This window comes from Crinia signifera, chromosome 2 (assembly GCF_055691185.1).
Source record: "Crinia signifera chromosome 2, ASM5569118v1, whole genome shotgun sequence".
In the NCBI taxonomy this organism is placed as follows: domain Eukaryota; kingdom Metazoa; phylum Chordata; class Amphibia; order Anura; family Myobatrachidae; genus Crinia; species Crinia signifera.
Window position 1 is genome coordinate 66,587,993 of NC_139218.1, and position 144,179 is coordinate 66,732,171.

The 144,179-nt window shown below is 45.2% G+C and overlaps 1 protein-coding gene across 1 annotated transcript; it reads left to right on the plus strand.

The window, feature by feature from the left end:
- Positions 1–27,279: 27,279 nt before the first annotated feature.
- On the plus strand, positions 27,280–109,233 carry LOC146059773 (solute carrier family 13 member 2-like). The gene is made up of 13 exons (XM_083172278.1): positions 27,280–27,381; positions 42,006–42,134; positions 49,796–49,932; positions 57,466–57,725; positions 76,076–76,265; positions 80,302–80,424; positions 82,998–83,219; positions 86,876–86,976; positions 87,335–87,349; positions 91,783–91,904; positions 93,135–93,296; positions 104,182–104,319; positions 107,679–109,233. Exons 1-13 carry the CDS (start codon positions 27,280–27,282, stop codon positions 107,805–107,807), a joined length of 1,830 nt encoding a protein of 609 aa, XP_083028404.1. The 3' UTR covers positions 107,808–109,233.
- Positions 109,234–144,179: the final 34,946 nt, after the last annotated feature.

Consider the following 144,179-nt stretch of genomic DNA (forward strand, 5'->3'; position numbering starts at 1 on the left):
ACTGAGGATCTTTTGAGATTTTGGTGGAACAATCATTGTGTAAAGAAACCCCTATATGAATATAGGGCATTTATTTAAGGTCAGTGATCAGTGTGCACATTTAACGGCTGAATTAGTGAAAAAAAGATTTGAGTGGATGAGATAAAACCCCACCCAAACCCCTTAAGTGGTGTAATCCTCCTAGCATTTTTTTTATATGTGGGTACAGCGCCAGTAAACACCTATTCCTTTCTTTGTTAAGGCACATATTGTTGTTGTTCAGAAGACCTATTTTCAAAGTTTAAATCACCCCCTTTTCTCTAGCTCTAGGTACCCTCACTGGTATACAGCTACTGGGACCACTAAAAAAGCTGGAGTAGCCCTTCTTATAGCTCAAAATTGTCTATTTGTAGTAACTTCAAAAGTTGAGGATCCAGATGGGATATACTTGATATTAATTGGCCACTTGACTACTTTGGTCTCCTGCTATGTACCAAATACCAAACAAATCTCTTTCTTTAGGAAATTTTGTAATATGAACATGTTAGAGGTGCTCTCTTGATTTTAGGAGACTTTAACCTGGTATTAGACCTAGGCATTGATATATCGCATCCAACGAAGGTTAATCACCCTCAACATACTGATCCCTCTGTTAAGTTCCACCAATTGTTAGCTGTATACGCATTATTTGATGAATGGCGGTCTAAACACCCCTTAGTGAGACATTACACTTTCTACTCTCATGTTCATAGATCATATTCTACAATAGATTTAGCGGTACTTGTTTCCTAGCACGGCGCCCATCGCATGGTATACCATAAGATTAAATATGGTATGCGATGCGATGCAACGCGATGTTGTACAATAAAAAATTGTATGGCATCGTATGCCATACAATGGCATACAATGCGATGGTATACGATTTTTTATTGTCCAACCACCCTGATGGGTCCTTACAATGTTAAATGCCCCCCCACTATCAACACCAACCCGAATCACGGCGAGCGTAGCATTACGCGTCCTCCGACCTTTTCATACCCCCACTATCCACGTCGGCGTGGAGTTGACTTTAGATAGTGTGGTGAGCGTAGCGAGCCACCGAGCCCGAAGCATGGCGAGGGGACGTTGAATACATGTTAAGTAATACGCGTCCCCTCGCGGGGCACGCTGCGCTTGCTGCGCTCGCCATGCTTCGGGCTCGGTGGCTCGCTGCGCTCGCCACACTATCTGAACTTATCTCCACGCCGATGTGGATAGTGAGGTATGAAAAGGTCGGAGGATGCGTACCGCTGCCCCTCACAGGCACGCTGCGCTCGCCACGGGGTTATATTATAAAACAGTTAATATTAGCTATTTTTCCCTGCTGCTGTGATGGTTACATAGTTACATAGTAGGTGAGGCTGAATAAAGACTTGCGTCCATCTAGTTCAACCTATGTTTATAGTAGCTTATCCCTTGTTGTATAGTATGTTCTGATATTTTAAAGACAGATTTTGTTACTTATTCGTACCCATGGATGTTTTTAACCAATAAATGTTTATCCAACCTTATTTTAAACATATTTATAGTGTCTGCCGACACCACTTCTCCAGGAAGAGAGTTCCAAAGTTTGACTGCTCTGACTGAAAAGAAATTTTTTCTTATAGATGAACAAAACCTTTTTTCTTCTATTCTAAACTCGTGGCCTTCGCGTTCTAGATTCCTTTCTAGTAGAAAAAAGGGTGTTTGACAGTTCCTTATATTGGCCCCTAATATATTTATACATGTTGAGCATATCCCCCCTTAAACGTCTTTTCTCTAGTGTAAATAGTCCCAAATTGTTTAATCTTTCCTCATAGTTTAAATTCTACATTCCCCTAATAAGCTTTGTTAATCTTCTTTGGATTTTTTTTAATTCTATGATGTCCTTTTTATAGTGCGGGGCCCAGAACTGCACTGTGTATTCGAGGTGTGGTCTAACCAATGATTTGTACAGAGGCATAATGACTTTTGAGTCCCTAGTTTCCATGCCCCTTTTAATACATGCAAAAATTTTGTTGGCCTTTTTTGTTGCTATATTACATTCAGCACTACACCCCAGTTTGTTGTCTATTTGGACTCCTAGATCCTTTTCGAGTACTGATTTACCCAATTCATCCCCACTTAGGTTATAACTAGCACACTGGTTATGTCTCCCAAGGTGCATGACCTTGCATTTGTTCACATTGAACCTCATCTTCCACTTTTTTGCCCACTCATCTAGATTGTCAAGATCATTTTGAAGTGTGGTGACATCTTCTGTTGATTTAATAACTATGCTCAGTTTTGTATCAACCGCAAAGATGGATACATTGCTGAGCAACCCCATCCCAATATCGTTAATAAAAATGTTATATCAAATGGGCCCGAGAACCGAACCCTGTGGCACTCCACTTAGTACTGATATCATATTAGATACGGCACTGTTCACGACCACTCTTTGTTCTCTATTACACAGCCAGTTCCCTACCCATCTACAGATATTTGCCCCTAATCCCATGTCCTCCATTTTATTTATCAACCTCTTGTGTGTCGAAGGCTTTAGCAAAATCTAGGAAAATCACATCTACAGCGTTTCCATTATCAAGGTTTTTGCTAACCTCTTCATAGAAACCAAGTTTGGCATGAACGATTGTTCACGAACCCATGCTGGTTATTACTGAGTAAACTATGAAGGTCTAAATATTCCTGGATACCATCTCTTAAAAATCCTTCAAATAGTTTACCCATTATTGATGTTAAACTAACAGGTCTGTAATTAGCGGGATCCTCCTTTTTTCCTTTTTTTGAATAATGGCACTACCTCTGCTATTCTCCAGTCTTGTGGTACCTTTCCTGATGATAGTGAATTATCAAAGATATAATGTAGAGGGGAAGCTAATTCCTCCCTTAACTCCATTAGTACCCTAGGATGAATCCCATCTGGCCCAGGTGATTTATTTGTTTTGATTTTGCTGAGCCTCAATATTATTTCCTTAGTAGAGAATTCAATATTGAGGTCCGGCTTGTTCATCCCATTTGTGGTATGTGTGCTCTCCCTTAGTAAACACTGATGAGAAGAACTCATTTAAAAGTTCTGCTTTTCCCTTGTCCTCCGTAAAACTTTTCCATTGATATCGGTTAGTGGGCCTATGTTGTCCTTATGTATTTATGTATTTGAAAAACTTCTTGGGGTTAGTTTTACTTTCAGTGGCTATGCGCTCTTCATTATCCCTTTTAGCTACTTTGATTGCCCCTTTGCAAATTTTGTTTGATTCTTTGTATTTGGTGAACGCCTCCTTATTTAAGTTATTTTTATAGAATTTAAATGCTCTTGTTTTATTGTTGATTGCTGACCTAACTTTTTGTCCAACCATGGTGGTTTTTTTTTATTGAATTTACCCTTATTTAATAGTTAATAATTCGAGTATATTTTTTAGAGTGTCCCACATTTCCTCAGCATTTATCCCCTCAAAAACTGTTTCCCACACAATTCTTTTTAGGGCTTCTCTGAATAATTCGAAGTTAGCTTTTCTGAAGTTTAGTATTTTTGTCGATCTTTTATGATGTAATTTACTGAAGTTGATTTCCAGTGAAACCATATTGTGGTCACTGTTCCCTAGGTGTTCAATTACTTTTGTGTTTGAAACTAAATCTATATTATTTGTTAAAACCAAATCCAATAATGCCTTATTACGAGTTGGAGCTTCTACCGTTTGTGTGATAAACTGTTCTTTGTGTAAACTTAGGAACCCACTGCTTCTTGCTGTTTTACATGTTTCTTTTTTACAATCAATATCAGGTAAATTAAAATCACCCATAATTAATACCTGACCCTGAACTGATGATTGTTTGGTTTGGTTTAAAAAAAGAGACTCGTCCCCTTCGTTTATGTCTGGTGGTCTATAGCATACCCCTATTAAAATTCTGTTATTAGGTTTTTTGTTATTGTCGGTTATCTCTGCCCACACGGCCTCCATGTAGTCTTCCTCTGTGCCTGTGCTCATTTCTTTCTCACACGATGTTAAGTTATTTTTTACATATAGGCACCCCCCCCCCCCCGCCCATTCTATTTTCCCTGTCTTTTCTGTAGAGTGTATATCCCTCTATGCATAATGCCCAATTGTGCGACTCGTTACACCATGTTTCTGTAATACCAATAATGTCATAATTTCCTCTGGACTTATTTGTATTCCTTCCTAACTTCCTCGTACCCACCTCCCTCTTAGTAGACTCCCTACAGGCCTCCGCATCATTCTCACTGTCCAACCTATTTACAGTTTTGAAACTTCTTCCTATGTCGTTAACTCCTTCCCATACCCTAAGGTCATCTGTACCTAAGAGCTGTAATAAGGTAAGATTACTGTTATTACATAATATTCCTAGAGCACCCCATGAATTACTCACAATATTACCCTTATTAGTACCCCGGACATTGCCTGTAACTATGTCCTCCCCCCTCCTCCCCACCCCTACATTGTCTAGTTTAAAATCTCCTCCAACCCTCTAACCATCCTTCCCCCCAGCACCGCAGCCCCCTCCTCGTTCAGGGGCTCTCAACCCCAAAACTTTTAAAAAGTAGAAAGGACAAGGTAAATCACTGTGCATGGAAACATATGCTCACATTCAAAATTATTATTTAATAACAAAACAATAAAAGAACAAAACATACAACACAGTTAATATAAAAAAAAGGTTAGTAACGAATAATAAATAAAGATGGTAATAAAAAAAATAGAGATATATATGTGGGCATCATAGAGAACAATAGGTGACAATAAAATGTAAAAAAATATAATCGAAAATAGTAATTAGAGTCAACTCTTGTTCAAATGAGTGTTAGACTTGCTGGTACACTTCATAATTGGAATGCTGCCATTGTTAGCATCATTTGTATGAGAACTTGGTAAATATAGTCAGTTATATTCACTGTCCAGGGTTAGGGCAGTATTCAATGTCCCTAATCGCGATGTGCAGCGAATCCTGTTTAGGCTTCGCTGCACATTCGCCGTGTTCCGGAGGGCTGGAGCCCTGGCTGACACAGTATTCAATGAGGCAAGGGCTCGCTGCCCCTGACCGTGAATGTGAACCCCTGCGGCAGACGCCGCAGGGAGCCTGAGGACGGCGACAGCTGCATGTGTAAAAAAACTATATATATTTTTTTTAATTAAAAATATATTCATGTGCTATAAGCACATGAATAAAAATAGCATGCCCCTTTACAGAATAAAATTCCTGATATTTTGACACCAAATGTAAAACAACAACAACTTTATTTTAAAAGTTCACATTCCACTTCACCATGAAAAGATGGATGATTTGCTACACGGTGACACACGGCGAAAATCACTTAGAAAGACGGCGAGAAGTGCACGTTGAATAGGGTGATTCACTTTCTGGCCCAAAAAAATCACCTTCCAACGTGAAAATAGCACAAATTCGCCGTGAATACTGCCCTTAGTGGTGTTAATGGCCAAATCAGTCTCTTATTGGTAATTGCTAATGCATCCAATAAAGCTAATTTCTAGTCTGTATTCACATAACCACCAGGCTTATCACCCTTTGTGGCTGTTGGTGCCATTTTCAAGCATCTGCAGCTTTTTCAGAAGTATAATATGGTCAACCTTTTTGTGGTTGCGCATCCACTAATATAAATACAGTCCAGGTTAATAAAAGTAACCTCCCTGGTGCTTTAGAGTCGACTTATGCATTTCTCAGCCTACATTTTAGCATCAGCAGCTTGCTCAGAGATAGTGTATCAATGACGCATTAGACAACTTTAAAGCACTCGGGAGGCCACTTATATAGACCTGGACTGTATTCTTATTAGTGGAGTATCAATGCCTGGTCTCAGAAGATCAGAGAGAGGCATTCCCTGTACAGGCAAAGTGACAAAAAGATTTACCAAATACATTTAATGAAGAGGTTTTGAAATGTATTTTCAAGTCTTGCTTTATCATTTTCAAATGTGTCAACCATTCAGAGATATTTCTACAAATTAATTAATAGTGCTTATTTTATGCCGGAGCGGCAACATAAAATCTGGACTGATTGTTGGAGAAAATGTGGGATGGTGGGTCATATTGTACATATTTTCTGGTCGTGCCCAGCACTGAAATCACTGTCATGAAGTGTTTTCCCTTATCTCATCTGTGCTGGGATTAATATACCAATTGATCCTTTCCTAGCGTTATTTTACCGTTTTCCTGGTAAACTATTGTGAGTTGATTAATATCTTTTGGGTCAATCCTTTATTCATACAGTAGTACTCCATCAAATTTTCTTTCTTAAGATCTCCAGGTCCCAAATCTAATTCTGACTCTTTTATTGCAAACAGGGACAAATGCAACAAGCCTTCATTTTTCTTTTGTAGCATTTTCAACCCTATATTTTTTTCATTCCTTTTGGTTTCTGATGTCTGTGTACTGTACTTAACTTTATTTTACTTTTGTAACCCCGCTCTTTTCTTTCTTTATTGTTTTCTTATATTATTCTTTATTTGTATAGGCAAACTTAAAACCTAAATAAAAATGTATTATTGTACAAAAAAAAAAACCTCACAAATTACCTATCATTAATGCTGAGCAATTTTCACCATTTTGTAAAAAATTATTCTCTGAAGTCTTATTTCCATTAATTACTTTAAAATACAATTATTAAACATAATGGGTTTCTGTGATATGTGAAAAAATTCATATATTTAAAGCAATAATATAATTAAAAAGTTATCAGTACATAAATTAAAACTGTAAAGAATATGTCTGTACATATAAGTCGTTTTTTTATAATATAAATCTAGGAACTGTTTATGATCTATGGAGATAAAGAAAAAACAATTGGATTTTTTTTGTCTGTGCATTCTGATGTCATGCAGAAACTACTGGATGAATTTGGATATTGCTTTCACGATTGTAAACAGTGGCATAACTATAAATTTTTCTCCCCCCCTGCCAAAATAGTTTCTGGTGCCCTTTACCATCCCACCCTCCCGTAATGCCCCTCACACATTATGCCTCACACCGCAATGTCCCTTACACTATACGCCCCAACGTAATGACACTTAAACTATACGCCACACATCGTAATGACACTTACACTATTCACCACACACTGTAATGCCACTTACACATTACGCCACACATTGTAATGCCTCTTACACTATACGCCACGCACTGTAGTGCACATTACACTATATGCCACACACTGTAATGCCCCTTACACTATATGCCACACACTATAATGCCACTTTTATATTACACCACACATCGTAATCCCCCTTACATTATATGCCACACACCAAAATGCCTCTTACACTATACACCACACAGCGTAATGCCCCTTACACTATTTACACCATAAACCATAATGCCCCTTACACTATATGATGGTGGGAAAAAGAGGGAAATGGGAAAATACCAGTGCACAAGTCACTTACACAAATAGAGAAAATTGTATATGTAACAATTCCACAATTTTTTATTATTAGGATGCCTATGTCTATATAATGGCTGTTGGAGGTGCTCCCCTGAGAGTATAAACAAATACGTAGGAGAAAAAGTACTCTTTTTGTGGGGGCACTTTTGTAGCTCCTTCCATTCCCCACAAAAATCCGTAACAAAATGTAACGTGGGTTGTTCAATTTCTGATTTTTTCTCTGGGAAGATGAGTTTATCTCCGTTGATTTGGAGTGCATGATATTTTGCCGATTTAATAAGCCTTTTGAAATACCCCACTCTCCTTAAGTCTTTGTTTTACTTTTCATTTCTAAAGTCTCCTTGGATGTACAGTTCCTACGTAGTCGCAGGAATTCTCCTTTGGGTAAATTCCTGATTGTGGGTGGAAAATGGGAGCTTTTACTGTAAAGTACTGTATACTATTCATTGAAGTTTATTTTCTGGATAGTTCTGTATGGAGACAACCATTGTGGGCATGATATATTTGCAGATCCAGGAATGTGGCCTTTTCCTTACTGATAGTGTGAGTCAGTTTCAAATTGATTGTATTTGTATTGAGGATTTTTATAAATTCCTTCAAGTCGGTTTCAGCTTATCCACGTGGTTATCTGATTTGTAAAATACTCATTACATTCATTGAAAACAGACTGTACCCCCACAAAAAGTGAGTACTTTTTCTTTTTCTCCCTTACACATTATGCCACACACTGTAATGCCATTATGGTTATTTTATGTTTATTTTACTAGTGTTAGGCTGTGAAGGGAGGTTGATAAAGCCCTCCCATGGCTGCAGTACCTTTGGTGTCTCCTGTTCAAAATTCCTCCCCCAGCTCTGCCTAGCATCTCACGTCAACAGGGTGGTTATGTGTGCCACACTGCCTGTCCCTGCAGCAGCGCCTGTTTATTCTAGGTGCTTCCTGCAGACCCTGCTGGTGTTGGCTCCCCAAACCAGTGCGGGTCTGCAGAATCATAGTTATGCCAGTGATTGTATAGCTTAGTGACCTTGTAAAAAGAAATTGGGGTATTATTATCTTGATGTAATTTCAGGGAGAGGAGCAATAAAGAACAAACCAGACACTTTACACTCGGCATGTGTTAAATCTGCTGAGGGATAAAAGACATCCATGCAAGCAAATCCACAGGCAAATGGCAATATTTGTGGGGAGGGGGCAGAGGAATGCCTGGTAAGGCAGAAAGCAGAGGTACATATGGAGAGGGGTGATGTGCAAATGGAGATGTAGGAGGCAGAGGCACTTATGGGGAGGGGGAGCAGAGATTATTTTATATTACTATATTTATGATAGGAGCAGTGCTTACCCGTCAATGGCCCTTATTCTGATCTATGCGGCCGGAGCCGCATACGTTGCTCCGGCCGCACAAACCAATCCCCGCCTACAAGACGGATCGCCACGGCCGTCCGTACGCGGACGGCTGGCGATCCGCATGAAAATGGTGGGGCGTACGCCTCCACCATGGTGGGAGCTGCCCCCTGCATTCGATGGTCGACGACCATCGAAGGCAGGGCCGCACGCTCCCCCCGCTCACGCAAGCTTAGACCACACGGACAATCGTCCGTGTGAAAGCTTGTATGGGGGCGGAGAGCTGACATCCGGCGATGTCAGCTTTCCGCCCCCATCACTGGCGTCATAGCCTCATTACCATGCATACGCCCCGCGTTTGCATGGGAACGCCCATGAAACGCGGGGCGTATGCATAGGGAAATGAGGGTATTAAGCCCCTCACGCCCCTATACGCCCCCTTTGCGGCGTATAAAATTTGTGTGCGGCGATTTCGCCTGCACATGCGCAGAGTGACCTCTGCGCATGTGCAGAGTGAAAACATCGGCGGTACGGCCGCACGCGGGCCGTACCGCCTAGATCAGAATAAGGGCATTTGCCATGTAATTTCCTATTTTATTCATGATGCTGAGTGATTTTAATTTTATTTAATGGTACTTTTTTTTCTTTTCCTTTACTCTTATGCCTTAGTTACCTGAGCGTATTGTACCCCACGACACTGACTGGGATCCCCATGCACCACTTCCCCCTGTACCTGCATGCACCTCTGCATACTGTGTTGTTGCACTTGATTAAAATAAAATTTACTTCCCCCTAAATGACAGGTAGCACCCCATTATTATGTGACTCATTAATACCCCTTTCACACTGTAAAGTGATCGCAAGCCAGGTACAAAGTCCTCGGTGCGACCTGGCATGCAAGCGCTTTCACATTAGCCACCCTACCAGGCATAAAGCCAGGTGGATGACGTAATTGGGAGGTGTTGGCAGCGCTGGGAGATGTCAGCATCTCCCAGCGGCACCTTTACTGCCCCTGGACCATACATCCCAATATGACCATCTCCACAAGTAAGTAAGTAAGTAAGTTTTATTTATATAGCGCACTTTCTCCAACAGGACTCAAGGCGCTTTACAGACAATAAAAATAACAATGCACATACTGCAATACAAAGGGTTATCAGTACAAGGAACAGGCAACAATGGCAGTACAAATGTACATCACACATACAGATATGCACAAGACGCATTCTAATAAGGGACACGGACATGGGGAACATATTTACCGAGCTGTGCAGTACCCAGGCAGCCATTCAGCGGCGCCACATGGTGATTGCACAGCCAGTAACAGTACTGATATATATAAACTAGATGTACTCTAATGAGGAGCACAGACATGGGGACCATATAATTACTGAGCTGTGCAGCACCCAGTCAGCCAATCAGCGGCGCCACATGGTGATTGCACAGCCAGCTAGGTAGCCAGTAACAGTACTGATATATATACTAGATGTACTCTAATGAGGGTCACAGACATGGGGAACATATCATTACTGTGCTGTGCAGCACCCAGGCAGCCAATCAGCGGCGCCACATGGTGATTGCACCAGCCAGTACTGTACATATAGAACACAAAAGAACAGTACAGGGTACACAGAACTAGTCATAACACAATTAAAGCACAATTCTTAGTACACAATACAGCTGAGATATAAGGAAGTGAATGAGAATAGATGCAGGTATAGATTGTAGATGAGTAAGAGAGCTGTAGTTGAAATACAAGAAGAGTGCAGTGTCCCTCTCCAGGAGGGACATAATGCTCTGCTTCTGGACTTCCCTCTTAATGTATGATTGCCATCACCGGTGTTTAAAATGCCTGTCTTTTCAATGAACCTGTTCCACACAGCTGAAAGCAATCATACATTAAGAGGAAAGTCCAGGAGCACAACATTGTGTCCCTCCTGGAGAGGGTCATGTTTGGAGGTATGCAGAACTCGTGACCGTTCCGGGTCTAACTCTGGTCAAGACCTGAGTTGAAATACCAGAACGCTGGTCCCAGGATAATCTTTTGGGACCCTTCCACACTGACCAGTTTCCCGGGTTGTTGAACATTCATGTGCAATAACCCCGGAAATATTTGTCAGTGTGAAAGGGGTATTGCCATGTGTGGCTCTGACACCCGTATTACCTGCTCTGTGTCACAATGACAGAAATGATTTGGAAGAGGTGAGGCAGACACAGAGCAGAAGAGAGGTAATGGAGGAGGCCGGAAGTGAAGCGCTGCGTGAGAGAGAAGCGCCACGTGGGAGAGACACGGCAAACCCCAGAGACCGAAAGGACGGAAGATCTCCTGGAGTGAAGCAGCAGCCCCAGCAACCGGTGCCAGTGGTCCAGCACCCGACAGCAGTGAAGCAGCAGCCCCAAAAACCAGTGGCAGCAAAGTGGCAGCGGTCTTACACCCGGCTGCAACCGGTAACCACTCCAGAACCCGGTAGAGTGGAGTAGCAGAGACCTGGCACCCAGCAGCAGCAGGCAAGGGGGAAAAGCAAACGGTGGCCAACAGAAGAGGTAGCGGTCTGTAAGGAGAGATGCAGAGCCTGGAGGTCCTTTGGCTACATGGAGGTAGAATACACCAGGCACCCACAAGGGAACATGAGTCGGCAAGTGTTGCCTTACATTAAGTGCACCCCACCAGAAAAACAGAACAGGGCAAATCCCTGCCCCCACTCCCCACCCATGTCACGGCCAGCAGAAAGAGAGAGGAACAGAGTACCCGCACCCATAGGGGGTCCTCATGTATCAGCCCACCCAGCTCCCCTACTATTAAAGCACTCAGGACTACCTCAGCCCCAGTTACATGGGCAGGAGAGGCGCAAGGCCTTGCCAGCCCCAAGGACAGTCTTTCCCCTATACTTATAGAGACTGCATGCAGTGCAACAGCGCCATCTTGTGGCTAAAATTGAGCATTCAAGCTGTGGAATCCCTAAAGACTCAACCTCATTCCATGTCGCCTATTTGCCCCCAGGATGAGTAAGGATTAGGCACCTGACCACCAGCAGAGGAAAAATTGTAAAGTCACCCCTGCCCTGCCAACAAGGACTAAATGTCCTAGTTGGACACCCCACCAAGGCCCTCTCAGGGACTTTTGTTTGCCCTGCCCCTGTACTTTTGTACCAATGCCCATTTGGGATCTCCTCCAAAGGCCCCTGTACTTTGTACCAACATCCATGTGGGATCTCCTCCAAAGGCCCCTTTTAAACCCTGTGCACAGGTTGGACTATAGGGTTTGTATGTTCCAGGACACTAAGTAGTAAATGTATAGTTAGGCCTACTTTATCTCAGTGGGGTTACCGGTAACCATTAGGTCTGTTTGTGTCTCAAATTACCTAGGTACATGCCTATGTGTTGATGTGTGGATTGCAGAGAATAGTTAACCATTAACCAAGTGTTTACTGTTTGAAATAACATTTATTGTGCCAGGGTACCCGATCTTGGTGGCCAGGCTGTGACAGCCCTAGTCACACCTTGCCAGAATACCTTAGAAGGCCCTCATGCTCGGATCGAGTAGCATTGCCACAAACTGTTGGGTCCACTCCTACAAGCTATGTTAAGTTATTTGGCACTGTGATTGAATTACTGTATGCATATCTGGTGGTGTTGAGGAATATTGTCGATACTGTTGTGTCTGCTTCTGATCTAAAGTTGAGTTCTGTTCACCCCTGAAAGAATAAACATAATTTGACTCAACTTAGTTGTTGACCTTCCATCAGGAGAACCTCTCCCTCACTGGGAAAAATAACCCTAGCGGCACTTTTCCCTTAGCCTATACAGAGGGAGTGAGGAGAGACCCCGGTCTGGGTACTACACATACACATACACACACAAAATGACCCTTGGCACATTAATCATGGTCTGAAAAATATATATGCGGCTAATTGTTTAAGAGCTGGTACAGTAGACAAACAATTCAGCAGCAAAGGCAATAAACAATCAATGTACAACAAGCTTTATCTATCCTGTAATGGGTTTAATTATATTATTAACAGAGTTTATTGCCTTATGGCACTAATGATTTAGAGTCTCCATTTCGGTCACCTAATATTTATATCACAATTGCAGTTTTCAGTTATGGTTTTATATTTATTTTATGCTCTTTACATTTGCTAAGATGTTAAGTGAGATGCACTGAGCACTTCATTGCTGTTCAATACTCACATAGTGATTTAAGAACTTTGCCATCATACACATTGGGGGAAATGTAGTAAAAAGACCCACAGCCATGGCACTACCTCTGGTCATCCATGAATATTTGGGCAAAATGCAATAGGGTAAGAGTTTCAGAAAGTGAGAACTTTTGGCAGTGTTCCCATTTTTTTTTAAAGCAGCAATCAATTATATGGCAACATCAACCTGGTTTAGCAGTGTAAATGATTGCTGCTTTAAAAAAAAAAATTAGAAAACTCTGCCCAAATCTCTCACTTTCTGAAACTCTTACCTTATTACATTTGGCCCGTTGTTTTTGTTTGGGGAGCAACAAGTCCCAGCAAGCCTCCCCCACATGCAGGGGCGTGGAGAACCACAAGTACCTTCATATGGGGCATTAAAGGTTCCGCTGTGTTGTAGCTCCAATGCATACAGATGGTGCTCCTGTCAGACAGTGCTGAGGCTCACCAGAATCACCCGCTGGCAATCGCCGATGGAGAGGCGCTCCATTTGACTTCGACACGCAAGCGTCTCATACACATGTGCGTCCCAGTTTTTGGGTTGTGTGTGATGGGAACCCTGCCGTCTCTGCTTTAGGGAGACGTGCAGGGTTAGGGGGGGTTCAGGGAGGAGGTGAGGACTGGTGGACAGTGACGGAGAGGCGACGGGGTCCGACAGTTAGCTCCATCAGAAGGGTATGAACGAGCGTCTCATGCATGCATGTCCCCTTCCGGCAGCTGGTGGGGCCTGGTGGTTGGTGATCCGACAGCAAGACCCTCGCTGAATGAGAATGGCTCAATCTGTACATACATATACTGACCTATCTTTGACACATAGGTTTGGTCACCTTGTCCTCTAAAATCCGGTACTTATGAGTTATCCGGGCGCCCGATTTCTAAATCGGGTCGGATCGGGCACATCGCATCGCATGCGACCATCGGATGCGATGCGATGCGATGACCCGATTTTTCCATAGGAATCAATGTTAAAATGGACAGAGTCCATTTTAACATGGAATTCAATGGGAAAAAGGGGTCCTTTTCATACCCCTACTATCCAAGTGGGCATGGAGTTGGATATAAACCTGTGGCGAGCGTAGCGAGCCACCGAGCCCGAAGCGTGGCGAGCGTAGCGAGCCCCGCGAGGGGACATAGAATACCGTCCCCTCGCGGGGCTCGCTTCGCTCACCACGCTTCGGGCTCGGTGGCTCGCTACGCTCGCCACAGGTTTATATCCAACTCCATGCCCACTTGGATAGTAGGGGTATGAAGAGGACCCCTTTTTCCCATTGAATTCCATGTTAAAATGGACTCTGTCCATTTTAACATTGATTCCTATGGAAAAATCGGGTCATCGCATCCGATGGTCGCATGCGATGCGATGCGATGCGATATCGCATCGCATCGCATCTGATTGTATGCCTTAACTTAAGGCATACAATCAAAAAATCGGGCGCCCAGATAACTCATAAGTACCTAAAATCCTATATGGCCCTGTGAAAAAAATCGTATTCACCTCCTCCAGTGTAGATTTGTCCTATTTGGTCCAAAATAGGCATCCAATTGGTTACAATAAATAAATGCAAGCACCCAGACCCAGCAGACCTGAGGAGCTGCATGTTTACACATGCAGCTCCTCCCCAAGACTGAGGGAAATCCTGCTAATGTCAGTCAATGGGACATCCTTCAGCCTATCAGGAGCGAGTTCAATAGGATTTCTACACCTGATACTGTGCGCCTTTCCACATTAACATGGGCGTCAATGGGCGGATCTCACCATAGGAGCCCATGTTAAGAGTTTAACATGGGTGACTATGATGGTAACCAGCAAATCACCCTGACTTCAATGTTAATTGGGGTCACCTTTGTGGTGTCCTCAGGTCTGTACAGTCAGTAATCACTACAGGGGACTGGTAAAAATACTTACCTTCAATGTGCCCCTGTTGTGTTAACTCTCCATCCCCGCAGCCTAACTCTAGATCTCCTCTCCCCGCAGCCAATACCTAACCCTCCCTTCTAGTGTCTTACCCTATCCTCCATGCCCTGTATCCTGAACCTAACCCTCCCTCTCCATGGCCTAAGTGTTAGGGACACGGGAGATCTCGCCAACCCTAACTCGGTTGTCACCTATTGGAGTTGGCGGATGCGTGCTAAGCTAACCTTCACCAATAATAGCCACGTTCGTGGGAGCCCGTTAGTCAGGCTCCCACCCCGATGCCACCTGGTCTTACTCGTGACAACGCAGCCGCCAAGGCCAGAGGTAAACAAGGGGAAAGCTAACTAATAAACAAGAGGCGAGAACTACCCTGCCCTACGGAGGAAGGTGCCAGTGGATAGCACTCTAAGCAGGAACCCCCTAGGCAGATGCTGTTGCCAACGGGTGTAACAATACACAATAGCTGATCCAACAAACCAAACTGACAGGTGTAACAATACACAAGATGGACCCAATAAGAAAATGCTGACAGGTGTAACAATACACAAGATGGACCCAATAAGTAATGCTGACAGGTGTAACAATACACAATATGCTGACACAATAATGAAATAATAAGTAAGGAGACAGAGAGTGGGAATCTCCCAACTTATCTGAAAAAACGGAGGGATCTGCACCAGAAGCAGACAAGGATCCTGGAGGCAGCTAGGAACAGGCCACTGGGGACAGGAACCAACGCTGTGCAGGAGCCTGGAACCGGGAACACTCAAGACACCAAAGCAAGAACTATAGCCGGCGTCTGAGTGCCCCGGCCAGGCAGTTTAAATAGCGCGCCAAGCGCTACCCTGACGCTGCGTGCGGCGTCATGTACACCCCTTCCTCCCTGCGGCCGCCAGGCGTCCCCCGTCGCCTTGGCAACCGCTGCGGCAGGGGAGGAAGGGGTTGCACCCAGGCTGCCTGACGCCCGTCACCGTCCGCCGGAAGCTCCCGGCCGGTGACGCGACGGCGTCGTGGTAACCCGGCAACCGCCGGGACGACATTAGAGGAGACTGCCGGGCGAGCGGAGGCGCTGCCCGTGCAGCTCCTAACAGTACCCCCCCCTTGAGGAGGGGTCACCGAACCCTTAGACCCAGGTTTGAACGGGAAGGTCTTAAAGAACTCTGCTTTGAGCCTGGGTGCATGTAAAAATCGCTCAGGTACCCAAGACCTCTCCTCTTCTCCGAACCCCTTCCAATGGACCAAAAATTTAAGTTGACCCCGAACGACCTTGGAATCTAATATCTGCTCTACTATGAATTCTTTGTGCCCTTGAACGAGGACTGATTTACGGTTCCGAGCAGGCCCTGATTGGGGAGCCATCGAGGCTGGTTTGAGAAGAGAACAATGAAAGACATTATTAATTCGCAGTGCTCTGGGAAGCTGCAACCTAAACGCCACCGGGTTGACCTGAGCCGTGATCAGAAATGGACCGATGAACCTGGGTCCTAGTTTTGGGCATCTCTGGCGAAGCTTGATGTGGCGAGTTGACAACCACACCTTTTGCCCCACTCGGAATAAACATGGTCTCCTATGCTTATCTTAGAACGTGCAGAAGACTGTCTCAGAGCTAAATGAACCTTCTGCCATGACTTCCTAAGGAGGGACACCGTGGAGACGGGCGACTGAGAGGAATCCCTAGGAACAAAAAAGGAGTTGCATTTGGGATGGAACCTGAAATTACACAGAAAAGGCGAGCTCTTGGAAGCCACATGATAGGAGTTGTTATAAGCAAACTCGGCCAAAGGTACCAGCTCAGCCCAATTGCTCTGACATTTGGAGACAAAGCAGCGTAAATTTTGTTCCAGGGCCTGATTGACCCTTTCGGTCTGTCCGTTGGACTGTGGGTGATACCCGGAAGAGAGACTGACCTGTATTCCTAACCCAGAACAAAAACTTCTCCAGAACCTGGCCACAAACTGAGACCCCCTGTCCGAAACTATATCCAAGGGAAGGCCATGGAGTCTGAAAATATGAGAGATAAAGAGCTGTGCCAATTCTTTGGCAGTGGGAAGTTTACGCAAGGGTGTAAAATGAGCCATCTTGCTAAAGCGGTCGACCGTGACCCAAATGGTGGTAAAACGAGTAGATGGAGGAAGGTCGACAATAAAGTCCATAGAAATATGGGACCATGGCCTTTCTGGAATGGACAATGGCAGGAGTGTTCCCACTGGTGATAATCTGGAAGACTTATGTCAAGCACAAACAGGACAAGAAGAGATAAAATGAGTAACATCTTGTTTTATGGTGGGCCACCAAACCGCTCTGGACAAGTGCTCAAGGGTCTTGGTAACGCCAGGATGTCCCGTGACCCTACTGGAATGGAACGCAAAAATGACAGAAGACGGGGGACAATGGGTGCATCCTCCAGTTCAGCACTCTGACAAGTCTGGAAACTACGAGATAACGCATCAACTTTGACATTTTTGGGGCCGGGTCTGAATGTAATGATAAACTGAAACCTTGTAAAGAACAATGCCCACCGGGCTTGTCGTGGGTTTAGCCGTTTGGCCGACTCGATGTAGGCTAAGTTTTTGTGGTCAGTGATCACGGTGATGACGTGTTTGGCCCCTTCAAGCCAATGACGCCACTCCTCGAAAGCCCACTTAATGGCCAACAATTCGCGATTCCCGACATCATAGTTCCTTTCGGCTGTGGAGAACTTGCGGGAGAAGAAGGCGCAAGGATGAATCTTCTGATCATGAATGTTCTTCTGGGAAAGGACAGCTCCAGCCCCTACATCCGAGGCGTCAACCTCCACAAGAAAAGGAATTCTGGGGTCCGGGTGATGTAAGACGGGAGCCGAACAAAAGGCTTTCTTTAACTTATGAAAGGATTCGATGGCCTGTGGGGACCAAACTTCTGGATTGGCTCCTTTGCGAGTCAACTCTACGATGGGGGCAACAATGTCAGAGAAAGAACGGATGAATCTCCGATAATAGTTAGAGAATCCTAAAAATCTTTGGATAGCCTTAAGGTTGGTAGGGCGAGCCCAGGACATGATGGCCTGAACCTTACTGGGGTCCATGGAAAAACCCTTGGGAGAGATGACATAGCCCAGAAATGAGACTTGAGAAATTTCGAATTCGCACTTTTCGAGTTTGGCGTATAGTTGATTCTCACGCAACTTCTGAAGGATCAGGCGGACGTGTTGCCGATGTTCAGGAAGAGACTTGGAAAAAATCAAAATGTCGTCTAAGTAAACCACAGCAAATACCCCTAGGTAAGGTCGGAGAACCTCATTGATAAAATCCTGAAAGACTGCAGGAGCATTGGCTAAGCCAAACGGCATTACAAGATACTCGTAGTGGCCTGAGTGCGTATTAAAGGCAGTCTTCCACTCATCTCCTTTTCTAATCCTGATGAGGTTATATGCTCCTCTGAGGTCGATCTTGGAAAAGACTATCGCCTCCCGGATTTGGTCGAATAAAACAGAGATGAGTGGTAACGGGTAGGAATTTTTTATGGTAATTTTGTTCAAGGCCCGATAGTCTATACAGGGACGTAAAGATCCATCTTTTTTTTCTACAAAAAAAAACCCTGCACCTACGGGAGACTTAGAGGGACGAATGAATCCTTTTTCAAGACTCTCACTTATGTATGAATCCATGGCCTGGGATTCAGGTGCTGAGAGGGCATATAGGCGACCTTTGGGCAATCTGGCATTGGGGACTAGGTCTATGGCACAGTCAAAGGGACGGTGAGGGGGCAACGTATCTGCTTCCTTCTTGGAAAACACATCGGCAAAGTCTCTGTAGGGTAAAGTATGGAAGAAAAAACGGGAAGAACAAGACGAAGAGGAAGAGAGAGACAATGGTCAGAACAGGAGGAGCCCCAACGTGTGATTTCTCCTGTGGTCCAATCAATACTGGGATTGTGCTTCCTAAGCCATGGTAACCCCAGGACGAGTGGCGTGAGAGGACAGTGAAACAAAAGGAAGGAAATCTCTTCCGAATGAAGAGCCCCCACCGAAAGCTGAAGAGAAGGAGTGCATGCGGTAACACTGCCGTTGGAGAGAGACTGACCATCAAGGCCACAAACCGACAAGGAATTGACCAAGGGAATGGGCTCGAGCCCCAACGAATGAACCAGACCCTTGTCAATAAAATTGCCGGCCGCGCCGCAATCAACAAAGGCAGTGGTATCGACAGTGCGGTTATTACAGGAGACAGAAACCTGAATAATTATCGAGTCTAGGGGAGAAAAACAAGATAGGCCCAAGTGAGTTCCCCCAAACAAACTTAGGCCCTGTCTTTTCCCGCCTTCAACGGGCAGACAACCGCACGGTGACCCTGACCTCCACAATACAGACAGAGACCCTTCAGTCTCCTGCGATTTTTTTCTGCGGCTGACAAACGCGTAGCCCCAATCTGCATGGGTTCGTCGTAAGCAACCTCCGAGGTTTCCCCCAGTGGAGATGAGGGAAATATCCCGGACTCCCTCTCCCTCTGGCGTTCCCGGAACCTCCGATCTACCTTGATGGCTAATTCCATAATTTCATCAAGGGAGGTCGGGGTAGGGTAGTGAACCAATGCATCTTTTAAAGTTTCAGATAGACCAATTCTAAACTGGCTGCGGAGTGCTGGGTCATTCCAGCCTGAATCAATGGCCCACCTCCTAAATTGGGTACAATAAGCCTCTGCATTACCCTGACCCTGCCATAGTGCCCTCAGGTTGGCTTCGGCTGAGGCAGCACGGTCCGGGTCGTCGTACAGCAACCCCAAGGCAGAGAAAAAAGCATTCACAGAGGTAAGGGCCTCGGACCCTGCGGGAAGGCCGAAAGCCCAGGTCTGTGGGTCCCCCTGTAACAGGGAGATAACCATTTCCACCCGCTGGGATTCCAAGCCGGAGGAGGCCGGGCGGAGTTTGAAGTAAAGCTTACATGACTCCCTAAAGTTAAAAAACTGGGAACGCTCCCCGGAAAACCGGTCTGGGAGACTCAACTTGGGTTCAGGGTTTCTGGATGAGGATAAGACCCCTTGTACCCGTTCCTCTTGTGAGTTCACCCGGAGGGTCAATTTCTGGAGCTCTTGTGTCAGGGTATGCATCTGTCCCGCCAACGCGTGATTAGCAGCCTGCTGGGCCGGATCCATGACAGCTGACTAAAAGTTAGGTGAAGTATCGGCCGGCTATAATGTTAGGGACACGGGAGATCTCGCCAACCCTAACTCCGTTGTCACCTATTGGAGTTGGCGGATGCGTGCTAAGCTAACCTTCACCAATAATAGCCGTGTTCGTGGGAGCCCGTTAGTCAGGCTCCCACCCCGATGCCACCTGGTCTTACTCATGACAACGCAGCCGCCAAGGCCAGAGGTAAACAAGGGGAAAGCTAACTAATAAACAAGAGGCGAGAACTACCCTGCCCTACGGAGGAAGGTGCCAGTGGATAGCACTCTAAGCAGGAACCCCCTAGGCAGATGCTGTTGCCAACAGGTGTAACAATACACAATAGCTGATCCAACAAACCAAACTGACAGGTGTAACAATACACAAGATGGACCCAATAAGAAAATGCTGACAGGTGTAACAATACACAAGATGGACCCAATAAGTAATGCTGACAGGTGTAACAATACACAATATGCTGACACAATAATGAAATAATAAGTAAGGAGACAGAGAGTGGGAATCTCCCAACTTATCTGAAAAAATGGAGGGATCTGCACCAGAAGCAGACAAGGATCCTGGAGGCAGCTAGGAACAGGCCACTGGAGACAGGAACCAATGCTGTGCAGGAGCCTGGAACCGGGAACACTCAAGACACCAAAGCAAGAACTATAGCCGGCGTCTGAGTGCCCCGGCCAGGCAGTTTAAATAGCGCGCCAAGCGCTACCCTGACGCTGCGTGCGGCATCATGTACACCCCTTCCTCCCTGTGGCCGCCAGGCGTCCCCCGTCGCCTTGGCAACCGCTGCGGCAGGGGAGGAAGGGGTTGCACCCAGGCTGCCTGACGCCCGTCACCGTCCGCCGGAAGCTCCCGGCCGGTGACGCGACGGCGTCGTGGTAACCCGGCAACCGCCGGGACGACATTAGAGGAGACTGCCGGGCGAGCGGAGGCGCTGCCCGTGCAGCTCCTAACAGTAAGCCTAACTGTCCCTCCATGGCCTAACCCTAGGATGCCAGCAGTCAGTATCCTTAGTCAGCATCTCTAGTGATGTCGGCATTCTGGTGCCAGTCTTCTGCTTGCCAGTGTCGATATCCTAACTGCAAGCATTTCATCCGCATGTTATGGTTTTGGGTGGGAACCCACAGCCGGGACCGCTGTTTAGAATGGCCATGGCGCACCCTACACTACCTCTGTTGACCTCCTCGGACAGATGGCTGAAACCTGCAGAAACTAGGCTTCACCTTTAGTCACCACATTTTGAGGGGCAAATTAAGTCTTCCCAACTCTGGTGCAACCAAGCCTTAAGAGGTGACAAGGTGACAGCGATCGTCAGAGGTAGTGTTGAGAGGAGATCTAACTACAGGGCCTGCCTGGGATAAACAACCTACCTAACAGTACCAGGCCAAGGACGGGGAAGGCGACCTAGTCACAGAGCCCTCAAACAATAGAACCGGGATACTTGCAGCAAAACCTGTGTCGGAATTACAACAACCAAATCTAGTACCCCAAAATGACTACAACCAAGGAGTATAATGCGCCTCGCTGGGGAGGACTGGACAGGAATGGAACAAATAAATGAAAAACCAACACAAGTAATTGGCAGCTTGCCAGATAACAGGGATTAATAAAGAAACAGAACCAGGCTCCAATGGAGCATTTAAATGACCATACACTGGCATAGGCAGACCAGGGATCAACCAGCAGCAATGGAGATTAAGAAGCAAGCTGGGATGGATAGACAGGATGCCGGAGCAGGGCTGAGGCAGACTTAACTGCAGATGAAAGAGGCAGGATGGGATAACCAGACACTGGCTGACCGGACAAGGAACAAGGAGGAACTAACCAAAGAACAGCAGATGGCTGGTGAGCTCAGAACAGAGCAGTAACCTGAAAGGTGACCAGCAGGAAACAGGAAACTGCAGCTACCTGCAAAATAAACTGTAAACTACTACCGGTGAGTTGCAGGGAGCAACTCACAGAAGATTGAGCTGCAAAGGCATAAACTCACCACCGGAGGCCACCAGAGAGTCCACTGCCAGAAACAGACTGAAAAGACCACAGAACTGACATGAAAGTAATCAGAATCACTTTATTGGCCATGTATACTCTTGTATACTAGGAATTTTTTGTGGATACAGTGCAGCTTCAAGCATGGTACAAGAGGGATAACAGGACATACATACATAGCATCAATTGCGCATACAAATGACAATTCACATGTTAGGATTTGCAAGGTTAGATAGAGCAGTTAGGTGTTTAGATTAGCAGTATCTTAGAGTACATTGTTCAATAGCTGAATAGCTATCGGGAAGAAGCTTTTTGCGGTTCTTGACGACTTGGCAGGAATGGACCTGAAGCGTCTACCTGATGGGAGAATATCAGACAAGCTATGGCCAGGGTGGAGTTTGTCCGCCACGATCTTCCCAGCTCGCTTCTTGACCCTACTTAAGTATTGTTCCCTTACAGGGGGGAGGTCCGTCCCAATAATCTTCTCTGCTGTCCTCACCAGTCTTCGTTTGTCAGATTCATTGGCCCCTCCATACCAGATTGTAATAAAGGAACATAGAACGGACTCCACGATAGCAGTGTAAAAGAGTTGCAGCAGCTCCTGCGGAATATTGAATTTTTTCAGTTGCCTCAGAAAGAACAGCCGCTGTTGGGCCTTTTTGACAATGGAAGTTATGTTGGGCTCCCATCTGAGGTTGCAAGAGATTTTTGTCCCAAGTAATTTGAAGGTCTCTACTCATGACACCACTCTGTTGGAAATTACCAGTGGGACATTGACATTTGGTTTTCTCCTGAAGTCTACTATCATCTCGATTGTTTTGATGGGGTTTAGGTCCAGGTTGTTTCTGCTTCACCACTGTGAAAGTCTGTCCACTTCCCGTCTGTATGCAGACTCATCTGCCTCCTTGATTAGGCCGATGATGGTGGTGTCATCAGCAAATTCTATGATTTTCCTGACTGGTCGCTCAAGATGCAGTCATTAATGTAGAGGGAGAAGAGCAGGGGGGATAGGACACATCCCTGGGGAGCACCAGTGCTGATCGTACAAATGGCGGATGTGAAGGCTCCGGCTTTCATCACCTGTTTCCGTGCTGTCATGAAGTCCATAATCCAGGAGCAGGTAGATTCTGGGACTCCTAGGGAGAGAAGTTTGGGCTTTAGGATAGTGGGGGCAATTGTGTTAAATGCAGAGCTGAAGGCAATGAATAGGACCCTTGCGTAGGTGCCTGGATGATCCAGGTGTTCCAGGATATAATGCAGCCCTAGGTTAACTGCATCCTCAACGCTTCTGTTTGCTCGGTAGGCGAATTGCAGGGGGTCGAGATAGGTGTTTGTCACCTCCCTCAGATCGTTCAATACCAGTCTTTCGAATGCCTTCATGACCACTGATGTTAGCACCATAATAATGGCCCATGACACCGCAGGGATCTTAACTGAATCCTCTCTCAGGAAACAAATTTTAGCCGGGTCAGTACACAAGCTGCAAATACACTTTTAATTCGACAAGAGCCATGCAGCTATCACAAGACAGACAACAAAATGTTACACCTATTGGTAGAGTGGATTGTTCACTTCTGAATGTGGTCCACCAGCTCCAGCATAACTGGAGAATGGTCCGATATTCCTCTATTTTTGTATTCTATTTTCACTACGCTGGGCATCAGTTTGGTGGATACCAGCATCAGGTCGATTCTTGAGAATGCCTGAAAGGTGGCTGAAAAGCAAGAAAACTGTACAGCGTTTGGTTTTCTCCATGAGTTAACCAAACCCAAATTTTTGACAAAGTCATCAAATCCTCTGTTGCTTCTGCTTCCCCCTGTTGGCGATCTACTCCATTTGTCACGTTGAATATCTAATATGTTATTGAAATCACCAGTGCATACTGCTGGAAGATCTGGCGCGGTTGCCATGAACTCCACTGCTTTTTTCAGGATTTCATAGGTGAATGGTGGTGGAATGTAGATCGCCAAAAGGAGCATTTGCTTTGCGTTTACAGTGCAGTCAAGAAAAATGTAATGCCCTAGTGGGTCTATCCTGTTCCGATTGCACACGAAGGGAAGGGACTTTTTAACCATTATTGATACACCCCCAGATGTTTTAGTGAATGGGGTATGGTATGTCCACCCCACCCACGGCCTTTTCAGGGACATTAATGTATTGCCTGTTAAATGGGTTTCCACCAGGCATGTTATGTCGGCGTTATATTGTTTAACTTGCTTCATAACCAGCGACCTCTTAATTTTGTTGTTCATGCCCCTGATGATCCATGATACAATTACCACCATTCTATATCTATTTCCTTAACCTTTACCTTCATGGTCTTTGTCCCCTTCCTCTTAGTGGACGATAAAACTCGGAACAGAACAGACCTTACACTCCCATAATTCTCATTCATCTAGATAGATTATCGATCACTTGACTGGCATGTAGATGCCTCCAAGGCCCCCAGAAGACAGAGAACCGGCTAGAGATCCAAAACGGGCTATTGAGCACACATAAAAAATAAAACCAGATATGGGAGAACAACACATCGCTGCGCTCGCCACACTTCGGGCTCGGTGGCTCGCTGCGCTCGCCACACTATTCTATTCTCAACTCCACGCCGACGTGGATAGTGGGGGTATGAAAAGGTCGGAGGACACGTACCGCCGCCCCTCGCGGGCTCGCTGCGCTCGCCACGCTTCGGGTTCACGTTGATCGTGGGGTGGCGTTAAAAATTGTGGGGGCCATTTAAGACTTCAGGGGGACTATTAGGGCTCTGTGGCCCATTTAACATTGTTTCCTATGTATAAATCGCGGGCATTGAGGCATTTAACACTAAAATCGCGTCCAATCTGACTTTTAACATTGATCCCTATGGGAAAATCACGGGCATCGCGGGCATCGCGTCGCACCCGTTTTTTATGTGCATGCGATGGCCGCGATGCCCACGATTTTTTACCCCCGACGCCCGCGATGCTAATCGCGGGCGCCGTTCTAGGTAAAGAGTACCGTGCATTTCCCTGCAACATTGAATTAAAGAGTTTCAGTAAGTGAGGCATCAAATGAGTGGCTAAAAATTGGTAGTACTCCGCTCCAACTGTGGGCCTATTTTCAATGGGAGGCCTGGAGCTGCAGCTTCAACAGCCCCATTGTTAATCTGGCCCTGTTTGCCTGCACCTGTGTGTGCTGGCATTACCTTTATAAATTCTTCCATGTTGCCCTGCTGATTCACTACAGGCACAAATCTGGGAGGTTTTAGCATGTTGGCCAGTGTTAAAACAGATACAACACAATTATAGCATTCCTGGCCCCCATACAACTTACACAATAAGGGGGTGATTCACACCTGGGGGCTGGTGGTGCAGCTCTGCGCATGAGTATCGACGAACTAAAGGTGCCCACACACTAGAAAGATCTGCGATCGTAAGATATGCGCATAAATTAGTCTTAAAATCTTTTTTCCGTCCTGGACAAAAGATTTCAGGCAAGCGCACATCTTTACCAAAGATTTTTCTTAAGATCCCGTGTGCGTTCCTATGGATCTTTTGTTAAATCTTCTGATCTTTTGTGCAGCACGTAAGATCAGAAGATTCAGCTAAAGATCCACGGAGCACGCATCGGACAAAAATCGACCGATTTGCGACCGATTATCGGTAAACATCGGACGATATATCGGCCGATTTATCGGAAATCGGACCAAAAATCATTCTAGTGTGTGGGCACCTATAGTCATGTGCAGAGCAGCTGTACGAAAGGCATTCGCAAACATCAGGGTGGACAAAGGGCTATTGTTGCCCAGAGTTTGGGTGTGCCCACAAAAACTATCAGTGTGCCTAGAAAAATGCTGGGCGTCCCCATGCAAATGCAGGAGGGTCGAAGCCTGCATGGAGCAACATCAGCTCTGGACCCGTTCTTGGACACTATTGACGCAAATATAAGAAAATCCAGACTTCAATGGTTGGCGACCATCTAATGATGTTGTGGCCATACCCTCTCATGCAAATGGGTCTATTTGCATAGCGGAGCTTAGTGTAGGGGAAGGGGGCGGCGTTTGGTCACCCATCAGGTGGGTTTAGCGATAGACTGCTGCTTAGTGTACCAACGTGAATCAAACTTTGCACATAAAAAAAAAAAAAACAATAACCCATATAGACCCCAAGCCTATTCACTAGTCACTAACCGGCATTGGGAAGATTAACCCTCTGCCCTAAACAGATATTTAAATGCAAACCACAGGTGTTTCTCCCAGGTAGGATTATGACTAGATATTAGGAAAAACCTGGGCTGGAACTAATAAATCCTGCTGCTGCTGCCCTAAACCTGAAATCCTGCATTTCCCCATTAAACCTATGTGGAACTTTACTGTCCCTGCAAATTCCTTGCTTTTCTTACAAACATGAATCATGCCATAAGTTAATATATATATATATATATCACAAAAGGATGACCCCACGTGCGCCCTTAGAATATTGTAAGCCGCTACTCTATGACCCCCCCTGTTAGTGGGAGGTGGTGTTAGAAAATAGGAGGAATAGAGATATAGAGAGCGCTTTCAACCACCGAATATGGATTCTAACAATAGTTAGTCAAAATACAAAACAGTACAAATATTTATAAAACCAGTGTGCTTTTTATTGATTGATTTCAGAGTCACATCTGGAAATGATGTCCTTTTCGGAAATGCAAGTAACCCCTATATATATATATATATATATATATTAACTGTTAACTTATGGCATGCTTGTTGGAACCAAGGGTGCCAGATTATCGGTGGTGTACCTGTGTTTATTTTAAAAACTTTAAAATAGTTGTAGTATTTACAGAGCACCTCACTGATTGTATTTACAAGAAAGCACAATTATCTGTAGGACAACTTGTAGATTGTTATATTACTGCACTATCCAATCTTGTGAGTGAAAATGTATTTTCTCAATAACAAATAACTTTAATATATATAACTTTAATATACACATACAGTGGGTTCAGAATAACTTAATTATAAATAATAATAATAATAATAATAATAATAATAATAATAATAATAATAAAAATGTGAAATTAGAATACTGCCAGCTATCGTGGAGAAACTGAGGCTGTTTTATGGTTGAGAAACACATGGATGCCTAGGACTATTATTTTGTCTTAGTTACAGTATGTCACCTCCTTCCTTCCTAGCAGGTGTACTGGGAAGAAAATAATAAACACCCACATTACCTCAGCACTTATATACGGTAGTTGCCTGTCAGGGACTAGTCTTTTCTCTACTACAACTATTTGCTGACACTATGGTATCCACCTGGAAATGGCTCTGGGCAAACAGAAATTATTTTATCATCTTTCTGGTCCCACTTTTCTTCCTCCCACTGCCTTTGGTAGTGCCGGGAACAGTAAGTACTTTTATTTCATTAAACACATTTCTTAATGGATGTGAGTTAAAGCTGTTGCTGGGTAGTCAAAGGTTGCTAACCTTGCAGAGATCTGACCAAATACTGTATGCAGTACTGTAGTTATTGTTTGCCTAATTCCATGTATATGCATTGCACATAAGCCTAGTACTTCCCAATTTATATAAAATCTTAATGCAAAAATACTGAAAACTACATTGTAAAATGTTGTAGTTTTTAAATAATATTAAATCAGATGCCAAATGTGGTTTATTAACAAATGATTTATTGTTTTGCTTGTATTAAAAGTCATGAGTCGAGCGATACCACTTTCACATCACAAAAGTGGATCAGAAGCGGGATCTTGATCCCGGGTTTCATCCTTTGACACTAAGGCTAACGTGGGCTGGCGCAATGCCTTCCAGGGGAGGGCGGCTGACATCACAGGACATCCAGAGGCGTAACAGCGCTGCCGCAGACCCCACGGTGGCTTGGGTGAGCCAGCGCCTGCGGGTCTGCTGGGAGTGCAGGAAGTAAAGCTCCCATGAGTACCGCCATCTGACTCCGAGCCTGCGCCCATTTTTCAGTCCTGCCACTGTGTTCTGTGTGTGTGTGCCCAGTCAGTGCTGCTGGGACAATCTCTGTTGCTCCTCCTCTCAGATGGCCTGCTGCACTAGTGAAGCCTCTGTCATCGCTCCAGCCCGCACCGTGCACTGACCTCTTTCCGTGGGGGCTTCCCAAAGAGATGGGAGAGCAGCAGTGGCGACTCTCCATCACCCATGTCTCTCCCGCAGATCACCACCACTGCCAAGGGGACAGTCAGCCTCCGCAACTATCACTGGAGATCACCGCTGCTGCCAAGTGCCTCTTCCCCCTCCGCATCTGCCAGAGACCTGCTGTCCACAGCTCAGATACATAGGATCACTGGCTCCAAACACACAACAGAGCCTGTCAGCACTGCTAGCCCTCACAGCAGGACTGCAGTCTCCTCTCAGCACTGCTCCACCTCACCCGACACTTCAGTTACAGCCTTAGGGCTGTTTCACACAGTACGGTTCCTGCCGCACGGTGAAATCCCGTACGGCCAGGGAGCCGTGCCGCACTCAGCAGTTGTGAATGGACACTATTGTGTCCATTCACACGGGACGGCCACGGCCCGGCCGCACGGCTGCAGCCGGATCCCCCCACTGGAAGGGACGGCTGCCGGGCTGTGGCCATCCCTGCCATTATAAAATTCTGAGTGCGGCGCGGCTCCCTGACCGTACGGGATTTCACCGTGCGGCAGGAACCGTACTGTGTGAAACAGCCCTAACTCCTAACGGCCCTTGAGTTCTCCTCAGTGGCGTAAGTTTGTCACAGTTGCCCGGAGGCAAGATGAATATTGTTGCCCCCACCCCCCACACACAACGATATTCAAAATATATATAGCCTGTTATGAAATAAATATTATATACTGTATATAGATAGATAGAGAGAGAGAGAGAGAGAGAGAGAGAGAGAGAGAGAGAGAACACATACATATATATTGCAGAACTCCAGAAGTGATTTTGATGGCTTTCAATTAATGGATTTAAACTGGCAGTGGTGGAGAGGGGCCCCCTTGAGAGCAGGAGCCCGGTGGCAGATGACTCCATTGCCTCCCAGAGTTCTGCCTCTGGTTCTCCTATTTTTCACCTCTCAAGGGATCCCCATATGTGACCCATCCAGCGCAGCACATATATCTGCTGAAGGGGGGAATGAAGATCTCACTCATAGAGGTATCACACTGTGTATGTGTGAGGGATATACAATGGGGGTGTTGTATACTGTGTGTGTGTGGGGGGGGTATATAATGTGGATGGTGTATACTGTGTGTGTGTGTGTGGGGGGGGTATATAATGTGGATGGTGTATACTGTGTGTGCGAGGGGTATACAGCATTACAATGTGTGGTGTATATTTTAAGTGGCATTATAGTGTGTGGTGTATAGTCTAAGTGGCATTATGGTGTGTGGCATACTGAGTAAGGGGCATTATGGTGTGGGGCATAATGCATATTTGGGGGGGCGCAATAAACTTTTTTGGCACGGGGGAGCAAAATTTATAGTTACACCACTGAGGACGTCAGCCACTTGCCCAGTTCTCGGACCCAGATGCCACAAGTCTTAATCAGCCCAGACCCCACCCATTATACACAGGGTGGCCTAGGTTTATCTCTTCTTTTAACCTGGGTCAATTTGCCGGGTTGGTTGGTCCAAATTATTAGGATTGATGCTTTCACACCGCACCTCAGCAATAACCCAGGTTATTTGTGTGATGTGAAAGGGGCGTTACAAAGGTTTTACTCTTTTCTTCAATCAGCAAAAACCACAACAGTACAACAACCTCACATAGGTCTCACCACAAAGTTGTGCAACATAACAGAATTCAAAATCACTATTTATCTAGTCTAGGATTAGGTAACATTGCACTAGGCACATATGTCAGTACAAATGATAAGAAATAAGCTGATATCATGGCTTAAAGACACAGGTCCCATTTACTCTACTCAGCAGTTAAAGTATTGCTACTATTAACTGAGACTGGACAAATTTTGTCATAACTCTTATACAACAAAATATATTTAATTACAATTTCAGATACAAGTAGTCAAAGGTCTTAACTACAAAACACCATCCTCCATTGCCTTCTTTACTCCTTTGTAGGCCACAGTCCTGACTTTTTTTCTTAACCCCTCCATAAGCGTTTTTCCATGAGAAGCTGCAACTTCAAAACTATTTTTTTTCCAAATTCTCTGGAATCCAATCAGAGGCGTAACTAGAACTTTGTGGGCCCCATAGCAAAAATTATAATGGGGCCCCCCCTAACTCAGGTCTCTACCAGTGCGCATCCCGCCGGGTGTGGCCACCATTAGTGTGAACAGAAAAAAATGTGCCCCTCCAATATATATTTTCTAAAATAAAGAATGGACAGATTCTATAAAAAAGTATGTGGCCTCGCTTCAAAGGGTAATGCCCCACCGCAAAGCCCATTGAACATTATGAGACACACCGCAAAGCCCATTACACATTATAAGACAAACCGCAAAGCCCATTGCACATTAGGAGACACACCGCAAAGCCCATTACACATTATGGGACACACCGCAAAGCCCATTACACATTATGGGACACACCGCAAAGCCCATTACACATTATGGGACACACCGCAAAGCCCATTACACATTAGGAGACACACCGCAAAGCCCATTACACATTATGGGACACACCGCAAAGCCCATTACACATTATGGGACACACCGCAAAGCCCATTACACATTATGAGACACACCGCAAAGCCCATAACACATTATGGGACACACCGCAAAGCCCATTACACATTATGGGACACACCGCAAAGCCCATTACACATTATGGGACACACCGCAAAGCCCATTACACATTATGGGACACACCGCAAAGCCCATTACACATTATGGGACACACCGCAAAGCCCATTACACATTATGGGACACACCGCAAAGCCCATTACACATTATGCGACACACCGCAAAGCCCATTACACATTATGCGACACACCGCAAAGCCCATTACACATTATGCGACACACCGCAAAGCCCATTACACATTATGGGACACACCGCAAAGCCCATTACACATTAGTAGAAACACAGCAAAGCCCATTGCACATTAAGTGACACACTGCAAAGCCCGTTACACATTATGGGACACACCGCAAAGCCCATTACACATTAGGAAAAACACACAAAGCCCATTACACATTAAGTGACACACCGCAAAGCCCATTACACATTAGGCAACAATTACAAACTTACCGCATTTCTGTCCCACGCTGCTTCTCAGTCACCGCGGCTCCTCTCTGCTTCACAGGTGTGGGAGTATGAGAGGCCTGTACACCAGCATGTGGGAGCATAGGGGTCCATTTAATTATGCAACAGTAGCAGGAGTGGGGGGCAGGTGTGCGTGCTGCTGCAGGGCCACCATCAGGAGATGGAAAATGGGACTGGTGTCTCAGGCCCAAAGACCCCCGGGCGGCATAGCAGGAGATTGGTGACCCAGATACAAAGCTCCTAAGCTTCAGGAGACCGGTGTTACTTTCGCCCCTAGGACTGTCTGTCTCTGCTCTGACTCAAGCAGATTGGGTACTGACTGAGTCTGGCTGGCAGCCAAACTTGTAGAGACAGCGCAGCAGCATTTTGAATGTGCTGCTCTCTTGAAGTAAATCACAGCTCACGTACAGGCAGCCAATCAGGATGACTGCCTATCTGTGAGCACTCACTGACAGCAGCAAAGTCAAAATGCCCCTGCGCTGTCTCCAGAAGTTTGGCTGTTAGTCCCCGATCTGCTTGTCAGAGCAGAGACAGCCAGTACTAGGGGAGAAAGTAGCAGCAGGCTCCTGGAGCTCAGTCCATGGTTTCCTAGTGAGGACTGGAGCACGAGGAGCCTGGAGGGGAGTGAGATTTTTAGGCGGCGGGGAGGGTAGGGTATAGGCGGCAGCCGGCGGGGAGCAGGAGGTGGCGACTACTGTGGTGAGTGGCTGTACCTCTCTGTGGACACAGCCACCACCGCACATTACTAAGAATCGGCTGCGCATCGCCGTCAGTAGCAATGAATGAGAATGTAGCACTCCACTGCCGTGCCTGCGCTAGTGCGCTAGGCAGACAGTCCCTCCTCCCTCGCAGTCTCTCTTCCGGACTAGCGCCCCCGCCCATCCCCCCGCCCGGCTCCTTACGTCTGCTTGCTGCTCAGCCTCTCTCCCCTCCAGCGAACAACAGAATACAGGCGGCCGCGGCTCCCTAAAAAAAAAAAAAAACTAAGCACGGTGCAGGGGAGTGCTTGCTGTCTATCGGGCCCCCCCAGCCGCCGGGCCCCATAGCAGCTGCATCCCCTGCACCCACGGTAGTTCCGCCACTGAATCCAATCAAACTTTAGTTTTTTTTCTGGGATGGTCTGAATATCTCTTTTTACATAGAGCCTAAAATCTTTCAATAGGTCTACATTGGGGCAAATTTGGAGCGTTTACTTCTCAACGTACAAATTTGAGCTGAATGTTCTGAAGATGGTTAACGAGAGGCATTTGCATAATGGCATGTTGCCATGTCTGGCCAGGAGAGTACCGATTCTAGAGAATGATGCTGGTGGATGAAGGGTACTAATACACTTTTAATGGAATTTTCAAGGTACACCCATTGGTCCATGGAGGTGTTACTAACAAAGGATTCTGAAACATTTCCATCAGAGTCAAGAGCTTGCCAAACAAGGAATTTCTTAGGAGATTTACATTTGGTCTTAAATTTGTGTTGATATTCAACTTCACCACCCTTCTGAATGATAAAAAGCCCTTTTTGGGAGCTTCGATGGGTCCACAGGGACGTATGTCTCATCATCAATGATGAGGATTTTTCGTTGCATTTTTTCGATAAAGTGTTTTGCATGCTGCTTGGATACGTGGTTCTTGACCTTGAGTGTATTTGGGAGAGGTTTTTATGTTATGGCCTTAATGCTCAACTTCTCGACTTTAATTCTTCCTACCCAAGATCTTTTCATTTTCATTTTCTTCCCTCCTGCAGCCACAGTACTGGAGGGGTTCTTCCTGTAAAGCTTCTTGATCTCTTCCATGTTTCTTTGGGTCGCTAGCTTCGGTGTACAACCAGGATTCTTTTTGAAACTTTTTTCATTGGAAAGCTGGATCTTTTTGATATACCTGTGGATACTGTAGTCACTTTTTTTAAATTCTCTTTTTTTAAATGCTTCCAGGTCACATTCGAGTCTTTGTTTGCCACAGTATTATAAAACTGTAAAGCACGTTCCGCAAGTCCTTCACTTTGACGTCGGTTCATTTGAGAACGCTGCATTCTAGGAATAAAATGTAAATAATAAATACTAAGTAGATATTGGAGAATTCAGTTAATGAAAACACATTTGTTTAAACATACACTGGAAACCCACACTGGAAACGTTATATATGACATTTTACACCAGTCCCAGTTAATATTTTGCATCTGACATGATATATATTCATTTCCATTTACTTTTGTGTGTACAATCCAAATATACCATCAGCAATTTAATATCACATCATTTTCTTTTAGATATTTTGTACATTTTCAAATAAAAGTATTTAACCACTAAACGTGCTTGGCAGGACTCCCTTCTGTCTGCACTATAATCTATGCATCCTGCCCAGACTCCTCATCCTCTGTCATCAGAATCCTCCTCATCTTTCTCATTTTCCTCCATGTGCTGGTCCTTTGGTAGAAACAGTGGCATATTTATAATGGGTGCAGTTGTACGGTTCACATGGGCCCCTGAGTCCTGGGGGTCCCCAACACACAAGCTGCACCTAATTTCCTTAATACTTACCCATCCAGTGTCCCATGATGATGGCAGCCCCTTCGGGCAGAAACTTTTAAGAAACTCTTAGCACTAGATGCTATGTTGCTTGCTAACTAATGTGCCATTATATCTCAAAGAAGTGACAAGAGGGTCAAGTACACTCCAATGTTTGAGCTGCATAAAATCATTTTACTTCCACTCCACATATTTTGGGCCTAATAATGAAGAACTTTGGGAAAGTTCTGGATAAAAAAAGATCAATATGTACTGTGGGGGTGATTCTGGTTGGTTTGCAAAAATCAAACTCCTTCTTTAATGGACAAAACCATGCTGCTCTGCAGGTGGGGCCGATGTAACATGTGCAGAGAGATTTGGGTGATTTTGTTTCTGTGCAGAGTAAATACTGGCTTCTTTATTCTTACACTGCAATTTAGATTTCCGTTTGAACACACTCACCCAAATCTAACTCTCTCTGCACATGTTACATCTGTCCCACCTGCAGTGCACATAGTTTTGTCCATTAAAGAAGGAGTTTGGTTTTGCAAACCAACCTGAATCACCCCCTGTATCTGAAGTAAAAGGTTCCTAAGTAATGTAAAGCAAAAAAAGGCATATTATTTTTTGTTTGTCCCCAAATAAGGAGGTTTCCGAATGGTAGGTCGACATTCAATGACTGCGGTGTCGCATCACATGGGCAGAACTTTCTCATAAGCTCTGTCCCTGCATACAAAAATGTATACATTAGTGCAATGTAATCAGAACTTGGATTGGGTGGATATTATTCCAGAACATCCGCATCTGCATCCGCATCGGATGGTAATAAATCAGCCCCTTAGACAATTCACAAGAGAACATTAGCAGTACCATCAGGTCACATGTTGCAAAGTAGTTCACAGCATGCAGAGAGTAAATTCTCCAGATCGTTCATCCAGGACCCCTACCAGTAACCACCCCACTGTGTTGATACGGTATATATTATATTATACAACATTGTCACAATATAAATGTAATGTAATATTATGAAAAATGAAATATAGATTATTTTATTATAAGAAGTGTGTGTTTTTTTGTTCTAACATACAAATGGAAAAGGGATTCACTAACGTCTAATTCAGACCTGAATACATTGATTGCATGACAAATTTGTTCTCAAAATGGGAAAAACCATGTGCACTGTAGGTGGGGCAGATGTAACATGTGCAGAGAGACGTACATTTGGGTGGGGTGTGTTGAAACTGAAATCTAAATTGCAGTGTAAAAAAAAAAGAAGCCAGTATTTACCCTGCACAGAAACAAAACACTCACCCAAATCTAACTCTTTCTGCACATGCAGTAACCATGGGGTCTGATTCAGACCTGTCCACTAGGCAGTGTATATTTGCTGCCTAGCAAACAGGTAAATGCTGCCCTGGTGATTCCAGATCTATATGTGGGTAATTGGGGATTCCTAAGAACACAGTCCCAGTTTTTACTGTTATTCTGCCTCATTTCTTTAGCTTGTCAAGAAAGGAATGCTAAAGGATTAAACTCTGTGGACCTTGAAGCTTCTTCCAAACTAACATTCTTTATGATTATATTGCATTTATTGCAGTAATATGCTTGGCTTTAGCACATAAAATAACAATTATAAACTGGAAAACAGTTACCATAAAATCCCAAACCCATGGCGCGCTAGGATATTTATCTTTGGAAATATAAGCACAAAGGGCCTGATTCAGACCTGATCGCAGGAAAAATTTGCTCTCAAAATGGGCAAAACCGTGGGTCCAATTCAGACCTGATCGCTGTGCTGCGAAATTAAGGAATCAGGTAATTCCCTGTGCACTGTGAACAGCATGTGCTGAGCTGGGGAGAGAGGCTGAACTGTGGCAGCGGCTTGTCATCTCTCTCCCCACTGCCTGGCTCCCTGCAACAGGGGAAAGGGACCCGGGACCCTCCAGCAAACTGGGGCCCAGGTGAAAAGTACTCACTACCCCCCTCTCGATGCCACTGTACGCACCAGTGGATTCCCTGGGGTAAATTTACGAAGATGGGCTGTTGCCATAGCAACCAGAGTCTCCTTATTATTTATTTAGCACCTTCTAGAAGATAATAGATAGAATCTGATGTTTCTGTGGGCAACATCCCATCCAAGAGTTAAAGCTAGATCCTTAACAGAATGTTCCAAATGTTTTTTCCATTTTCCATAGTTACATAGTAGTTAAGGCTACTAATAAAGATGTGAGTTCAAACTTTCATTAGAGTGTACCATCTATTTCACAAGTTCTCAAACAGTGGCGTAACAATAGCCCCGCAGACCCCACAGTGGCAGGGAGGCGCTGTGTAAGTGTGGGCGCCGGGGGTCTGTGGGGCTATTGTAATGCCGCTGCCACATCTGTGCTGTGGCCAGGACCGGCAGATTTAGTTGTCTGCGGTCCCGGCTCCCCTCCTGTTTTTGAGGATGCTAGAGGAGACAGCGGTCTTCTCTAGCATCCTCAAAAACTGTCTACTGTATGGGGGCAGACATTTTGTGATGGTCCGTTTTCATAGCAGCAGAAGCCAGGAGGGGAGCCGGGACCGCAGACAAGATCTGCGGGTCCCAGCTACAGAAGTTTGAAATCATGCCCACATGTCTTAGATTCCTTCCTGAATTACAAATTGTCTCACTTGTGGCTTATTATTTCCAGTTTCTTATATAGTGCAGCAAATTCTGTTGCGCTTTACAATAGGAAACAGTGATAAAACAAACCGGGTAGTAACAAACCAACGTAGAGGTAGGAGGACCCTACTTCACCAGACGAAGTCCCCACTTTACAGTTAAGTTTCTTATATGGCACAGCATATTCCGATGCGCTTTACAAATACAAACAACAGTGATAACACAAACTGGGTAATAACATCCTCTCCACTCCACTGAAACTGGGGCCCTGCTCTCAAGCTTACAATACAGTATATAGCCATAATAGGAGTGCAATACAAGGATAGGAATCTATAGCATGGCAGTCCCACCAGATTACAAGATAGTCCTGATGTGATGTAATTAGATATGAATGCTGCTCGAGTTTAGGGTATAGATCATTGGGTAGACAGCATGATGGTCGACAAGCATGAGGTCGACACCATTAGGTCAACATGCAGGAAGGTTGACATGCGGGAAGGTCGAAATGGGTTAGGTCGACAGGGTCATTAAGTCGACACAAGCATTAGGTTGACATGGGGAAGGTCGACAGTGAAAAAGTCGACGGGTTTTTCACATTTTTTTTGTCCCGAATTTCGACAGTCAACATGGACACTGAAACGCAGCATGCTCGCCACACTATTTTATTCTCCCACCATGCCCTAGTGGATGGTAGGGCATGAAATACCGCCTGTTGCACATGTCGGCTACAAAAAATGTGAAAAACCACATGTCGACCTTTTGATTATCGACCTTCCCCATGTCCACCTAATGACCCTGTCGACCTAACTCATTTGGACCTAAATGCATGTCGACCTTAATGCATGTTGACCTAATGCGTGTCGACCATCTGCTTGTAGACCTAGTGACCGTATCCCGCAGTTTATGTGGGGGTTCTGGAATATGATCAGCTTGCCTGAAGAGGTGAGTTTTCAGGGAACGCTTTACATTTTGGATGCTAGAGGAGAGTCTTATTGTGCGTGGGTACTGCCCAAAGAAAGTTTTGCAATTGTAAATGGGATCTAGAAAGGAGTGCGGATGAGAGACGAAGTTCTTGTACAGAGGGGTCTGGGACGGATATTAGACAGACCTTACATCGACAGCCATTACATAGACACCATTAGTTAGACAGCTCAATAGGTCGACATGGTTTTAGGTCGACATACCATTAGGTCGACATGTCGTTAGGTCGACAGGTCGTTAGGTCGACAGCTCATTATGTCGACAGCTCATTAGGTCGACATGTTTTTAGGTCGACACTGCCATTAGGTCGACAGTGTCTATGTCGACAGTCAAAAGGTCGACATGGGTTTTTTCACAGTTTTTTGGCCGAAATGTCGACACAGTCAACATGGACACAGTTTGAAGTGTACCGCAGCCCCTCGCATCGCTCGCTTCGCTCGCAATGCTTCGGGCACGGTGCCTCGCTGCGCTCGGCACACTATTTTATTCTCCCACCACGCCCTAGTGGATAGTAGGGCATGAAATACCACCTGTCGGCACATGTCGGCTCAAAAAACAGTGAAAAAACCCATGTCGACCTTTTGACTGTCGACATAGACACTGTCGACCTAATGGCAGTGTCGACCTAAAAACATGTCGACCTAATGAGCTGTCGACATAATGAGCTGTCGACCTAATGACATGTCGACCTAATGGTATGTCGACCTAAAACCATGTCGACCTATTGAGCTGTCTAACTAATGGTGTCTATGTAATGGCTGTCGATGTAAGGTCTGTCTAACAATAGTCCGGATACCGTACAGAGCAGAGAGGTCGGGGGGATATATTTTGAGATAATGGAAGAAATGTATGTTGTGTGTTTTTAGGGTAATGGCTTTGTTTGTGAGTAAAAGTATTATATATTGAATAAGGTAGAATATCAGGGCAGATTTTTTGCATCTGGCATGCGCAGACACATTTCTGCGCATGCTGCAGACGCTGGGTGCGTGCGGCCACGGCGAACAAACTGTTCCCTGGCTGCACACACCCAACCTTGCAGCCGGTGGGAACGTCCAGTGTTCCATGGGCATTTCCATGAAAATGCTGGGCATTCCCTTGGTAATCGCCCGGTGACGTGGGTGCCAGGGGCGGGCAGCTAACATCACTGGATGTCAGCTGCCCACCCATTTTACTTAGAATGTACACGCAAATAAAAGTGCCCTGAGAGTCACTTTATATATGCATGTGCGCAACACATATTTCGATGGTCGGCGACCATCGAAAGATGTGGGAGTTTCCCACTGGCATGGGATTGGATGTATATATAAATCATCCATTCACATGCCATGTGAACATACGCACCTTGTGAATTGTGGGCCGGCATACCACCATTCGCAGGGCTGGTTCTGGTTCACTTGAAAGTATTCGAATTTGTATCCAAACGAATCAACCAGAATAAACCCCATTGAACATACAGTATAGCCAGGATGATCGGCCTCAGAGTTGGACTCCAAATGGATTGTAGCAGTGAGAGACCAGTAAGGAGACTATTGCAATAATCAATGCCTGAGATAGTGAGTGCATGGATTAAAGTTTTTCCAGTGTCTTTTGTAAGATAAGGTTGAATTTTGGATGTTTTTTAGATGCATGTAACATGATTTAGACACAGATAAAATGTGTGGAATAAAAGACAGTTTAGAGTCACTCTTAAATTGGGATGATGAGTATTTTTTTAAGATTGTCAACTTTGATTGTAACCTTGTGTGTATACACAGACTTCTACCACTTGCTAAAATAATTTATTAAAACCCAGTCATCAATCATATTTCACAGTTCATCTTTGCTACCATGGCATCAACAATGATCATATATTTTACTAATATAAGATATATGTTCCTTCGTACCCTTTTGTGGGATCGTGGTTCATAGGTGCCGATTCTGTGGGTGCTCAAGGGCCTGAGCACCCACAGAAATTGTTGAGCACCCACGGACCCGAGTACCGCTGCTGGGCCGCCATATTAATTTGCTAATTTGTAGCTGCAGCACCCACATTGCCAGACCCGACACCTGGGAAACAGAATGCCGGGAAGAGTGTATTCTGTCCGCGGAGTACCTGCACTGTGGGAGAAATTTATGTACCTGCACTGTGGGGGCATTTATGTACCTGCACTGTGGAGGCATTTATGTACCTGCACTGTGGGGGCATTTATGTACTTGCACTGTGGAGGCATTTATGTACCTGCACTGTGGAGGCATTTATGTAACTGCACTGTGGGTGGAATTTATGTATGTGGAACTCTGTTGCTAAAATTTGAATATTGGAGACAACTGTGCTCCTTAATATAAATTGGTATTATTTTGTGGACACACCCCTTCCCCATGAAGCCACTCCTCTATATTTTTGGCTTAAGCACCCACCAGCAACAACATAAATCGGCACCTATGTCGTGGCTGTTTTGACAGATTTCCAATGTTTTTCGTCTTATGCAGACTTCTTCAGAGGTTTCTTTCATTGAGAAATACAAAATACAATAATTATACAATGTGTAATAATTACATGATAGGACCACCACTTATACAGCAATATTGTAAAACTTGATAACACATATAGAATGACTTTGCAAACTAAAACATGCATTAAATAATCTTATAATGGAATGAAAGAGCTGAAATGGGATAAAAGAGCTGGTTTTGATTGACAGACCAAAAGGGGCCGATTTACTGTATTGCCATGCTCTATTGCAGTTTGAGTATGTGGCGTAATAAGGATCAGGTCATTTATATTGATTCCACATTGTTTAACTCTATAAAGAGGTTTTAACCTTAATTCTGTCTTATTCTGTCTTAATCATGTCTCAATAAATAATATTGAGATGTGACCAGAGCCGGCCCTAGGCATAGGCAAACTAGGCAAATGCCTAGGGCGTTTTGAATGCCTAGGGGCACCAGCAGCTTCTACTTCTTTGTGTGAGTGATGCTGTATCTGCATATAAAATAGTGTATTCATGGAAATCACTGTAACATAGCATTCCGTATGCAGGTACAGGCACAGTCGCACACAGAATATAGACATGCCACATATAATTTTAATCACCAGAAGCTCCTTGTGTGTCCTAGTTGCAGAACAATGCAAATAAGATGAATTTTCAGCAGAAAAGGCACCCAACGTTAGCAGAACTGAACAGGAGCTGCATGGCCTATTGAGGCAAGATGTATGCGGAAACATCTGAAACATCTGTATCCAAGCAGAGGCAATGGTCACAGTGTTAGTGGCTGTGCGAGTGCTGTCTGTGGGTGGGTTGGTTGTGCAATAGTGTTCAGCATACAGTATGTGTAAGGGGCATGTGTAAGGGGCATTATGTGTGTCATGTATAAATGCATTAATAATGGGCTACATATGTGTAACAGGCATTATGTGTGTCATGTGTATAAGGGCATTAATAATGTGCAACATATGTGTAAGGGGCAATATGTGTGTCATTATGTTTTCTAAGGGTATAATGTGAATAATGTGAGGAGTAATGTACATAAGGTAAAGTGGTACTACTGTGTGATGTAATGTGAATAACGGACACCATCGCATGATATAATGTGAATAAAGTTGCACTACTGTGTGGCATAATTTGAATTGGGGGTACTATTGTGTGGCCATGCAACTTCCCAGAAAGAACACATCCCTGTTTGTGCTGTGCACCGAATGTGTGCACTGTTTCTATTTAAAATATAGGAGGTAGGAGCACCAAAATGATGACTGCTGTGATGAGGGTTGATGGTGCTGGGAAAGGGGAGCAGGGTCAGAGGCGGAACTAGTGGCGGTGCTAGGGGGCACCAGCCAAAATCTTGCCTAGGGCGTAATTTATGCTAGGGACGGCTCTGGACAGGATGGCCAGGTAATAGTAAGGGCCATGTACACTTAGTGTTAGGAGGACTACTGTAGGTAGGACAGACTGGGTTTCTGGTCCTGATCATTTGATTGGCTGTAAACTCTGGAAAAGCTGAAGATTCTGTATGACTGTTGCAAAAAATCATAACACACTCACCTTTCCACAGTTGCCGGTGTCTGTGTTTGTCTGTAGAACTCCAATATAAATATATATATATATATATATATTTATATTAAATAACACATCTGTATAGGCCTATAGATCTTTGTTCTATGCTATAATGGCTATAATGGCCAGGTAAGTGGTATAAATGGGTTGGGTTTGAAATCCCAGCAGTAGGATTGACCGTTGGTATTCTAACGGTTCTCTCCTGCAGCCTTATCCTAACTTCCCCTTCCTGCAGCGTAAACCAAACTGTGCCATCTTGCAGCCTAATCCTAATCATCTGCCTCTGCAGCTTAACCCTAACTATTATTATTATTTACAGTTTCTTATATAGCGCAGCATATTCCGTTGTGCTTTACAATTGGAAACAACAGTGATTAAACAAACAGGGTAGCTACAAACCGACATGTAGGTAGGAGGGCCCTGCTCGCAAGCTTACAATCTATAGGTTGTAAGTACTTGTAGTATCCCCTAGTACTTACCATCGGGATCTGTTGGGAATTTTGCATCGGGATTCCGTTGTTTACAGTTATTTCTTAATATTTAGATTAGACAAATACAACATTAAAAAATCACTTTAAATGAAGTAAATCAGTCATTGGCAGTACTAACTGTATAATTCACTTATTCTTCTGTGTCTTCACAGGAAGCGAGCTGTGCCTATGTGATCATTGTAATGGCTATATTCTGGTGTACTGAAGCTCTACCACTGGGTGTTACTTCCTTCTTCCCAGTGGTGCTCTTTCCTATGATGGGTATCATGGAATCCACAGCTGTAAGTATTTATATATTATTCAGGTAGTCTTCCATAACTCAGTAAGCATGATTTTTTTCAAGCACAGTTTCTCTATCCTGCTGAAATGTCAATCTTATTATTTACTGACAGAAAAAGTGACCAAGAATAGGCAATCCCATCCAAACCTGCCCAGCAAGGTCAAACTACTGACACTGCCGGCACCCCCTCATTGCCAATACCACCAGCACTGATGCACTGATGCCACTATTGGCACTCCTGCACTGATGACACTATTGGCACTCCTGCACTGATGACACTATTGGCACTCCTGCACTGATGACACTATTGGCACTCCTGCACTGATGACACTATTGGCACTCCTGCACTGATGACACTATTGGCACTCGTGCACTGATGACACTATTGGCACTCGTGCACTGATGACACTATTGGCACTCCTGCACTGATGACACTATTGGCACTCCTGCACTGATGACACTATTGGCACTCCTGCACTGATGACACTATAGGCACTCCTGCACTGATGACACTATTGGCACTCGTGCACTGATGACACTATTGGCACTCCTGCACTGATGACACTATTGGCACTCCTGCACTGATGACACTATTGGCACTCCTGCACTGATGACACTATTGGCACTCCTGCACTGATGACACTATTGGCACTCCTGCACTGATGACACTATAGGCACTCCTGCACTGATGACACTATTGGCACTCCTGCACTGATAACACTATTGGCACTCCTGCTCTGCTGGGATTCTTGCACTGCTGCCACTGCCGCTACCCCTGCTCTGTGGACGCCAATCCATAAATAATTGTTGATCTTTATTGCCATACTCTAACATTTGTGAAATTTAAATACAAGTCTGTGTGTGGAATCACCTCTCTGGTTTTGGTGGTGCAGTGATAGCAAAGACTCTGGCACAATGTTAATGTACGCATGTGACATCTTCACGAATTTCACTGGGAAGAGGGAGCAGCAGCAGAAGAGGGACCCACTTGCCATTACAAAGCAAGAAGCAAACCAGAGGGAGGGTGGTGGTGTCTTAGGTGTTAATATGCCCCATGCTGATCCAGTAATTTGGTCAAGGGAGCTATAATCCAACATCAAAGAAGGTGGACTGCCGGCCCCCTCCCTCTGTAAAAATCTATAACTGTTAGCATGATCAATGAGTCAATGCTTGTACAGGGCATGCACAGTAGGGAGCAGGAATAATTCCCAGACCCTGCTGTATGCAGATCAGCCCAGGAGGACTTGTCAGAATAGTGGCTTCCTATTGGAAACTCTGCCTTCTAGAGTCACACAGGGCTGGTTGTATCTGGGGGAAACTCCTCCACCTGTAGGACTGCCAGTATAAAGTAAAAATATCAGTAAGAGCTTCTAGCAGAAAGACAATGTTATGCTAAATTGATGGTCATAATGTGCTTCTTGGGGCCACAGAATATGGGTCTAATTCATATTTACATTCAATGCAGATGATTTCACAACAAAGCGGCAATTGCACTGTGCATGCGCCAAGGTACCTTTGTGATTGAGCCTGCAGTGAGGATTTGTGAAAAAAGCAGAGTTCCGGGAATTCTCTAGCGCTCCTTAATCCCTCTGCTGCAGTGGTTCTCAAATGGTGTTTCAATCTCAATAAACACCCAAAAAAGGTACAAATGTTAGCAAGTGGAATGGGAACCGGTCTGCAGCGCTGGACAATATGAATAAATTTACTGGAAATCCCAAAGAGAAGCAGTCCACTCCATAGTTTCAAGGTAAAAAAAGTACTGAATGCTTTATTAAATAAAAAGTCACATAAAAGGAAGAAAATTTCCTTAAAAAATCACACAAAAACAGTCTAAAAGTATATAAAAAATCAAGGTGCCTTGACAAAGACCATAATTGGTAGAAACTAGTTGGTGAGCAGCTGGAGGATATTGCTTGTGGAGAGGAGAAAAGACCAGACTCCAAACAGACCAGAGTCCCCTGTATTATCACACAGCATCCAGCTAAGAACTTTTGGACCTGTGTGCCCGCCAAACGCTGCAAGCGCAGGCAGCAGAGGCGGAGGAGTGTGCCGGCACTTTACATCAAAGCCGGACACTCTTTAAACGGGACCCGGGACGGGGAACCACGCAAGGGAAATAAACCGCAGTGGCAGTGCGGCCCTCCTTTCCGTGTTATACCAGACACCGGGGATTCCTTTTGGGGAAGAGTAAGGACTTAGGACCCAAGTGGCAGTACGGTTCCTTTGTCCTGAAAGTACCCATCCAGATACACTACACAGTAAAGATCTGCAGGTGAGCGCAGAAGGAGGAAGGAATAACCGTAGTGGCAGTGCGGCTTCCAGAACCCAAAGCGCAATACTGTGAGTCCGGGTGGAGCTGAGATCTGGGGAATCCATAAGGACTAGAGAGGTAGCCGTAGTGGCAGAACGGCCTCCCAGCCTTGAAACACCCCATACACCCAGATAGGTGTACCCACCATAAGGACCTATAGTGCAGTCTGGAGTATACAGGGATACTTGCGTCTCCAAGAATCTGGTGAGCTACCTTTAAATTGTTTTCTCTCCTATGCAAAGAAGAGAGTGAATCCTTTTTTATATACTTTTAGACTGTTTTTGTGTGATATTTTAAGGAAATTTTCTTCCTTTTATGTGACTTTTTATTTAATAAAGCATTCAGTACTTTTTTTACCTTGAAACTACGGAGTGGACTGCTTCTCTTTGGGATTTCCAGTAAATTTATTCATATTGTCCAGCGCTGCAGACCGGTTCCCATTCCACTTGCTAACATTTGCAGTGAGGATTTAATTGCAGAGTAATTAACAGAAAGGGGTAATGTTTGTGTGGATAACAGGAAATGTGGGCCATGTCATGGCAATTTTGGGGCGTGTATCTGCCTTCAGCATTATGAACATAGAGAAACACCAGCTAGAGCCAGCACTACCCACCCAGGATGTCCTGAAAGTACCCATCCAGATACACTACACAGTAAAGATCTGCAGGTGAGCGCAGAAGGAGGAAGGTCCAGGCAGGAAAGGTGCTGCTACTGTGCCTGCTAATGCTACTGGCTAGTACTACTACTGTGGGTGCAATGTGCGTAAGCTGCACTACTCCTGCAGGCACTATGGCCCTTATTTTGATTGAGTCAGACCGCTGCGTGTGCATTTGGACAGCCGATGTTTGGTGTTTGCGCATGTGCAGAGGCATTTCTGTGCATGTGTGAATGCCTCGCACGTCCGAACACAGCGTGAATTCCGTGCAGAAAATGATCGGTCGGATCTATCCGAGCAGGGGGAGGAGAGGGGTGTGAAGGGCTGTTTTGGCTCATTACCATATGCGTACGCCCTGCGTTTCATGGGCATTCCCATGAAAACGCTGGGTGTACGTATGGTAATGCGGCCGTGATGCACATGTGGGGGGCGGACAGATGCCCGCCCATATCCCTGCTTTCATACAGAAAAATGTCCGAGTGGTCTGGAGCACTCAGTGCTGACTGACCACTCGGTCAATCATTCGATGGTCAGCGACCATCGGAAGATGGAGGAGGTGCTCACATGAAACATCCACTCGCGGTCCGTTCGCTCGGCGTCTTACTGCATTCGGACTGTGTGAGCGATCCGTACGATAGGCGGGGTTAAGAACACTCGGTTCCTGTCCGAAATGCGCATCTGTCCGAATCAACTAGAATAAGGGGCTATGTGCATAAGCCGCGCTACTCCTGGAGGCATAGTGTGCGTAAGTGGCACTACTACTGTGGACATTACATGTGTAATACTGCTGTGGGCATTAGTGCAGAAGTGGCATTACTCATGTGGGTATTATGTGCATAAGCGGTGCTACTCCTGTGGGATTTGTGTGTGTATGCATAACTATTCCTGGGGGCATTGTGTGCGTAAGTGGCACTACTACTGTGGGCATTACGTGTGTAATACTACTGGGGACATTATTGCGAAAATGGTGCTACTACTGGGGCCATATGTGCAAAAGGTGTACTACTACTACTGTGGCATTATGTGTAGTATGTGTATAAGCTACTCCTGCGGACATTATGTGCGTAAGAAGTACTATTACTATGGGCATTTTGCGTGGAAGAGGTGCTACTACTGTGGGCATTCAGATTCCCATGGCCCGGTGTTACTATTGCCCTATCCCTCTCTCCCCGCTGCACTACTGCTGTAGGCATTATGTGTTAGAGGCACTACTGTGTAGCGTAACATGAATAAGGGACCCTATGAATGTGAATAAGATTGTGCTAAGGTGTGGCATAATTGAAAATAGGAGTACTATTATGTTGCCATGCCCAGGGCCGGATTTGTGCCTAGGCCCGTGAGGCACCGGCCTCAGGGCAGCACCAATTAAGGGCGGCAGGCAGGCTGACATTCTGTTAAATAGCAGCATGGCAGAGCGGGTGGGCAGCGGCGAGTGACGAGCGCCGCCGCAGACATGAATTATCATATGTCGGCGGCAGCACCGCTCGTCACCCACTCTGCCATGCACATGATATCACTGCTTAGTGGCTGGGTCCGACGGTCCCCCTGTGCGTCCGTAAATGGCTCATGCTCACTGCTGCCGGCTCCCACCCATTGGCTACTCTACACACACACACAGTCTATTGGCTGCTGTGTATCCAGCAGCTGACCTGAGCAGGGGGCGCAGACCCTCCCTGCGCTCAGTCACAGACAGTGTGTGAGCCGGAAAGAGACTGACAGAGACACTGTGCTAATCACTGTACTAATAAGTGCCTCCCTCCCTCCAGGTCCTCCATACAGTGGGGACCCAGAGTGCTTAAACAAATATTAAGGTGGGCTACAGTTAAATTTTAATTTAAATATATAAATAACAATGTATGTGTGTGTGTGTGTGTGTGTATATGTGTGTATGTATGTATGTATGTATGTATGTGTATATATGTATATATATATATATATATATATATATATATATATCTCCTATATATTTGGCTACATCTGTCACTCAAAGTGGGTGTCTGTGTCTATAACGCTCTGTTCCTGGACTTTCCTCTTAATGTGTGATTGCCTTCATCTGTGCTGAACACCTTTCTGAGAAATTAACCTGTTTAAAACAGGTGATGGCAATCATACATTAAGGGGAAGTCTAGAAACAGAGCATTGTGTCCCTCCTGGAGAGGGTCATGTTGGGAGGTATGTGACAGAGAACCAGCCCAGTGAGCCCACAGACAGTGCCAGACACCCACTGCCTTCCCATGTTGCCCAGCACTGCTACTCCACAGCCACCAGGTGAGCACCCCCCTCCCGTGATTTGCGGCAAAACCTCCCCCCCGCGCGCCACCCCCCCCTCCCGCGATTCGCGGCAAAAACACCCGCTCCCCCGCGACCCCCCTACCGCGTTTCGCAGCAAAAACACCCCCGCGACCCCCCCTCCCGCGATTCGCTGCAAAAAGAACCCCCCCATGACCCCTCCCGCAATTCGCGGCATAACCACCACCCCGCGACCCCCCCCTCCCGCGAATCGCGGCTAAACCCTCCCCCGTGACCCCTCCCCCCCCGATTCGTGGAAAAAACACCCCCCCCCGCGACCTCCCTCCCGCGATTCGCGGCAAAAAGAACCCCCCCGCAACCCCCCCTTGCACGATTGGCGGCACCCCCCCTGCGACCCCCCTCCTGCGATTCGCGGCACCCCCCCCCCGCAATTCGCAGCAGCCCCAGGATTAAATGGCACATGCAAAACACTGACATGGCTATGGTCGACAATGAAAAAGGTTGACATGAGTTTTTGAAGATTTATTTTTAATTTTTTTAATTTTTTCATATTCATTGTCATGTTTCGACATGGACACCAATGAAATGGCACACTTATGTCAACATTTACATGTGTTGACCTTTCTGTGTTGATTTTTTCTTGTGGCGATTCGCGTCACACCCCCCCGCAACCCCCCCTCCCGCGATTCGCGGCAACCCCCGTGACCCCCCACCTCCCGCAATTCGCGGCAACCCCCCACCGGAACCCCTGTGAACCCCGCCCTCCCGCGATTCGCGGCACCCACCCCCACGACCCCCCCCTCCCGCAATTCGCGGCACCCCCCCGTGATTCGCGGCAGCTCCAGAATTAAATTGCACATGGAAAACACTGACATGGCTATGGTCGACAATGAAAAAGGTTGACATGAGTTTTTGAAGTTTTTTTTTTCATTTTTTGAATATTTTCATATTCATTCTCATGTGTCGACATGGACACCAATGAAGTGCCACACTTATGTCAACATTTACATGTGTTGACCTTTCTGTGTTGATTTTTTCTTGTGGCGATTCGCGTCACACCCCCCCCCCCCCCACAACCCCCACTCCCGCGATTCACGGCACACACACACCCCCCCCGCGATTCTTGGCACCCCACCCCGTCACCCCCCCTCCCGTGATTCACGGCACACCCCCCGCGACCCCCCCTACCATGATTCGCTGCAACCCCCGCCCCCGTAACCCCCCTCCCGCGATTTGCGGCAACCCACCCCGCGACCCCCCTCCCGCGATTCTCTGCAATCCCTCCCCTCCCACGATTCGCAGCATCCACCCCCCCACAACCCCCCCTCCTGCAATTCGCGGCACCCCCCGCGACCCCCCCTCCTGCAATACGCGGCACCCTCCGCGACCCCCCCTCCCGCGATTCGCGGACACCTAAGTTGCAATACAGGGCATCTTTCATACAATTCTAACCATATTTCTCATATACAAACGTTCACAAATTAAGGGGGCGCAGCCCCTTACGACGGTGTGAAGAGCGCCCGTAGGGCGCGATGAATCACCTAGTATATATATATATATATATACATTAAAATGGGGGGGGGGGCACACAAAAATGTTGTGCCTAGGGGAGGCCTGACCCCTAAATTCGCCCCTGGCCATGCCCCTTTCTTATCCATATCTTACATAGATGGACCACATCTTACTTTGTAAAGTGATACATACTGTAAAAATACTTGTTCTTATATAAATGTGTTGCATATGCCAAAATGTACTTTGTAATGCAGATTTCAGCCAATAGTTTATTGACAGCATAACTGTGAAAGCAAATGTGCATGTCCTTGTTGTTCATTGTATTCATTGGGGGATAATTTATATGAACAAAAATATTAACAAGATACTGCATAGAGACAATGTTGGGCACTTCTAAAACGGTTATTTAATTAATATGTATTGATAGTCATATCTTTCCTTCATAAAGTACATTTAAAAAAAGTTAAATCAAAGAGTATTTTAACATTGCGAATAAAGGTACATAATCTTAAATCAGACCTCACAATCCTCCAAATGTATGACATTACCTAGGGCGGCCTATGTTTAGACACTGGAAATGTATAAATAGATGTACTAAGCCTTGCAAAATGAAATTGAGAGTGATAAACCACCAACCAATCAGCTCCTATCTGTCATTTTTCAAACCCAGCCTGTAGCATGGCAGGTAGGAACTGATTGGCTGGTAGTTTATCACTCTCCATTTGATCACTTTCCAAGCTTAGTACATCCGGCCCTTATTTTGATAAAATTGCTAATTGCTAATGTACCCACGAATGTCATCTCCCACCCTTTTTTCAGCAAAATGATGAATTATGTTTCCCTATTAGCTATGGTACAAATTACTACAAAACAAACTTGAATTATGTCCCTGAAGATAATTATTATCTGTAGACAATGCTCTTTATCATTTCAGGTATGCAGCCAATATCTGAAAGATACCAACATGCTCTTTGTTGGAGGACTACTGGTGGCAATATCAGTCGAGAAATGGAACTTACACAAGCGAATAGCCCTGAGGGTGCTGCTGATTGTTGGAGTCAAACCTGCCCTGTAAGCTTGTTCCCTATTTTGTGTGTGTGTGTGTGTGTGTGTGTGTGTGTGTGTGTGTGTGTGTGTGTGGCTTGTGGGTGACCACAGATGGATAGTGATACCAGTCAGTTATACTGTACAGTATGTATACATGCCCTGTGTCATTGATATTACAGTTGGAAATTATTGCTTTACATGAGAGGTTTATTCCCTTTTTTATCTCTTAATTAGTAAGCAATGGGACCAAAAATTTTAAGGCTCCTATTAATGATTAATGATTCTGGACATCCATGGAAACCATCCATGACCATCCGCGGTCCCACTTTCTCCCAATTCACCCACGCTGTCCTCTTCTTTGAGGGGTTTATCCTTTATGCACAATCCCACGACATCTGCCAAGCTGTTAGTTGCATTTTTACCTTTTTATCCTCCATCCCCATGTGCTTGCTTTAAGACTCATATACTGTTTAACACATTTCTTCTCCCTCCTCCTCTCAATTACCCCTTTCACATTAAAAATGCCAGGTCGCATCCGGGATTTGGACACGTGTCCATCCCTGGAGTGACCCGGCATTTGCAAGGAGAAGCTCCCACTGCGACCTGGCAATAAGCCATGTCACTGATGTCTCATGAGGAGGGCAGGGCGGAGTGGCGGCATGTCACTGGGGCGTGGTTGGAGGCATCACTTGGAGCAGACGCTGGCTTTTTCCGATAGTGTGTATGGGTTCCGGGTTGTTCGTTCACACTGCCCAGCAATCGGGTACTGACCTGGGTTAAAAGAAGGGTTTTAACTGGGTCGAACCCCGATTGCTGCCCAGCAATCGGGGTCCGACTTGGGTTAAAATAAAGGTTTTAACTGGCTCAGTCCCCAATTGCTGGGCAGTGTGAACCGATAAACTGGATTGCCGGGTTGCTGGACCTGGGATTTCACATTGCATAGTGAACTACTTGTGTTGGACCTGGGTTATTTGTACATTGTGAAAGGGGTATATACAGTATTGCAGTCTTGTACTATCACACCTCTGACCCTCCCACATCCCACAATAATTTTATTTCCTCAACCTACACACGCTCATCCAATTCTGATAACAAAACCTATGGTACTGCTGCCTCCAAACTTCCCTGTATCACTCCATCCATAGTCTCATCCCATGGACCACTTCTCTCACACACCATGTTGGGTGCTCTCATGATGGGTGATTCTGCCTCATCTCTTTCACATGCTGACTGCTCTTTGTCATTTACATATGATACTTAAAGCTCAAATTCTTGAAGCCAATGTTTTCCTCACCCAATCCTGAGGCCTCAGTTTTCCGGCAGCGTGGTATGGGAACCCTCACCCATCTCCACTTCAGGGAGTCGGGCAGGGTTAGGGGGGTGTGGGAGGCAGCGGGGACCACCAGACAGTGATGAGGAGGCGGCGGGGACTGACGGGGAGCTCTGTTGGAAGGGGATGCGGCGGCGTCTCATGTGCGCGCGTCCCCTTCTGGCAGTCGGCGGGGGCTGGCAGTTGGCGATCTGACCGCCAGACCCCCACTAAAAAAGAGGCGATTAATCTGTACCTGTTGACCCCATCCCTGTTTGCTCTTATTAGCAGAGCCCTACCTCCTGTCTACTTGTCTTTTCGAAAAGGATCCCTTTGTTTTAGTTGTACCTACCTTGTTATATAGTTACTTTATCTATTATATTATCTTGTAATAAGTTTAACAGATTGTATTCTTTTTCTGCCCCCTAATGTATTTGCTCTTTGTTATGATTATATTTTGTTTATTGTACAATGCTGCAGTATCTGACTTCCCTTATATATAGACTGTGATGATGATCATAAAACACAGTCACATAACAGATGATGTAATGAGCAGGGAAACTTTGGAATGTCCCTTATTCCCACTGCTCTGCTATCACTTGATCTACTGATAGCTGTAAGCCTGCACAGACTGACTGCTTGGCACAGGTGTCCAGCTACATTTATCTTTATCAGCTCAAAAGTGTTTTTCGAATAAGTAAATTGTATAACGATAGCTAAGAAAAATTCTGATAATGCAATGCGGTACACTGATACGGTGTCCAGGGGCGTAACTAACTATTTATTGCCCCCCCCCCCGCCGCACGTTTATTCGGCGCCCCCCACCTAACCTGCCCCCCCTACTTACCTGCGGTCTGCATCCGACTCTCGCCCGGCTCTCTGTCGGGACCTTCCTGACGTCACGGTCCCGGCCGGCTCCTGCTGCTACAATGAAAACGGACTCTTAGAAAATGGCTGCCCCCATACTGCAGACAGAAAACTGTCTGCAGTATGGGGGCAGCCATTTTCTAATTGTTAGTTTTCATTGCAGCAGGAGCCGGCCGGGACCGTGACGTCAGGAAGGTCCCGACAGAGAGACTGGGCGAGACGCAGACCGCGGGTAACTATTGCCCCACCGCCCCCCGGTGGCGCCCCCAATTTCTCTGCGCCCCCCCGCCACCGCGGGGGCTGCGGAGCTATAGTTACGCCACTGATGGTGTCCATGCCAACTTATGTCGACATAGACACAAAAAAAGTGAAAGAATCATATCAACCTTCTGACTATCGACCTTCCCATTATAATGCTTGTGTCGACCTTCCGACCCTGTTGACCTTAGACTCATTGGCCTATTTTGTGTGTCAAACTAAGCCCTGTTGACCTTTAGTGGTCAACCATATGTATGACCCAGAAAGAAGAACAATAGACTGCGCTAATAATTAATAGTGAAATAAAAAAATAATTAAATGCCAGTAACCTAAAATTTAAACATGATTTAATGTAGAAATAAACATATATATAGCAGCTTAAATTAAAAAGTGGATGTAATTACGTGTATTATGCACATAAAAAACGAACATAAGCAAATAGCATAAAAAAGATGTATGGGGGATAAAAAATTTTTTCGTGGTGACTGAAAAAATATGAATGTCCATACGGTACCGTATATTAAGGCAGTGAGTCCAGCTGACAGGGGGGCAAAGCGTGATGTGCCCACTTGGATCCGTTCCTATTTGTGCCTCCAATAGAGGGGACCTGGATGGCTGGGGGAGGGAATCGCAGCTTGGTGTTTGTGGAGTAAATGGAACTCCTGCTGTTCCTTGAATGCCAGGGAAATAGCCTGGTTTTGGGTCTTCTCCCCAGATTGTTGCCAAAACAGGGTCTGGAGGCTGGTCCGGTCTCTCAGGTAGTCAGAGCTGTAAATAGCTTATGCTGGAAGTCAGTCACTTGAATAGGAGCACCAACGCGTTTCGCTCTATGGTAGAGCTTTTTCAAGGTGTGTGGAGGGCTGCATCCAGGGGGTTTAAATACCCCTCTCTGTTATTAAGGGGGCGGTTACTTGGCAAAACAGTTTAATCAATTAACAATATCAAAAGATAAAAATACATACCTAATATTACCTATCGTGAGCAGGAGACAGGGGTATTTGTATCAAGTGTGTACCTATCAAAAACGAGTATTTAAAATAAGGTTTTGTCACTCTAAACGAGTTTTTGTTATTATGAATACACTGGTGCCGCTTCCGGATATCCGGGAGTGACGTGTTTCCGGTGTTTGGAACGCACGCCACTTCCGGTATCCATAGCGCTGGACCGCAAGCAAGCGGCTCCAGCGGGCGGCTGGACAGGAGTATCCGCATCATTAGTTTGTAGTGCGCTTCCGGAAATCCGGAGCGCATAACTAAGGTGCATGTTCACCATTTTTTCATTTATAGAGCATCGTCGCGGCGGCCATCTTTGGGGTGTTTCTTTTCCCCCTATAAATATATTAGAGCATAATATGTCGAGTCGGCCATTTTTTAGGTTTGAGAAAGTATTCACCTCCATTCATATATGAAACAGTTCTCCTTTGGGGATTTCAATGGCGGCGGCCATTTTATTGGTTAGACACAAAATATTTCTAGAACTCAATTGATACGGTGTAAAAAGTATACATTAGATGATAAATACGATAAAAAGCATAGTAGTAAATCGAGACAATAATAATGATATTAATGATATTGATAGCTGTAGTTTGTTTAGATGTTTTTTTTAAATAAACATCATGCATAATACAAAGTATATGAGATAATCAAGAAAAAATTGTTAGTGAAAAACATTATCTGATATTCCTCAGCAGGTTCGTTTACCACATTTTCTGTGGTTTTTGGTCATTATTGACCGAACCTATCCTGTATTGCCCTGTATTTATACCTGTGCTATAGAAGCCTAGGGGAAAAAATAAAGGGAGCAGAAAATACATATATATATATCTGTAGATAAGGATAATAGAGTAGTAATATTCTTGAAAAAAATGAATGAAGGAATATTTTTGCTGGATTGGTATAAATAGGTATCCAGATGGAAATGTGTAGATTAATTTATATAATATGACCTTTTCCATACGTTATGGAGGAATATAGATATGTGGCAAATGGTGAGGGGGGGGGGGGGAGAGGGGAAACGGGGAAGAAAAAAATATAAATAGGAGAGGGGAAAGGGAATAGGGATAATAAACAAGCAAAGTTCTATAGAACTGAGTTTAGTTCTACAGCCTCATTTAACCCATCGGGAAAGATGGTTTGTAGGCGGAACATCCAATAAATTTCCTGTTTGCAGAGTTGACCAAATCGGTCCCCTCCTCTTACAGTCTTTTTGATTTGTTCTAGGCCCATTAGTTTTAATCCCATTGGGTTTCCTGAGTGGACTTCGTGAAAGTGTCTGGAAATACTGTGAGTGAGAACATGTTTAAGAATGTTCCGTCGGTGCTCTAGAAAACGTATCTTAATTTTTCTAGTGGTGCGACCCACATATTTGAGGTTGCACGGGCAACTAAGTACGTATATAAGGTATTCAGAGTTGCAGTTTATAAACATATCTGCTGTAATTATATTCCCATCTTTATCCTTAATTAAGTGATCAGTTTTGGTTAACACATGAGCACAGGTTGTGCATCTGCTTGACCCACATTTGAAAAAACCTTTAGGTTTAGGGTTCAACCAGGTGGAAATTACAGATGGTTGGGGCTGTGTCTCGATGGGCTTTAGCATACTGGGTGCTAGGAGATTTTTGAGCGTTCTATTTTTTTTTTAAAACAAAGAGAGGTTTGTTGGGAATGACTTCGACTAAGAGGTTATCCTGTTTTAGGATGTTATAATTTTTCCCGACTATTTGTTTAATCTGGCTGGAATGGCTGTTATATTTAGAGATGAAGGTGACTTCTAGATTATTTTTCTCTTTAGATGTTCCTGTCTGGCTGATTTTTTTTATTATTAATGCTGAATGGTTGGTCTAATAGGGTTTCTCTGTCTAGAGTGACAGTCTCTTCATATGCTTTTTTCAAAAGGTATGGGGGATATCCTCTCTGCTCAAATGATTCAATCATTTCTGAAGCTTGTTTTTCGAACATCGAAACACCCCAAAGATGGCCGCCGCGACGATGCTCTATAAATGAAAAAATGGTGAACATGCACCTTAGTTATGCGCTCCGGATTTCCGGAAGCGCACTACAAACTAATGATGCGGATACTCCTGTCCAGCCGCCCGCTGGAGCCGCTTGCTTGCGGTCCAGCGCTATGGATACCGGAAGTGGCGTGCGTTCCAAACACCGGAAACACGTCACTCCCGGATATCCGGAAGCGGCACCAGTGTATTCATAATAACAAAAACTCGTTTAGAGTGACAAAACCTTATTTTAAATACTCGTTTTTGATAGGTACACACTTGATACAAATACCCCTGTCTCCTGCTCACGATAGGTAATATTAGGTATGTATTTTTATCTTTTGATATTGTTAATTGATTAAACTGTTTTGCCAAGTAACCGCCCCCTTAATAACAGAGAGGGGTATTTAAACCCCCTGGATGCAGCCCTCCACACACCTTGAAAAAGCTCTACCATAGAGCGAAACGCGTTGGTGCTCCTATTCAAGTGACTGACTTCCAGCATAAGCTATTTACAGCTCTGACTACCTGAGAGACCGGACCAGCCTCCAGACCCTGTTTTGGCAACAATCTGGGGAGAAGACCCAAAACCAGGCTATTTCCCTGGCATTCAAGGAACAGCAGGAGTTCCATTTACTCCACAAACACCAAGCTGCGATTCCCTCCCCCAGCCATCCAGGTCCCCTCTATTGGAGGCACAAATAGGAACGGATCCAAGTGGGCACATCACGCTTTGCCCCCCTGTCAGCTGGACTCACTGCCTTAATATACGGTACCGTATGGACATTCATATTTTTTCAGTCACCACGAAAAAATTTTTTATCCCCCATACATCTTTTTTATGCTATTTGCTTATGTTCGTTTTTTATGTGCATAATACAAGTAATTACATCCACTTTTTAATTTAAGCTGCTATATATATGTTTATTTCTACATTAAATCATGTTTAAATTTTTGGTTACTGGCATTTAATTATTTTTTTATTTCACTATTAATTATTAGCGCAGTCTATTGTTCTTCTTTCTGGTATCTTCTTGTAGGGGATTGACAAACCCCTTTTTTTGTACTGCTGCTTTTTTCTTTTGCTAAACAGGTCTAGGAATTGCGCCCCTATCTGATATCTTGTTATCAGCTCTCTCTACCATATGTATGACCCATACCAGTTACGCCCCTTTAAAGCTCAGTTATGACTACTCAACTGCAATTGGAGAGTCACCTGAATTACATATTATATTGTATCTGTGTCTGTTTACTCTTGGGGGTATATTTACTTTTATTTGGGTTTTAGCCATTTTGAATGCACATAGCTATATATATATATATTTTTTTTTACAAAAACTGATATTTTATTAAGCTCCCATTTATGCTGGATTCATGTTTTCTTATGTGTACAGCAGCCAAACAATGCGGAACATGAAGTCAGATCTGTGCAATGCTTCTTTGTGTAAAAGTTAATGAAAGGAAGGAATTAGAGATGTGCAGGTACCGATTTACTCTGATTTACTCTGATTTCAAAGCAGGATTTTATTGGCTATCCCAAATCACATGACAGTTTGTTGACAGTTGATAGCCAATAAGATCGTGCTTTGAAATCAGAGTAAATCAGAGCAAATCAGAGTAAATCAGAGCCTGCACATCTCTAGAAGGAATAAATAAATAAAAACACTGTATGGGCGCACCCATGGAAATGCTGGGCAGACATCTGCATACGCCAGCGTGTCCATGCCTGCTTGGGGCTGGCGGCTGACGTCACATGATGTCAGTGCCCACCACCAGTTTCGGCAGATAGTGGCCGTCTGAAAGTAAGTATAGACTTACCAGACCAAAGGGTGGATAAATCGTTTGATAGTGAGTGAGCATTAACCATCCACTTGTGTGCTAGTGTGGGGATTCGCTCGCCGGGGGCATGCATTCAGCGGCGCGGTGGTTTGCTAGGTCCAGAGCCACAAACACACTGTGACAGTACAACTTTAATAAACACCTAGGTTTCTATTGGCACCCTCCTGAGGTGAAAACAGAAAACCATAGAACAGTAAGTAGGTTTTTATGTCTTAACTGCAGCTACTGTGAGCTCACTAACCTATATCTCTGGACATTAATGTGGATTGACGTTTGCCTGTTACTTACAGGTTGTTTCTGGGGTTCATGATTGTTACAGCCTTCCTCTCCATGTGGATCAGTAATACAGCCACAACAGCCATGATGATACCAATAGCTCAGGCTGTTCTGCAGCAACTTCACAGCTCTGAAGATAAATTAGAAGAATTTTCATCTGAAACCAATAGCATGGGCAAGAGCGACGGACCCCTGAATGGGAATGTGAACAAGGCCCTTGAGATACAGGAAGAACATACCATAGATGCTAACTCACTCAAACAGGAGAATCCAAGTAGGTACTGTACATAAAACCTATATAATATATAAACACACACACACACACACACACACACACACACACACACACACACACACACACACACACACACACACACACACACACACACACACACACACACACACACACACACACACACACACATATATATACTGAGACAAGAGGCCAGCACTGCCCTGCTGCCAGTGATGTTTTTCTTCCCCATATCTATGTATATATATATATAGATCTAGATATATGGAAGGGGGAGAGACCGCACTCGCACAATAATGTCACAACGGTGGGGTGCCCTACAAAGGGAATATGTACCCACAGTATACTTCTTTTCCCCAGTCCGCAGATTGGGGATGTGGGGCACTCTCCACAACACAACACTGCTTATGGTGTGTTGTCAATCAAAAGTTTGTAATAATCCAAAGGTTCAAGTCAAGTCAGCAAAGGTAATAAATTTATTAATTATTTATAATCCTTTCACATGCCCAGACATTTCGGTTCGTATTAAAAAGGACCTTTTTCAAGGAGCCTAAAAAAATGGTAAATATGCATATAATGAAATCAATGCTGTCAAATATACATAGCAGCAGCATATACAAAAATGCACTTACTTAATGTGAAGTCAAAGAGAAGCATCAGGCAATACAGGGGAATAAGAACCTCTTCCTAGAGGGGACAGCCTGTGATAGGGATGGACATCGATGGTCGATGTTTCGGAAACATCGATGTTTTTCTTTCGATGTTAGTGTTTTTACCATTTAATGGTGACCTTCCGATGTTTGTCACCATCGAATGCTAATCATTCGATGGTATACCGATGGTGGCTTATTTTTTGTAATTCCCAAAAGCTATGCCTCCCCTGGCTGCTGTGTCTGTGTCAGGGAAACTTCCTAGGTTCGTTGGAGGCTGTCTGACTTTCTCTCTGCTTCCCTCCCTCTCCCTCTCTATGGTTGCTGTAGCTGCTAGGCAACAGGGCCCACTGCTAGTTCTGATTGGCTCTCCCTGACTCAGAGAGCCAATCAGAGCACAAACCTCACCCTGCAGCACCAGTCACTCAAACAGCAGCAAATTTCACAGACACACTGGTGAGCTCTGGAGGATTCAGAGAGGAGAAGTCACTGAATGTTATACCAGCTCAGGCAAGCTACAATAATAATAATAGGTACACAATACAACTAGCTACAGATATTTGTGAATGTCAGTCACATACAACACTCATTAATAAGCTGCATTAGTATTACCAGGCAGCAACCACTATATGATCATCAGTGAAGTGTTGGTCAGAGATTGTCTGTTTCTGTGAATATAGTGAGATAGTGAGGAACAATATACACAGTCCTGGGGTACCAGTGGAATGAACCAAGATAAAGGTGCCCATACACTGCTGTGACGTCTCGCAGCAGTGTACGGACACAGGACAGCCTGCAGGCTGCAGGGACCTTCCCGGCGGCAGGAACGCATGCGATCCGTTGTGATAGATTGCATGCATCCCTGCTTCCCACCCGCCTCACCGCCAGGAGGAACGGGTGGCTGCCTGCCGGTCTGAGCACCTGGTCGGGTCCGATGCGCATGGGACCCAACAGCATGTCAGGGAGAGGCGATTTGGTCCGATTTAAGGGGTTGATTGGTCGCAATTGGCCACAATCGGACCAAATCGCCTCAGTGTAGGGGCACCTTAACTGTTTTTATATATAGTGAACTATTTTTTATATTACGTGACCTTGTCGCTAGCGATTGGTCGCTCAGTGACCGAATTGCTGGTTATCAGTATTTTACTGGGGACCAGTGATTCTAGCAAGTTCCTGCGACCAGCGACCGTCGCTGGGCTGCGGCGGGAGAGCACACACGGCGAAGGTCGCTAGGTATCACCGGCAATATGGTCACTGAGCGACCATATAGCTGACGATGGAAGCTAGAATCGCCTAGTGTGTAGCATTATAGTGGTGCCCCCACAGATCCTGGCACCCTAGGCAGCTGCCTAATGGTAGAGCCAGCCCTGCTCATTGCAATATTTATCTCACCATATAAATGATGTGATGACCACTATACCGTCATCTCCCTTATTTGTGTGTGTGTGTAGTTACACTTGCCTTAATAAATAGACATTTTCCTATCTGGAAAAATAGTGAAACCTAAAACGAGTTAGTTTACAATTTATCTAATTTTATTACATTTTGATTACTTGCTGTTAAAGTGTTAATTATGTGTACACAATTATTATACTACTTCATCATTGGGCATTGTGTGAATATTATATATGTATATTATACACACAATGTCCAATGATAAAGTAATATGTTGCTCAGAGCCTGGGCCCTGCCACCAAACTCAATTACTACCTTACAAATGGCAATACAGGCTTTTGCGCATGCACTAGTCATATAACTAGTTTTCACCATCGAATAATTTTGATTCGATGGTTAGTTACCATCGCATCGAAAGTTTCAATGGTGGAAGCACTGCCATCATTTGATGGTTGGCTTCCGATGTCCATCCCTAGCCTGTGACTGAGCTCACCCAGAGCCGGCTTTTATACCTGACTGTCTTCTAGTAGCGTGTCCACGTTTGGCGCCATCTACGACGGCGTCAGCGTGTTCTCCCGCTACTTCCGGGGAGGCCGGAAGGCCGACCGCCGGAAGTGCCGGAGGTGGCACGCACTTTGGAACGCATGACAGCTGGAGCAGCGTTGAGCATTCCTTGCAGTCCACACAGGGGTACGGGGAGAGGGAGGGCTCAAACCAGGCGCATATGCGCTTCTGTAATACAGGGGAAAACGGGAAGAAAAGGTATAAAGCCGGATCTGGGCTGACGTGTCATATATCTCTATAGAGTGGGTATGACACCATTCTAATGTATATAACATACTGGGGTGAATCTTTTATGAATAACTTAGTGTATGTAATCTAAACAGAGATAAATCACGTCAGGAACCGTGGATATAGATGCTAAACTGTAGGAGGAACGGACTATATTGTATGATAATAAAAAGAGTGAAGACCAAACCTAAATCATGACATAGCTGTAATGGCATATAAGAAATGTATGAAAAAATAAATGTCATATAATGTAATCGACACTATGTGTGTTGGTCGTGCCAATACTATATCTATTCAAATATTCTAAATAATGTTTTTTAGTGTATTTATTATTTTATATATTTTTATATTTTAATTTTAATCTTTTATATATTTTTTTATATTTATTATAAACATTTTTATTTTTTATTTTTATTTACAATTGACTATATTATGTGGGATCCGTAAGGTATGTTAATGGTTTCTGATGTGGCTGGGCTTATATATGATGTCAATTCTAATGGTCCCTGGGATTAGGTTAGCAAAGAGGTGCAAACAAATGGTGACATTCCGTCATAAAAGTGACATACGTAATCAACTCCTAAGGAGCACAAGTAATGGTTGACATCAAAATAATCAATGCATTATCGTAGGAAGATGTTCATAGGATTGTTCTCATTGAGCCCGCGAGGGGCAAGAGTCCCCAGTTGATGAATCCAACGGCATTCAAGTTTTTTCAAGAGTAGTACTCTATCGCCACCTCTGGGTGGCGGGGGAACCAAATCTATCAGGCGACATCTCAGGCTGGCTATTTGGTGGCCTGCCGCAAGAAAATGGCGTGGAATTGGAAGATCGGCCTTGCCGGTCTGTGTGGCCGCTCTGATTGAATTTCTGTGGTTGGCCATCCTTTCTCTAAACTTACGGGTCGTCATCCCGACATATGCGAGGCCGCAAGGGCAGTGTAATAAATAGATAACATAATCTATTAAACAATGTAGCCTATGTCGGATGCGAATGGGTTTACCCGAGTGGGGATGGGGAAACGAAGTGCCGGGAGACAGACTATTGCACGTCGTGCACCCAGAGCATTTGAAACAACCTGGTCGTACAGAGTGAAGCCCAGTAGTGTTTTTATCAATATCAGGGCAGGCGGTCGGTCGCATAAGCAGTTGTTTCAGGTTTGGGCCTTTTTTGTATGCCATCATAGGTTTGTCATATTGTTGTAATTTTAGTGCGGGATCCGAGGCCACTATCTGCCAGTTTTTCTTGAGACATCGTTGGGTTTGAAATGATGTATGGTTGAATTTGTTTACGTAGATCATTCGGGGAGTCTTGTTCTCTGCCGTGCTGGGTATTGTCCTGTTATTCATATTTAGCCGGGCTTTACTCAGGCATCTCTTTAGTGTGACAGACGAATAACCCCTCTGCAGGAATCTCTCGGTAATTTCCGAGATTTGGGACTCGAGTGTCAGGCAGTCTGTGTTATTCCTTATTACCCTCATGTACTGTGATATCGGTAAATGTTCTTTTAAAGCTGGAGGGTGTTGGCTGGTTGTTAATAGCAAGGTATTGCAGTCTGTCTCTTTTCTGAAGAGACTCCTCTGCAGCACGTTGTTTTTTATAGAGATATTGATGTCAAGAAAACTAATTGTTTCTGTCGAGATGGAATGAGTCAGCCTGATCGGGCAATGCAATTGGTTTAATGTTGATGTCATCTCATTAAATGCTTTCAATGTGCCAGACCATAGAAGAAAGATATCGTCTATGAATCTCTTATAAAAGATGATATGGTCATGGTATTTAGAAAGTATGTTTTCTTGTTCGTATTCATACATGTAGAGTCCGGCATACGATGGGGCCAAATTAGACCCCATCGCAGTGCCGGATATCTGTATGTAGTACTTTCGATGGTACATGAAGTGGTTGCATGTTAGAATTAGACGTGCCATCTCGACCAGATATTCGGTTGGTGGGTCCTTAATGGTTCTGGTGTACAGTGTCTTATACAGTGCAGCTAGACCGTCTTCGTGCGGTATCACCGTATACAGTGAACTAACGTCCATCGTAGCTTAAAAAGTATTTGGTGGAATATTGATGTTCTTTAATTTATCGATGAAATCGGACGTGTCGCGAATGTATGTAGCACTGGTGGTGACCAAAGGTTGCAAGTGATGGTCGACATAAATGGCCAAGGGTTGTAAGAGGGAGAGTCGCGCCGAAATAATTGGGCGACCAGGTGGATTTTCAATTGATTTGTGAATCTTCGGGAGGGTGTACAGGATTGGGCATACCGGAAATTGGACAGATAAATAATCGAAGGTCTCTTGCGTAAGCCACTTGGCTGTGAGGCCTTTCAGCAGCATTGTGTCCACTGCTTTTTTGAAAACTGGAATTGGATTTTGTGCAACCAATTTGTAAGTGTTGGTGTCAGCCAATTGTCTGGTAATTTCTTGATGGTACTGTGCCCAATCCTGTATCACCACTGCTCCCCCCCCTTGTCCGCTGGACGTATGACTAATGCAGAATTGCTTTTGAGTTCTTTCAATGCAATCCGTTCCTCATGTGTCAAATTATCGTACTTTGGAGAGATTGTGGCTTGTTGTAGATCATGTTCCATTAACCTGCTAAATGTCTTGATGCTCGCTTTAGCAGAAGGTGGGTCATATGTGGATGGAGATTTAAATATGGATCTTTGCTCATTTGTGTGACTAGCATGGAACTGTTCATGTAGACGAATCTTCCGACTGAATTTATATAAGTCAATAGATGCCTCAAATGCATCATGGGTATGAGTTGGCACAAAGGATAGGCCTTTGGATAACAACGACATTGTAGCTGGAGACATCTTGGTAGATGATAAGTTATAGACTATGTCTGTACCTGCTTGCGGATTCTTTTTCCCAGGTTTTCCACGACGGGGGTGTGGTCGATGCCTCTTCCTCTCCGAGGTTTTGTTGTTTTGTGGTGACCACTGGGGCCTTCGCCTAGATCTAGATATATATATATATATTATATATATATTATGGAAATCCATATATATTTAATCTGATGGACAATAGGTACAGATGGAGCGCAGCTCATGCTTGCAGGGGCTGGCATTCTGATGGAGCTCCCCACAGCCAACCGCCACCTCCCCGGTCCCCATTGCTGGTCCCCACCATTGCCCCGAACCCCCCCTAACCCTGCCCGTCTCCCTGAAGTGGAGATGGGCAGAGTCACGCTGCCCAGCCGCCGAGTGACTGGGACCCACATGCGTGTGAGCCGCATACGTGTACCAGTCTGACGGAGTCCCTCTATGCCAGCGCTTCACAGCGGGGATATTCTGGCGAGTGCCAGCAATGAAAGAGCGGGGCTCCATCTATAAGTTTTGCAGTTTGCATAATCTGTCCGCAAACTGTTACCTTTTATTCCTAACTATGGGCATACCAATGCATAACGCTACGTAATGTACCTTATCAACATACCTCACGCTACAAGGATACCCTTATGGAGGTATCCTTATCAGTACAATGTACTTACACACAATCTCAATATACCAACGATCGCTTCTGTAAACACTTCCGCTTATTGCAAATAAATTGCACGAGACTTGGTATAAATTCAGAGTAAGGGTACAAAGTTCTTATCCATGCATTTAGTCAAGAGGTCAGGTTTTGCCTCTCTTTATTTTGTACAGTAAGGAAGCAAACTGGTTTCAACTGAATTCCTTCTGATACTCATTCCTCATGGCAATGTATAGATTATTATATGTAATGTCCATAACTTCTGAAAGATATATGCTGCGCTTTCTAAACAAACACCGGAGAATTGCGAGTGAGACACTGATTAAACAGACACTGAACATGACCAGGGAAAATCGTGTATTATACTCAATACTATGTGTTGTGATTTTCAACCATATAACTACAGATGTAGCCCATGCCATCCTTGGCCGGGGCTCGCCAGACCCTCCCCGCTGGCGAGCGCCGGCGGCAGGGGCTACACTGAACTGGGACGCGCGTGCATCTCACACGCACGCGCGTCCCAGTCTCTCGGCGGGGACGCTGCGTGTCCCTGCCCGTCTCCGCTTCAGGGAGACGGGCATGGTTAGGGGGGCGCTCGGGACGGCGAGGGGTACCTGCGGCGATGGGCGGCGATGGGACCGGAGGCAGGCTCCGTTGCCAGGGGGCGCGCGAGCCCCCTGGCGGGGCTGGCGGGGCTGGCGTTAGAAACGCCAGCCCTGCAAAGATGGGATGAGCTCCATCTGTATATTTTATTATTTATGAATGTGGAGTATGAATCTATGTGTATTAGAATGGCTGCCCCATGTCACACAATACTCCTACTCGCCTCTGTACACTCTTTACATAAATATGCGAATGTAATTGGCGGCCATAATATGCTAATGCAGTGTAGATGCAATTCTACTTTGACAGTCCATCCTTTGACAGTAAAATAAAACGCCCATTTCAAAATTTCTGTAAACTGAATTCATAACAGCATTTCTTTCTGAGAAGAAGGAAAAATAAAATTAGGGGTGATATGGGGGAAACAACCTTCATATGCATTATACTGATACCAAGGAAATTGGTAGTATGTAGAGACTTCATCTGACCTACAAAGGATGCTGGGGACATGGGATAACAAGGAATAGATTGGGTACCAAATACACAAAAGAACAGTACAGTTATATACATTTTTCTTCGTATGGTATTCCTTACTGGATGATGGTTTCGATCATACCTCATACTGAGTGGAGAGGGTGACACAATATCCTCCTGTCATGGCCATCAGCAGTGGCGTAGCTACCGTACGGCAGCCACCGTGGCTGCTTGGGTAAGCAAGCACCAGCGGGGCACTGCCGGTGCTTAGCACACTGCTCAGAGCCGCCCCTTTACCCCTCCGCATGCCGCCGCTGCATTCCTGCCTGGTCCGGCACCGCAGATATCCTCCTGTCATGTAATGAAAAATGATACGGCAAAATGGCTGCCCCATACAGCAGACAGTTTTTTAGGAATGTTAGAGGAGGCAGTGGCCTCCTCTAGCATCCTTAAAAACTGTCTGCTATTAGGGGGCAGTCATTTTGCAGTGTCATTTTTCATAACTGCGGGAGACGGAGCTAGGAGGATAACTGCGGTGTCGGACCAGGAATGCGGCGGCATGCAGAGGGGTAAGGGTAGGTCTTAACTTTACTTGGGCGGGGGCTATGGGGGGGCGGCGATGTCTATTTCGGTGGGGGGGCACAAAAATATTAGTTACGCCACTGGCCGTCTGGTAGTTTAATACCATCCAGTGCTGCACTAACTCTCTCTTATAAGCTTGCAACTCTTTTCCGATGTATCTGAAGGTGTCATCATATATTTCCGTTATGTTGTCTATCAGGCTTGCGAACGCTTGGATATCCTTGAAGTTTATGACTCCTCTTGCGGTATGGGTGATGTCTAATGTGATGAAGAGCTGAATTCCAAAGGACTTATGGATTAAATCTGAGGCTAAGGGTTCCTTTCTAACTACCAAATCCCTTTTATGGATTTGGGGCGGGATGTTGTGTTCGCCACCCCTTCACCGGGCATCGCATTATTAATAACGGCATATGTTCTAACATATGCGGTTATTAACGCAAGGGACAGCTCTTCCGATAAGAGCTGTCCCTTGCGATGCGGTGCCAGCACTGGACTTCTGGGTCTGTGACCCGGGAGTCCATCTGCGCATGTGCAGAGTGACATGCTGGCCGCAGGGCATGCTGGGAGGGAGCCGTGATGGATCCCTCAAACAGCGCTGCGGTAAGAAGCCCATAGGCTTCTGCAGGGAATTCCCTGCCACTGCAGAGGGGGGGTTAGAGCATACAGAAATGCGGTAAAAACCCAGTTAACGGGGTTTTTACCACAGTTCTGTCTTAGAGAATCGCCCCCTTGGTCATAATGGGTATGAGTGTAAGGAGGGGGTATACCTTGGTGAATAGTTACTCATCTCGTCATGGGTAAGGATCATCACTTCGGGCATCACTCTGCCCAAATAACATACTCCAACATGGTTCATGGAGAGCCATTTTTATGCCCGTCTACCACAAATATAATAAATGTCATCAGGGAGAAAATAGGGGACAGAATACTTCATGAACTTATCACATAACATCCACAAACAAAATCCTGTCCCCTCCTCCCTGACCTGTTCCGCACAAGTTTCTGGCTGCAGGGTCTTGGCACATGATAATGGATATGGGACTAGGCCTACATTACTCTGTTTCTGCAATACCTGTGAGCACACCCAACATTCAGTTTGGTTTAAGACCTTACCCACTTATGAGTGGAAATCACTCAAGGGATGTCGGCTTGTTTTGGTCTTACCTGTCGTTTGACATCTCTGGATGCATTCTTCCTCCATCTTTGGTTGACAATATCTACAGACACAGTGTTCACCAGATGATAACTCATCACATCGCCCTTGAACTACATATTTCTCATACCTCTTACCAACTCCGGTTATGGGTAACATGTCAGGCTTACTCAGGGATTCTATCTCAAGCTGACCTTGGTCAGTTAACCCAATTTCAGAGCCCCCCTCCGCTCTCTCCGTATCTTGGCAGCCACAAAATGTCCTTGAACAGAAAAAGAAAACCAAAAATTGAACCAAGAACCGGTTGCTTGTATTCCTTCCATCCTTTTACCAGGGGTCTTTGTTATACTGTCTCTTCTATAGATTGCACAGGTTGCTCGACCTCGGCTGTCTCTCAGTTCTCCTGGAAAAGTGCCTCTAGCGATATTTCTTCTCCTTTGCTCTCAACCCAAGGTACTACCGGATTACTGGCTTTCTTACAGTGGGGCGAATGTACCCAAGTCTCTCTCTCTGCGAATTTTATTGAAGTGGAGCTGGTCAACAAGACATGGTATGGTCCTTCCCAATGGTCTATCAAGCAGTTGAGCATAGAAAATTACAGATCATAACAAAAACTCCTGCTTCAAGATTATGACAGTTTTCAACAGGCATGTCAGGTTTTAACAAGTTATATTTCCATTGCTGCATTCTCAGCTGTCAGTTCATTTTCAATATATATTGCAGTTAATTATTAAATTTCAGATCATCCTGTGGAACTATCATGTGGCTCGAAGGAGGACAAGTTAAGTGGAGCTCTGGAAGGGGTGTTGTATAGGGTTCCGACAGTCAGGATCCTGACAGTCATTAGCCCGACGTCGAGATCTCGACTGGCCGGACTCAGACAGCATGGCGAGTGCAACAAAGCCCCTTGCGGGCTCGCTGCACTTGCCACGCTCACTACGCTCACCACCCCACAAGGGAGAATAGCCATTCCCCGTCGGGAACCCATCTGTCTGTGTTTTAACAGTCGGGATCCCGACATCGGGTAAATGACTGTCGGGATACCGACTGTCGAGACCCCGTCCAGCACCCCTTCGGGAGTGGTTCTTATACTATACAGCACAATAGGCAGTGCCTCTGGCCATAGTAACCCTGATTCAGTTATAACTTTACCCAGTTTGTTCTTAATAGTACCATTCAATCTCTCCACCTTTGCACTTGCTTGGGGTCGGTAGAGAGTATGAAGTTTACTATTAAGAAGATTGCACATGACTTGGAAGACTTCTCCAGTGAAATGAGTGCCTCTGTCACTCTCGATAACCTTTGGGCTACCATACCTACAAACAAATTCTAGACATATCTTTTTTGCTGTGAAGGTAGCAGTGTTGGAGGCAGCTGGGAATGCCTCCACCCAATTGGAAAACATGTTAACACAAATTAAAACATACTTTAAATTCCTACAGGATGGCAACTGTATGAAGTTGAATTGTGTTACCTGGAAAGGGCCTGCTATAGGATGCATGTGTGATGGCTCTGTTGGAATGGTTTTCCCAATGTTCTTCCTTTAATATTAATATTAATTTCCAGTCAATTTTGATAACCTAAAAGATCGGATTATTGTTAACGAACATAGCCCAAAGGATACCTGGCTAAACTATGCAACAGAGCAGCAGCAAAAAACACAGCAGCTATTTCTGTTTACAAATATTTTGCAATTTAGTAATGTACAAGTTACCAACCGGCCAAAATAATGGGACAACACTTGAGTTGCTTTGTTGGACATCATATAGTGCCCCCACCCCCCGCCAATTGAGGTGAAGAGCAGTGTTAGCCTTTTATCCCATGGGATTAGCAATAAACAATTGCAACAACGCAAAATAAATTTCAATATTAAAATATACAACACAAAAACTTACTAAAAATCATGTATAGAATAGCATTGCTCAAAACCAGTAGTAGTCAACAGCAAAAAAACAAACAAAAAAAAACGACACCATGCGGATAGAGTGCGGGTCGTATGCAGTGTAAGTTACAGTGCAGGTCAGATACACTGTGGGTTTGATACACCAATAGTGTACTTAGGCACCCAATGGTAAATGCCCCTGGTGGTGTCTGTGAGAAGGATGATGGTCCGAAGGCTGCAGTGTACACAGCGCTTTCTCAGTGCCTGCCATGCCTGCTTGTTTGTAGGCTGTGGATGCAGCAAGATGAGAATGCAAGGAACTATTGGCAAAAAGCCATGAAAATTACTTTTTCAATCAATCAGAGGTCAGCCTATTGTTTTTAATTTGGTATCTGCATCAAAAACCATAAAAAATATGATATATTTTGGGAAGTTGGTGAAAGCTCAGTTCTCAGAGAAGGGATGCGGTTGACTCACAATGTCTAGATGTACAGTCAAAAGGTCGACACCAGGGGCGTGGCTACGGCGGCAGGCGAGTAGGACGCGTTGAAGCGGAGCTCCCCGGCTAGAAATCCGTAACCCCATCCTGATCCTACTGCGGCACTCGTTTTCATCACCAGACGCTGCCCGGTGCTTCACCCGTGCCCCGCACCAGCCGCCCGCCCGATTGATCCTGATCCGGCGTGGCAGCCAGCCCGCCGGACCGAGGTGAAGACTGCGGCCTACCTCTCCCGCCGCACAGAGAGCAGCCGCCCAGACGCCGGGAGCCGGACACTGCCACACACTGCTGAGGTCGCGCCGTGGAGGTGACCCCCACGAGCGAAACACCCGCTGCTACCATCCGCTGGCTAGCGGAGCCTGCTGAGAGGGGGACATCCGACTCTAATATCTGGACACTCTTCCCCTGGTGAGTCCTGCGCTGCGGGCGCCATCTTGGGCTCCACGCAGCACACATATTACATACAAGCCTGCAGCAGCCCATCAGAAGTGCTGCCACACACCCTGCCAGCTATACCTGCTCAGGGTATTTTATAAGAGGACTGCCAGTGCCTATAAATTACCTGTGGTAGGGGTGGCCCACAGCAACCCACACCCCCATAATCCCCACTAACAGATCCAGCACTATAATCCTCACCAGCGGCGTCTGTTAATACTGAGGAGGGGGCATACATCAGCCCATCACCATACAGCATGGTGAAGCAGAATCAAAGTGCCTCGGCAGCAAAGCTGGCCAAGTTCGCGAGGGGGCAGGAGGCACAGGGCCCGTCGGCACCTCCCGGAGACTCCAGGCAGGGCTCTGGGGACCCGGCTGGTCCTGAGGCCCCCCCTGATGACACCTCACCTACACCCCCGTCCCTCCAACAAATCCTAGAAGCCATTGCTGGTACTGAGAAACGTCTGTCTGACAAAATGGAGAAAGTGCAGTGTGACCTATCCCTTCTCAGACAAGATGTGCAGCGCATTAGGGAACGTGTGGGGGAAGTGGAGACCCGGGTTTCAACGGTTGAAGATGCAATAGATCCTATGAAAACCACTGTTTCTACCCTGACGCAGCAGGTCACAAGCATTCAAAATAAGCTAATGGACATGGAGGGCTGTTTAAGGAGAAACAATGTCCGCTTCGTCGGCCTGCCGGAAAGGGAGGAGGGCACGGCGCCAGAGGCTTTCTTGGAGGCCTGGCTGATAGAGACATTTGGCAGAGAATCCTTCACCCCTCAATTCGCTGTTGAGAGAGCCCACAGAATCCCTACCCGTCCACTTCCTCCGGGGGCCCCACCCAGAACTTTTATAGCCAAACTCTTACATTATAAAGACCGTGACACGATCCTGCGACTGAACCGCACCAAAGGCCCTATGATTAGAAATGGTGTCACCATCTCCACGTTTCCCGATTTTGCCATCGAGGTGCAGAAGGAGAGGGCCTCTTTCTTCCCTGTTAAACGTAGGCTGCGAGACCTGGGCCTTCCCTATTCCATGCTCTTTCCGGCCCGGTTGCGGGTGGTGGCGGAGGGAGAGACTAAATTCTTCAGCAGCCCTCGTGAGGTGGCGGCCTGGCTAGATAGATTTGCGCCTGGTGCTCGCCAGCTGGCTCAGGCCTGACTCCTTACAAACAGCCAGGAAAAGGACTAAACCTACACCCAAAATGGACATATTATTCCACTCATCCATACGAACTTCAGGAATGCCTGGGACGCCAGAGTGGTTTCGATGATGTCCGGTCAACGTGAATATTATTAGTACATACTGCAATTGATCTGTTTTACTATGTCTTGGCGGGAGGGGGGGGGGGGGGGGCGGCGGGGGGGGAATGTTACTAATCGCTGTGTATTTTACTCTGTTTTGATTAGCATAGGTGTCGCTCTAGAAGTAAAGGTTAATAGATAGCCGGGGGGCCCCGATGCTTGCATTGGTAGCTATTAACTGATTGTCTCCCATAGTTCGTAGATATTGCTGACCTTTCTTGGTCTACATAGTTATTAGGTTAGGGATACAAGTATGCCTAGGTTGGGGGAGGTATACAGGGAGGGGGTGTATTTTGTTGGGATTGTTCTTTCTATGTCTTCTAGTTTTTTTTCTTTCTCTTCTTCTTTTAGTCATGCAAGGTATACTGATTTGATATGCATACAATTGGAGAGTAAATTGTGTTTTGTAGCAATGGTTGCGGCTTACTCAGGCTCACAAGGTGGCAGCACTGACATGACAGCCCTTTACGACCATGACGGATCTTAACATCTTAACCTGGAATGTCCGGGGGATAAACGACAGAGTTAAACGTTCCCTAGTCCTAAAAATGGTTAAGCAGTACGGCTCGGACATCACCTGTCTTGTTGAGACCCACCTGGAGGGAAATAGACTATTGTCCCTTCGCAGGCCCTGGGTGGGTTGGGCATACCACAGTTCCCATACCACCCACTCCAGAGGGGTTTCAATACTGATCAATAAATCAGTACAATTTGTGCTGCTAGATGTTAAAACAGACCCAATGGGTAGATACGTTTTTCTCCAGTGCAAACTATACTCCCAGCCCTTCTTTGTCCTGGCGGTCTATGTCCCCCCTCCTTTCAATTATGATGTATTAAAACAAGCAGCTGCTTACGTGGCCCAATCCCCTGACACACCGGTGGTGTGCCTCGGGGATTTTAATAAGTTAATGAACCAACAGCTAGACAGGTGGTTTCCCCCTGGCTCCGTCCCTGCTGTCGATCGCCCCACGGGCTTTGCAAGGTATGTGGAGTCAATCGGTTTGCGGGATGCCTGGCGGCTAAAACACCCCGTGGTCACCCAATACTCCTGCTTCTCTAAAACCCACAATTCCTTCTCGCGCATTGATCTGGCCCTAGTCACCCCCTCAGTATTGCCCAGACTAAAAAATATCTGCTACAAGGCGAGGGGTGTCTCGGACCACTCGCCTCTGATGCTGGCGATAGGGATGGATTGCCAGAGGGGACAGACCTTCTGGAAACTGCATCCCTCCTGGTTACTACAAATTGGAGAATCCGCAGACCTCCAGAATATGTGGGACGGGTACTTTGATATTAATACGGGTACAGCCCCTGCCCCGGTAGTGTGGGAAGCATTCAAGGCTTATATGAGGGGCACCCTCATATCTAAAATTGCTTCTATCAAACGAACACACAAAGCTAAAGGTATTGAATTGGAAGATGAATGTAGACACACCGAGATCACACACTTAGAGGAGGGCTCGGAGGAGTCCAGGGCAAGGTGGGAGTTGGCACAAAATACCTGGGTCTCCCATCTAGAGGAACGTAACGCACGCAGCCTGTTATTCAAATCCCATAAACTTTACATGAATGCGGACAAGACAGGCAGCCTTCTGGCTCACCTGGTACACTTGGATCGCCCTGCCAATACTGTGGCCCAAATCTTTGGCACCGACGGTATACTGAGGACATCCCCCCGGGAAATAGCTGACGTGTTTCTCACTTTTTATCAGGAGCTATATAGCTCACGCCTAAGATGTTCGCAGGGGGAACTTACCGACTATATAGATAGTATAGACCTGCCCACGCTGTCTGAGGAGGCGAAGTCCTCCCTTGAGGCTCCGCTTACAACTGTTGAAATAGAGGCTGCGATCCGATCCTTTCCTGGTGGGAAGGCTCCGGGCGTAGACGGGGTTCCAGTGGAATTATACAGGACACACTTGGACTTATTCGCCCCTAGGCTGTTGAAGCTATTTAACGATCTCCTTGAACTAAATGCCATACCGGACTCTATGTCTGAGGCTGTTATAGTCGTCATACCCAAGCCCGGGAAGGACCCTGAATATCCCGACTCATACAGACCAATCTCCCTGATTACTACTGACATCAAGGTGTTGGCAAAGGTCCTGGCCATTCGACTAAATAGTGTGATACTAACCATTATTCATCCGGACCAAACCGGCTTTATGCCGGGTATGTCCACCAGTATAAATTTGAGACGGCTGTATACACATATCCAGGCCACTCATGAGGAGGAAATGTACTCAGCTATTATCTCGTTCGATGCCAATAAGGCCTTCGACTCAGTCGAGTGGCCTTATCTATGGCAGGTAATGAGACGCATGGGCTTTGGCCCACAATACTTAAAATGGGTCCAGTTATTGTATCTTCACCCGATGGCCAGGATCTCTGTTAATAGTTATGTTTCGCCCCCCTTTGCGCTGGGAAGGGGTACTAGACAGGGGTGCCCCCTTTCTCCTGGTCTTTTTGCTTTAGCTATCGAACCACTCGCCTGCATCCTTAGGACGCACCAAGACATAATCGGGCTACAGCTGGGTCAGAGGACGGACACGGTGGCACTTTATGCCGATGACCTACTTCTTTTTTTAAAAGACTATAGACTTTCAGTACCAATTGCCCTGCAGCTGATGGAGGAGTTTGGCGGTTTCTCAGGCCTCACAGTGAATTGGTCTAAATCCTCCATGATGCCTCTAAGAGGCCCTCCACCGCTGGCACAGGGCACCCCTCTTCCACTCAGCTGGGTCCCCCAATTTAAATATTTGGGGATCAATATCACCAACAACAGCAATGATTTTATTCCTAGGAACCTACACCCACTGTTGTCCGTTGTTAAGGACAAACTGTCGGTGTGGACCAAGTTGCCCCTAAATGTCATTGGCAGGGTCAACTTGGTTAAAATGATATTGCAACCTAAGATAACATATGTCTTGAACCAATCCCCGGTTTACATACCTGCCTCCTTTTTCAGACACCTAAATAGCCTACTATCCTCATTGATATGGGCCAATAAGCGCCCCAGAATCAGCATCGGCACTCTCACTAGACCACGGACTGATGGAGGTTTGGCTCTACCACAATTCAGATTGTATTATTATGCTGGCCAGTTCTCGCATCTCAGGCACTGGACACAGGACACTGATCAGAGTTCACTCCCTACCACTTTTCTGCACCAAATTTGTCCCGACATCACACCTACGCAGCTATTGTTGGGTGGGATGATACCTAGGGGGGCCCCTCCATTAGTGGTCCAGGCCATCAAGGTGTGGCAGGAGGCCCAATCCTTGATGGGATACACGGCTATAGATCCGGGAGCTCCCCTCTGGCATTCCACCGGGTTGTCTGAACTCGCCTGCTTGTCAGGCAGGAGTCTGTGGTCATCTGGGGGGGTAGTAACGATTGGACAACTATATGAAGCATCTCTGCTAAAAACCTTTCAACAGCTAAGGGAGGAGTATGGGTTATCTCAGATATACTTCTTTAGATACTTGCAGTTGCGCCACGCCCTCAACACCCAGTTTAATAGCTGCCCTCCTGTGCTATTATCCTCCCCGGCAAAAATATTCCTGGCCAATCTCGGACAGGTTAAAACCATCTCTCTGACCTATTCATTCCTGCTATCCTTTTTACATAAAGATTCGCTGCCCTCCCTGAGGGCCAAGTGGGAGGTTGATGTGGGTGCCTTTGAAGAGGAGGAATGGGAGGAGGCTTTGGCATCACCTCGGTATGCCACGGTCTCAGCAAGATTCCAACAAGTCCAACTATTTATCATACACAGAACATACCTAACACCGTGCACTATGGCTAAATTTGGTGGACGGGCCTCACCGGCCTGCCCGAAGTGTGGTTTCACACAGGGGAACCTGTGGCATCTCCTCTGGGAGTGTCCCCTGGTTAGCTCTTTCTGGGGGATGGTTAAATCAGCTATTATATCAACTGGTATACCTGAGCAGGCTCTGACGCCCAAAATGTGCATCTTGGGAAGCAAAGAAAGTACGCCACTGAATAATGCAGAGGGACAGTACGTGACCAACCTGTGCTCTTTAGCTAAAGTTGTCATAGCCAGACATTGGATGGCTACTCTGGGACCTACGATGGCGGAGTGGAAGGCCCTGGTTAACACCACGGCACAACACGAAAAATATGTATATATGTCCCGGGGTACTCTGCCCAAATTCGACAAGATATGGGGTAGGTGGCTGGAGTCTCCATATTCAGCACACTCCTGATGATACATTGCTGGGCTGTGGTGGTTGACAGTGGGGGGGGTGAACTATATCGCTCATATACCTGGGTGAGCCGATCAACCCAAAACCATGCATAGTTATACTACTCTAATCGGGAATGAATCTCATAGTATGCGCATTAATTAATGACTACTAATCTCTCTCTCTCTTTCATCTCTTTTTACTCTTTACTGTTTCTATTAAATTCAAATAAATAAATAAAATATATGCTTAGATACTCAGTCAGAATAAGATGGCAATACCAATTCTCATCATAAACTGAAATCTTTTTATTATAATTTTTAACACATTGTAATAAGATGATAGTGTATGTGAAATGTCTGTACATTCTTTATATCTAATGCCGAATCTTGATTGACTGTTCCACATGCACAGTATCTGATTGCTGTTCTGTTCTGTAATATCGACCTGTGAAATAAAAAAACTCTATTTAAAAAAAAAAGGTCGACACCAAAAGGTTGATAGTCAAAACGGTTCAACATCGGCAAAAAGTCTACATTCAAAGGGTTGACTTTGATAAAAGGTGGACAGTGACAAAAGTTGAAACAAGCAAAAGGTTATTCAAGGGTATGTGCTACACTAGTTAGGGGACCACCTGCTGAGGTGAAAACATGAACACCAAAGAAAATATGAAAAACTCATGTTGACCTTTCCAAGTGTTGACCTTTTGTCACTGTCGATACTTTGGTGTCAAGCTAAACATTGTCTGTGAGTAATACCACATTTACCCAGCGAACCCAGCCCGCTCATCTCAAATTTTAAGTACACCTACTCTTTTTTTTAGAATGTTGATCTTTTTGGCTTATAGTATATTGTTATGGTAACATCCATTTAGAAATGGCATATTTGATTTTTCTGCTTTGATTTTTAGGTGTATCGGTATTTGTAATTGATCTAGAGGATGACAAACTGAAGAAAAAGAAACAAGCTCTAAGGCTACAGAAGCACCTCAAACTATGCAAGGGCATGAGCCTCAGTGTGTGCTATGCTGCCAGCATTGGGGGCATTGCGACATTGACTGGAACTGGACCCAACCTTGTCTTGAAAGGACAGATGGAGGAGTAGGTACTTTTATTTTTAATGACAGTAAATCAATATGCTCAGCAATATAATGCTAATCCAGAAATTCCTTTTTAGCTTCTCCCTTTGCATGAATATTTGATTCTATAGTTCTACAATAATGTAACAATGGAGCTTATTCAGATCTGATCGCTGCTCTGCAAAAATGCAGAGGCCTGCAATCAGATAGTCATTGCTTCCCAGAGTGAAATCCCACCATGTACAAGGCTACGAATGGCTTGCGAAAATCACGCAGATCGTCGGCTAGCTGCAAATCCATACACAATTCTCTCATCGTGTAACGATTTTCCTAGTCTGTGTAGTATGTGCGGAACCCAGAACTTACTCATATGGTACAATAGAAACAGGCTGATCAAGGGCCTTATTTTGGTTCATTCTTTCTGACAAAATCCTTCTTAGATGGACAAAACCATGTGCACTGCAGGGGGGGCAGATGTAACATGACTGGAGCTGATGTCACACAACCTCCCTAAAAAGGCCTGGACACACCTGCGTTTTCCCTGACACTCCCAGATAACGTGCGATTACCACACACAAATGCTGGCTTCCTGTCAGTCAAACAGCGGCTGGATTGTGATTCAAACAATTGCTGAATTTTGACGCTATTTGGTGTCACGCATGCATACTTTGATTCATGCGCATATGCAGTCATTTGATAATCACCGGTCCGTGCAAATTCACACAGCAGCGATCAGGACTGAATTACTCCAATGTTCTGATATAGAAATTATTATTTTACAGATGCGTTCTCTTAGTTTGAGAATCAGTGTGTGCTGGCGTTGCCTCCTGCTGCATGGTGCAGCTGCCGATGCCTCATTAAATAGTATATTGTACCCGTGAGCATGCATACGTTCCCGGCAAAATACTCTATTTATCCACATGCAGCAATGATCTAAGAGGACACATCTGTAGTTCCATTGCTTCTTTTACCTTGTGCCAATATATATATATATATATATAATGCTTAACAGGATAACTTCGTATTGGACTGGGTCATAAAAGGCCATTTTTATTTCTAGATAATATAATATGGCTGCAAAGGGGTGACTTGCTGGGGGCACAGAGAAAGGGAGCCATGCTCACCACTAGTGATAGTGTATCGTGCATCGCAGCGGGCGTATCGGCAATTGATCTTGCAGATCTGGCTGCAGAAATGCCCAGGTTGCTGACTGCGAGCTCCTTCATTGCTGTTGGGCTCCATATAGTGCAATGGCAGCACAGCCACTAATTCCAATAGCATGGTTGCATGCGGTAATTGCGGGTGGCGGGTGCTATACAGCAACAACTTCTTCATGAGAGCCACCAGAGCCGCCTGTATTACCAGCCTGCAGGTGCTGGCGGGGACTGAGAGAGTGGCTGCAAAGGGAGGTGCAGTAGTCAGAACATCAAGGGGAAACAGCAAGCAGCAGACCTCCGCTGATTGGTGCTGAACACCTAAACAGCTAGTTAACTGGTTGGAACAAATTTGTTCTAGTGTATGGTTAGCATAAGGACCACAAACAGCTCATGCTTTCTAGGTCACTTTAGTTAGCAGGAGCACAGGTGTATTCATTACTCACTGACACAGTTTCAAAGATCTAAAGGCGGAGCTAATTATTTCACTTGTGCTTACTGTATCACCCCTTTCATACCACCCACCCAGCAATTACCAGGCATTTTTAAATGCCGGGTCATTTTGCCGGTGCAGTCTGACCTGTACTCACATATTCACACCAGAAGCAAATTACCGGGTTAAAGCTTTTCAACCTGGGAATTTGCTGGTAACCTGGGGTTTTCTTTGGTATGAAAGGGTCAACTAGGGTCTTAAATCCTGGGTCGCTGACCCTGGTAAAAACCAGGGTCAGCGACCCGGATTTAAGACCCGGGTTGACCCTTTAACTCCAAATTCCCATGTTGAAAAGCTTTAACCAGGTAATTTGTGGTGTTAATATGTGTCCTGGAAAACATTACCTGTTTGAGGTCCCAAGGACAGAATTTGAGAATCACTGGACAAAATAATATACTGGTTGTCTATACTGTATGTCTTATAAATTAATGTCTGATTGTTTAATTTAAATGAATCCTGAAACCACTGAACCTATTGTAATGTATCAACATTGTATGGGTAACTTTCCCAGGCTGGTGCTAGGCTAGAGGAATATTGTGGGGTGCATACATTCAATTGGGAGGTTAGCAGTCAGGACTCAGCATCTCCTTCGATGTTGGGATTCTAGCACCGGTCTTCTGCCTGCAATTGGAAATCAGAGTAGCATCCTAATGGCCAGGATGTTAACCGCATCCCACTTATATACCCTTATGTCCACTTACTGTCCCGATTAATTTACTTATGTCAGTTTCAATTCCTGTATGTCCAATTGAAACATAAATTAGAATTGCTTATATTTTTGCTGAAATTTGGCCAACAACTACCTCAGCTTTTCACACAAGTCCTAAACGTAGATAACAAAAAAACAAATCAAACAAATTAGGTGTGATCCATGATACCACCCCACCCATCTTTCACAGATGGTATGCGGTTTTTTTATGCTGGAATGCAGTGTTCTCCTTTCTATAAACATAACACTTTCTTAACTCGGTACTTGTTTCCTAGCACGGCGCCACTAATTTTAATTGTATGCAATCGGGTTGCAAAAATCGGGCCAATCGCATCGCATGCAACCAAAACGCATGCGATGCGATCGACACAACCGACCCGATTTTTTACATTGGAACCAATGTTAAATGGTCCCTGAGACTCGATTTTACAATGGCCCCAATGTTAAATGCCCCCCAGACCCCATTTTTCATTGTATGCCCCCCCATTGTTAACGCCACGCCACGATCAACATGAACCCGAAGCGTGGCAAGCGGCGGCGGTACACGTTCTCCGACCTTTTCATACCCCCACTATCCACGTCAGCGGAGTTGATTTTATACAGTGTGGTGAGCGCAGCGAGCCACCGCGCCCGAAGCGTGGCGAGCGCAGCGTGCCCCGCGAGGGGACGCGCATTACTTCACAGGTATTACGCGTCCCGTCGTGGGGCTTTCTGCGCTCGCCACGCTTCGGGCTTGGTGGCTCGCTGCACTCGCCACACTATAAAAAATCAACTCCACGCCGACGTGGATAGTGTGGGTATGAAAAGGTCAGAGGACGCGTACCGCCGCCCCTTGCAGGTTCACTGGGCTCGCCACGCTTCGGGTTGGCGTTCATCGTGGGGTGGTGTTAACAATGGGGGGGGCATTTGACATAGAAATTACCCATCAGGGTGGGTATACAATCAAAAATTGGGTATGGGGGGCCATTTAACATTGGTTACTATGTAAAATCGGGTCCATCGCAATGGTCGCATTGCATGCCATTATAATGGCATACAATGGACCCGATTTTACATAGGAATTTAACATTACATACAATGCTTACAATGTAAAATCGGGTCGGTCGCGTCGGTCGCATCACATGCCATTATAATGGCATGCGATGGACCCGATTTTACATTTGTCGGGAAATCTCAAAAAAAGCCCGAAATCGGGTCGGTCGGGTCCCATCGCATACCTTAAGTTAAGGTATGCGATGGGACCCGATGGGCGCCGTGCTTGGAAACAAGTACCCTTAACTCTTTTTTGTTCTCATCTGTTCACAAAAGATTGTTCCAATATCCTTCTGGCTTGTCCAGGTGCAATGTTCTTTTTGGAGCAGCAGCTTTCTCCTTGCGATCCTGCCATGCAAACCATTGTTGGTTAGTGTCTTCCTGATGGTAGACTCATGAACATTAATATTAGGTGATGGGAGAAAGGCCTTCAGTTGCTTAGAGGTTACCTTGGGTTCTTGTATGACCTTGCAAACTATTAGATGTCTTGCTCTTGGCATGATCTTTGTTTGTTTGTTACAAACAAACGGGGTGATTCAAGTTTAATATTAAATGATCAATTAAATGTTCTTAACTAATGTTATGATGCTGAAAAAGCCTACACTACCATTAGTATTTTTTGCTCTCTTTGGTTGACTTCCTTTTTGACAATTTGACTCCCTTCTCACAGGCTGTTCCCTGGAAATAACAATGTCGTCAATTTTGTGTCATGGTTTGGTTTTGCCTTCCCCATTGTGATTCTGTTCCTTGCTCTTGCCTGGATTTGGCTGCAGATCATGTTCCTGGGAATTAAGTAAGTCTATAATGGAATTTTCTCAGGCAGCACAACATATAATGTGACACTGACATTATAGGAGTAAATATATTGGTCCTGATTCAGAATTGATCACAAAAGCAAAATCTTCCCCAAATGGACAAAACCATGTGCACTGCAGGTGGGGCAGATGTAACATGTGCAGAAAGTTAAATTTGGGAGGGGGGTGTTCAAACTGAAATCTAATGATGTATGAAGCTGCAAATAGTGATAAAATGGAAAGTGATAAGTAGCCATACAATCAGCTACCAACTGCCATGTTACAGGCTGCGTTTGAAAAATGACAAACAGGAGCTGATTAGCTGGATGTTTATCACTCTCCACTTTATCACATTTTTAAGCTTGATACATCTGGCCCTTTCTGATTATCACACCTGATTATATTTGGCCCATGGTTTGAATTAGGCCCATTGCCATTCTGCATATTATTTTAATCAGCAGAAGCTGTTTGTGCACTGTTCTGTGAATAAGACACATTATTATGGAAAAGGTATATGCACAAATTATTGGCACTGTCATGTCACATAGAGCTCATCTGTTATATATAATGCGACTTATAATACACAGAGGATAGATGTATCTGGACTCATCTGTAAATGTACTTGATCCACATCAATTTTATGAATGTCCTTGCAACGTACCTGGGGTCGATCCCAAAAGGTTGACATGCGCAAAATTGAGATGGAAAAAGACATTGACACGAGGAAAAAGTCAGCATGAAAATTTCTGGAAAATAAATGTGTAAAACACATGGCGACCATATGCTGTGATGGCCATTATAATGTCAATCTATTGACCATGTAAACCTAATGCATGTTGACCAATAGCAGTCAGCCTGTTGACTAACGACCTAATGACTGTTATAAACCTAAAGTCCAGGAACCCTTCACTGAGGCCTCTTCCTCTTTCCTTCTGTACTGAACGCTGAGCAGAAATAATGAATTACATTATCTGCTATTGTCATACTTACAGTGGCGTAACTACTGTAAGGCAGCCCCAGCTGTCGCTTGGGGGAGCAAGCGGCAGTGGGGTCTGTGTGGGCACCGGCACCTGCTTGATGCACTGACATGCTGCTGCCTGCCGCTGCCCACTGGTAGAGCACCAGAGGCGAGTCATGGCAGAGACGACAAATCCCCCCACTGATTCAATTGATTGTACAGAGAGCTGGCTATTGGCTACTGTGTACAGGGTGGGTGTCAAAAGGGCGTGCTAGGGCGGCCTGGGATGCGCCGTAGCCAAGGGAAGCAGCAATGTCCGCTGGTCTCTCTTCCTTTAGCCAGGGGGTGGCACCACAAACTTTTTGTCAGGGGGGAGCAAAATTTATAGTTACGCCACTGCATACTTATTATACCTTCTTTTAATTGTCCTCTCAGTTGGTCCAAACATTTTTTTTATCCTATCAAAGAACATCAAATGGACTTTGAAAGTGTGGGAAGGTCCGTGTGATGTATTTGAGGAAGATTTTGCATCTGTGATCAACAACAGATGTATAATATTTTTGCTGTAGAAAGCTCTTACTATGGAGGTTATTCTGGTTGGTGCGGAATTTTCCAAATTCTTTCTGAGCGGTCCGCACGCTACGCTGTGTGGACATGGTACGAAGAAACGCCCACCGGTCCTCCGCATTCGGACGGACTCACACTTTAAGAAGAGGGCGTGTTTACGGACGACATCCAAACCTTGCATGTGTGGTGGACACACACATATTCTGCACGGTCTTACAGCGTCTGCACGGTCTTACCGCGTCAGAACGGACGGGAACATGGCCGTACGCACCGATGCAGTGTATTTCCGCAAAACATACCACTATCTTTTGATCCCCAAATGTGTGCTGTTATTGGTAAATGTAAAAGTGACATGTATATGTATATTAGTGAAAACAAGTTCTGTCCATTGCTTGCAGTGTAAATGTGTGTAACAAATGCAGCCGTGCTTTCAGCATAGATTTGTGTGTTTAGTAATGGTCCATTTAAGCTGCAAGGTTTCCAATTGAAGCAATGAAAAGAGTGTAATTAATGAGTAATGAGTAGAGGAGTGGATTGTATTGTGTTCAGGTGACATTGGTTCAGGTGCGGGAGTACTAATTGGGCGATCCGAATGGGTAGCGCATGACCGAGTGGTGTCCGCAAAGAAATACTTGCTTATGGACACCGCATATTTCTTGCCTTTTGGTTCGTTTGCAGTCAGTGTTCAGTCCGAATGCACGCCTACCAGAATTAGTGCACTCCCTCGTGTACGCCCATGTTTACGCCCAGTTTAGCCCACTTTGAAACTACGCCCCTGTGTACTTACGAATGACGCCCATAATACGCCCATATCTCCCGAGTGAATGCGGTGCACATTTCTGTACGGTATTAGTGAGAACAAGTACGGAGACCTTGCGTGGCACATGCGCATAGCGTTGCCTACGCATGCGCAGACGGCTAAAAACCGCCATCCGAAAGAATTCGGAAATTTACGCATCGACCAGAATAAGGCCCTATGTATCTGTGTCTGACTTCCATGTCTCCTTGTTAATCATAACAACCCAGGCTGCTCTGATTTTCTTCTAGCTTCAGAAAGAATTTTGGCTGCGGTGTTACCCCAGAACAGAAGGCTAAGGAGAAGCGTGCATACGAGGTCCTTTCTGCTGAGCACAAGAAGCTGGGTTCTATGAGCTTCGCAGAAGTCTGTGTTCTGGTTTTATTTGTCTTGTTAGTTCTCTTGTGGTTCTCAAGGGAACCAGGCTTCATGCCAGGCTGGGCAACTATCAGCTTTAACAAGCAAGGAAAAGAGTAAGTGTGTGGCAAACATTCTTATTAGGATAATGCAATAGACGGCTTAGTTAAAGATTTACTTTTAAAATGAATATACACGTAGCCACGATGGTTATGGCTGCAACTTACCGCATATGTGACTCATTTGGTGCAATGTGGGCACATGCTGGTCTACGCATGCGTATTTTCATACCCACGACCAAAGGCTTTCTATGGTGGTGATCATGGGTGTGACTAGTCACGGCCCGACATACTAATGGGTGATTCAGGTTGGTTTGCATAAGCAAACTCCTACTTTAATGGAAAAAAAACATGTGTACTGCAGGTGGGGCTGATGTAACATGTGCAGAGAGAGTTACATTTGGGTTAGTTACTTTGTTTCTGTAAATACAGGCTCCTTTTTTCTTCATACATGTTACATCTGCCCCACCTTCAGTGCACATGGTGTTGCCCATTAAACAGGAAGCTTGCTTTTGCAAACCAACCTGAATCACCCCCTAAGTTGGAACCGTGGCAAGGGTGCCCGAGCGGCTGTGCGGCAGTCTGAAATAACTTTGCTACATCTCTATCAATAGCTATTATAGTGTAAAAAGGTTACTAAGTGTTCATAACGCAATAAAAACTGACATATAATGATGTAAAATCTAAAAATGAGTGAGCACTCAGGGAATAACAGGACTGCTGACTAGTAACCAGGGCCGACACTAGAATTGTTGGGGCCCGGGACTGACCTACAGTCCGGGCCCCCAGCGGCACAGCGCCCTAAATTACCATCCGCACCCCCCCACGTGAGCCCACCTGCACATGCCTGCCAGCACCCCACCTCCCCCAATCCCATCACTTACCATCACGTGGCATCACTCCTTCAGCCTCCCTCCACCGTCGGTCAGGTCAGGTCCAGACTCCAGAACGTCAGTGCGCACACTGCACAGTGCTGTGCAGCCTGCAGAGCGCCAAGCCCCTCTGTGTCCTAGGCTCGGTGCTCTGCAGGCTGCACTGTGCGTGCCTGGCTGGGGTGGCCGGCACCGGGAGGGGGAGGCGGTGTGCGGGTGCCTGGGGGGGGGGGGTTTGGCACCGCTGTGGGCAGCTGCCTGGGCCCCTCCAGAGGCCGGGGTCCAGGACAGCTGTACCCAGGGCACCCCCCCTGTCGGCGGCCCTGTTGTCCTCTGAGCATGAACAAAGAGGGGTCTACAGGTCTATATTGCGATGTAAAAACTAGTTGTGAAGCTCAGAGGGAGACAATGCTAAAACATCCAGTCTGGAGTCAATTATTTCACCTCTGAAAAACTCCACAATTCCATCTACATCAACAACAACAAACATAACACTGTGGGTTGGGCTCATCCAGAGACTAACTGGGAGAAAGATAACAGGCAGACACTGCATCTCTCACCCGCAGTACTTGTTTCTCCATCTCCAGCTCGCAGTACAGACTCCCTCTGTTTAGCTTGCTGTAGTTTGCGTATGGGCAATAAGAATGGATGGCTGCACCTCCAGATTTCTATGGGGCAGCGTAGAAAGGTAGTTGGCAAGTGTCCTATGGTCTAGATCCACTAATGTGTTTCGCTCCAAAGAGCTTTTTCAATATAGATATATTTATATTTGGATAGATAGATAAATAGAGATAGATAGAACCATGCTAATCATGGCTTAGTTTTGCCAACATGCATGGTGTGATGAGCGTACTAGTTGGTGAGCACCTTTGAGCATGAATGGTCACCTGCGACTGCAATATAGCAAGTTCAGTACAGGGGATGGCATCTAGCTACACATCTGTATATAACTCCTTGCCAAAGAGCATGCAACTAGGGAGGCCAATCCCGGGATCGGCGGGATTTGGCCTAAAATCGTCAGGATTTGAATCCCGGGATTGAAGCTTCCAATCCCGGGATTCGGGGGTTAGTACCCCCATGCCTAGATTAACTTTCTGTTTAAAGCCAGGCAGCGCTGAGCACTTTAAAATATGGCTCAGAAGTTGCCGGCTGACTGCTACTTACCCCCGGTGCCTCTGTGTCAGAGTCGGGGGGCATAGCGGCGCCCAGTCAGGCTGCGCAGCGTGACCCCTGACATTACGTCACGCTGCACAGCCTGGCCGCCGCTATGCCTGTCAGCACAGCACGCTGTCACATAACGAGACAGCTGCCCGCTATCCTGCCCCCAGTCGCCCTACCTCCTACTGGAGATAGGCAGCAGCAGGACGTGAAAGGGCAGGTTACGTCAGGGGGGTTGGGGAGGATTGGCGGGGAGGTAGGTTTAGAAATCCTTTGGGGGAGGGGACGTTTTTTTTTTTTATTAGGGAGGTCAATCCCGGGATCCCGGGAATCCCGGGATTGAGCATTTTTCCATCCCGAATCCCGGGATTGAAAAAATGCCCCGGGATTGGCATCCCTACATGCAACCCACTGGTAAAAGGAAGAAAACGCCTAGCAATGAATATATAACTCATATCAATGAGTATAAAACCCCTGGCAATGAATATATAACTCATGTCAATGAACATAAAACCCCTGGCAATGAATATATAACTCATTTCAATGAGCAAAATACCCCTGGCAATGAATATATAACTCATGTCAACGAACATAAAACCCCTGGCAATGAATATATAACTCATGTCAATGAACATAAAACCCCTGGCAATGAATATATAACTCATGTCAATGAGCATAAAACTTCTATCAAGGAATATATAACTCATGTCAAGGAGCATAAAACTTCTGGCAAGGAATATATAACTCATGTCAATGAACATAAAACCCCTGGCAAAGAAAATATAACTCATGTCAATGAGCATAAAACCCCTGGCAATGAATATATAACTCATGTCAATGAACATAAAACCCCTGGCAAGGAATATATAACTCATGTCAATGAACATAAAACCCCTGGCAAGGAATATATAACTCATGTCAATGAGCATAAAACCCCTGGCAAGGAATATATAACTCATTTCAATGAGCATAAATCCCCTGGCAAGGAATATATAACTCATGTCAATGAGCATAAAACCCCTTGCAATGAATATATATCTCATGTCAATGAGCATAAAACCCCTGGCAATGAATATATATCTCAGGTCAATGAGCATAAAACCCCTGGCAAGGAGCGTTTAGGTAAAAAAAATCTAATAAATTAGGTCATGGGTTCAATTCCCACCATAATCCTAACTGTGCGGAGTTTGTATATTCTCCCCGTACTTGAGTGAGTTTCCTCCCACATTCCAAAAATATACTGGTAGGTTAATCAGCTTTCAACCAATTAACCTTAGAATGTGTGTGTGTATGTACATGAGGTAGGAAATAATGATTGTAAGCTCCACTTGGGCAGGAACTGGTGTTAATGTTCAAATATTCTCTGTAAAGCGCTATGTGTGTGCTATTTAAATAACTGATAATATATAATAAATGTATGTAGGTGGGGGGTGCCAGAATTTTTTTGGGCAGGGGGTGCAAAATTTCTAGTTACGCCACTGCTTTGAATTGCCCATGGTTGCTCAAAGTTGCGCAGGCAAGCTCCAATACAAATACAGTTGCTAAAACACACAGAATCTGTCCACACAGTAGACCTGTGCACAACTTTGTATTAGCCCAAGAGGTAGAGAAGTAGGAAATGGTCTATGGCTCTATGGACACAGCAGATAAAACATTAACTTATTTTTTTAATATATTTTCCAGGTATGTTACAGATGCCACAGTTGTTCTATTTATAGCCATCATGCTATTTCTACTCCCTTCTGAATTTCCATCTTGTAAGCCCAAGGACTGTGGGCAAACAGGTAAGATTCTCTTTTAGTATTAGTTGTGGTAATGTGCAAGGAGGGTGAAGCTATTTTTCTTTAGCAGCCTGAAGCTGTAGTCCCATTCAGCCATTGTTATTTAGGCCCTGTGGATGATAATAATAAAATACCATACAGTCAGGTCCATTAATATTGAGACATCGACACAATTCTCATATTTTTGGTTCCATACACCACCACAATGGATTTGAAATGAACCAAACAACATGTGCTTTAACTTCAGACCATCAGCTTTAATTTGAGGGTATTTACATCCAAATCAGGTGAACAGTGTAGGAATTACAACGGTTTCTATATGTGTATAGGAGTGACCATTGGGGAAGTGTGGTTAGCACAGGTCAGCCGGGGGTCAGTGCTAAACGTGCATGCACCAGCACCTGGCAAAGCAGGTAGCAGGGACAGGCTTCACTCCTTACAAAGATCGAGGGTGGTAGATCCCGCCCAAATCACATTGCATATGCGATTCTATAATAAATGGACCCCTATGGGAGACAGCCATTCCCAGCCAACCTGCAGCCTGTTACCGTGGTAGCACTGCTGTCGGATCCAATAGCAGCCAGCTATTGCCTCATTTTCGGAACTAAGCCCAGCAAGGAGACCCAAGCCGGGCAAAGAGGCCCTAAGTTTTGGTGGGTTCAGGTGGATCTCTATTGAAACGGAACCCCTCATCTCCATGGGTAAGAGTCCCAGCATGGCACCTTCTGAAGTTTTCAGCACCTGGAGCTCGCACTACTCCCCAGACGATCATGCACCTCCAATTACTCCCCCTGGCTACCCTTCGCTTAGGCTTAAAGAGCCTATGTGGATATGACTGTGGCTGAGGCATGCTACTAACCCGGCCTTAAGAAGACTATGCTCAGCCGGTTTGGAGTGATGGGACACAGCAAAGCCCATGAATTTTATGACTGACAGCTGGATGCCTCTGAGCCTCCAAAGATTCAGATGGTCAAACTAGTCTGGTGTGTTGAGGAGATGATACGACTAGGGGACATAGAGGAATCAATCAGTGAGTGGAATAACCCCATTGTCTTAGTCCCTAAGACTTCGGGTGCTTTAAGGTTTTGCAATGACTTTCATAAGGTAAATCAAGTTTCTCGCTTTGATTCTTACCCTATGCCCCGGTTTGATGAGTTAGTGGAAAATTTAGCAAAGAGCCAGTATCTTACCACTCTTGATTTAACAAAAGGGTATTGGCATATCTTTTGACTGAAACTGCTAAAGAAAAAACAGCTTTTTCTACCACAGAGGGCTTATTTCAGTATAGTGTTGTCATTTTGATTACATGATGCCAGTAACCTTCCAAGGAACTATGAACAAGTTGCTGTGGCCCCACAGGGAATATGCAGCTGCATATTTAGACTACATCCTCATACTGTATGTAGCTCTGACTGTGAGTCACACATACCAAAGGTAGAGGCCGTGTTCAGTAACTACTGGCACACAGATCTACCGCCAACCCTGAGATATGTGCCATTGGAATGATGGAGACCAATGTAGGCAGAGGATACATTAAACCTCATCCTAGTAAGGTAGAAGCAATCCTCACTTGGTCTAAACCCAAATGTAAGTCCCATATTTGGACATATCTTGGTCTCGTGAGATATTATCGCAGGTTCACACAGGATTTTGCCACTAGAACGGGTCCATTAACTGAATGTCTTTAAATACTGTACACAGACAAGAACATGTAGTCTAGACCAGGGATCCTGAATCTATTTTACTCTGGGACCCCATCAGACAATAAAAATAATGAGAGGACCCCAGCAAGTTACTGCAGAAGGTCATCACATCACATGTGTAGTCAGCAGACAGAACATACATGGCAGCATTGTGGGGGCACAAAATTATGGGAGGAGTATAACATAACAGTCAATTCAACAGATCTATTAGACTCCTTGTATCGCTGATTGAGATGAGAAAAGTCATCAGCCTGATGGTCAGCAACATGGAATCGCGACCCCATGCTGAGAAGGTTGGGACCCACTTTTGGGTCAGGACCCACAGTTTGAGAACCGCTGGTCTAGACCAAGTGTAAACTGCTTGGCAAAAATTTAGACAAGCTTTCTATAAAGAGCCTGCCTTGCAAGTTCCTGACTTTAAAAGACAATTTGTGTTTGAGATGGATGCCTCTGGGACAGTCCTTTCCCAAGAGGTACCTGGAGAGAGCCTAGCCTCAACCTTAGCTATAAATTATTGCCCAGAAAGCATGAGTACTCAACTTTAGAGAAGGTGTGCTTGACAATTAAGTGGGCAGTGGAGTTCTTAAAGTATTATTTGTTGGGACAAGAGCTTGTGGTGGTCACAGACCATGAATCCTTGAAATGGATGTAGAGGAAGAGGTGAATGCTTGTGTGACCTATTGGCTTTTGGCCTTACAGCCATTTAAGTTTAAGGTGCCGCATCGCCTGGGGAAACAGCACCTGAGATTTTTAGGTCTGAATCCTTCAAGCAACCCTTTGGTGAAGCTAGGGGATGAGGAAGAGGACGAGGTAGGTGACCTCTAGAAAGTGGTGGACGGTTGTGTATCTGGGCGGATGACATGATTAAAGGTGGGCGAGGCAGAGAGCTCACCTGAAGTTTTCTTTGCTTCATCACTGTGGTCGAAGCTAAGGAGGGAGGAATGTGGCAGGGACAGCATACTTCCACATGAGATGCATGTGGAATAGCTAGTCCAGGATTTAGAGCAGCAGCAGGGCAAGTGAAATCCAGTCTGAATTTTCCTAAGATGTATTGTGAATCACTGTCTGCTAATTAACAGCACTTGTTACTTCCTGTTATATATTTGTCCGGAGCCAAGGGCCATTGTTCCCAATGCCTTTTAGTGGCTGGGTGATAGGCTGGGGAATGTGGGGATTACATTAGGGATTCTCTGGAGTGTACCCATACTGCGTAGCCTGCTGGAAATTCTGCCATTGCTGTAACCTGAGAACTGCCATGCTGTAACCTAAGAATTGCCAAGCTGTTATCCTAGTATTCTGTCTACCTGCTACAAATAAAGAACCAGACTATAGTCAACCTGATATTGGAAAAGCTATTATAGAGACCTTCTGATTCCCTCTACAGCTTTTTTATTTAATTTGATGGAACCCTTATACATGGGACAACGATGAAGATTTATCTATGATATATGTGTAGTATCCGTGTATCCCTGAAACACTGCCATCTGTCGGAAGCAAGTGAAACTACATCTACTAGCTTTCAAAGCATTCGCTTCAAGCAGGCTTACTAGTATAAATATATATCCCTAACGCTGATATACCCCTGATAAAGCCTAACGTAGGAAATGCGTAGGGTTATTTTATTTGTGTTTTGAACAAGATCATAAGGCATATGTATACCACTGTGGATAAGAAAAGCATCTGAGAAAAGTCTCCATGCCAATTGTTGTCATTGTATACCTTTTAAGATGCATTATACTAAACAATAGAAATTGTGGGTTTTTTTAAGTTGTTTTATTAAAAATACAGTATACTGGTGAGCTTAATATTGTGCACACTTCTATACTTTCTATGTACCTATTTCCCCCTGTCTCCTCCACTAACAACAAGGTCTCATAAAGATGCTGGGACCCATAAGCGCAATATAAGAGTCTTTTTTTTCTTTTTATGGCATTTTAAAAGGTATTCTGACCAATAAGAGTAAAATACAAAAATGGTATTTTAATCAAGAAGGAGTCCATATAAACACCAGATTGCAGATACAACCATTAACTACCTTGATGTGTGTGTGTGTGTCTTCAAAAATATGGACAAATTATCTGCCAAAATATACAGGAAAGATACTGGCAAGAATACTCTTCTAATGGCTGACAGATTCCACCCGCTTCCACTTACTGTACGTGTGGCTTACCACTCTCGCAATTGTTGAGGGTGGTAGGAATAACGTCTGAGGAGGACGAATTATCTCAAGACTTAGAAGAAATGGGATCTCCCTTTATTCAGAAAGGGTATAACCCTAAAGAGATTGAGGAAGCGATTGCCCACTGTAAGAACTTGCCAAGAGAACTGTCATTTGTGAAGAAAGATAGAGACTCGGACATAGAAAGACTGATTTTTTCCTCAACCTACTCTATCGCCTTGAAGCATAGATGGAATACAATGCTCAAACATTGGCATGTAGTGCAGACCGATGAGAATGTAGGTGCTTTTTGTAAAAATACACCACTCTTTTACTACAAAAGAAGTAGCAACACCAGGGACACGCTGGCGAAATCTGACATTGGACCTGCCTGTTAGCACCAAAACAGCTGGACCATACTTATTTCCTATGACTACTCATACTGCTAAGTACCTTTTCATACTGTTTATACAGACTCCTTCTTGATTGAAATACCATTTTTATATTGAATTCTTATGGTCACAATGCACTTTAAAATGCCATAAAAGCTATTTTCAAAGTGGATGTTGCTGGCTGTTAGTCTTGTATAAGCATTACTTCTACGTATCTCAGCCTTGCACTCTGAAGTTGAATTTGTTAGTGTGCGCAGCTATATATACTAGGTGGTCCGTACTAAAATTATGAATGCAAATTGGACAAAAGTCAATTTTGATTTATAAACAAAAAATACAAGGGATGATTCTAAATTAACATTTCGTCAGAAGGGGAAAACGTAATCTTTAAATTGGTACCTCATGTATCGATTTTGGTTAAGTATGAAGGGAGAGAAAGAGATTGTCACCAAAAATCACCTTCTAGAAATAATATACTGTATATGTTATTTTTATTTAAGATTTTTGCCTATTTACTTCCCAAAGACATGCTTCCTTATACTGTATTATATACTAGGACAGAAAATAATGGCGTTCGTGCCACCACCCCTTCTGGACTGGAAGACTGTAAACGAGAAGTTGCCATGGAATATAGTCTTCCTGCTGGGAGGAGGCTTTGCTATCGCTAAAGGCAGTGAGGTACAGTAAGCCTCCAGCTATTCCATTCATAACATTACACTTCGGGTGAAATTAAATACAGTAGCTACCGAGTTCAGTGACTGTGTAGAATGCTGGCCGAACTCGGACATTATTTTATAGGGGCAAAACAATACCTATGCACAGCCACTTTGGGGAATGAACCAGGGTTTAGCTTACTGTATACTGTATCTCAGTAATGCTGATATCTTCTAGTGGATTTACGATATCATTGTGTATTGATACGCTGAATTCTTATGAAAGTTAGCTTAGTCTACAAAATTACAGGTACAAGTATACATTACCTATAACCAGGGCTATTTTTGTGCAGGCTCCAGCAGGAACAGAGGCCCTTATTCTAGTTCACTCTTTCAGACAAAATATTTCTTAGATGGACAAAACCATGAGCACTGCAGGTGAGGCAGGTGTTACTTGTGCAGAGATAATTAGATTTGGGTGGGGTTTTACACCTGCCTCACCTGCAGTGCACATAGTTTTGTCCATCTAAGAAATATTTTGTCTGAAAGAGTGAACTAGAATAAGGGCCTCAGTTCCTGCTGGAGCCTGCACAAAAATAGCCCTGCATATAACAATGACAGTTGTGAAACCACGTACAGTATGTCATGCTGTACATCCTTGCTGGCGGGTCGCCAGAACGTACGCGCTGGCGACCCGCCAGCAGCCTCGCCAGCGAGGAGACTGAGACGCGCGTGCGTCTCACGCGCACGCGCGTCTCAGTCTCCGTCGCTAGCGCGACGGAAACCCTGTCCGTCTCCGCCTCAGGGAGACGGACAGGGTTAGGGGGGGTTAGTGGGGGGTGCGGGCAGGCGGCGGGGACCCGGGGAACTGATGGAAGCGCCGTCGGAAGGGGACGCGCGCGCCCTCTCGGGCGCGCGCGTCCCCTTCTCACCATCGCGATGGCGCTGGCGGGGGATGGCGGCTGGCGACGCCAGCGCCATCCCCTGCAAAGATGGGACCTGACCCATCTGTATATTAATCCTTACTATCTAGAGATGGAGAAGAAAGGCAAATGTGTATTTGGCAGTGATATTGGAACTGTGGCACATTTTTCTGATTGATGCCTGAAGCTTAGTTCAATGGAAAAGCCTTTACAATAGGGTATAAGCCAATTAACAGAAATAAGGACAATCTTTCATAAATTGTTTAAAGACTTATTAAAGAAAAGACGTGGAAATTCTGAGCTGAGCTGATACTTTGTTTTATAATTCTAAGGAATCGGGGCTATCAACCTGGATTGGAGAGAAACTCGCTCCATTGGAGAGTATACCCCCAGCAGCTATAGCCTTGGTGCTGTGTTTGCTGGTTGCTACTTTCACAGAATGTACCAGTAATGTGGCCACCACTACACTTTTCCTACCCATCCTGGCATCCATGGTGAGTGATTGATAGTATAAAGTCACATGTCACATATTCTGGAGTATTAAATGAGGAATCTAGATACAGATAAGTCCAGCCTCATCTGACTGGTGCAGGTTGTTTGCTGCAAGCAGTGTGGCCGCGAATGTACGCTACACTGTGTATGCACATGTGATCCATAGGATTGCATGGAATGTATGCTCCCAAGAATAAAGGCTTTGAAATGAATTTAGGGGGCAGACGCAGGATTCTCGTGAGGGGGCTTCTGCACACATCCTCATCAAAAACCACTTAGTACTGAAGTCATATCACAGCATGTTGGCTAGTGTATATTAGGGATGTGCAGCGGCCACTTTTCGGGTTTTGGGTTCTGATTACCTTGAGGTTTTGGGTTCTAACGGGTTTTGCCAAAACACCCCCTAAACGTTTTGTGTTTGTTTATTTTAATTTTTTTGCTCCTACGCTATATTAACCTCAATAACATTCATTTCCACTCATTTCCAGTCTATTCTGAACACCTCACAATATTGTTTTTAGGGCAAAAGGTTGCACCGAGGTAGCTGGATAACTATGCTAAGCCACACAAGAGTGTGGCACAAACACATGGCTCATGTAAGAGTGGCATTGCAGCGGTAGATACGGCAGTACTAGGCACCAGACAGGTAGATAAGGCAGTACTAGGCAGTACTAGGCACCAGACAGGTAGATAAGACAGTACTAGGCACCAGACAGGTAGATACGTTAGCAATACTAGTATGTGCACCAGCAGAATTTATAATAATTAATTTTATTATTAGGTACTGCTTGGCAGTGGCACTCAGTGGCACACGTCAGTGCACCAGCAGCATGGAATTATTTTTTACAGTCCCACGCAGCACAAGTATTATTTTTTTATTAAATTATATATAGCAGCCTAGTATCTAGTTGTACTAGGTAGGTACACTTAGGCAGTAGCACTGCCAGTGGCAACAGTGGACTGAGTAAATAATACTGGCAACCTCTATTCACAGTATTCAGTTCAGGCAGCACCAGTGGACTATATATAATTAAATTAATTAAGTATTAATAATATAGCAGCCTAGTAGGTAGAGAGACTAAACTACTAGGTAGGTAGGCAGTAGCACTGCCAGTGGTCACCACAAAAGGTAGTTACACACCACCAGTAGCACACTATTATATCAACTAGCATTATAGCACATAAGTCGCAATAAGGTGTAATTTACACTGCACCAACCCCACCCTAGCCCTTGCTTGGCCAGCATGATTTAATATAGGCACAAAAATCCTCCCCCCCCCCCCCCTTCTTGCTCCACCTCCACTCACCTTCTACTGTACCTTCAGCGGTAATCACTGCCTCACCCAGTCAGTGCAGCACAGTAATACCTGCCTGAAGAGGAGCTGTGCACTGTAGCTCCCCCTACAGGCAGCCCAGCTCAGCTTGTAATAGACAGAACTGAAGCTGCTGCTGCTCTGCCAGTTCGGTGACTTCGGCTGGTCCCTGCACTGCTCCAAAAATATTCTGGTAAACTGCACCGATAGATCAGCTGTCTTACGTATGTCATTATCTTGCTTTGTACATTTAGAATTTCCAGACATACTTTAAATAACTTCAGCGTATATTATACTGATATATATATGAATTAGAGATGTATGTCAACCCTTGTTTTTGGTGTACATTTTGGATCTGTATTAATTTTTATGTTTTGAGAAAACCCACTTCACGTATTTTGATTTTGAATCTGTATTTTGTTTTTCAAATGCCCAAAACCGCTATAGTCATGTCATTTGGTCCTGTCATTGTTTACAGAGCATTATTAACATCAAAAACATTAATTTACAGACATTTCGGGGGAAATTTACTAAAGGAAATTTGTAAAAAATAGGTGTATTTGTCTCCAGAAATACACTTATTTTTGACATTGCCGTATTTTCGGGATAGTAAATGTCAAAAATAAGTGTACTTCTGGATACAAATACACCTATTTATTTACAAATTTCCTTTAGTAAATTTCCCCCTTCTAGTCCATAGTTGCCTACCCTCCTGCGTTCTGCAGGAGACTCCCTGAAATAACAGCAATCTCCCTCACTCCCTCATTAGTCTAGCAATCTCCCTCATTTCACCTAGCTCACATTACAGTGTTACATTTTTTGGGGGGAAAAGAAATAAGAGATAGATACATTTACATTGAATCATCAGCACCATTTCCCAGCACTTTACCAAGTATAGTATCTCTTACTAACTGCTTTGGGGCTCATCTACATTTTTATATGTCATTTTAAAAGATTGGTACTTGTTTCCTAGCACGGCCACAACGATCATGATCGTGGGCATCGTGAGGAAAAATCGGGGGCATCGCGGCCATCGCAAGCACTAAAAAATCGGGTGCGATGGTCGCGACGCGATGCCCGCGATTTCCCCATAGGGAACAATGTTAAATGCCTCAATTTAGCCGCGATGCCCCCGATTTCCCATCGAAATCAATGTTAAATGGGTCAATTTACCCAAATCATCATAGGGAACAATGTTAAATGGGCAATAAACCCCCCAAAACACCCCTGAACAGTGAAATGTCCCCCCAAAAGTATTTTACGCCACCCCACGATCAACGCGAACCTGAAGCGTGGCGAGCACAGCGAGCCCGCGAGGGGCGGCGGTACGCGTCCTACGACCTTTTCATACCCCCACTATCCACGTCGGCGTGGAGTTGAGAATAGAATAGTGTGGCGAGCGCAGCGAGCCACCGAGCCCGAAGAGTGGCGAGCGCAGCGAGCCCCGCGAGGTACCTGTGATACCTGTGAAGCCCGCGAAGGGACGCGTTTACCTGTGAAGGTATCCGCGTCCCCTCGCGGGGCTCGCTGCGCTCGCCACGCTTCGGGCTCGGTGGCTCGCTACGCTCGCCACACTATTCGATTCTCAACTCCACGCCGACGTGGATAGTGGGGGTATGAAAAGGTCGGAGGCAGAGCCAGATTAAGGTCTAAATGGGCCTGGAGCTGAAAATTATCAATGGCCTATTATGCACAATAATAGGCCAACGGCCAGCACCTAATAATGTGGGGGGCGTGACCAGTGTTCTGTTTGGGTGGTCTGCACATGGGTGTGTCTGTATTTGTGTAAATACTTTCAACTAAGTATATATGCCTGGAAAAGGCAGGGGGCTGGCATAAGAAAAATGCAGGGAAATATATTGGCGGGTGCCCTCCAAAGGTGCACCCACAGGATGCCAATGTCTTAAGATACTTGCGGGGTGAGGCGGCACTCCAGTCATAAAAAAATACTGAAAGCCGAAACTTGGTAGACAACATTTCAGTACCTTTTATGTGGCTACCTAAATTTACCACACCATATACCCCTTATTCAAATCATGCAACACAATAGTAACCCCCTTATACTGTACTTGCCTCTTACACATTATGCCACATGGAATGAGCCAAAATTCACACTGACTGAGCCAAAATTCACACTATGGCACACAGATTAAGGCAAATACACATTTTGCCACATGGATTGAGCCAAAATACACATTATTATACCAAACAGATTGAGCAATAATGCACAATATGCTTCATAAATAGGGGCATTGCGCGCTGAAGGCGCGCATAAAAAATTTACACCATAATGCCCATTACATGTTAAGCCAATTACCATATTCTCCATTACGTATTATGCCAAACACCATAATGCCTATGAAAAATGATGCTACCTAAGTGTTGCTTACCAACATGTTCATTGCCAGGGGTTCCATGCTTATTGACAGGGGTTCCATGCTCATTGCCATGTGGGATTACATGCTCATTGCCAAGGGAGAATACATGCTTGCGGTAACTGGGGGATAGCCGCCGCCGGGCAGAAATGACAGCCATTGACAGCTGGGCAGAGAGCAGGGGGATGCCTGACTGTATTCAGAGCACTGCATGTACCGGCTATTTGTAATAATACCCCTTTCACACCAGAAAATGCAGGGACTTACCCGGGAATATGGCCCCAAGATCATGCAGGGACATTCCCGGACTGGACCGTTTTACACCAGCCTAGTCCCTGCATTTTTTTGTGTGAGGGGGAGAGAAAACAACCCCCGTCTCCCTTTAAACAACCAGCTACATCTCCGGAACCAACTGACCGATTTACATGCAGGCTTCAAATGATTTTGGTCCCGTGAAACTGGGCCATTTGGTTCCAGAGAAATCTGTCAAACAACATGAACAGCCATAAAATTACATTTCAGAAATTAAAAAAAATTGTTTTACCCGCAATATCTCTAGAACCAATGAACCCATATGGACCAGGTATCAGATTGAAGGCCCAGCGATTTGGGTTCGACTGAGATCAACCTCAAGCTTCTGTGATGCCGGAGGGGGAACTGGCAGCCGTTGGAACCGGGTGGAGGTCGGAATTAGCGAGTCCCATGTTATCCTATGGGGAAAACGTTCCAGGTTTGCCTGTCGGTATCTCTGGTTCCCGGGGGGCTACCGACACGGGGCTGGGCTCGTTGGAAAGCTCTGGCCCTCAGCAACAGAATGGGCCTATTTGGAGAATGGGCCTGGAGCTGTAGCTCCATCAGCCCCATTGTTAATCCGGCCCTGGTCGGAGGACGCGTACCGCCGTCGTGGGGTGGCGTAAAGTACTTTTGGGGGGACATTTCACTGTTCTGGGGTGTTTTGGGGGCTTTCTGGCCCATTTACCATTGTTCCCTATGATGATTTGGTGAAATTGAGGTATTTAACATTGTTCCCTATGAGAAATCGGGGGCATCGCAGGTACATTGAGCCATTTAACATTGTTTCCTATGGGGAAATCGTGGGCATCGCGTCTGTAGCATTTAAGGCTTTTTTAGCCGCATACGACGCGACCGATGCGATTTTGACTATTTTCAATGCATTTCAATGGGAAAATCGGGGGCATCGCGTCGGTCGCGTCGTATACCACTAAAAATGACACACGATGCCCGCGATTGTGGCCGTGCTAGGAAACAAGTACCAAAAGATTCCTCTCAGATGTAGCAGTACACAACCACGCTTCTATCTCTTCTCACAATCTCTCCATATATGGAACTAGACACACCCTTTGGGAGGAGCATGACACGCCCACTCAGTGGGGCGCTGTGCAAAACTACAACCAACTATAATCTCCCTGAAACTTATTTTCAAAAGTAGGCAAGTATGTTCTAGTCAACTTTGACCAGCCCACAGCTCACAATACTCTTCACCTATATTGGCCAAAGAACGGTTAGAAAATACATGCACTATAAAAATAAAAAAAACATTAGAGGATGAGAGGCTTGTGAATCCCTGATCCAGCTAATTTTCACAACCCATGCTAAGCAATTCACAGGCTTTCATGGGGTGGGATATCACTTAGACTGGGCAGCGTCTACCTCATCACAGGGTGATCGCAGGGCGCTGTTAAATAGGGGAATGGTGCCCAAATCACCACAGGAGGGGCTTATACTACATCCAAAACATGCTGGGAAGATGATGTTTTGCCTTGTTTTGGAATCTGTACAACATGGGATTACCAAGCCTGCGATGGGATTGGATTTCTGAAAACTCTGCCCACAGATCTCATATCTGGATATGTCTTTTTTGAAATATTGAAGTAAATCTACCTAACTGTTATGCAAATATGATTTTGATAGTACTTTGGTTATTACAGTACATTACCATTTTCTTAAGGAGTTTATGTGTATTACACAAAACAGCTTGGACCTGAGTTAGACATGGGCAAAGTGACTCACTAAAGAGAGCGGTGATCAATTGATCGCTCAATGAAAAGAGCAGTTCTTTTGAACTGCTCACTAGGTCCTTTTGAATAAAAAGAATGGTTATTGTTACGGTTTGAGTGTACTAAGTGTAGTATCTGTTCGTTTTATTTACATTTCAACTGATTCTAGTAATGTAAAGTGAATTTCGTACATTAATCTCACAGGTGGTTATTTTCACTTATTTTTCTATTTATTCTGACACTTTTTTTTTTAAAGCAATGCAATACTCTCCGGAGTTAGTACATCTCAGCTGCCACAGGTGGCAGTGCTGAGCTCAGACATGGTGTGGAGTGGACTCTGCGGGGCTGGATGAACTACATTGCCCTGATGCCTCATGAGTCCTTGCAAGTAGTTCAGTTCAGTAGATCAGTGAGTTCAGCAGTTCAGTAGTTCACTGATTCATACAGATCACTGACACAGCCCTAATGAGTCAGTCAGTACAGTTCCTCTAAGCCAGGGCTGGGCAATTGCGGCCCTCCAGATGTTGAGGAACTATACATCCCAGCATGCCTTGCATCAGTTTCAGCATGGCCACATAGCAAAACTAATGCAAAGCATCCTGGGATGTGTAGTTCCTCAACATCTCCTGCTCTAAGCTATCATACCTCCCAACTTCTGTGCTGATGAAATAGGGACACTTGCGCGGCGAAGCCAGAAAGGGGGCGGGGTGTGCGCAAATGAGGGCGTGGCTTATGCTAATTAGCCGCAACCTCATTTTCATACGAGAATAGACGCTGTGCGCATGCGCACAGCGTCTATTCTATTAGATTGGGGGGTCTCCCAACTGCCACCCCCCACAGCGGGACAATGCCTGCCGCGGGTGGGACAGCGGGACAGGACCCGAAAATCGGGACTGTCCCGCTGTAATCGTGACAGTTGGGAAGTATGAGCTATGATGTGTGGCACTGCTGTGCTCAGGCAAATACATTTTATGAAAACGGAACTGAACATATTAACAATAGGCCTCCATGAAGAACTGAAGAATGGTCGTTCACCTTTTAGTGAGCAACAGCTCATTCGCTCTTTTGAAAGGAACTGGTTCACTCACGAATGACCCATCTCTAATCTGAGTTAAGGTGCCCATACACGGTGCGTTTTTTGGATGCGATGAGCGCTGCCAGGGGCGGATCCAGGATAAAATGACTGGGGGGGCACCATGATAAAAGAGGGTTTAGGTGGGGGAGGGGCGGTGTTAGTGGTGCCAGTGTACATGCTAAGAGAGTGGCAGAGAGAGGGTGGGAATGGGATTAAAAATAGGCCCTGGCATTTAAAGTACGCAGGCCCACTATGGTGACAAAAGCGAAGGATGTAGTTGTGCGCGCGCCGAAGGCGCGCTCCGGAAAATGGGGTGTGGCCACTCAACAGGGGGCGTGTCCTTGAGTGTAGTGTACAACACCATATACAACTTCTACACATTATGCAACAAAATACTAGACCCCATTATACTTGCCCCTTACACATGATGCCAAATGGAATGAGCCAAAATTCACATAATGCCACACGGATTGAGCCAAAATTCAAATAATGCCACATGGATTGTGTCAAAATTCACATAATGCCACATGGATTGAGCCAAAATTCAAATAGTGCCACATGGATTGTGTCAAAATTCACATAATGCCACACGGATTGAGCCAAAGTTTACATAATAACACACGGATTGAGCCAAAATTCACATAATGCCCCACGGATTGAGACAAAATTCACATAATGCCACACGGATTGAGACAAAATTCACATAATGCCATATGGATTGAGCCAAAATTCACATAGTGCCACATGGATTGAGCCAGAATTCACATAATGCCACACGGATTGAGACAGAATTCACATAATGCCACACATATTGAGCCAAAATTCACATAATGTCACACGGATTGAGCCAAAATTCACATAGTGCCACATGGATTGAGCCAGAATTCACATAATGCCACACAGATTAAGCCAAAATTCACAATACGTTTCATAAACAGGAACATTGTCCACCAAAGGCTCGCATTAAACATTTACACCATAATGTCCATTACACGTTAAGTTACACGCCATTATGTCCATTATGTATTATGTCAAACACCATAATGCCTATTAAAAATTATGCTACATAAGTGCTGCTTATCTACATGCTCATTGCCAAGGGTTCCATGCTCATTACCAGAGGTTCCATGCTCGTTGCCATGTGGGATTACGTGCTCATTGCCAAGGGGGAATACATGCTTGTGGTAAATGGGGGACAGCCGCCGCCAGGCAGAAGTGATAGCCACTGACAGTGGCAGAGCCTGGCTGTATTCAGAGCACTGCAGGTCCCAGCTATTTGAAATAATACCCCTTTCACACCAGAAAATGCATTCCCAGGTTGGCCCCTTTTACACCAGCCTAGTCCCTGCATTTTCTGGTGTGAGGGGGAGAGAAAACCACCCCTCCCTCCCTTTAACCAGTTATCTCATTTAACCGGCTATATCTTCGGAACCAACTGATCCATTTACATGAGACAAGTATCATATTGAAGAACTTTTGAGTGCGCTTTGAATAATTTTGTTCCAGTGAAACTGAAACGTTTGGTTCCAGAGTAATCTGCCCTCAAAGAACATGAACAGCCATGAAATTACATTTCAAAAATAAAAAAATTAGTTTACATGTAATATCTCTGGAACCGATTGACCGATATGGACCAGCCTGGTATCAAATTGAAGGCCCAGCGATTTGGAATTGAATGAGATCAACCACAAGCTTCTGTGATGCCAGTGGGGGGGGAACTGGCAGCCGTCGGAACCAGGTGGGGGTCGGAATTGACGGGTCCCATATTATCCTATGGGGAAAAAACTTTACAGCTTTGCCAGGCGATATCTCTGGTTCCCGGGGGGCTAGAGACACGGGGCTGGGCTCATTGGAAAGCTCTGGTCCTCATCTACAAAATGAAATGACAGGGGGGGCACGTGCCCGGGTGCCCCCCCCCCTGAATCCGCCACTGAGCGCTCCCGTGCACATCGCACAGCACAGAAAGTCTGTGCAGCTCCTGCTTTTAGTACTACAGTAGATTGCATGGTATATGGTACAAAAAGCATGGTGCTATAGTACAATGTATGCTTTTTGTACTAGATACAGTACAATGCAATCTAGTACTAAAAGCATGGAGTTTATCGCACTGTGTATGGACACCTTAAGAGTTAAACATAATCTACAGTATAATCTATTTGGGCTTTGTAAAAAATGTGATTTATACAAAAATGTTGCACTGTGCATCTTGTTCTCACGGACCCTTGAGCTTGGAGAGGTTGGTCAAAGATTTTGTATGTTAATGTTACAAGGTGTAACTTTGTACTCCAAATATCTACAACCATTTACAGTAACCATTTGCACTAGGCCTATAGGCTTGGGGCAAATGATGATAATAGCTGCATTTTTCTCTGGATGTAGCTAGAATTAAAGTAAGATATGTATTAGAAACAACTCTGTATGTATAGTAACAGTGAGTAAACAAAGGGGGTTACTCTGGTTGATTCGCAAGGTTGCGAGTCCACAAAACCTCTGCCCCCCCCTCCGCCCCCTCAAAGTGCGGGTTCGCCAACACAGGCTGCGAATGGATGTTTAGCATAAACATCCATTCGTATGCCTCGGGTAACCGTCCACATCTTTCGATGGTCGCCGACCATCGAAAGATGTGGAAGGTACACGCATATAAAAGTGACTTTTAATTCACTTACATATGCGTGCACGCTGGGATGGATATGGGCGGGCAGCTGACATCCGCTGATGTCAGCTGTCAGCCCCCCGCACCCGCATCACCACCTCATTACCATGAGAACGCTGGGCGTTCTCATGGGAATGCCCATAGAGCGCTGGGCGTTCCCATATGGTAATGGGGCAGCCCGCTGCCCCCCGCCCTTCTCCGCCCCCCGCACGCCGTTGGTGCACGCACCTGACGTCTGCACATACGCTGAAACATACCGAATGGACTAGAATAACCCCCAAAGACTCCTGCCTAATTTTAATGTTTTATTAAGAGAATGATGCTTTATTCCCTTACCAAGATGGCTGCTGGACACTGGTACTACTACTGAGCATGTGTGGCACCATTTTGTTACTGTGTATGAGTAACATAGTGGGAGTCGGACACCTCACCCCCAAGTGTCCTGCTATTCCAGTACCCTGTGCCAGGAGACAGTCAACAGAGAGTGATAAATGGGAGAGAGATAAAGTACCAATCAATCATCTCTTGTCATACTACAGGCTGCGTTTGAAGAATTACAGGCACTGACTGATTAGCAGTTTATCGCTCTCTACTCTTTACCACTCTCCAAGGATTACTACATCTGTCCTTAAGCCACTGGATTTGTGATTGGGCCAAATTCAAATGAAAGGCTATGTTTTAAAAATGTAATACAGGTTGAGTATCCCTTATCCAAAATGCCCGGGACCTGAAGCATTTTGGATAACTGATTATTCCGTATTTTGGAATATTTTTATATTTGAATGAGGTATTTTGCATTTATGTTGTATAAGCACATCAGACACATGAAATACACACAATATATTTTATTTGTGCTGGAAGCAAGGTTTCAAAACATGAAATAAAGTTTGTGTACTGTCTCAGGCACTGAATTGCAACGCCAAGCAATCATTTTCTTGCACATATGTAGTGACAGTTACATATCATGCCCCCAGTAGGATTTTAGCCCCCCCAAAAAATATATTTTTGGAGACTATAGTTTTCGGAATAATTGGATAAGGGATAAGGGATACTCAACCTGTAATTAATTACCATTGTACATAAGAATCCCTGACAATGGAACCATCTTCTATAATTGAACCATTAGACACACCTTCAGTTCCTGGGAGCACCTCCAGCATCTTTATTTAGGGATTATTACCCATTTATACACAAGTTATGCTCTTTTATCTAATTCATTGATTATTCTGCTGTCTTGTGCATGATCAAAACTCTAGTTTCAAATTCCAATGATGTGTACATTACTTGCTAAACCACCGCTGTACACACATTTCCAACAAGCATAGCACAGCAGTGGTCAGTGACAGCCTGAGAGAAATCTGTGAATCTGTGCTGGATAACTGCACATTACACCTCATGTAACTGTGAGCATCACTTGTTTTTATAATAACATTTGTCATTTCTCATCTCCCAGGCAAAAGCAATTCAGCAGAACCCATTATACGTCATGCTGCCATGTACCCTCTCTGCCTCGTTTGCATTCATGTTACCGGTGGCCACACCTCCTAATGCCATAGCCTTTTCATATGGACAGCTCAAGGTGGTTGATATGGTAAGTTTCCCAACACTTTCCTATTCGTAGCTTCTGCTTTGCTGTAAGCCAGAGCTTGTTGAGTTCCACACAGGGGGAAATGGCATGCCTATTTTTTATGCTTCAGTTATTGTATATTGGAGAGTAAAGCTGGCCATACACTAGTCCAATTTGGCCACTATTCACCTGGTTCTGACGGATCGGGCTGAGAAATCAGGTGAAAAGTGTCCATCCTATCTGATCCACTGTCCCGTGCGCATCAGAGATCGGACATGCTACACAGTCAACCTCCAACTCGGAGAGCAGCAGAAAATAAGGACCACATACAATGTATCGCATGTGATCCTGCCGCCCAGGAAGCTCTTTGGCGGTTCAAGGGAGATCAACTCCGACTTCTCCCCTTGAAGAATTTGCAGTAGTGTATGGGGGCCTTAACACTAACCTATCTGCTCTATGGACCCGATTCAGACCTGATTGCACAGATGCAAGTTTGCACAGCGGGCCATAATCAATACACATAACAGGATAGCCTCGCCCATGTGTATTACGGGCCGTCCTCCGATGAAGTCCGGCATCTTTTTCTATATACGCACGCCATTCGCAAGGTGATTGACAGGAAGTAGGTGTCCGGGGGGTGAAAACTGACCGTTTAGTGGGAGTTCTAAGAAAAATGCAGACATGCCTAGAGAAACGCTGGGATTGTGATGGAAAACGCTAGGGGAAGGTGTGTGAGATGTCAGCTCCAGTCTGGATATGCCTTTATCCATCGCACTGCCAAGTAAGTCCAGGGCTATGCGATGAGTTGTGGCCAGTGTAAAAATCATCCGATGATGAGCCAGTTACGATGGGTTTTTGGACAATGGAACTCTATGGATTCAGTATGAAATCCCGGCGGTCGGGATCCCGGCGTTCAAAATCCTGACGCCGGAATCCCGACCGCCGAAATCCCGACAAAGGGGGGACGTGGATCGCCCCCCCCCCCCTTGCGGGCTCACTGCGCTCGCCACGCAGCGGGCCCGGTGCCTCGCTACGCTCAGCACGCTAATTTATTCTCCCTTCAGGGGTGTTGTGGACACCCACGGAGGGAGAAAGGGATTTCGGCGGTCGGGATTCCAGCGTCGGGATTCTGAACGCCGGGATCCCGACCGCCGGGATTTAAACTGCATCCCAACTCTATGCGAATGGATATGTACACACCTGTTCGCATAGGATGCACATTGATTCGCAAGGTAGGATTTCACTCTAAGCAAGGTTTGATCAATGCGCTACTAGCTGCAGCGGGACTGGGATTTGTCAGGTCCCAAATGGATAGGGCAAAAAACAGAAATGGTGTACCAGCGCAGGCTGAAAAAAGATGGTGAGAACGGTATCCTTTACAATATATTTTATTATTAGTTAATTACTATAGCTGTAATTATGGAATTCAGTTTAAAATTGATAATGAATGATAAAAAGGATATAATAAATTGTATGGACATTCAATACTATACAAGGTGCATCACAATGCAATCTGGCATTTGTATAGGCATATTACCATGCGGACATCAATTTAGTGGATCCCATAAGTAGCAGATGACCAGGTAGCCAAATGAGAAGTCCAAAGGTGAAATGGGTTCCTCTGACGGGAAGGATGGTAGACCTGGATGACTGATGACTGATCTTAGTCCAAAAGCTGCCTCGGATTGCTTTCCGGATGGGTAAGGTGCAAATACATGTTAGGTGTCCTGGGTACATGGAATGCTGTGATGTTGGTGGGTAGAATGTGCCAGATTGTATTGTGATGTACTGTACCTTGTATAGTATGGAATGTCCATACATTTTATTATACCCTTTTTATCATTCATTATCAATTTTAAACTGAATTCCATAATTAGATATATAGTAATTAACTCTAATAATAAAATATATTGTGAAGGATACCGTTCTCACCATCTTTTTTCAGCCTGCGCTGGTACACCATTTCAGGATTTCACTCTAGCAGGACGTTGGCTTGACTGAAGGCTGGCAGCTGCAAATTTGGCCATGTGATCAGGTCTGAATAAGTCCCTATAAGGCCCTATAAGTCTTATGAGGTCACACTATTCTGTGCTGTATAGGTGGATAGGCCATTTATCATATGATTATAACTTTAGATGTCAGTTCACATCCTGTGTTTGTAAAGAAAAAAAAAAAGATGCAAAGGTTTAAAATTCACGAAACTTGTAACAAGCAGGACTGGAATGTTGGGACTACTGTAATTTAGGTTGGTTTGTAAGAGCAAACTCCTTCTTTTATGGACAAAACCATGTGCATATCTAAATTGCAGTGTAAGAATTAAGCAACCAGTATTTACTCTGCACAGAAACAAAATAACTCACCCAAATGTAACTCTCTGCACATGTTACACATGTTACAGTACATCTACCCCACCTACAGTGCACATGGTTTTGACCATTAAAGAAGGAGTTTGCTTTTGCAAACCAACATGGATAACCCCCGTTATGCCATCTGGACCTATTACATCTATCCTTTTCCATTTACAGCCCTAGATCCCCATGGTTCCGGACCCTACATCAAGCATGTCCAAACTGCGGCCCTCCAGCTGTTGTGAAACTACACATCCCAACATGCATTGCCATAGTCTTAGCATTCCCTAATAGCAAAATTGTGGCAAGGCATGATGGGAAATGTAGTTTCACAACAGCTGGAGGGCCATAGTTTGGAACAGACTGCCCTACATGGCATACTTTTATACAATACATTTGTGAAACTACTTCAATCTAAAGGGAGATCATGGTTTATTTTCTATAACGTAAATAATAATAATCCTGTATTAGAACATGGTGCGATCACTGGACTCTGCCAGTGTAGGCCCTGGGTTATGCCACGTTACTTATTATCCAGGCCTTGCCCTGATGGCACAGAGCAGAACTCGCAGTGTCTAGTTTACAAGACACTTGACTAAACATTCCCTACCGTATATTTACATGTTTAGTTTTACATAGGAATGCGTGACTAGATCCCTGTATGTCAGAGACCACAGTGCATCAGCCTAGTGTTGATATGCTGTGTCACACTGCCTGGGGGGCTCCATTGTGCATCTGCACGATTTTGCAAGCATTGCAAGATCTCCCATGAAGCCCGGCGGCCGCAGCAGTTAGGCATGGTGGCTGTGGAGGCAGCAACGACATCTGCAGAGACATCGAAGAGCTGTATTGTAGATGGCAGTGCCGATAAGGTATTCCCCTGGCATTTGCCAGTAATCACCACATTCTTACATGGGATTAAAGTGGTAACTGATACATGTAGCGTGTGCAGTTACCAGAAAACACCATATAAACAATTCATACAGTACATCTGCCTGACAGACTATTACATATTTGTTTTCATCTTCTTTACAGGCTAAAGCTGGATTTATGCTGAACATTTTAGGAATACTTATTGTTACACTGGCCATTAACAGCTGGGGATTTTACATTTTTGACCTGGGCACATTCCCATCTTGGGCAAACTCTACAGGAAAACCATAGCAACATCTTTATATTTCCATTTGAAGAAGACCGGTATTCAGTACAAGAAATTGATGCAGAGATTCCAGAAACTGCTGCGAATTGGCCTTTTTCAGGGTGTATGCAATCCTCATTGGCTAAGAATGGTCCCAATGAACCTGTGGAATTCGGATGGTAGGTCGACACCATATGATCGACATGAATAAGGATGATGTGGTCAACACAAACCAAGGGTCAGCCTGGCTACGGTCGACACATTTTTGGTGATTTATTTTTTTATTTTTGGAACTTTACTCTTCACATTCGTAATCACTTAGGATGGTAAAGTGTGCTGAGCGCTGTAGGAGTGCACATACTCAAGTGTCGACATTGACACTAAAAAAACTTACGGTGACCATTTCATGTGTCAGCATTTTTCTTTTTCTTTTTTTTACAGTTATTTTACTGAGGCAAAATGTAGTGGCAATACAAAAATACAAAAATAATAATCAATCACACAGATAATCAAATACAACAAAGTCAAATAGATGCAAGTAATAGAAAGAATGAACCCTGTACACAAGACAATACAATACAATCAATCTACATGGCAGTGGCATCAAACATATAATGAAGAAATGTCTCCGGAGCTTGGAGATATTTGTTCATTATATGACCGCTAGGTCATTTGCCGCAGTTCTAGTAAGACACCATGTTGAATTTTTAAAACAGTGATGAATTTGTTGTGTAACTTATTGGGGGAGAGTATCAATATAAGGTTCCCATAAAGAGAAAAGGGGAGACACCTTCTTCTCCTTCTGCAGCAATGGTTCCATCCAGTCTATTCAAAATCTAAAATTAAATATTGTTAAAAACAACAGTATTTGTGAGCGTGTACTGTACAACCATCCCTGTAGAATCGTCTTTCGGACAGCAGCGCTGAGTGGTAACAAAAGCTTTTTGCTGTTATAGGTCATTCATTGGGCTGGGTCAAAGATTCTCAGGATTGCCCATTCTGGGGTAACTGGAACATGGTAAAACTAAAGGAGCTGATACACGTTCCGTTCTGGGCGTCCATTTTGTACTTTTAAAGTACACATCGTATTGCATCGCATGCCTTGTGCATGCATTGTGCATGCAATGCGATGCAATACGATGTAAAGCTAGTACAAAAAGTATGTGCAGCACATACTTTTTGTACTGAACTCTGAGATGCGTGGGAGCGTGCATCTCAGAGTACAAAACGGACGGAGCAGGAACAGAGCGTGCATGGGCTCCTTAAGCAATGGGATATGAAGAGAATAAATCATTGAGACCGGCCTTATGGCTCAAGATATGCCATAGCCGTCTAATTGTCCATAATAGCGGGTTTAATAGCAAGGATTATGAGATTTCCTGATCATGTAAATTAAGAAAACACACTATGGGCCTTATTCTAGTTCACTCTTTCTGACAAAATCCTTCTTAGATGGACAAAACCATGTGCACTGCAGGGGGGCAGATGTAAAATGTGCAGAGAGAATTAGATTTGGGTGAGTTATTTTGTTTCTGCGCATGGTAAATACTGACTGCTTTATTTTTACACTGCAATATAGATCTCACTTCGAAGTAAAACCCCACACAAATCGAATTCTCTCTGCACATTTTACATTTGCCCCCCTGCAGTGCACATGGTTTTGTCCATCTAAGAAGGATTTTGTCAGAAAGAGTGAACTAGAATAAGGCCCTAAATCACAACTACCTAAGAAATTTTGTCCCAAGGTGTATACAGAAGTTTTAAGGAGCCAATCCCTTAGATGTTGAAGAAGGTCTGCATAATTATAAATTGCTACAGTATATCAGGGAGATTGATACCCCCATTAAATTTTGGTTATTGGATCTTACATATAGCTATTCTGGCCCTTCCCCCCTTTCCAAATAAATTTGCGGATTAATGCATCGATCTATGAAATATCAGATTTAGTTCATATAATAGGCAAAGATTGTACAGGGTATAACGGAAAATTAGCTTTTTCCAAAAAGGACAACCGAAGGTGTTCCTAGGATTTAATATTATTGCTAAACACAGATAACGGTACTCTTTACCTAGAAGGGCGCCAGCGATTGGAATCGCGGGCGTCGGGGGTAAAATCGCGGGCATCGCGGGTAAATCGCGGGTACATAAAAATCTGCTGCCCGCGATGACCGCGATTTTCCCATAGGGAACAATGTTAAAAAGGCTGATTGACCGCGATTTTCATGTAAAATGCCTCAATGCCCGCGATTTGGACATAGGAATCAATGTTAAATGGGCTACAGAGCCCAAATAGGCACAATTAACCCTTACATGTCCCCCCAAATTTTTAACGCCACCCCACGATCCACGCCAACCCGAAGCGTGGCGAGCGCAGCGAGCCCGCGAGGGGCGACGGTACGCGTCCTCCGACCTTTTCATGCCCTACTATACACGTCGGCGTGAAGTTGAGAATAGAATAGTGTGGCGAGCGCAGCGAGCCACCGAGCCCGAAGCGTGGCGAGCGCAGCGAGCCCCGCGAGGGGACGCGGATACCTTCACAGGTAAACGCGTCCCTTCGCGGACTTCACAGGTGTCCGCGTGGCCACGGACACCTGTGAAGCCCGCGAGGGGACGCGTTTACCTGTGAACGTATCCGCGTCCCCTCGCGGGGCTCGCTGCGCTCGCCACGCTTCGGGCTCGGTGGCTCGCTGCGCTCGCCACACTATTCTATTCTCAACTCGCTGCGCTCGCCACGCTTCGGGTTGGCGTGGATCGTGGGGTGGCGTTAAAAATTTGGGGGGACATTTAAGGGTTAATTGTGCCTATTTGGGCTCTGTAGCCCATTTAACATTGATTCCTATGGCCACATCGGGTCCATTGAGGCATTTAACAGTAAAATCGCGTCGGTCGGGCCATTTAACATTGATTCCTATGGGAAATCGGGTGCATCGCGTCGCGGGCATCGCGGGTACATTTATGGCCGGCCGCGACGCGACCGACGCGATTTCCATGTTTAACATGGGTTTCAATGGGAAATCGCGGGCATCGCGTCGGTCGCGTCGCGGCCAGACATAAATGTACCCGCGATCACCACGACGGGCGCCCTTCTAGGTAAAGAGTACCCAGATAACACTATTTTGATAGTGAGCCTATACATATCACTTAAGTTACGTTGTAGGAAGATACCTAGGTATGGGATATAGTGTTTAGCCTATTGAAGGAGAAGGTGCCGGGTCCCGGGTGCACTGGGTGCATTACCAAGTGACATTGCTAGTGATTTTTCCAAATTAAGATTCAACCCAGAGATTGAGCCCAATAGAGAAATAGGACCAGATTATCTAAGCTTCAAAACTGATAAAGTGGAGAGTGATAAACAGCCAGCCAATCATCTCCTGCCCAGGGGCGTAACTATAGCACCGCAGCCCCCGCGACCGCGGGGGGGGGGGCGCTATGCATGTGCGGGCGTAGGGGGCTGCAGTTCTATAGTTACGTTACACCCCGCCGCCTGCCGCCCGCCGCACCAACCCCCGCAAACCCCCCCATCCCCAGTCTTTACCTGTGTTCAGTATGCGCTGGTCTGGTCCCGGCTCCCTTCTTCTGCTAAGGACCACCACAAAATGCCCGCCCCCATATAGCACACAGTTCTCTGAAACTGTCTGCTGTATGGGGGTGGACATTTTGTGGTGGTCCTCATAGAAGAAGGGAGCCGGGACCAGCGCGTACTGAACCTAGGTAAGACTGCGGGGGTTGGTGCGGCGGGCGGAGGGGCGGGTGAGTGGCTGGGCGCCCTCCCTTTAACGGCGGGGGGGAGCCCAAAATGTAGTTACGCCACTGCTCCTGCCTGACATTTTTCAAACACAGTCTGTGACATGGCAGGTAGGAGCTGATTGGCTGGCTGTTTATCACTCTCCATTGTATCACTTTTGAAGCTTAGTGCATCTGGCCCATAGTCTGTTCATGTGAACCTTTTGCTTGCGTTGGCCCTTTTTCACTGTCAACCTTATGCATGTCGACCTAATGTACCACACCTATAAACTGTCTACATATTGAATTCTATCACACAATCTCCTCAGTCCCCTGGCCACAGAACCAGCCATGGTCTTTCCAGAAGAAAATAATTCAGACCGCCATTTGTGCAAGAATAAATCACGGACAATTCACTCTGCAAAACTGTTAATTCAATGTTTCAATTTCCTCCTTGTTGAATGTATTCAGTTATTTGTATATTTATTTAACTTGTCAAATAAATGTGATGATTCACTTTCAGCATGAGGGAGTTGTGTCATACTATGTTCATACTAAGATCCTTGAAGTGAGAGTTGTTGTTGCCTCCCTCCAATCGCATTCACTGCCAACACCCCATCCCAGCAGCACCCTGACACACACTGTATCCCGGGGTGCCGAGAGTCATGTTACTAATTACCTGGGTCCAGGTTACGTAGAGGGGCTTGACCCAGGCTGTCTACAAAGGGGGCAGCACCTAGACCGGGAGACGAGTGATATCAGCACATGGTGATCAAGTTAATCACTGGCACCAAGTGAATCCAGTTTCAGAACCTGGTCCGTGTAATGGACCGGCGTACTATACAGCTCCCGGTTATATATGTATTTTCTAAAAAAAAATTTTGTAAATGTGTGTTTTCATGCCGTAATAGCTGGGTAAGTCAGTGATTCCCAAACTTTTTTTAATCCCGGTTACCTAAATTATCCGCATATTTCCAAGGATGATGAGGGACATGCTTATATTTGTCCATATACTGTACTTTATGATTTAGCCATTGTCTATTGCAAGCGGTTCTCAAACTGTGGGTCCCGACCTTCTCAGCATGGGGTCACGACTCCATGTTGCTGACCATCAGGCTGATGACTTTTCTAATCTCAGTCATTCAAGGAGTCTGAAAAATCTGTGTAATTGTCTGTTATTTTAGACTCCTGCCATCATTTTGTGCCTCCACAATGCTGCCATGTATGTGCTGTCTGCTGACTACACAGGTGATGCGATGTCTTTCTACAGTAACTTGCTGGGGTCCTGTCATTTATTTTTTGTCTGATGGGGTCCCAGAGCAAAATAGTTTGAGGACCCCTGGTCTATTGCATAGTCCATACATACATTGAATTGGTCCTGGAAACTTCCTGCGGAGGCTAGTACAGATTGCTGCTTGGCTGCTTTGGTTGTGAATTACACAAAATCAGAGCTGCTGGGAAACATTCTCTACCAGCCTGCAGCCAGTGATAGCTGTAAGCATGCTAACTTTCTCTGATACCTGTTGCCATCCCTCCTGCCCTGCTCACAGCCTCTGTCTATGGAGGATGCAATTCTGACTGATGTACCAATATTGGGCAGGATTGCATCGGGCCCCGGAGTTACCACCATTCTGAGATGGCAGTAGCCCATTGTAGCCTATGGGCTACTTACTAAACTGCCTTCCGGGCAGTGCAGTCAGTGGGGTCAGCTGGGGGTCAGCGCTATCTGCACACGCGCAGACCCCTTAGCACCTGGCACAGCAGATTTTAAACGGGTAAGAGCCATAAAGACTCTTTCCCACTGCAGCTTTTAAACGGTAAATTACCGTTTAAAAGCTGTTTTTGTCACATTCACACTTACCCGTTTAAAAACCCGTTTAAGCAGTGTAAAGATAGGGGGGGGGGAGAATTTTAAAAAAAAAAACGGCGTGTTTTTTTGCAAAGAACTTACCTGGACTACGTCGCGCTGGGACAGGTGAGTATGGTTTCCTTCCACAGCTTCCCAAATGGATTTCTTCGGACTCCGGACCGCCGACGCCGTCGCCGACAGGGATGCTGACATGGATACAGACGCCGACACGGACCAGGACATCAGGACCAGGGCTACCTACGGGCTCAAGATAGGTAAGTATCAGAATGTGTGTTCTGTATGTATTAAACTTTTATTTTTCTCGTGTGTCAGTGTGTTTATTTAACTCTTTCTTTTACTGTGGAACTACAAGACCCAGCGGGCCCTTTAATGCCCCGCAGGCTGGGACTTGTGGTTCTCCAAGTCCCAGCTTGCGGGGGAGGATTGCTGGGACTCATAGTTTACCAGTAAAAGACAATGGTTTTTATTCTATTTTTTACACCATACCATCAGCTCGATGCCCACCGCCCAGGGGCATCGAGGACAGCACCAGGCTTCAGCCTGGTCAGGTAGGTCCTGGAGGGGGGGGACCCCTTTATTGGAGGGGTCCCCACTCCCCCAGGGCCCCTGGCCAGGCTGACTGGTCGGTAGGGTTAATGCTTTGGCCGCGGGAACTTATATAATAAGTGTCCCCCGGCTGTGGCATTACCCTGCTGGCTGGTTGTGCCTGGGGCTGGTTCTTAAAATACGGGGGACCCCTAGTCATTTTGTCCCCCGTATTTTGGGAACCAGCCCCGGACCTGGAGCCTGGGGCTGGTTGTAAAAAATCAGGGAACCCCTATTTGTCTTGTTTCCTGATTTTTTTAATACCAGCCCCAGCTCCTTCAGCCTGGTGCTGGTTACGGCAGTGGGGGGGGACCCCATGCCGGGTTTTTTTTTAACGGGTAAAGGGCTACCCCTTTCCCACTGCCGAAAAAACGGCTCTTACACGGTAAAAACACTGCTTTTTACCCGGTTAACAAATACCGGTATTTGTTACCCGTGTAAAGCAACCTGGAGCTTTCCCACTGCAGCTCTAGCCGTTTAAAAAGGCTAAAAAAAACGGCATTTTACCGAGTAAAGCCTGCAGTGGGAAAGGGGCATAAATTGCAGTGGAAAAGTAAAGCAGCCAGTATTTACCCTGCACAGTAACAAAATAACATCCAAATCTAAGATGGATATTTATTAAGATTAGTAAACACAGCTGGTTACGAATGGGATCGGGCCGGTTTTGTGTCCAAGAATGCAGCTTATTTACTAATCTGCCGCGTTCTCAGGCTTCATATTTCCAGATGGTGAAGTTCGTATTTAGCTGTCAAGTTAAACGGCAGCCAGACATAACCGACCATGAAGCATTGCATGGATCAGTCAGATCCATGCTATGTTTCTATGTGTAAAAGTAAAAAATTCAAGTTAAAAAAATGGCATGATGTCCCCCATCCCATGGTTCTAAACATGCAGGGGAAAACATGACAAGGGCCCCCTTGTATTTAAAGAACCAGCACTGGGCTTTTAGACTGTCCTGGTTCCAAAAATACGGAGGACAAAAGATGTAGAGGTCCCCTGTATTTTTAAAACCAGCACTGGTTTCCATTAGTCAGTAAGGTAATACCACAGTCGGGGGACACATTTATATTGGTCCCTGCTGGTAAGCCTTGTCTAGGGTCCTTGAGGGAGTGGGGACCCCCAATAATTCCCCCCCCCCCCCACACACACACACACACACACAAAGCATCCAAGCCCAGGACTATCCTCTGCACCCCAGGTCGATAACTTTTGTGTAAAAGCTAGAATAAATATTGTATTTGGCTGTGGAACTACAAATCCTAGCCAGCCTCCTGGTGTTGTGCCAGCAGAATGTTGCAGACACATTGAGGGGAAAGACCCATTGAGCAGTGTGGCCTTGCTCTGTGCTGGGCGGTTCCATTTGCAGTTTTGCTAATTTTCGTAGCTAAATTAGGGCCCTTGGTTACTAATCCAGGTTTCCTAATTACATAGGTATTCCTACAGACAAATGTTCTTGGAGCTTGATTTAGAGACACATGTGCTGTGTTGTCTTTGGATGCAGAAGCCATGTTAAAATATGCTAATGCAGCAGGAGGTGCCTGAACAGACACCCACAGTACAGCAGGAATTGTACATCTGAGTGCTACGTTTTAAAGCTGAACGACCACGATCCGAGTCATGATTTCTCTTGACCTTCCCAACAGCTTCCAAGACACATGAGAGATCTTATGTGTGAAATTTCACATAAGATCTATAATAAGATCTGCTACTCATCCTTCAGATCATAAGATCATACGATCCATCTCATGACCCGCGGACTGGCTCATCGGATCGTGATCATACCAAAACACCTCACGATGTACACAAAAACACACACAATACATCGTACACGCCGTCAAAATTGTGCATTCTGCCCCAAAATCATTCTGCTGCATGGCCAGCTTAAGACAGCAGTGGATCATCTGCAAGACCTTCTGGTATCTGATTACTCCTGAGGTTCTGTAACAGAGCCCAGGAAGTCTGCATTAGAAGACCAGTACTGTCCGTTCCCTGGCCCCCAAATAGCTGCAGACTGTGAATCAGGCTGTGGCTCTAGGGTCTCTGCATGCAGTTATACAACTCCTGTTCTGCAATTGCACAGAACGGATTCTGCACAGGCACCATACCACCCAATAGTGTTACGATCCGGGGAGTAACTGAGGTAACTGAATGTCTCCCAGACTGTATGGTGGAGCTGTCTCTAACCTCACTCTATTGGACCTCCCTGACAGGTGGTCCTGGACGGCGGGATATTAGGCTTCGCCTGTAGCCGCCACGGCTGAAAGAGCGAGTTAGGCCCGCCCAAGCTCCGGTGCAGACAGGTGTTAGGTGGTGACAAGCCCACGTCGACCGCCAAGGATAGGTCCAAGAGGACAATCTGACTAAACTAATAACCCTGACTAAAGAGGATAATGCAAAAATACAAGTCCCTGAAGTGACACAAGTATGGAAAATAATTATGAAAATACTGTGACTCCGTCGCAACCAAAACAACAGTCAAGCGACCCTGTCGCAACCAATCACAAGGCGACCGCGTCGCACACAGACAAGTTGTTCCTAGCACAACTTAAAGGGGAACAACCCCACATAAATAAACTGGAGGAATAATGCCCAACCTCCTCTTGGGCAACTGACATGCACCACAGTGCAACCTAATCGTAGCCTAAGACTACTCACAACACCGGGCATAAGATGGAAGGTAGTGGTTCCCAGATGCTTGAGAGTCAGCAGGCTCACACAGGAAAGGTAGCAGCAGCACGTCCCACGAAGAATCCTGCATAAGGCACAGGATGACTGGACCCAGACTGCAGCAGGACAAGATAATCCAGACCAGGAATCTGCAAACCAGGAAACAGGAAGCTATCACCGGCCTCTGCATTGCTGGGGAGAATGCCTTAAGAAGGACTCAGGTGATTAGCACACCTGTGACATCTCCAGCCAACCTGCCAGCAGGAATAAGGAGCTCATTATCAATCAGCCTTGTGAATAAATCAAGTCTCCAGAAGATTTGAGCTGCAATGGCACAGACTGACGACCGGAGGCCACCAAAGAGTCAAATGCCAAACACAAACTAAACAGAACACAAAACAGAACTGAACCACACTAATGGTTCCTAACAAATAGCTTGCACACAGGAGGCCTGATTTAGAGATGTACAGAAATGCAGTGTAATCATATATATCCTATTTAATAGCCACGGCATCGGACATGATGCGCCCATCCTGAGTAGTCTTAGATTTACTCAGATGGTCGATGCTGCGGCCAAAAGGTCATGATGGTGATGCAACTCTGTATCAATGGACACAGCACTTAGTAGATGTCTTTTGACTTCAGACTCCTGCAGAATTAGCATATTTTTGCACAGCAGCTGCTTGGCTTTTAGAGTCCATCCTTGAATCAGATCCACAGTGCTGCAAAATTGTCTATAATTTTTATTATTATAATTTTTCTTGCACCTTTTGTACAGCGAAACTCATGTTTTATGTACTTGTCATTAACATCATTAATTATCTAGGTGTATATAGATACACAGACAGTTTGAGCAGGAACACGGGACAACAGGAACCCCTCTGGTAAGAGACTAGTTGGCATATTTATACAGCTTGCAGACAGCTGCGTGACGTGTCTCTGTAAAATATTGTTCCACAAATATAAAATATTGTACCACGCTCCAATTATTGACATAACTAAAAGCGAACTCATTAACAATAATCACAGTATTGCCTGCTCATATATTGTAATCACACCTCTTGGCCACACATCCTTTGTACTCTCTGTAGGTTCTCCACTATCCTGGCGATAATCCTACCAGCAGTAGGATTTCCCAGTAAATGTTCTCTTGTATGACATAGACTATTGTAGAACGGTGATAAAAGATTATTATCATTTAAAAAAAAAAATATATACATGTTTTGAAGAAAGACCATTTTCATATACAGTATAAATGCTTTCTGATGTTTTTTCTATAACTTTAAAAATAAGGCCCAAACCCAACTTGCATTCGCAAATCTGCAAAGTGTTAAAGCAGTGGTTCTCAAACTCGGTCTTCGCCTTTTCCATGGCAGGTGCAATCATTACTGACTGACACATTTTAAAAGATCCACAGATGGTGCTAATTATTTTGCTTGTGATTCTGTGAGGAGACCTGCAAAACATGCACTGTGTGGGGTCCTGAGAAATCGTGTGTATGTAACCCATACAACTCTAGTTCAGTTGCAACGGAAGGTCAGTATCACTTATTCTGTGCACACATGCTACAATTATCAGGCTGGTCCACCAGTAGTGCTTAGAGTGGGGGGTACTAATTACCCAGGTCCAAGTCTGATGGAGCGGCCATTGGGGCTCCCATTACCTGGAGGCAGCACCTGCAGCTGCTTTTCTCAACCCAACACATGCTACTCTGTGCTGGGCTACAGTGTGGCTGGGGGGGGGTAAAGTAATATCGGTACTCTTTACCTTGCACAGCGCCAATCGCGGGCATCGCGTCCATCGCATGCACTAAAGTAACGGGTGCGACGCGACCGACGCGATGCCCGCGATTTCCCATAGGGATCAATGTTAAATTTTTCAATGGACGCGATTTTTCAATTCAATGCCTCAATGCCCGCGATTTTGCCATAGGAAACAATGTTAAATGGGCCACAGAGCCCAAATAGGCACCCTTAGCAGTGAAATGTCCCCCACAATTGTTAACGACACCCCACGATCAACGCGAACCCGAAGCGTGGAGAGCGCAGCGAGCCCGCGAGGGGCGGCGGTACGCGTCCTCCGACCTTTTCATACCCCCACTATCCACGTCAGCGTGGAGTTGAGAATAGAATAGTGTGGCGAGCGCAGCGAGCCACCGAGCCCGAAGCTTGGCGAGCGGACGCGGATACCTGTGAAGCCCGCGAAGGGACGCATTTACCTGTGAAGGTATCCGCGTCCGCTCGCCACGCTTCGGGCTCGGTGGCTCGCTGCGCTCGCCACACTATTCTATTCTCAACTCCACGCCGACGTGGATAGTGAGGGTATGAAAAGGTCGGAGGACGCGTACCGCCGCCCCTCGCGGGCTCGCTGCGCTCGCCACGCTTCGGGTTCGCGTGGATCGTGGGGTGTCGTTAACAATTGTGGGGGACATTTCACTGCTCAGGGTGCCTATTTGGGCTCTGTGGCCCATTTAACATTGTTTCCTATGGCAAAATCGCGGGCATTGAGGCATTGAACTGAAAAATCACGTCCATTGAAAAATTTAACATTGATCCCTATGGGAAATCGCGGGCATCGCGTCGGTCGCGTCGCACCCGTTACTGTAGTGCATGCGATGCCCGTGATTTTTTACACCCGATGACCGCAATGGACATCGTGGGCGCCGTTCTAGGTAAAGAGTACCGTAATATCTTTTCTGTATTTTATTCTAAGAATGTATGGCTACGCCTACCACGGCCACGGCCAGGCTCTCTATTACCCTGTGGACCAGGGGCGGAAATACAGCCGGTGCAGATGGTGCAGTGCACCGGGGCCCAAAGGGTTAAAGGGGCCCGGTGCCGCCATCTGCCCAGCATGTCAAAGTTCTGTATTTGTTTTTTTTAATATGTGGCACTACGTGCGTCCGCGGCTGGCAGGGGGTATGCAGACGGACAGCGGGGGGTATGCGGCCAGGCAGCGGGGGGGTATGCGGCCGGGTAGGGTGGCTGTCAGACAGATATATGGATATTAGAGGCAGCAGCGCCCTGTACCTCTGCATCCATTTCTGTCCAGTGACTGGATTCGGAAGCTGGTCTTCTTCGGTAGCCACAGCAACAGGCAAGGCTGTCTGTTGCTGCTCTCAGTCTCTGAGTCAGACAGGAAGTGATTTCTTGTCTGCTCTGAGGCTGAGCACGGGATGACTCGAGGAGGAGCAATAGGAAAAGCAACAATGGCAGATGCTGACCGAGGTAAGTTACTTTAATGGGAGGGGAGGGGAGGGGGAGGGGGGGTGACACAGCTGACACACCTCAAATTATTGGGGGGCTGGGGGCACAGAAATTAAAATACAATGGGGGACATTTCTAAAAATATGATGCGGCCAAAAAAATATACTTAAAATATAACAGTAAACAGGAGGGCAGAAAAACAAATGAATAATATAATGGTGCATAAACCTTACACCCCCCACCAGCCTAACTTTAACTATACACCCCCTCCCCTGCAGCTCAGCTCTCAGTATTCACTCCTTACCTCTGAAGCCTAACCTTCATTATACACCGGATTGTGGGTGAATATCCCTGCTCTCTATATTTATCTGTGATAATTCCAATTTCTTTTATTGATATTTTATTATACAGTTTTATATGCAATTTTTCCAAAATAAATGTTTTAACCACACCTGTTGCATGCCTTTTTAGCGAGCGTGGTCTCAAACCCCCTTTCTTTCCACTTCATTATACACCCCCCAGTAGCCTAAACCTATCTATACACCCACAGCCCAATTATTCACCAACCACCTGCATCCTAAACCCACCCATCCCCCCTCCACAGCCTAAACCTAGCCATACACTCCCCTCCGCAGCCTAACCATACACCCCCCTGCAGCCTATAACACTAACCACACATACGCACCCCAGCAGCCTATAACCCTAACCATACATACACACATACCGCAGCCTATAACCCTAACCATACACACACACCCAGCAGCCTATAACCCTAACCATACATACACACATACCGCAGCCTATAACACTAACCACACACACCCCGCAGCCTATAACCCTAACCATACATACACACATACCGCAGCCTATAACGCTAACCACACACACCCCGCAGCCTATAACCCTAACCATACATACACACATACCGCAGCCTATAACACTAACCACACATACACAGCAGCCTATAACCCTAACCATACATACACACATACCGCAGCCTATAACCCTAACCATGCACACACCGCAGCCTATAACTCTAACCATACATACACACATACCGCAGCCTATAACGCTAACCACACACACCCCGCAGCCTATTACCCCAATCCGACACACACACACATTGCAGTCTATTTTTGGCGCACATTGTTCCCATTTTGAGGGGGGGGCCAAAGCATATTTCCGCACCTGGGCCCACAATGCACTAGTTCCGCCTCTGCTGTGGACCACCTTATATTGGCAGATAATTGCAGAATGTATGAGAGCGGCCAATCTGGTAACATCAATTGGTCGGACATGCCAGACAGTGCAGCATGCCTATTAGATATTTTGAGAGTGTCATGTCTCTAGCAGCTCCTGCTCAGAGACGGTAGCCAGGTGCTGCACTGTAACATTATGTGCAGCACCTGGCTCCTGTCACTGTGCAGCCACAGCACTCCAGGAGCAGATAGCATCTCCCAGGCCCCCAGAATGCTGAGACCACGTCCGTCCTGCAAAGTCACATGCCATCATACAATGCCAGGTCTCCTTTTCGCAGCTGGCCACATCAGGTGTTATCAGGGGAAATGAAGCCCCTGCTGTGTATGCCTGTGATACCTGGGATTTTATATGTCGGAGATCTGACCTCTATTCAGTGGGTACTGGGGGATGTCTTGTAACTTACGTGTATGACTGCAGCCTGGATTGTTTAAACTCCATGTTTCAGTCTAGGTATAGTGCTTTCAAAGACTAGAAAACTTTTGTTCATAAAACAAGGACGTTAGCCTCCGGATGCCCCAGGTGGACAACCACTGCTACAGAGATACTCATTTTTTTAATGTATTTTTAAAGGGAATTCCCAATGCAGGAAGATCCTTCATGCTACACATAGGGGGATGAGAGGAGTGTGAATGTAACAGTCAAACTATTGACCAACTGAGCAAACCTAAGGTAAGGAAGCCACCAGCGCCACTGTAACTGCCTACACCAGTATAGTCACTTGCTGAGACATGACACTAGAACACCTGCTGTGTCTTGCCACCCCCTTCCATTATGGCCCACAAATGCTCACTGTCATTTACTCTGCATCCAAACCCTCAATATAGGGTAAATGTATGAATACTAATTATCGCAGAGAAATGGTATGAGTGCTGTTATCTGCTCTGATATGGCTTCTACCTGATATATGAAGGAGGAAAAGCATAATCAGTGACAGAGGGGCCTAAGATAACACAGTAATGTGCTGGGCAATGTACAGTATGAATAGTCAGCAGCAGCACCGACCATTCTGACAGCTGCAGGTATCGTTGCCCATACACCACAGCAGGTACAGTACTGTCCCTGGCTGCAGTCTGCCGACATATTGGCGCTGTGACTTCCTGCTTTGCCTTGGTAAAGGTACGCAACAGGAAATGTTATCATGCGGCTATGATACATTTACCAATGAGACTGGCTGTAAGAGGCCATCGGACGATACTGTACAGTTTATACAGTAGTTCACTATAATCTGCAAAACAAGTTTGTAATTTCTTTACATCACCAGCAGGGGGGAGTGTTACAGCACAAGTAATACTGAAAGCCAAACTCTGAGTTAATGTGTTTTAATAAGTGGGAAAGGCAAATGTTGGGAAAATTAGGTTGAATTAATTGTCACTTTCGTAATATCTTTTAATATTTCTTAATTGAAGATTAGTGCACAGGGATTAGAGCATTTGTGTTGGAGCACGGATCCCATGGAAATAATGACTTTCAGCAATAAATGTAGGTTTAATTAATAATCCAGGTTTCTGTTCCTTAAATGTCTAGGTCTTCTCACATGCACCCCCCCCCCACACACACACACTCACACACACACACTATATAACACCAAAATTACTGGCATTATATATATAGCCAGGACGTGGCTAGCAACAATCTAGCCCACTTTACTCGCAAAGTGGGCGGCTCTGTCTTGTGTGGAGATGTTGAGAGACTTGCCTACCCTCTTGGGGGGCTGGGAGGGTTCCCTGATTTTTCATGAGCTTCGCGGCCGATCCTGGTGTGAGTAAAGAATTATACTTTTACATACCTCCCAACTTCTAGTTTATCCGAGGAAGGACACTTGCACGGCTGAAATTAGGGGGCTTTCCGTGGGATGGGGCGTGGTCTATAATCACGTCGACCAGTGAGGCCACGCCCCCATTTTATGCTGTGGGGGCATGGCCATGAGGCTCTGTGAGCCTCTAGCCAAGCCCCCAGCCTCTGGATGCGCATGCGCACAGCGTCTATTTTCCGCTCAACAGCAACTAGCGGGGGACTCCCAACTGTCTCCCCCCCGCTGTAGGGCACTGCCGGTGGCGGGAGGGAAGCAGGAACCTCCCCGAAAACCGGGACGTTCCCGCGATTATCGGGACGGTTGGGAGGTATGCTTTAAAGTACACATTTAATTTTTGCAAATATCAGAAACGTCACAAAACTGGGTTTTTGTAGATCTGACAGGAGTTTTGGGGCTCAGCAAAAGTAGTTCTAGGAAAATGGAATACTGCGGGCTTAATATATTGTTTGGGCATGAACTGCAGCAAAGTAGAAGCTAGTGATAGAGGGTGACGTGACCCAGAACAGGGGCACACTCTTTAACACACTGAGGGTTCACAAGTAACCCACAAAAGGAGTTATGGATTTCTGCTGCGCCTGACACACGTGATGCACTTTATTCCATAGTTGCCTACCCTCCTGCATTCTGCAGGAGACTCCCTGAAACAAGAGCAATCTCCCTCTCTCCCTCATTAGTCTAGCAATCTCCCTTATTTCACCTAATCCACATTACACTGTTACATTTTGGGCTAAAAAAGGGAAAAAAAGGAATGAGAGATAGATACATTTACATTAAAGTATAGTAGTTCTTACTAACTGCTTTGGGGCTCATCTACATTTGGATATAAGACATTTAAAAATAATCCAATCAGATGTACAGTAGCGGTACACACCCACGCTTCTAGGTGCCATGTTCACAATCTCTTTTCACAATCTCTCCTTATATGGAACTAGACACGCCCCTTTAGGTGGAGCATGACACATACCCTCAATGGGGCGCTGTGCAAAATTCTACTACCAACTATAATCTCCCTGAAACTAGTTAACTAGTAAACTTAGTAGGCAAGTATGCTTTATTCACATTTAAAGTGTGTCATTCAACCTGTAATTTCTGCTTAAATACATTTATGCAGTGGTTCTCAAACTTTGGGTCCTGACCACCTCAGCATGGGGTCACAACTCCATATTGCTGACCATCAGGCTAATGTGTCTGTGGAAGACGGACAGGGGAATTCTCATTAAGTAAACACTCACTGCATGCCTCTTCCTCCCCCCTGTCACCCTTTTCCATACATACACCCATTACCCACTGCCTCCCTGTCACAATAGCGGTCACTTCACTGAGCACACATGTGGTGGCCATTCTGCGGTAACTTGCTGTGGTCCTGTAATAATTTTGTATTGTCTGACAGGTCCTAGAGCAAAATAGTTTGAGAACTCCTTGAACATATAAGATACTTCTAAGAACACAGTTGGAAGGTGCATGCAGCTAAAGGTGTAATACTTAAGGCCCCCATACACTAGCCGATTTTGGTCAGATTTCAGCCAGATCAGTCGGATCTGGCCAAAATCGGACCAAAATCGGCTAGTTTTGATGTCCCCTCAGATCCGATGCGCGGTCCCGTGCGCATCGGATCTGCGTCGGGTGGTCGGACCTGCTGCACGTCCGACCACCCGACTTGGGACCTAGTGGGGCGGCGCGGCGGTGGAGGGAGCAGGGGGGGCTGGGGACGCTGCGGGGGACACGTCTGTGTCCCCCGCTGCTGGGGACGCTGCGGGGGACATCGTCTGAGCGGCGAGAAGGTAGAGGGAGCAGGGGGGGCTGGAGACGCTGCGGGGGACACAGGCTGCATAGAGCCGGGCAGGGGAAGCCGGCCGGGAGCTGTCAGTAATGAATAAAAAAAAAAAGCCCATACAATGAATGGGCAGCCTGTGATTGGCTGCTGAGCGCTCTCTCAGCCAGTCAGCAATTGGCTGAGAGAGCGCTCAGCAGCCAATCACAGGCTGCCCATTCATTGTATGGGCTTTTTTTTTTTATTCATTACTGACAGCTCCCGGCCGGCTTCCCCTGCCCGGCTCTATGCAGCCTGTGTCCCCCGCAGCGTCTCCAGCCCCCCCTGCTCCCTCTACCTTCTCGCCGCTCAGACGATGTCCCCCGCAGCGTCCCCAGCAGCGGGGGACACAGACGTGTCCCCCGCAGCGTCTCCAGCCCCCCCTGCTCCCTCTACCTTCTCGCCGCTCAGACGATGTTCCCCGCAGCGTCCCCAGCAGCGGGGGACACAGACGTGTCCCCCGCAGCGTCCCCAGCCCCCCTGCTCCCACCAGCTCCCACCTCTTAGCGCCCCCCCCCCTGCTCCCCGGGTTTTTTACATGTGATAAATCGAGACGATTTATCACATGTAAAAAATGGCACATCAAGTGCCAATCTAATCAAGCTCCCCCGGGGAGCAGCCGGGGAAGCTCAGGGGGAAGTCGGGGGCGACTTGTCCTAAGGACAAGTCGCCCTAGTGTATGGGGGCCTTTATGTCTTCAGAGAGTTTCCATTGTAGAACCACGCCTGTCTAGTAAATTCAGACAGATGGGTCATTACTGCAATTACACTCAAATCTTGAGCAAATAAACATAAGAGGCAGAATCCATCAAAAATCTATTCACTGTCAGGAATAAAGGTTGAGAGATCAGGATGGATAAAAGAGGATTTCCCTCAAAGTCCAATTAAACCCTGTTCTGCCAGCAATATTGCTCCCTGCCAGCAAGTTGGTGTATGTGACTCCATAGTTGAGATGGAAAAACTTTTTTTTTAAATGCTTCCACATGACAAACGATGTGCAAATCCATTGCATTACACAATGCCTTCCAGTTAGCTCATTTAATGGGACAACTAATGTATTTGTGATATGTTTACGGGCCTTTTGTGTTGAATAAGCATTGTCAGACCAGGGTTTGTTGTGCCCATCACTCTATTCACTGGAGAAGAGAAAATAACACACTTAGTTTAAATACACTGGGGGATTTACTAAGAAATACGGATACGGACGTATATGTGGCTGTAGAAGAGTTCAATCCAATTTGGACAGCATTGCAGCATGCAGCGAGCGGGTCTGCATGCACCCACAGCGGCGCGACTGCCCCCCCAGCAGCCGGTCTGCCCGCGCACACCCCCTTCCTGGCCCAGCGGGTATGCCTGCACACCCCCCCCCCCTGGAGCAGTGAGTATGCCCGCCCTCCCCTGAAGTGGCGAATATGCCCGCTGCTCCAACACCCCCTGCTGAATCAGCGGGTCTGAGCGCACCACACACCCCCCCCCCCCCCGCTGGAGCAGCGGGTCTGCCTGCACCCCGGCACTGGAGCAGCAGGTCTGCCCGCCCCCCTTCCTTCCCCCGGGGCAGCGAGTCTGTCCGCACCCCCTTCCCCCCGCCCCCGCGGCATCAGCGGGTCTGCCCGTACCCCACCCCCCCCACCCCCAGAGCAGCGGGTCTGCACGCACACCACCACCCCTGCTGGATGAGCGGGTCTGCCCGCACCCCCCGCCCTCGCTGTAGCAGCACTACTCGGAGCGAAGGGACTACCCGAACCCCCCACCCCGCGAGTAGCGGGTCTGCCCGAACACACACTCCCCCCGCGCGAGCAGTGGTTCTGTCTGCACGCACCACCCCCCCCCCCCCCCGCTGGATGAGTGGTTCTGCCCGCAACCACCCCCCTCGCAGGAGCAGCGGCTATGCCCGCACCACCCCCAGCAGGTCTGAGCGCACCCCCCCTCGCTGCATCAGCGGCTATGCCCGCACCCCCCCCCCACCCCCAGAGCAGCGGGTCTGACTGCAAACCCCCTTCCCCCCACAGCAGTGCACCCCCCCCCCACCCCCAGAGCAGTGGGTCTGCCCGCAAACACGCACTCCCCCCTCTCCTGAGCGGCTAGCGCCGGAGGCTGGTGGCCATGTTCCTGTAGCCGCGGCCATGTTTTGAAAGTCGGCGCTGCGGGCTACAGGAACATGGGCGCCGGCGGTGGAGGAGGAGGAGGAGGTAAGGTGGCCCGCAACAGCACCAATAGAGCGGCCTGGGGGGCACATGGCACCCTGCCCCCCGGCCCAGTCCGCCCCTGGTGAGGGTGTAGTTATTCTTGTCCACAGGTTCCACCTAATGGGTTTCGCTGCCAAAGTGCAGCTTTATCAATATGGTATGGTGGTCCATGTAGGGGTATAAATACCTCTACACTGATCAGTTATTAAGTGTCATGGGTACAACCTCATCTAGAGTGCTGTGTGCAGTTATGGAGGCCATATCTGCATATGGATATAAATACATTTGAGTCTTTACAAAGAAGGGCAACTAAAATGGGGCATGGCCTACATCACAACATTACCAGGAAAGACTTCAAATCCTAGCATGTATTCACCACCATGCACCAGACAACATGTATATATATGTACAACAATGGTAAGATGGCACCCAATGGTGTGAATCCTTATTCAGTGTAACCTTATGGGGTCATCAACAATAAAAAGTCCCAAAGTCCTTGAGAATGTTTATTTATATAAAAAGTCTTTAGTTCGTAAAAGTTGATAAAATTTCACTTATGACAGATCCTCTGTTACGAAATGCTCAACACTTGTAAGAATAGATGGAATACTTTCACAGTAGCAAAGAACCCAACGCATTTTGTCAATATAAGACTTCATCAGGGGTTGTTCAGTTCTGAGTGTGGCGCTTACATTAGCATAGAGGTTGTTTCACAGGCAATACAAGGAGCTTCAATGTTTAATTTTCAACAATTCCATAAGATATGTGTTCTTTATATATATATATATATATATATATATATATATATATATATATATATATATATATAAACACACACAAACAAGGTATGTTGAAAACTGACGACAATAGGGAAGAAAATAGGTAGAGATTTCTGCCCTGTGCGGCCAGGTCTGAATCAGGCCCAATAAAGTACCCTCACCAAAAACATAACTATAGTTGTGGGTACAGAAACCAATAAAACTAACAATACAGGAAACAAATACTTTTACTTTTTTCTATTCTGTCCAGTATGTAAAGTGCTTTTGGTGTTATGTAAGTTATACTTTATTTTGGGTATTATGTTAGACCCATATCTAGTCTCACCTGGATCTAATCTGAACCATGGTTTTAAGCTGCTAAAATAAACTGGGCAATAATCGAACACCTGCGCATGCGTATGGCTCATAGTACGCATGTGCAAGGCCATACTGCGATAAAATCCTGCTACTTTTTTATCGCTGGCTGCACACAAGTTGATGGACAGAAAGCCGACGTTTATGGGTGGTAACCGGCTGCTTTCTGGGAGTGTCTGCTTGCCCAGGCATTTGAAGGGAAGTCATATCATTTAGACTCCGACCCCTATCAGCCTGTTTCCATGGCACCTGCCAAGTAAGTCCGAGGCTACGCTGCACACAGTGCAAAAATCATTTTGATATGAGAAAACAATAATAATAATAATTCGATAATAAAAATAATTCGATAGGAATGTCGGCGCACTTTTTGCAAGCCATTCGCACACCGTGTACATCGATTCGCAGGCTTGCACAGGGTGGGATTTCCCTCTGGCTCGGTGGCCATTACCTGATCACAGGTCTGCAAATTAGCAGAGAACCGATCAGGTCTGAATAATTCCTTATGTTACATGTTGTGAAGAAGAAGAAATTAAGGTGTCAGTTGGTTGACTTAGGAAAAGGATTAAATATTGCCCATAATCAGTCATGTTTGATTGAGGTCATTGTTCTTCTGGGGCTGCAAGCGATTTTGTTTAATTTTCACATTCCTCAGGATTAGTTATAAAAAATCCCTTTTACATATGACAGGGAATGTCCCTACTGGGAAGAATGTTGGCCAAGTAGATCTGGTGTTTGCTACAGCCATGAGAGACCAGAACCAGTTTAAAATGATAACAAGACGCTACCTTACAGAATTTACTGTAAAGGTCTCCATTACACTAGTGCGGCATGGCTACTTTCACCAGATTCCGACAGATCGCGCCAAGAAATCAGGTGAAAAGTGGCCTCATGTGTTTGACACCCCATCCAATGCGATGCGCGGTCCTGAGTCGGCCGAATGAGCTGCACCGGCAAAATATCTCATCTGATTTTCCTTGAACTCCCCCAGCAGCTCCCCGGTAGACCTTTTACATACAATAAATCCCTTGCAATAACTCACATGTAAAACGGTATATCTAGTGCCAAATCAGATGGACGCCCTCCCAGGGAGCTGTCGGAAGTGCAAGGGAAATCGGGTCCGACTTGTGCCTCAGACAAGTCAGACCAGTGTATGGGGGCCACTAGCGTAACATCTAAATATGCCTCAATACTGCATAAAACAAAAGGTAAACAAATATTATTAAATGCAATAAACTTCTGCTTGCTAAAGATAACAAACTTTACTTCTTTCTTGGGCTCCTGTTTTCTGTCCTATTCATCTGCCGAATTCACCTGGTTGTAACAGGGCTGACACTCTATTTTCCATCTGAATAGGGATGGAGAATGGTTAAAATTAGTAAAACAATTCTAACATATTATACTTTTTAATAATTCACTTCTTCTAGACAATATTGACTCTGTACTGGTTGGTTGATTTAAGCAGATTCATGTCTACAGGGAACTGCCATTGCAGGCATGCAACTAGATAGGCCTCTAGCTAACCTGTAATCCCATTTCTATGTTTGAAACTGTTTTGCTGCCAATGCTATTAAAGATATTTTTTTTATTGTGTGCCACTAATTCTGCAGCCACTATCTTGCACAGTGACCTTGTTAGAGTCGTCTTAAAAAATGGGTGCAGCCATGCTTATAATTTCCCATTATTTACTTACATAAATTTGACTGATGGTCAATGTGATTATTGATCACATCAATACCTTTGATTTTGAGTTTGATTCCGTGTAATTTCTGATTTGATTTGGTCTTTACAGTATCGTCCAAATAGAATTGAAAATGGCACTGAATCGAACAGTGTCCTGCCCAGTGGCATCGGGATCGAAGCGGAAATAGACTTTGGAGGCAAGTTTATTTCTGCTTCGATCTGCCAGATCGAAAACAGTTCCATGCTGCTCGACGAAGCATCCTCCCCCCCTCCCCGCATGTCGTCCCTAGTCCCTCCTGTCTGATGCCTGCAACCCATAGGGTCCTGGTGGCTGTCGATATTGAATTGGTATCGACGGCTTCCACGTTGAATCATGTGTACACCCTAGTCTCTGACACAAATAATGTACAAAAAACATTGTTCAAAGTATTTAAGCAAACACACCACCCGTGCTGCCTGTGGTCACACAGGGTCTTCACCTTAGACCCCCCAATGAATACAAACAAGCAAAGAAATTTGTGTTCCATTGCCACTTAAGTGGTTAAAACAAACAGGGTTAAACACAACAAAAAATATCTTACAAAATTTGTTGATGTGAGTAAGATCCAAATGCGCCAACAAGAGACAATCTGTTCTTACAGTAAGTTTCGGTTTATGATTATTGTCTCCAGTAAAACCGGTCCCTGTCCTGAGGATTCCTCTATGTGGGTGGTCAGTGTATTATAAGTCTCGGTTCTCACATTCTCCTTGGTTTAGCATACTGCTCAGCATTTCTACATGTTCAGTAGTTAATTCTTGACAGTTTTTATTTCCCTTTTTCTTCAGATCTTTTTCAAAGTTATAAGATAAGTCCTCCTTCGTTAGTCCAGGATTTTTAAAATGTGACAGTTGCTGATACACAGAGCACCTACCTGGTGACCTGGAATATGTGGACTGTTGGGTCCTGAGGACCGAGTTTGAGAACCAGTGGTGTATATCAAAATCACATTTTTAAACTTGTCTGTGTGTACATGTGGTAGGGAATATAGATTGTAAGCTCCACTGGGGCAGGGACTGATGTGAATGTTCAAATATTCTCTGTAAAGCGCTGCGGAATATGTGTGCTCTATATAAGAAAATGTTAATAAATAAATAATAAATAAATAAACTTGACAGTCCATTACAGTCAGTTGCAGTGTGATCTGGAAAACGTAAACTGTGTGGGGTCCCGTGAACAAGGTTTTAGAACCAGTGATGTAAATGAAGAGAGTTTTCTCTTCTGATGAACTGCTACTTCCATCCGTTTCCTTATTTCTCAGTTTACTAGCAAAGACCCTTCATTTTTTGTTATATCAGGAGAGACTCTCTATAAATTATATAACTGCAGTATCTACTGTGGCCAGCTGCTGCTGCTTCCAGAAGCTTCTAAGTCATGTGACCTCCTCCTCTTGGCGTACAACTCCATCACTCACTCCTCTCTTTGACCAACCTACAGGTGCAGCAGTTGGGGGAACAGTGGGAAAAAAGAACCACACATCATTACTAAAGCATGGGGAAGTACATACAAGCTCATACTAGATATAACTATAATACCACCAGCAATCTTAGGTGGGGTATCACATGTGAAGAAGTTATAAAAACAAATATACGAGGGGTATGCAACAAGTTTCCATGCATATGCTCATCAAACCACTTGGTGAAGCAGTCCGAAGCAGTTATGTGTTTTACATGCGAGATAAAGGTCTTCACTGCAGCTTCTGATAACTCAAAATGAATCCCATGCATCTTGCACTTGATTTGCAGAGGGCCAGGTCTGGCCTGTATAACTCCTGCATGAGTTCATAGGCCAGAAAATCCACTACTTTCCTGGACTTGTGTGCATGAAGGGTTAGCTGGGCACCACAAGATTTCTAGAAAAGTGCATGTAAATGGCTTCCAGCATTTGCATCAGTCATTGGTTGATGTGTAAGTTCCCAGTGATGGTGTGCTGCTATTTGAATGGTACTGTATGATATCTACATGACCAGCCTTGGCCACAAAATCAGCCACCATCTGCTGGGCCACGCTGTGCTCATGTTGGTATTTTTGTGATGGTGCACCTCCAACTGAGGTTCACAGGGACAACTGTTGTTTCGTCTTGGGGTCAAAACTGCAGTACCAGGATTCATTGCCACTAACAATCTCCCAGACAGAGTTTGAATGAGCCATATGAAACCTGGCAAGCATGTTGCGGCATCAAGTCTTCCGATCCCCCTTCTGCTCTGGAGTCAGCTGGCAGGGCACAGAGCATGCAGAAACATTGCTCAGGCCAAGCTCATTGCGAACTATCAAGTAGATGGATGCCAAGGAGATGCCACCCTGGCACCCACCTCAACTTTGGCCAACAGAGCAACAAGGCTGTCCTTGTTAATGGCAATCATAGAATGGCTACAGCACTCCTAATCCTCAAGGGACAGTCTACCATGCTGATATTCTGCTGACCAATCAAACACAGTGTTTTTTGGATTGTGCTTTATCACCTAAACAGTTTGCAGTTAGTCAATACTCTCATGCTGACTAATATTGTAGTCTTAGAAGTTCATGGCTCTCCAGTGGCCTCTGTTGAGCTTCATAATGAAGTAATGAAAAAACATAAAGATGCTGACTTATTCTGTGTGCAGTGCTGTTTATATACAGCTTTGTGAATTGATATTTCTTAAGAACAGAACCGTATGCACTACACATCCATAAATGTGTACATCTCTCCCTAAATAAGGTAATATAGTGGAAAAGGGCGGTGGATTTCCATGAGAAAGATATTATGAAATGGACTCAACCAGGAATCTAACTTTTTTTAAAGCGTTATAATTTTTGTGGTTACTGCATAAAAAATATTTGTAATATTGATGTTGTGCCGAGCGCTATCGTCAAAACATGGCCTCAGGATTGAAAAAATGCTCAGCAAGGTTTAATATGAATGTCTGGTAGTCATTTTTGTTCTTTTGGTAGTGTGTATTGAATATTGTTGCCTGGGACAAACAATGGGGTTCCCCTACATTCCTTTGTTGGCAATCATTGTTGGCAAACCCCCTGAAAGTGATGCAGATGCCACCACCTTTCTGTTGATTTATGGAAAGCTGTCACATGTGCAGTACAGAGCCGAGACACTAGCCTTTGTTGTCATAGCGGAACCATCTTTCTGAATTCACATGGTGCCGGGATTACTTGCAGGGGTTCAAGTTCAAACATTACATCATAGCTGAAGGTTCCCTATTATACGAATTGCTGTTAAACACCACCGTACTGTACTGTGAACAACTAGAAGAGATATAACATGTAAATGGGCATATGGACTATGAAAAGCTCCACATGTCAGAAAAAGAGATTTACTAATGTTTCTGTATGTGGGTTTTCAATATGTGGGTTTCTGCTACACTATTCAGTATACTATTTCCAGAAAAATAATTGGAGAGATTATAAAAAAGAGAATGAATATTATGCCTCACATGTTACTATTTTGTACACTATTTTAAGATGCCATTATTCATTCCTTTTAAACAATGGTAGACTCATATAGTGTAGATATTAAATACTTGAGTGTAACTATTGATAACTCTAACCACACCCTCAGGAAATGTACAGTTGCCAGTGATTTTAATGACTAAATTGACCACCTACCTTCGGTAACAAATTTAGCTGCTGACTCAGCGATGTTCTCCTTCCGGAACCATAACATAATATCACGGTGACAAATCTCTTAACAACCAATTGGTAGAATATACAGTAAGTACATTTGATCATTTCATTTTTCATTTATCCATTCTGCGTTTAAGAAAGTAGGTGTGTAGATGTGGGCAATGTAAAGTAAAGGTGTGCCAACATGAACCAAGCCTAAGTTGGTCAACTAGTAGACACACATACAGATAGTGGTAGACACGCATGCACTTGCTTGGGGTGCCGGACGGCTCCCCGACAGTCGGGATTCCCACAGTCATTACTCGGACGTCGGAATCCCAACTGCTCCCTCGTGGGGGTCCACGACCCCCATAGAGCGAGAATAAAATAGGTGGCGAGCGCAGCGAGCCCGCAAGGAGCTTCATTGCGCTCCCCACGCTGTGCAGTTGAGATTCCGACGTCTGACTAATGACTGTCAGAATCCCGACTGTCGGCTAATTATTGGAGGATAAAGACTTGTATGTGTCGGTGAGGAGCAATTATACAAATGGATAGGGCTGGATTGCAGTGTATGGAACCAAAATAAATAGTATTTCTGTTTAAGAAAGAGGACAGGTTATGTAGATCCCTCTTGAATACTGTAAAGGCAGCCTAATATACAAGATATTGGGGGGGGGGGGGGTGGAAAAAAGCATGGGTCCATCAAAATTGCCACTGCCAGCACTACAGCCTTGTTCACAAAGGAAATATTATGGGAAACGGGCTGGTTATCTTATAATGAGTGGGCCTATAGTTTGGAGCTTAGTGAAGGTAGCTCCTTCTGACTGACCAAGAGCTGGTTTGGCACTATGACAGAGGGACCAGAGGTGTCCATGCTATGGTGCCACCATTCATGGCAAAACATAATGCAGGCAGTGAGGTTTTTGGCAGTCCCATGGTATTTATCCACTTGGTATTGGCACTAGCAGCAGTAATGTTGGTTGTACTAATGAAAATGGCCTCAGTTTACTTTTGCTTTTGCTTATTCACATGCTTGCTTCTATCTCAGCATAGCCCCCCATTCATATTACAAAAACACTTGGAGTTTTTCCTGCCCCAATAACTTTTTGGGGATATTTGCATACGCAAAGTTCAGTATACCACAAGCAGGTCAATATACCCTGCCCCATTTACCTGTGGATCAATGTGTGTATCACTATCCATATTTTTCTGCAATTTAGAGAACAATACAGGAAAGTCTAACAATACTGTATTAGGTATAAATGCCCTTCATGAAAAGACAGACAGTATGACATACTTTTTACAAATCCACATTTGATATGGCATTGCTCATAAGACTTTTACCTGACATCTTATTATGAGACTATGGTCATATACCATATCCCAGTAATAGGATATTATTTAAAATATGTAATATTTTGAAAAAATCACATTATTCATTGCTTTGAAACAATGGGGTGGATAATACATATTTGAGTCATGTGAATTGGTAAGTATGCTGTACACCTTCACGCTTTCCATTAACCCTCCAGTCATCTTACTTATTAATCAGATACTAATTTGTTTGTAAGACTCAGCTGTTGACTCATTCATAAATATTTCTCAATTGTAGCATATTTTTTGATCCTATATTATGTTCTTTAAGAGACAGCTGCATACTGTACATTATAATGTAGTAAATTATTATTATTATTATTATTATTATTATTATAATTGTTATTATTGTGTTAAAGATGAGTAAATTGTGTGTTATATTATTTGGCAGGTGCTTTAGCACCTTGGTCAGGTAAATAGAGTTTTTATGGCATTAAAAGAGGAAAAACAAGCAAAGATTTAGGTTCATCAAATGCCCCTTCACATGCTGAGACACAATAGGGGAAATGGCGATAAAAATCAGGACATCCAAAGGATTTGGATGGGTGGCGTCTTCTCCAGCTCTCCTACCTAGGTAGGGACAACCGACTCAAAATGATATCTATCCCGAGACTGTTGTACTTATTGCAATACCTACACTCACTGTCAAAGACAAAAGAAAAGACTCATCTATTGTAAAATTTGAAAACTGGATCTATACTGTCACTAGGACAGTTTTTACTTTGGGCTTTAGCTAAAAAAGCAGCAGATATAATATAGGGATAGTCAGTCCCTTGTACAAAAGAACAAAAGCAAAATAGGATATCAGCGCTCAGAGGAACAATTAATATATATCACACAGCCTTTGAAAAGGCCTTTGAAAAAGCTGGAAACCCTCCTAGCAAAACGTGTCAGTCCCAGACACCCCCTTTCCTCAACAACTTATGCGGATTACAATATGGATTCCTGAACCAGGACTTGTACGTACACCATCAGGAGCAGTATCTGCCTAACAGGACAAAGAGCTGTCGGCACCACTCCAAAGGGTTTCTTCCAAATCGGCAATTCGGCGCAGGACTCATTTCCCAAGGATCGTGAATGGTACAATAACAACTGCCCATTATCCACCGGTTCCATTACAGTCCCAACCATAGGAACAGGATCCTTATAAAGAGGAAAAATTAGGGGTGCCTATCCCCTTTCCTCAAACATACCATTCAAAGCATGAATTTAACATTTTTTTATATATCTTTCTGTGTATGTTTTTCATGGAATAATTAAATTTTTATGTTAGTATGTAATAAATTCATTACTAAGCACGCTGTGTGACATTAGTATTAATTGTTCCTCTGAGCACAGATATCTGATTTTGCTTTTGTTATTTTGTAAACTTTATTTGGAATAATAAGCATCACAGGATAGGACTATTTAGACTCCAGCAATTCACATTTAGGGGGGTATTCAATCATGGGCCACGGCTTTCGAGCTGGCCCAACAGCCGTGACCCTGTCCCGTTCTCGGTCTGCTCGACCAAGCAGGCAGGATTCAATGTCCCACCTGCAGCAGGATGAGAAGGGGGTGTGGCCGGGAAGAGGCGAGCTGCAGCCGGGAGATCGTCACTTCCCGGCCGTTCTCGGCAGAACGAGACCGACTGCCTATGATGTCGGGCTCGTTCTGCCGAGATACCCTGTTCAATGATGTCGTGGAAGACAGCATTGAATAGGGCCCTGCAGCCATCTCCCCTGTTGGAAATGGCTGCGGGAGATTGAATACCCCCCTTAATGGGGAAACCAATTTTACAAATTTAACTCATTACTATCATGTAGCATTGCTTCGTAATCTACGCAACTGGTTACATAACACATGAATCAGAATATTCAGATTCTTCAATGGAAGAGGGTTTCTTGCACGATCTAAATTTAATTTCATTCCTCCAAACACATGACCAGGAAATATGGGAAATATGGGAAAATTATTAAGTATGGAACACTCGTAAACTCACATTCTAACGCCTAATGCTTCAGAAATCTCTATTTCTACCATTCCTTAAAAACCCTGATTTCCGACATGGCCAAGCCTCCAATCCATTGTTCATTTGGTTTTGGTAGACAAATATTTTAACATTTGCTCAGGCTGTCGAGAAATATCATTTTCTAGGTCCCTTCCCATTTGCCTTTTCATTAATCACAGCATTATGTGAGCCAGATTATCCCTACTTATTCAGATAAAGTTCGGAGTAATATCCTCTCCCTCAATATAATGCAATCTTGATGCATTATAACTTTTTACACAATATAATAGATTATCATTCTTTGAATTCTGGTTTGCCTTAATGGAAACAGCATTGTCTGGAAATCTCAATTAACTTGGTAAGGAACTTTTCTGATTCATGTTGTATTATTCCCAGCAGTTCTTATAGAGAACTATTTCTAAATATTCACCATAGAACATATACTAGCCCACATTGTAGTTTTATAATGGGTTCATCTCATAGTCATACATGTAATAGATGTCAAATAGACAATGCAGATTTATTTTATTGTCTTTGACAATGTCCAGAAGTTTTGCTTAATGGTTTATAATTTTTCCAATGGATAAACTAGTTAATTATTTACTCCTCAATCCCAAATGGGCTATTTTTGGTATGATATCCCAGGGTCAGAGGATTTCTTAAGGTGGTCGCAGATTACTATTGATTCTAAGGAGGAAATGTAATAGGATGAGATATTCAGAAAGTGAGAGATTTGGTAAGAAATCTCCAGTTTTTTTAAAAGCAGCAATCATTTACACTGAAAGTCAAACTGGTTATTGAGGATAGCAGGCTGACTACAGCCATGGCTGACTATTGAAAGCTGACTATAGATATTTTGCCAGATTTTAAAGTAGGAAGATTTTTAAGTAGGGAGAAAACATTTACATAACTTCATCCTGGACTTAGCCTGGAACAACTGTGATGTAACGCCTGTCTCCTTCTCATTACAGGTAACTCATATCATCTTCTACTACACCAGTATTGAATAGCTGTTCTGCATACTGCAATATTCTATATTTAGGTAACTCATATCATCTGCTACAGGTTGAGTATCCCATATCTGAAGATCTATTGTTCCAAAAACCTAGGTTTTTTTGTAAGAATTAAAAAAAAAATTTCTGACCCTTTTTTTTTACTTACCCCCTGCATCCATGGCAGACCTTCAGCATCCTCTCCGGCATCTTCAGTGGTCCCAGGAGTGAATCGCGTGAGTGCGCGCATGCGCCAATGACATAACCGGCATACCTGGAAACTCGCGCAACGCACTCCTGGGACCACTGGAGATGCTGGAGACGATGCTGAAGGCCTGCTGTGGACGCTGGAGACAATGCTGAAGGCCTGCCATGGACGCCGGGGGACACCATGGATGACGAGGGACAATCGGGGCACCACCAGGAGACAGGTAAGTATGTTTAAAATAAATTCATTACAACAAACAGAAAAATCCCTTATCCAAAATGCTCATGGTCCCGAGCATTTCGGATAAGGGATACTCAACCTGTATTACACCAGTATTGAACTAGCTGTTTTGCATACTGCAATATTCTATATTTAGGTAATTGTACAAATATTTTTCTAAGATTTGAAAGTGAGTTAAGGAGACCATACACTATACGATTTGGTCCCGATTTCACCCGATTCAGATGAATCAGGCAGTGAAATTGGGACCAAATGGCATGTCCAGACACCCGGTCCGACCCGATGCGTGGTCCCGTGCGCATCTGATCAGAGTCGGGAGGTCGGACCGGCTGCACATAATATTTGCTATATCTTATATGCAGCCATGCAGGGGACTCTGAGGATGCCGGAGCAGGGAGCTGTGCTCCGGGCAGGTGGAGTGAGCAGGGTTGCGAGGTGGCTGGCGGGGGACGCTGCTAGTAGGGCAGAGGCAGCGGGCAGGGGACACTGCGGGAGACAGTGACACAGAGGTGGCAGTAACGAAGAGCCGGGCAAGGGGAGGCGGGAGCTGTCAGTGCTGAAAAAAAAAGCCCATACAATGAATGGACAGCCTGTGATTGGCTGAGTGTTCTCTCAGCCAATTGCTGACTGGCTGAGAGAGCGATCAGCCAATCACAGGCTGCCAATTCATTGTATGGGCTTTTTTTTTTAGCACTGACAGCTCCCGCCTCCCCCTGCCCGGCTCTACATTACTGCCGCCTCTGTGTCACTGTCCCCCACAGCGTCCCCTGCACACTGCCTCTGCCCTACTAGCAGCATCCCCACTGGCCAGTCTTTTGAATAGGATTCTTTACATACTCCCGCCGCTACACCGGACCATTCAAAAGACTGGGCGACCGCTGATTGGCTGAGAGCTTAGCCAATCAGCGGCCGCCCAGTTTATGAATAGGATTTTTTTTCTATGCTCCCTCCGCTTGTTGCTGCTGACTCTACTCTCCAGTCCCCGCCCCCTGCAATGGACCCGGACCCTGCAGCTACCGATCCCTCTCCTGCAGCCCCCCCGGACCCTGCTGCTCCCCGGGTTTACATGTGATAAATCGAGCAGATTTATTACATGTAAGAAATGGCACATCAAGTGCAAAATCTTAGCAATCCCGGAGAGCTCAGGGGAAGTCGGGCCGACTTGTCCTTAGGACAAGTCGGACAAATGTATGGGGGCTAAGTGTCTGGGATGGTATGTAACCTCTTACCATTTGTTTATCTTAAGGGGCATACACACGTAGAGATCTGTGCTGAGCAATTTTGCTAAGCTATTTTGCTAAGCAATTTCGCTGGTGTCAAGATCTCCCATGGGGAGCACATACACATGCAGAGTTTTGTGCTAAGTGATTTTGCTAAGCGATTTTGCTAAGCAATTTTGCTTAAGCAAAAAAAGTCAGGGTAATGGTTCAGAATGAGAGATTGTGATCAGTATCTCTCATTCTGTACACACAGAGAGATTTGCAGTCATTTGCTAAGCAATCTTACTAGATTGTGACTGCATGCACTGACTTAGTTAGCAAGAGATATTTAATCTCTCGGAGCATACACACGGAGAGATCTGTGCTTACTTTCTAAGCAATCTAGTCAGATTGCTTAGAAAATAGCACAAATTTGCTCCGTGTGTACACCCCTTTAGTTTTATTGCTAGTGGGAGAGGGGCACTGGCTGGGTGGGGTCTCAATCAATGAACTTACAAACTTTTAGGACTTATTAAGGATAGCATGCTGACTACAGCCATGGCTGACTATTGAAAGCTGATTATAGATATTTTGACAGATTTTAAAGTAGAAAGTTTTTTAATTAGGGAGAAAACAGTTACATAACTTCAGCCTGGACTTAGCCTGGACTTTTGCCTGGACAGAAACTAACAACCAACTTGGTATCTTGGTATCACAGTGAAACAGAAGGACAGAAACAACAGCAACTCAGAAAACCAAAGGACTGCTTTGAGTGAGCTCACTTCACTCACAACATACTACTGCTGGCTGCTTAATCTGGCTATTCAACTGTAATATCACCATTTCTACATCTGCTAAAACTTTGAATATCTTTGTTAAATCTTGAATTGCACTGTCAGTTTTGAAAATGCACAGCTGTACCTCTAATGCCTCCACCTGTCCTGCTCTTCCATTGATAGTAGGTGTCCCCCAACACTTTCTTCTTAGTCCTCTTCTCTGTCTCTACATGTCCTCTCTGGGTGAGCTCATTTGCTCACTCGACTTCCACTATCACCTCTATGCTGATAACACTGAAATCTACCGCTCCTTTCCTGATCTCTCTCCCTCTATCCTCACTCATATCTCCAACTGTCTCTCTGCTATCTACTCTTGGATGACCCAGCACTTTTTTAGACTTAAAATATCAAAGGCTAAGCTGACCTCTTCCCCCCCCCCCCCCCCCCCCCCCCCCCCTCCTGCATAAAACCTGACCATCTCTCATCCTAACCTTCTATTTATGCTTACTACAGTACTTCCCCTTCTGTGTCACCCCTGTCTGTCTAACCCTCCCCTTTAGAATGTAAGCTCTCACGGGCAGGGCCCTCTCTCCTCATGTGCCTTTCTTAGAGTAGAAAAACCTCTGTCACCCTGATGATTGCTTCAGTGTCCTGTCCCCTGATGCAACTATCCATATTTACCATGTACTTGTCCTAAGTTGTCTTGTACTGTAATTTGTTATCTGTTTTTGCTAATTTGTGTATTGTTAGGCACTGCGGAACCTTTGTGGCGCCATATAAATAATAATATAAATAAAAATAAAATAATAATAATAAATGATTGCCACTTTAAAAAAACTGGAGATTTCTTACCAAATCTCTCACTTTCTGTATCTCTCATCCTATTAAATTTCACCCTGAGTTCAGTTGCAAAAAAAAAATTACCCAATTTCGACTGCAACCCTGCTCTTTTCTTTATTTAAAGAAAAACTTTTCTTTACATTTCGTATGGATTGGATAGAGGCCTCCTTGAATAATGAGTTCAAAGTAGCCATATTTTCTAAAGTTTGGGAAAATTAAATGGATTAAATGGATGTTCCCCACTCCAACCAAGCAATTGATAACAAAATGTTTTTCTACAACTTCATGGTACTTAACACAATTGGCCTCCAGTATGGGATTTGGGGTTTTGTTTTAATCCCATTGTCCTTCAATCTCTTATTATCACTATCATTGTACATTTTACAGTATGTATGCTCTATATTTTTGGATTCCTACAGTGTATTTGATTTACTGGACGTTTATCTCTCTTTATCACCCTTGCATTTATCTCTTGTTAAGGCTTAATACATCTGCCCCAGAGTTTGCTAATGGATAACACCATGTGCACTGCAGATGGGGCAGATGTAACATGTGCAGAGAGAGTTAGATTTAACTATTTTAATAACTATTAATTGTTATGAGTGCGATCTGTTGTCTTCTTTAACAGCTTCTGGACAACCCTTAAGATCATCAGGTAAACTACTTATTGCTTAGAAGTTAGTAATCCCAGCTTATTTAGGGTGTTTTATCCCGTTAATATTTGTTTCAATCAAGTTAGCAGAGAAAGTTGATAAAAAGTACATTTTAACAGGTCGATAAATCTGAGTTTATAGTAGGTTTAGCCTTTCGTCCTCTCTTTCAGGATTACATCTTACTAGTTCTCTCTTTCAACATAATTATTAATGAGCTGAAACCTCCCAATATTTCAATGCTGCTCGTTCGTAGACTTTCATGCTAATAAATACCTGGGATTATTCATCATAGCAGTGACCCTGCGCACAGTCATAATTGCTGCAGAGCAATGATTAGAACAGGTTTAACATGCAGTATGTTAAGTATAATGAATACACAGAGGGGAAGATTTATCAAAGCTTGGAGAGAGAGATAAAGTGTAGAGAGGTACCAAACAATCAGCATATAACTGCCATGTTATAGTCTGTGTTTAAAAAAATGACAGTTTGTAGACAATTGATTGGTACCTTATCTCTCTCTAATGTCTTATTTATTATAGTTACTTGGAAAGAGACAAAGGCTCATATATACAGATAGAGCCATCCTCATCTAGCCCTTTAATAGGATTAAGTGACCCAGAGCTGTCGGACTTAATCCTATGCTAATCCTCTACTGTATTGTTCTATTGTATTGCAATAGGCTTTGGCCCACCATGGCTATACACTGAAGGCTGGCTGGGGAGGGCTCCATCTGTATAGTACATTAAAATACTATAATTTTCACATCTGAACGAACCATTAAGATTAAAGTTTAATATCTTTCACTCCAGTATTGGAGAGGACGGATCTCTGGTGCTGCGGTGGTCTGTGGGTGTGGCGACCTGGTGTAATCCAGTCCTGTGCTGCTGTGCTGGTGTCCTGGGCTGCCTAGTGCTGGTGTCCTGTGCTGCCATAAATCCATTGGTGCTGCTCTATAGGTCCAGTCCAGTGGTACTGACGTTAAAGTCCAGTCCAGTGATACTGCTTGATAAGTCCAGTCCAGTAGTACTGCCATTAAAGTCCATTGGTACTGCCATTAAAGTGCAGTGATACTGCCGCTAAAGTCCAGTCCAGTGATACTGTTGTATAATTCCAGTCCAGTGATAAGTAAAAGTCCAGTCTAGTGGTACTGCAGTTAAAGTCCATTGGTACTGCCATTAAAGTCCAGTCCAATGATACTGCTGTTTAATTCCAATCCAGTGATACTGCTGTCTAATTCCAGTCCAGTGATACTGCTGCATAAGTCCAGTCCAGTGGTACTGCTGTTAAAGTCCATTGGTTCTGCTGTTAAAGTCCAGTCCAGTGATACTGCTGTATAATTTCAGTGGTGCTGCCATGTGTTGTATATAATTTCAAGGGTGCTGCCATATGATGTTTATAATTCCAGGGGTGCCGTATAATTCCATGGGTGCTGTCATGTGTCGTATATAATTACAGGGGTGCCCCATGTGTGCCATATAACTCCAGGGGTGCTGCCATGTGTTGTATATAATTCCAGGGGTGCTGCCATGTGTCATGTATAATTCCAGGGGTGCTGCCATGTGTTGTGTATAATTCCAGAGGTGCCCCATGTGTGCCATATAATTCCAGCGGTGCTGCCATGTATCATGTATCATTCCAGGGGTGAGCCAAGTGTACCGTATAATTGATGGGGTTCTGCTAAATCTGCCATATTATTACATTTAAAAGAATAAAAAAGGTTGTTTTTATTTTTACTGCAGGAGTGTCACTATGGGCCTTATTTTGGTTCATTCTTTCTGACAAAATCCTTCTTAGATGGGCAAAACCATGTGCACTGCAGGTGGGGCAGATGTTACTTGTGCAGAGAGAATTAGATTTGGGTGGGGTTTTACTTCAAAGTGAGATCTATATTGAAGTGTAAAAATAAAGCACTCAGTATTTTCCCTGCACAGAAACAGAATTACTCACCCAAATCAGGGCCAAAACTAGGGTTTCCGGGGCAAGGCAGTCATTTGTTGCCCCCCCCCCAGTGATGCTGCGAAATTTTCGGGGCGTGGCCTATAATCGCTGTTCTCCCGCGAGGCCACGCCCCCATTTTGCCGCTATAGGGGCATGACCCAGAGGCTCTGTGAGCCTCTAGCCATGCCCCCAGCCCCCTGGCTGCGGGAATAGACGCTGTGCGCATGCGCACAGAGTTTATTCCCCGCTGCTTAGTTAGCAGCTGACAGGGGGGACCGGACCAAATGACGCCATGTCCCTGGCGCCGGAGACCCCCCCTTGACGTTGCTCAGGCTGGCTCCTACCCGGTGTGCTGGCAAGTGGCGACGGCGGGGTGGCATCCTCTGCTCAGCGCTGGAGGCGGGAGGGAGTCGGGCGGCAGGACAAGGGTGCGCAGTGTGGCGTCACCACGTTGCGCCGTTTGATGTCAATAGAGGCGGGGGGCTAGCATATTCAACGATGCCGGGTTCACAGCATCGCCGTCAGCAACACCTGTCACCGGACCTCACAGCGCCCCTCACCTCCAGCGCCCGGTGCGCGTGACCCCCCAGCCCCCCCCCTAGTTACGGCCCTGCCCAAATCTA

Excerpts from the sequence above, each read along its gene's own strand:
- LOC146059773 (XM_083172278.1), top strand. The coding sequence starts at position 27,280 with ATGGTATCCACCTGGAAATGGCTCTGGGCAAACAGAAATTATTTTATC. Across the intron at positions 76,266-80,301 it reads TTGAAAGGACAGATGGAGGA|GCTGTTCCCTGGAAATAACA; the intron begins GTAGGTACTTTT and ends CCCTTCTCACAG. Across the intron at positions 83,220-86,875 it reads TTTAACAAGCAAGGAAAAGA|GTATGTTACAGATGCCACAG; the intron begins GTAAGTGTGTGG and ends TATATTTTCCAG.